General features: G+C 36.4%; 14 protein-coding genes across 21 annotated transcripts; 3 read left to right on the top strand and 11 right to left on the bottom strand.

Annotated features, from left to right (window-relative positions):
* Positions 1–9,806: 9,806 nt before the first annotated feature.
* On the top strand, positions 9,807–11,593 carry LOC130472183 (uncharacterized). The gene is made up of 3 exons (XM_056842671.1): positions 9,807–10,072; positions 10,280–11,244; positions 11,352–11,593. The coding sequence occupies exons 1-3, from the start codon at positions 9,807–9,809 to the stop codon at positions 11,591–11,593; spliced, it is 1,473 nt and encodes a 490-aa protein (XP_056698649.1).
* Positions 11,594–15,562: 3,969 nt separating this feature from the next.
* On the bottom strand, positions 15,563–18,117 carry LOC110786526 (uncharacterized). Its single transcript, XM_021991084.2, has 3 exons — positions 17,836–18,117; positions 16,786–17,266; positions 15,563–16,105 (listed from the first exon to the last, which is right to left on the bottom strand). The coding sequence occupies exons 1-3, from the start codon at positions 17,984–17,986 to the stop codon at positions 15,745–15,747; spliced, it is 993 nt and encodes a 330-aa protein (XP_021846776.2). The 5' UTR covers positions 17,987–18,117; the 3' UTR covers positions 15,563–15,744.
* Positions 18,118–20,916: 2,799 nt separating this feature from the next.
* LOC110786525 (putative disease resistance protein RGA1) lies at positions 20,917–24,952 on the bottom strand. Of its 3 annotated transcripts, none has more exons than XM_021991082.2 (2): positions 24,375–24,942; positions 20,917–24,270 (listed from the first exon to the last, which is right to left on the bottom strand). In XM_021991082.2, the coding sequence occupies exons 1-2, from the start codon at positions 24,488–24,490 to the stop codon at positions 21,381–21,383; spliced, it is 3,006 nt and encodes a 1,001-aa protein (XP_021846774.2). In that variant the 5' UTR covers positions 24,491–24,942; the 3' UTR covers positions 20,917–21,380. The 3 variants fall into 3 exon arrangements, with proteins under 3 accessions (XP_021846774.2, XP_021846775.2, XP_021846772.2); XM_021991083.2 differs by having other exon boundaries at positions 24,468–24,941; XM_021991080.2 differs by having other exon boundaries at positions 20,917–24,952.
* A 1,070-nt stretch (positions 24,953–26,022) lies between these two features.
* Positions 26,023–29,206, bottom strand: LOC110786524 (eukaryotic translation initiation factor 4B3). The gene is made up of 2 exons (XM_021991079.2): positions 27,851–29,206; positions 26,023–26,429 (listed from the first exon to the last, which is right to left on the bottom strand). Exons 1-2 carry the CDS (start codon positions 28,993–28,995, stop codon positions 26,351–26,353), a joined length of 1,224 nt encoding a protein of 407 aa, XP_021846771.1. The 5' UTR covers positions 28,996–29,206; the 3' UTR covers positions 26,023–26,350.
* Positions 29,207–30,532: 1,326 nt separating this feature from the next.
* Positions 30,533–36,107, bottom strand: LOC110786522 (probable magnesium transporter NIPA6). 4 transcript variants are annotated; one of them, XM_021991078.2, is made up of 10 exons: positions 35,543–35,682; positions 34,277–34,348; positions 33,925–33,981; positions 33,673–33,763; positions 33,434–33,594; positions 33,209–33,336; positions 32,972–33,109; positions 31,633–31,725; positions 31,423–31,540; positions 30,533–31,146 (listed from the first exon to the last, which is right to left on the bottom strand). In XM_021991078.2, exons 3-10 carry the CDS (start codon positions 33,932–33,934, stop codon positions 31,034–31,036), a joined length of 852 nt encoding a protein of 283 aa, XP_021846770.1. In that variant the 5' UTR covers positions 33,935–33,981; positions 34,277–34,348; positions 35,543–35,682; the 3' UTR covers positions 30,533–31,033. The 4 variants fall into 4 exon arrangements, with proteins under 4 accessions (XP_021846770.1, XP_021846767.1, XP_021846769.1 ...); XM_021991075.2 differs by lacking the exon at positions 34,277–34,348 and having other exon boundaries at positions 35,543–36,107; XM_021991077.2 differs by lacking the exon at positions 34,277–34,348 and having other exon boundaries at positions 30,533–31,185; positions 35,543–36,106.
* A 3,053-nt stretch (positions 36,108–39,160) lies between these two features.
* Positions 39,161–43,554, top strand: LOC110786521 (tetraspanin-2). Its single transcript, XM_021991074.2, has 2 exons — positions 39,161–39,937; positions 43,020–43,554. Exons 1-2 carry the CDS (start codon positions 39,440–39,442, stop codon positions 43,329–43,331), a joined length of 810 nt encoding a protein of 269 aa, XP_021846766.2. The 5' UTR covers positions 39,161–39,439; the 3' UTR covers positions 43,332–43,554.
* A 7,350-nt stretch (positions 43,555–50,904) lies between these two features.
* Positions 50,905–53,929, bottom strand: LOC110786519 (berberine bridge enzyme-like 13). The gene has a single exon (XM_021991072.2). It carries the CDS (start codon positions 52,711–52,713, stop codon positions 51,052–51,054), a length of 1,662 nt encoding a protein of 553 aa, XP_021846764.1. The 5' UTR covers positions 52,714–53,929; the 3' UTR covers positions 50,905–51,051.
* A 154-nt stretch (positions 53,930–54,083) lies between these two features.
* On the bottom strand, positions 54,084–58,639 carry LOC110786520 (uncharacterized). Its single transcript, XM_021991073.2, has 8 exons — positions 58,265–58,639; positions 57,527–57,594; positions 57,255–57,402; positions 57,070–57,150; positions 56,017–56,103; positions 55,802–55,887; positions 55,269–55,389; positions 54,084–54,478 (listed from the first exon to the last, which is right to left on the bottom strand). Exons 1-8 carry the CDS (start codon positions 58,523–58,525, stop codon positions 54,401–54,403), a joined length of 930 nt encoding a protein of 309 aa, XP_021846765.1. The 5' UTR covers positions 58,526–58,639; the 3' UTR covers positions 54,084–54,400.
* An 18,235-nt stretch (positions 58,640–76,874) lies between these two features.
* On the bottom strand, positions 76,875–77,767 carry LOC110786518 (peptidyl-prolyl cis-trans isomerase). Its single transcript, XM_021991071.2, has one exon. It carries the CDS (start codon positions 77,670–77,672, stop codon positions 77,157–77,159), a length of 516 nt encoding a protein of 171 aa, XP_021846763.1. The 5' UTR covers positions 77,673–77,767; the 3' UTR covers positions 76,875–77,156.
* A 1,188-nt stretch (positions 77,768–78,955) lies between these two features.
* On the bottom strand, positions 78,956–108,936 carry LOC110786517 (uncharacterized). Of its 3 annotated transcripts, none has more exons than XM_056842949.1 (32): positions 108,620–108,936; positions 108,363–108,536; positions 105,893–105,988; positions 105,245–105,314; positions 104,833–104,966; positions 102,250–102,390; positions 101,993–102,150; positions 100,991–101,162; positions 100,820–100,918; positions 100,534–100,611; positions 100,373–100,432; positions 99,840–99,997; positions 97,934–98,135; positions 97,380–97,499; positions 96,527–96,612; positions 96,313–96,423; positions 96,071–96,169; positions 95,269–95,354; positions 93,140–93,288; positions 91,496–91,639; positions 91,293–91,400; positions 89,363–89,473; positions 88,370–88,477; positions 88,007–88,117; positions 86,882–87,063; positions 86,290–86,761; positions 85,598–85,705; positions 84,397–84,455; positions 82,874–83,258; positions 80,357–81,898; positions 79,521–79,728; positions 78,956–79,428 (listed from the first exon to the last, which is right to left on the bottom strand). In XM_056842949.1, exons 1-32 carry the CDS (start codon positions 108,749–108,751, stop codon positions 79,328–79,330), a joined length of 5,964 nt encoding a protein of 1,987 aa, XP_056698927.1. In that variant the 5' UTR covers positions 108,752–108,936; the 3' UTR covers positions 78,956–79,327. The 3 variants fall into 3 exon arrangements, with proteins under 3 accessions (XP_056698927.1, XP_021846762.1, XP_056698928.1); XM_021991070.2 differs by having other exon boundaries at positions 100,991–101,159; XM_056842950.1 differs by lacking the exons at positions 108,363–108,536; positions 108,620–108,936 and having other exon boundaries at positions 105,245–105,310; positions 105,893–105,978.
* Positions 108,937–110,721: 1,785 nt separating this feature from the next.
* Positions 110,722–115,887, bottom strand: LOC110786472 (proline-rich protein 4). The gene is given in 5 exon segments (XM_056842670.1): positions 110,722–111,254; positions 111,257–111,342; positions 111,344–111,809; positions 111,898–112,006; positions 115,774–115,887. Coding segments are annotated over 5 exon segments (1,308 nt in total).
* Positions 115,888–122,059: 6,172 nt separating this feature from the next.
* LOC130459848 (uncharacterized) lies at positions 122,060–122,710 on the top strand. Its single transcript, XM_056827454.1, has 2 exons — positions 122,060–122,534; positions 122,624–122,710. Exons 1-2 carry the CDS (start codon positions 122,072–122,074, stop codon positions 122,638–122,640), a joined length of 480 nt encoding a protein of 159 aa, XP_056683432.1. The 5' UTR covers positions 122,060–122,071; the 3' UTR covers positions 122,641–122,710.
* A 7,951-nt stretch (positions 122,711–130,661) lies between these two features.
* On the bottom strand, positions 130,662–135,613 carry LOC110786516 (translocon-associated protein subunit alpha). The gene is made up of 8 exons (XM_021991068.2): positions 135,416–135,613; positions 134,934–135,104; positions 134,782–134,832; positions 133,437–133,525; positions 131,942–132,019; positions 131,617–131,820; positions 131,105–131,176; positions 130,662–130,992 (listed from the first exon to the last, which is right to left on the bottom strand). The coding sequence occupies exons 1-8, from the start codon at positions 135,471–135,473 to the stop codon at positions 130,942–130,944; spliced, it is 774 nt and encodes a 257-aa protein (XP_021846760.1). The 5' UTR covers positions 135,474–135,613; the 3' UTR covers positions 130,662–130,941.
* Positions 135,614–136,699: 1,086 nt separating this feature from the next.
* Positions 136,700–143,824, bottom strand: LOC110786515 (protein XAP5 CIRCADIAN TIMEKEEPER). The gene is made up of 12 exons (XM_021991067.2): positions 143,555–143,824; positions 140,576–140,641; positions 140,429–140,493; positions 140,204–140,313; positions 139,903–139,981; positions 139,743–139,819; positions 139,588–139,649; positions 139,365–139,496; positions 139,214–139,267; positions 138,200–138,265; positions 137,376–137,450; positions 136,700–136,961 (listed from the first exon to the last, which is right to left on the bottom strand). Exons 1-12 carry the CDS (start codon positions 143,723–143,725, stop codon positions 136,911–136,913), a joined length of 1,008 nt encoding a protein of 335 aa, XP_021846759.1. The 5' UTR covers positions 143,726–143,824; the 3' UTR covers positions 136,700–136,910.
* Between the last annotated feature and the right edge of the window lie 355 nt (positions 143,825–144,179).

Genomic DNA, 144,179 nt, shown 5'->3' with positions numbered 1-144,179 from the left:
ATACACAAGATTCGTCCGCGTTCTTGATGAAACCAAAGTCACTGACTGCTTCATCAAAACGTATATTCCAGCTCCTGGATGCCTGCTTCAATCCGTAGATTGACTTCTTTAGCTTGCATACCTTTTTAGCATTCTTTGGATCCTCAAAACCTTCAGGCTGTGTCATAAACACAGTTTCTGTTAAAACGCCGTTTAAGAAAGCAGTTTTGACATCCATCTGCCATATTTCGTAATCGTAATATGCAGCGATTGCTAACATTATCCGAATAGACTTTAGCATTGCAACTGGTGAAAAGGTTTCATCGTAATCCACACCGTGGACTTGCCTGTAACCTTTTGCAACCAATCTAGCTTTGAAAACTTCAAGTTTCCCATCCTTGTCCTTTTTCAGTTTGAAAACCCATTTGCTTCCAATGGCTTGGTAGCCATCTGGCAAATCGACCAAATCCCATACTTGGTTTTCAGACATGGAGTCTAATTCAGATTGCATGGCTTCTTGCCACTGCTTGGAGCTAGGGCTCGTCATAGCTTGCTTGTAAGTCGCAGGTTCATCACTTTCAAGTAATAGAACGTCATAGCTCTCGTTCGTCAAAATACCTAAGTATCTTTCCGGTTGAGATCTATATCTTTGCGATCTACGCGGGGTAACATTTCTAGATTGACCATGATTCTCACCAGATTCTTCTAAAGATCTCTGAGTTTCATCCTGAATGTCATCTTGAGCATTCTCTAGAGTTTGTTGTTCGACTCGAATTTCTTCGAGGTCTACTTTTCTCCCACTTGTCATTTTGGAAATGTGATCCTTCTCCAAAAAGACACCATCTCGAGCAACAAACACTTTGTTCTCAGATGTATTGTAGAAGTAATACCCCTTTGTTTCCTTTGGATAGCCCACAAGGATACATTTGTCAGATTTTGGATGAAGTTTGTCTGAAATTAATCGTTTGACGTATACTTCACATCCCCAAATCTTAAGAAAAGATACATTTGGAGGCTTTCCAAACCATAATTCGTATGGAGTCTTTTCGACAGCTTTAGACGGAGCTCTATTTATAGTGAGTGCAGCTGTTTTTAGTGCATGTCCCCAAAATTCTAATGGAAGTTCGGCCTGACCCATCATTGACGTGACCATGTCTAGCAAGGTTCTGTTCCTCCGTTCCGACACACCGTTCCATTGTGGTGTTCCAGGAGGAGTCAATTCTGATAGAATTCCACATTCTTTCAGATGGTCATCAAATTCATAGCTCAGATATTCACCGCCTCTATCAGACCGCAGTGCCTTAATCTTCTTGCCTAATTGATTCTCTACTTCACTCTGAAATTCCTTGAATTTGTCAAAGGATTCAGACTTATGCTTCATTAGGTAGACATAACCATACCTACTGAAGTCATCAGTGAAAGTGATAAAGTAGCTGAAACCACCTCTAGAATTTGTACTCATTGGTCCACATACATCTGTATGGATTAAACCCAATAGTTCATTTGCTCTTTCTCCAACTTTAGAGAAAGGTTGCTTTGTCATTTTGCCAAGTAAACATGATTCGCATTTACCATAATCCTCTAAGTCAAATGGTTCTAGAATTCCTTCTCTTTGAAGTCTTTCTAAGCGTTTCAAGTTTATATGGCCTAATCGACAATGCCACAGATAGGTGAGATCTGAATCATCCTTTTTGGCCTTTTTGGTATTTATGTTATATACTTGTTTGTCGTGATCTAATAAATAAAGTCCATTGACTAATCTAGCAGATCCATAAAACATCTCTTTAAAATAAAACGAACAACTATTGTCTTTTATTAAAAAGGAAAATCCCTTAGCATCTAAGCAAGAAACTGAAATGATGTTTTTAGTAAGACTTGGAACATGGAAACATTCTTCCAGTTCCAAAACTAGCCCGGAGGGCAACGACAAATAGTAAGTTCCTACGGCTAATGCAGCAATCCGTGCTCCATTTCCCACTCGTAGGTCGACTTCACCCTTGCTTAACTTTCTACTTCTTCTTAGTCCCTGTGGATTGGAACATAAGTGTGAGCCACAACCTGTATCTAATACCCAAGAAGTTGAATTAGCAAGTATACAGTCTATAACGAAAATACCTGAAGATGGAACGACTGTTCCGTTCTTCTGATCTTCCTTTAGCTTCAAGCAATCTCTCTTCCAATGCCCCTTCTTCTTGCAGTAGAAGCATTCGGATTCAGAAGTGGGTTGACTGACCTTCCTCTTTGCAGATTTGGCGCCAGTTTGCTTAGTTGGGCTGGCCTTGTTGCCACCTTTCTTAGCATTCCTCTTCTTTCCAGATTTCTTGAACTTGCCCCCACGCACCATAAGCACATCCTGCTTATCACTTTTGAGCGTCTTTTCAGCGGTCTTCAGCATACCGTGAAGCTCAGTGAGCGTTTTGTCCAGACTATTCATACTGTAGTTCAGTTTGAACTGATCATACCCGCTATGAAGAGAATGGAGGATGGTGTCTATAGCCATTTCCTGAGAAAATTGCTGATCCAGCCGACTCATATTCTCAATGAGTCCAATCATTTTGAGAACATGTGGACTTACGGGCTCGCCTTTCTTAAGCTTGGTCTCAAGAATTTGCCTATGAGTCTCGAATCTTTCGACTCGAGCCAGATCTTGGAACATGTTCTTCAACTCACTGATGATTGTGAAAGCATCTGAGTTGATGAACGTTTTCTGCAGATCCGCACTCATGGTGGCGAGCATTAGACATTTCACATCCTTGTTGGCATCAATCCAACGATTGAGGGCTGCCTGAGTGACCCCGTCGCCTGCAGCTTCGGGCATCGCCTCATCTAGGACATACTCCTTTTCTTCCTGCATAAGAACTATTTGCAAGTTCCTTTGCCAGTCAAGGAAGTTTTTCCCGTTCAACTTCTCCTTTTCGAGAATTGATCGAATGTTGAATGAATTGTTGTTTGCCATATTAAAAACTACAATTGAAAAGAATAAACAAATAAATAACCATTCACAGTTTCTCTTAATAAACTTAAATTCTAGCATACATGCATAATTCAATGTTTATTAAGCATTTTATTCAAATTATGTGTTCCGGCAGGTGTGAATAAAATGATTCCAAGATCCTAAAATCATTGAAGAACTAAGCACAGTTTGTCGACTTAATCCTAGAACATCTTAGGTAAGCAAAAGCCTTTTGCTAATAGTCTAGAAACTATTCTTGGTTGATAGGTACGTCTAAGAACTTATTAGGTAAACCTATCGAATTTGCCACGACATAAAAGGACTCCTTACTTATATCGTTGAGTTTCACCAAAACTAACATGTACTCACAATTATTTGTGTACCTTGCCCCTTTAGGACCAATAAGTAACACCTCGCTGAGCGAAAACTATTACTAGATTGATGTAAAGGATATCCAAGCAAGTGTATATTTTGGCATGGCACCTTTTAACTCAATTTTTAAGTTTGGAACTTAAGGCTCTTACTATGTTGGTTAGATTTTAAGTGAACTAAAATCCTTAATCATGCAACATAATCAAGCTTTTGATCTCATGCATTTTAAGACATATTTAAAACAATAAATAACTTAAAACATGCATAAGATATTTGTGATCTAGTATGGCCCGACTTCATCTTGAAGCTTTGACTTCAAAGTCCGTCTTGAAAATCTCCGTGGGAGGCACCATTGTCTTCAAATAGGATAAGCTATAACTAATTACAACTATTTGATGGTTCGCAGACCATATTTGAATTGAAAAATAACTTTGGTACTTTAGACCAATTACATTCAAATTAATGGTACGCAGACCATATTTTCTATCCTATTTGGGCCATACTAGTCACTTCATAACCTGCAAAACAGTACATATACAATATATACCATTCACCCATTCATTATCATGAATGGCCCACATAGCTGGTTAGTAAAACACATTATGCATCACGTAAACATTTGCAGCAATTAATCAAGGGCACCAATAATCTACCAATTATTCAGTCCTTATTAATTCTAATCAAGTTGTTTTAACCTTAAGGATTTGTAGACCTAATCAAGAGTTTATGACTAAAAAAAAAACGCTCCCACTTAAACCAATAAATTCATATGCTTTACTAATTTTAAACATAAAAATGTATTTCTAGTCTAACCGGAAACATACAAATTTAATTAAAATCTAAAGCTCATATAAATTTATAATTGAATCCAAAAAGTTTAATTTAATTTCAGTCGTATTTAAATTAATTCATGATTTTAATTTTAGTAAAATAATTAGAATAAATAAAATTTATTATAATTACAATATTCAAAATTAAAATCCAAGAAAATAATTTAAATTATTAATTTTAAAATTAATTAAAATTACGAAAAATGAAAATTTCAAATTAAAATTTTAAAACGATCTAATCGTGACGCAACAACCCCACGCAACGCACATCCATGGGCCACACGCACACAGCCATCGCTGGCCATGTGCGCGCAGCCCATGCGCTGCGTCGCATCGCTGCTGCATTCCATCGCAAGGCGCGCGCCAGCGCTCGTCGCAACAAGCACGCTGCTCACCCTCGCTGGGCGCAGCGCTCGTCGCACGCGCACGCTGCTCACCATCGCTGGGTGCAGCGCTCGTCGCACGCTTGGGCGAGGCAGTGCGCGCTGTGGCGCAGCTCGCTTGCTGCCCACACGCGACTGCTTGTGCCTTGCTCTCGCCCTTGCCCATGCGCCCATCGCACACAACCCACGACACAAGGCAGGGCTGCTGCCTTGTGCTCGTGCACCATGCCCTTGCTCGCTGCATTCGTACCGCATGGGCGACGAGCTCCCTTGCTCGTCGTCGCATGCCCGCACTATACAACATCCCTTAAGGGTAACACGTAGCGTCCATTGCTTTGTGCGTGCAAGTTATATGAGCGAATCGCATAAAAATTAAAAATTTATTTTCAAAATTAATGACACATTAATAAATCATATTAATTTCATAATTTTAGCGCGAAAAATCGAAAATTTATTAATTTATTGATTTCCGATTAACATGGATTCAAGTCTAGGTCATAAAAATTTAAAATTTAACATAAATTTACAATTTTTATGGTGGTTTTTAATCATAGGTATCTAATTAAATTATAACTAATTATGAAAATCAAATTAATTCTAGATTATTCCAATTTTCAACAAATTAATCATAATTACAAATTAGATTGCATAATTAACAAGGCTAGGCATTCAAACTTGTTAAACATATACAGTAGGTCAATCAAAAATTCAAGATTTAACAACAAGAATCGCAAATATTTAATTTAACATCTTAAATTTACGAAATTTTGCGTTCGAAAAACTAAAACCTCCGAAAAGTCATAGTTAGGCTTCGAATTTGAGAATTCTGGGTTCGGCCGAAAAAATCTTTTTTTGTCAAAATTTTAGAATTCCTTTTACATGCGGAATTGACACAAAAATCACTCGATTTGGATGAGTAACGAAGAAACTGCCGAAAAACTGCGTACGTATAATTAAATAAACGCAATTTGCAATTAATTAACAATTACGAAAATTAATCACCCCTTTTAATTCTTGCAAATTTGTAATATTTAACCATGTTTATGCAATTTAGATTATGAAAATAATAAGAGGCTCGTGATACCACTGTTAGGTTATGATATATACGACAATTCATAAATCATGCGGAAAAACCATAAAGCCAGGAAAGCATATTATTTACACATAATCATTTAGCATAGAATAGATGCATACATGTTGTAGCGTGTCTTCCCTAGCTGCGCCCGAACCGAACAAGAACAAGTCTTTAGGACTCCAAATGTCGTCCCTTCGTAGATAGTCCACAGTACGTCCGGATCCGCCTCAAGTTAGACCAACTAAAATCGCCCTTAAGGTGCTTAGGAATTTCAGCTAGTGTTTGCAAGTGTATGGCTGATTTTTATTTCAAAACTTACCCTTTGAATACTTCAATCGTACCCATAAATTGTGACCCTAGGCACCTATTTATAGGAGTATGGAAAAGGAATTGTAATCCTACTAGGATGTGGATTTGCTAGTTAGAACTTTATTAGGACTCTAAATAACAAAACAAATCTAATAGGAGTAGGATTTTAATCTTTGCACAAATCCTAATAGGATTAGGATTTCCCGCACAAGCATTGCACAAGCCGTGCACCCGCGCAAGCCTTGCGGCCCACGACAGGCGCACAGCCCACGCTGCTGTGCTCTCGCGCGCGCGTGCCCTTGGCTGGGCCTGGCCTTGCGCTGGGCCTGGTCGAGGCGTGCGTTGGTGCGTGCGGCTCGCTGGGCGATGGCCTGGCTTCGTGTTGGGCCTTCGTCTAGCGGGCCTCGTCCGATGCTAATTCGTACGACACGCTTCCGATTAAATTCCCGATTCCGGAATTCATTTCCGATACGAACAATATTTAATATTTCCGATTCCGGAATTAATTTCCGTTTCGAACAAATATTTAATATTTCCGTTTCCAGAATTATTTTCCGATTCCGATAATATTTCTGATTCTGACAATATTTCCGTTTCCGGCAATATTTCCGATTCCGGCAATATTTCCATTTCCGATAATATTTTCCGATACGTACCATGTTTCCGTTTCCGGAAACATCTACGACTTGGATAATATTTATATATCCGATACGATCCATATTTCCGTTTCCGGCAATATCATCGTTTCCGGAGTATTCATTTCTTGCTTGTGACGATCTCAGCTCCCACTGAAACCAAGATCCGTCGATTCCGAATATCCATAGATAGAGTATTTAATGCCATTAAATACTTGATCCGTTTACGTACTATTTGTGTGACCCTACGGGTTCAGTCAAGAGTAAGCTGTGGATTAATATCATTAATTCCACTTGAACTGAAGCGGCCTCTAGCTAGGCATTCAGCTCACTTAATCTCACTGATTTATTAACTTGTTACTTAATACTGAACCGCATTTATTAGACTTAACATAGAATGCATACTTGGACCAAGGGCATTATTTCCTTCACATTGTTCATACTCAAGGTATATACGTTCCAAGAGTTTTGAAGCTTGTTCTGGTTGCACTTTACGTTTATTAATATTTTATTAAAGGCGAACTCAAGACTCAACAAACATACACACATACAATTAATAAACAACAACCAAAACAATCTTATTTTAATGCTTTAGGACTTGTGATCAACAAAGCAAGACACTGTGAAATTACTACCAGGTTCCTTCTCACAAAAGGTGAGATTCCACATCATGCCTATTAACATGAGGGTTGTGCCCTTGCACGACAAATCCTAATTCTTTTTATACACAATATTCCCAACTGAACCCTACATGTGTGGTGGCTTACGTGAGCTATCCCTTCACATGTGGTAAAATAAATAGTACAACGTGGTACGAATAATTGACTCAAAAGTATGCCAGACATCCCGTACAATAGCATAATAATAAATAATTCATCCCTTGCATGTGAAACCAAACCATACAAGCATAAATATTGAACAACATGATTGACAATGAAATCCATACTCATAATAATCCCAACATGCTTGTTCAACCAATAATTCAATAATGCCAATATAATAATTCACATGATCGTTCACCAAAACAAATATGAATCCACATAATATAATTCACATCAACAACAATCATGTAATGTCCTTGACAAATAGTGTGGTCGCCCTAGACTTGTACGTACCTGGAATACCTAAGTACGTGGGCCACTATGCAAATCACGACTCAAAGCTAGAAATCAACTCCTATAATTAAAATAATGAAACTTAATTATTATCCATGTTTACTAAATTTCCAGCAACTTTGTTTAGTTTTAAAACACTTGAATTAATTAGAACTTAATCGTTCATTAATAAAATAATAGTCTCAATCAATCGTTTAAAACCGTAGCATGAAATTAATTTATTTTCATGTATAAAACCATTAAAAGTCGACGTTTTAAGTCTTTACAATATTCTGAAAAATATAATTGATTATCATAATTAAATTTATCATCTAATTATGCTAATCAATCGCTCATAAGGCTTAGATTAAAACTCTAATCATAGTTTGTAATTAAAACCATTAAAACTAATTAATAAAAATTGAAGCTTTAATATATACTTCAAATCTGAAAATTATAATATTTCAATTCAAAACATTCTCCAATAATTCAAACATACAAATCATCAAAATTCGGTGTTCATAACCGATCCCATCATTTTAATTAATCAAAACCAATAATAATAATATAATTTAAATACGGAATTGAAATAGAATAGGCAAGGAAAAAGAGAATTATACCAATCCGGCCTATAGCACGGAACAACCACGAATTAATTGTGATTTGGCGAAAGAATTGAGTGAACGAACAAGAACACACACACACACACGCCTTGTGTGTGTGCGAGCGCGGCGAGAACGAAGAGCAGGGGCAGGGCAACAGCTGTGCGCAAGCAAGAGGGACGAGGGCGCGGGCTAGCGCGAGCAAGAGGGACGAGGGACGAGATGTGTGTGGCTGGGCGAGAGGCAGCACCCACACAGCAACAACACAACAGCAACGCAGGGGCGTGCTGGCGCTGCGCGAGGGAGCAAGAGAGTGTGAGGTGTATGGTTACGTGCACGAGGGCACGAGGCAGTGAGCATCAAGGGCGAGGGGCGTGTGTGCTCGAGGCACAAGGAACGAGCGCACAATTGCTGTGCGTGCTCGGCAAGGAGACAGGCCAAAGAGAGGAGAAGAGAAATTACTGCAGCAGGATTTTAGAACGCTCATAACTTTTAATCTAAAACTCGGAATTGATCGATTCTTGAGGCAAAGTTCAAGAACTTTTCGAGATCTACAACTTTTAAGGAGAAATTTTTTCTCAAAACGAACAGAAGTAGGAGAAAAACGGCCAAACATAAATTCGACGAAAGAAAGAAGAATTTAGGGTTAGGGTTTTACTTTTAGGTTTAATGAATAATAGTGAGCGATTTTGAGGGTGAGCACCTATATTTAAAGGCTTAGTAAACTCAAAGATGGGCTAGGCTTTAGGATTCCCTTTCGGGCTTCATTAAACATAGGATGGGCTTGTTTAATTTGTTTGGACTTGAACTTGGAATTGAATTGGGCTAGATTCATTTAAAATCGTTTTACTTTTGAAACCCAATTAAATTCCCAACATTAAATAATAAATTCGTTTGGTAATAATTAAACTAATAAATATTCTAATAAAATAAAATACATTTAAATAACATTTAAATGCGTTTTAAATTATAAAAATCATAAAAATACTTTATAAATATAATAAAATATATTTATAAAATACAGAAAAATACGAGGTATTACACCCACGCAACCGGATCGGAATATGTACGATGGGTAAGGATTGCATCAGGACCGGGTGAGACATACAATCCATCCTAAAGATTCACCACTATGCAGGAGCATCCTGGAACAGCCCATGGAAAAGGTAAAAATGCCGACATGAAAATACAACGGAACATCTGATTCAACGGAACATTTAAATGCGTATACGGATCCCGAAAACCACTCTACTACCTTCGAGCAGCATATGATGTTGTACTCAGATTCAGATGCCATGTGGTGCAAAGTGTTCCATACCACCTTGTCAGGAATAGCAGCAGACTGGTACAAGAAACTACCTGCCGGTTCGATTTTTAGTTTTAGGCAAATACAAGAATATTTTGTGAGGTATTTCATCAGTAAGGTGGAAAGAAAGAAGACTTCCGGAAAATTGATGTCAATTTCCCAGAAGCACAAAGAGCCTTTGAGAGAGTACTTGACTCGTTTTAATAATGAATCCATTACCATATCATGCTTGCAGCAAGAGGTAGCGATGTAAGCCCTGCTAAGGGAAATGCATGACTGCGAGTTCAAGAAATATCTCGGGAGGAAATCATTTACCACCTTGAGGGAAGCTTTGAAGATAGATAACGAATACATCAGGAGTGAGGAGCAGATGCTGATATCTCACCCTGCAATGGGAGGGGAGACATCCCAGGCAGCTAGAAAAGATCAGCCTCACTCACACCAGCAAAGCTATCGGAAGGACAATAATATAGGAAAGAAAGTTATCAGCAGAGAGGAGGTTTTTAGAGCAGGCAACCAGTTGGAGCATACCAGGTCTACATCCCACTCAATACTGCTTGAGCAACTATCTACGCAGTGAATAAGTCAGCGGCTTGGAGAAAACCGTTACCACTGGAAGCTCCGGATAATTCAAAAAAAGTGTGCTTTCCATAACGACCATGGGCACTACACAGAACATTGTAAGGAGTTGAGATATAATATCGAGTAGTTGGTGAGAAAGGGTTATCTCTCTCAATACAGAGCCCGTCAAGATAACAACAATGGAAACGACAGACAACAGAATACACAACAACACCACGCTCCCTATGTCCCCACACAGCCAGGGTATTCTCAATCTGCACCCAGGATTGAGCAAGCACCAGCGGTCAGGCAAGATAATCGAACCCAACCCGAATCAAGTAGAGAGGGTGCCGATAGAGGGAAGAAGCTCATGGTTTGGGTTATCTTAGGAGGGCCAATTCACGGGGGGGCGATTAGTGGAGCAGGTAGAAGTTTACATGAGCACCGGCATCTGGTGAATTACCACAGCACAAGGAAGTGGTCGAAACCACCCAACACACCGATAGCATCTTTTACTTCGGAAGATTGTCGCGATATCATCTACCCGCATGACGATCCATTGGTACTAGAACTGGAAATACCTAACTTTCCGGTCAAGAGATGCTTGATTGACGAGGGGAGTTCGACAAACATCATATTCTGGGAAGCATTCAAGCAGCTGAATGTTGATCACAATGAGTTGTCAAAAATGAGATATCCTGTCATTGGATTCTCTGGAGCTACGGTGTACCCGGAAGGCAGCATACGTTTACCGGTACAAGTGGGGAGTGAAGTATCAGCTAGAGATCTGATGGTTGATTTTCTGGTGATCAAGGTACCGGCGACGGACAATGTAATCATGGGACGACCTTTTATCCATGACGCACAAGCAGTAGTGTCAACGTACCATCTCACCATGGTGTACCTTTCCAATCTGGAAAGAACAAAAAGAATCCAGGGTAGTCAGGAAGCTGGCCGATCATGTTACCTGACATCATTGGAAACATCGGGAAGGATGGTATCGGAGGTGAATATAGCTCAAGAGGCTAACCTTCCGGTCAAAAGGCCAAGAGGGGATCTAAGAATAGAAAACTTCGATGAAAGACCGGTTAGTGTTCCAAGACCGGAAGCAGAAGGAGAAACACATGAGGTAGAACTGGTAGAAGGTATTCTAGGTATACTGTGAAGATTGGAAGTGGGATGGAAATAGATTAGCGGGTCAATCTAATCGGTTTGTTTCAAGAACATGCTGATGTTTTCGCATTCTCGGTAGATGAAATGCCAGATATTAATCCCGACATCATGGTTCACAGATTAAACGTTGACAAAGCAGTCAGACATGTGAAACAAAAGAAGCGAAACTTCTCCGTGGATAAAATTCATGCTATAAAGAAAGAGGTCGACAAGCTACTGGGAGCTGGGCTAATAGAAGTTTGTGATTACCCAAAATGGCTCGCTAACGTGGTCATGGTAAAAAAATCTAATGGCAATTGTGTGTTGACTTCACCAACTTAAACCGAGCTTGTCCCAAAGATTGTTGTCCTTTACCTCGGATAGACAGGTTAGTCGATTCCACCAGTGGACATGCATTGTTGAGATTTTTAGATGCATTCTCTAGATACCATCAAATAAGCCTACATAAGGCCGATAGGAAAAAAACAGAATTCATCACAGATTCAGGGGTCTACAGCTACAAAGCCATGTCGTTTGGCTTAAAAAACGCAGGGGCAACATATCAGAAGCTGGTAGACAAAGTGTTTTCTGACCAGAAGGGGAGAAACATAGAAGTATATGTTGATGACTCCATAGTGAAAAGAAAGTCAGCAAATGATCATGTTGACGATCTGCGAGTATTATTTGAAACTTTGAGAAAGTTCTGGATGAAACTAAATCCAAAGAAATGTGTGTTCGGAGTCAGAGCAGGAAAGTTTCTAGGTTTCTTGGTAAGTGAGAGGGAGATCGACGCCAATCCAGAAAAGGTAGAAGCTATCATAAACTTACCGGAACCCAAGTGCATAAAAGACGTCCAAAACTGATTGGGTGAATGGCAGCTCTAACACGATTCATCAGCAAATCAACAGATAAATCCATGCCCTTTTTCAACGTGTTAAAGCAAGAAGTTCAAGTGGGGGGAGACAGAGACCACATCATTCGAAGCAGTAAAACAACATTTGCGAACCCTACCCCACAATAGCCAGGCCAGAGCAGGGGGACACTCTGCAATTATACATTTCAGCATCCCAGTACACGGTAGCAGCGAAGCTGGTTGTAGAGAAAGACAAGATTCAGATGCCCGTGTATTTTGTGAGCCACATTCTGCAATCAGCAGAAAGGCGGTACCCACTTATAGAAAATCTAGTATTGGCAGCAATAATCGCAGCAAGAAAGCCGAGACCCTACTTTGATGCTCACGGTATCGAAGTTCTTACCAATCACTCACTCGAAAAAGCGATGCAAAAAATGGACACGTCGGGAAGGCTACTAAGATGGGCAATCGAAATGTCGAAATTCCACATGGAATACCACCCCCGAAAGGCCATTAAAGCCCAAGTTTTGTCAGATTTCATAGTGGAAACGTCATATCACGAGGAGGAACCAGAGGAAGGGACATGTGAGATAGCAGTAGATGGTTCCGTTACCACTTACCAAGGTGGGGTCAGGAGCTGGTATCATAACGACCTCACCAGGAGGAGATATGTTCGAGTATGCCATTAAATTCTCTTTCAGCGCATCGAACAACGAAGCAGAATATGAGGCAGCAATCGTTGGCATACAAATTTGCATAACAACAAAGTTCGCCTGACAATCGATTCACAATTAGTACCCAATCATTTTTCAGGGGAATGCGAAGCGACATAGGCTTCAATGAAAAAATACCCTGAAAAATTGAAACATTTAGAGGCACAATTGGTAAAATTTGAGATAATACTGGTGCCACGAGAAATGAACACATTGGCTGATTCCTTGTCCAAGCTAGCCAGCTCAAGTAGTCTGAGTAAGTCGGTGATGATCGAGGTTATGCGTCGCAGGAGTACGGAGGAAACAGGAAAAAAGATCATGGTAATAACAAATGAGCCAGAATGGTATGACACCATGTGGGCATACAAGCGGGATGGAACGCTACCCGCAGATAAGATAGAGGCAAAAAAGGTGACGAAAAATTCATGATGGTTCCTTATTTACAAAGGCCAATTATACAAACGGGCTTTCAGCTTACCCATGATGCGATGCATATCGGCATATGAATCAGCGAGATTGATAGAGGAAATTCACGAGGGAATTTATGGAAATCACTTAGGAGGAAAAACCCTCGCCTTATTGTGTCAGCGCCAGGGGTATTACTGGCCAACCATGCTGGCAGAAGCTCAAGAATATGTCAAAATGTGTGAAAAGTGTAAGATGTTTTCAGCAGTCATCAACTGACCGACAACCGATCTCAAGCCCATTCTAAACCCCGTACCTTTTTCACAATTGGGAATGGATATTTTGGGGTCATTCACAACTGCTTCTGGAGGAAGAAAGTACCTAATTGTAGCCATAGATTACTTCACGGAATGGATAGAGGCAGAGCCGGTAGCAAAAATCACAGCAAACCAGGTCAAAATTTTCATATAGAAAAACATAATCACAAGGTTTGGTTTACCTACGGCAATTGTCATGGACCATGGAGTGCAGTTCGACTGTTCACCGATACAAACTAAATCATTTGGCCAGTTGGCCTTTAATTATATACTACCTCCGTTTCATAATAATCTTTGTACGGGTGTGCTACCAGCTTGCTGGTAACACCCTTGCTCGTGTAAAGCTTATGTGCACAACTTTCATACCAGCTTCTCTTATCCTTACCAGCACTCGAGTGGTGCCGGTAGCAGCGATATAAGTCTTCCACCAGAAAGTCAACGGGTCGCTATCTCATGTATAGGACCCATATTGTCCTTACATCCGACCCACACCTATATATATGGGCCTCATTTATTGTAAAAGGTACGTAATCACAATCATTTCACCCAACCATAAACACATACTCTCTATAATCTCTGACTTAAGCATCGTAGGGGAGATCCTCGAATCACCTCCGAGAGTAGCTTACCAGTGTCACTTGTGCAGGACTCCATCAAGAGAACAAGATCATACATCCAGCAAGGCCTCTCCAACCGTTCTTAATCGATACCGGAATAATCTTTATATTAATTTACTTTTTGTACAAATATTAAGAAAAAAGTGGGAGAGTGTAGAGAAGGTGTGAGAATATAATAAAATATTGAAAAAGTAAAATAGATGTGTAAAAAGGGTAGGTGGGTATAAAATAAAGAATAAAGTAAGGGGAAGTGAGTGAGAAGTTGTAAATATTGTGGGGTAAGATAATAAATTTTATGTTCAAAAATAATACTCCCTCCGTACTTAATTAAACGATACACTTTGACCGAAGCATCGCTTTAGGAGAGTTTGAGTTGAATTTATTAAAATAAGATTAAAATGGGGTAGTGGGTGACTTGTTTTTTTTGTAGTAAAAGATGATGTGAGTAAGTGTGGAGAACACAAGAAAAAAATGAAATATTAATATAATTGGAAGTGGGGACCATGATATGCCAAAAAAGGAAAGTGTATCCTTTAATAAAATACGGTCGTTTATGAAAAGTGTATCATTGAATAACATACGGAGGGAGTATAAAGCAAAATGTAAAAAATATTATGAAACGGAATAAAACGAAAAGGGTAAAGATATTTAGTACGAAAGTATGAAGTTGAATTTTACTCCCTCCGTCCCGGAATGCTCGACCTGGTTTGACCGGCACAGAGTTTAAGGGACTTGAATTGACTTATTTAATTTCATACGTAGTAGTTGATAGTGGGGTATTATTTTAATGTAGTTAGTGGGAGGTGGGTTAAGAGGTGGGGTTGGGGGAGAGTAGGGGTTGAATTTTTAATTATTTTTTGTATGGAGTAGGGGGTAGGTGGGTTAATAGGGCCGGAGTGAGAAATAATATAATATTGTTATAATATTTCCATTTTTAGAAACAGGTCAAGTATTAAGGGACGACCCGATAAGGAAAATAGGTCAAGTATTCCGGGACAGAGGGAGTATGTGATTTGGACATTGCCGTAAATTTAAGTTTAACCATTTTCGATTTGCCTACCAATTGTAGTACTTCGTATACTCAATGCATCAATCTATTGCATACAAGTTTTGGCCATTACTTTGAAAAGAGTTTGCATGCGTATGCTACGTACATAGTTACTCCCTTGGTCCCTAAACCAAATAAGATAAAGGGCAAATAAATAGGCACATGTATTTATGGAATACAGACCAATCTTCTAGGGATGGAAGATGTAGTTAGAAACTTATTTACATTCAATTGATACGTAGACTTGCAATTTAAGACGGAGTATAAGTTTTCTAACGTAACATTGTAGAACCATGGAAAGGCACAACAAAAACAATAAAAGCAAAAGTAATTAAACTAGGTGAGGGGATCAATTAAGTATTCAAGTAATATAAAATTATATATTAATTATATCGATCTGAGCAATAGATCAGAGTATCAGACACATACAACAACTGATCATGATGGTGCCTCCCAAAATCAAATCTCTACGTGACAAATTCATAACATATTTAACTACAGTAGTAGATGTATTAGATGAATTAGTAACCATGCATGTAATTAATTAATTAATTTGCAAGCTTGGAGTTTGCAAGGAACATGACCATAGCCAGTATTAGCCCTCTTGAACCTCAAGGCAGTAAGAAGAACACCATTAGTAGAACCCATTAGCGCAGTATTAAGGTTATGGAACACTTGAACGGCGTTATAAGGGAATTTGAGGCTGTTATAGGAGTTAAGTAATGCAGTTACACCTTCCCTTAAGAGGGTCCTGTAAGGGTCACCTTTTCCTTGAAGCCCTTTCCACAATGTTAAGTCGTTACCATATTTCTCCGCTGCTAAGGGACCGAATATTAAACCTACTGCCATATCTGGCTTCACTGCTCTCCAGTAGCATTTGTATTCTGCCTTCATCCAATATCTGCACCACTCATTCACATTCCATTAATTTTATTCATCAATATCTTTTATATATTTTTTGTTTCAAAGTCACGTACGTACTAGTGTTATTCTTCCACGGATTGAAAATAATAGTTCCACTAAATTATATATCAACCTAATTATTCGGTGGAACTATCCTTTACAATCCGTGAAAATTTTAAATATAGTAGGTCTCCTGTGAGACAATTATAACACATAAGATCGTTGATGTCATCATTAAGAAAAAATAACTATTTTTTGCCCCATTTGTGCAAAGTAATAAATTTACGTCATTGTCCCATTTTTTCACCTTTTATACTATTTTAAGGTGATAAATAAAAAATAGGTAAAGGTAATTTTGTTAAAAGACATGCTAAAAGATTAAAAAAAAAGTCTACCGACCCATAATATTTTGCCATAAAAGGCCGGTTTCCTTTCTAAAAACAGGCCGTGGTCCATGGGCTAATTAAGTATTTGCAAAATAGTGAAAAGTTTTTAAGGGACTTAATGTCAAAGGAGCTGTCCTAGCTAGAAATGTGGCTAATTTTATTTACATTTTCATAATATGATGTTACTATCATCCCATCACCTAATTTCACCTAAAAAGTAAACAATTTCATGCTAAGAATTTAATGAAATGCAAAACTACTCTTAACCTTTTAAAAAAAGAAGTAAACTTACTCATTAGAGCATGCAGAGTCTTGGTCCAAAGGCGTAGGTGGCATGGAAAACAACGGTGGTAGGCGAGGCATAGGCGGGAGCGTAAAAGGCGGTGTTGGAGCTTGAGGAAGAGAGCTTGTAGGTGGTGGTAAAGTGACAGGACTAGGAGTCTTAGGTGGTGATGATGATGAAGAAGAAGAAGAAGAAGAACAATAAGACATAGGTTGAGCAGGTTGAGAAATTAAGGGATCAACAGAATACATCTCCATATCAAACATGCTAAACATAAGTCTAACTGATTTGGGTGGGCCTGGGGCAAACCCACATTTATTATTAGAGTCCGACTGAGGCCCATTAGAATTGGGTGAGATCTGAGTAAAACAGGTGGTTAAATCAGGGGTGCCATCAAAGCTCAAAGCATAGCTGCCTAACATATTTGTTGTGTCTTGCCCAACCACTGTCTGCCCACCACTTCCTGGACATACCATTGTTACCTTCATTCCTGCATTTTTTTTTTGTAACTTTTAGATCTAACATTCAAATTACGGACTACTCCTTTTTGTTGTTATACATGTACATTCAAATTACTCCTTTTGTTACTTCAAATTTATGTACTGCCTGAATTATTTACTCATCACATTAATTTTAACTTATGAAATTAGGTTTAATTAATTGAAGAGAATGTGGCCTAAATTATTCGACATATAATGAAATAATGGCTAAACCAATAGTTATCTTTGAACCAAGATCGAAAAGGGTTTATTTTGTTTTTGTAACGGGAGAATTAGAAAAATTATCTTTATTTCTTTTTCATAAAATCCATCAATCTTAAGGTTAAGTTTGCATTTTCCTAATGTATGCTTTTGAAAAGAAATGCCATTTTGTGTAAGCTAACACTTGAACAGTATGACCGAAAATCAATTAAAAATCAACTGGGATATATCTACATTTTTAAAATTCGGTCCAAATATAAGTTGTGACATTATTACTATTCCAAATTATACAATATATCACCGTGACTTTTTAATCCCGACAAAAGAACATGACATAAAAAGAGTAGAAGACACATACCAGAAAGGGGATAATCAAAGAGGGAGACTTGTCCATCTTTACACTGGTCACAGAAAACAGTGCCAGTCACCATCGCTCCTCCTTCAACTCCATGAATATCAACAGCAGCAACAATGGCAGAAATAACCAACAAAAAGCATAACTTGTTCATTGTTAAATTCAATAACCCAATAATACGACCTAATTATTTGGATATATATTGAGTGGAACCTTTAAATTAGAATTGAAGGGGGGAAAACTGAAAAGTGTGTAGTTGCAACAAGGTGTAGTGATCGATGTTTTTATATAGTAAGTAAATAAAATCACATGAAGTAATTAATAACACTAGTAAGTAGTAAGACGCACCACCAACCTTCAACTGTCTACAATAACTAGTAAGTTTGAAAATTAATGGCTTAATTACTACAAACGTTTATACTTGTACTTTTAGTCTTTGCTAACATTTATCAACTCTGTGCTTTCACATTTCATGGATTCGGCTGGTTTAATGCATCATAGTTTGATTTTTAGTTAAACCCTATTACCACTGCTAATTTTTGACATTAACAATGTTTTATTGGCCTATACTCTCTCTGTCCCTTAATACTCGACCTGTTTTGACCGGACACGTTTGCCAATGCACAACTTTGACCACCAATTTCTTTAACTACATATTATAAAAACTTATAAAATATTAATATTTTGAATATATATATTAAGATGAATCCCACAATATATTATATATTAATATTTGTTATCATATACTAGAAATAAAATAGGGTCAAAGTGAATTATTTGAATAGTACAAAAAATCAAAACAGGTCGAATAATAAGGGACGGAGGGAGTACTTCATAAATTAGGAGCTCATGCACGGGATATGTTTTGATGCCTGTGTTTGGTCATACACATAATTTGTAGATAGGGTACTAAAGGACTAAAAAAGTATTGTGGTCAGATATGAAAGAGTTTGTAAACATGTAATAAATAGAATTTAAGTAGTAGTGGCAAAAATCATTGTACACTTGCAAACAATTTTACGTCAATCTTATGCTTTTTGGTGAATAGATAGTTCACGACATCATGTATGTCCGTAGAGTACTACATACTTCGAAAATTTATGTCTATCCAATAGGATTCAACTAATCAAGCAATATTTTGGCCTAATGGAAATGATTGCACTTTCCAACCACAAGGTTGGGGGTTCAATCCCCGCCAGAGAGTAGGGACACTTTAAGAGAGGTTTCCCCTTAGAGCATGTACATTGGGGCTCTTGGAGTGGCTCTTCAAGTAGCTCTCCAACAAGAACTATCTCTTGGCCAACATTAGGGCTCTTGAGTGGTTCTTAAGGGGCTCTTGAGTAGCTTTTCATGGAGAGCTACTTTAAGGTAGCTCTTGCCCAAGAGCCCTTCAAGAGTTGATTCTTGTTGAAAAGTGAGGAGTAACTTTGAAAATTGGATAGTAACTTTAGTTAAAAACATAATTAATTGTGGACCACCAAATGGTAAAAATAATAATAGAGAGCTCATTTGAGGAACCAACCAATGTTGGGTGTTTTTAAGAATGAATTCTTGAGTGTGTCTTGTAGAGAGATAGTGGTAGAGAGAGAGGGGAGAGTCCTCCAAGAGCTCTTTTGAAGAACCAACCAATGTACATGCTCTTACTATCCCACCACGCTCAGAATATCTAGACTGATAATCCGTTGTACAAAGTTCCGGCCCGATAGGACACTTCATCTTACCTTCTAAAAAAAAGTTAGATTCAACTAATCCTAAGATACTTAGAGAATTCTTTAGCATATTATTCATTTTGTTTAGGATCGCTTTTACTCCGTAACATTTTCCTAATTTTGTTGTTATAACAGAGTATCATACTGTATAAGAGTTAGTTTTCAAGAATTTCAATCCTTAAAAACTACAGTCAAATGCAGAATGAGAACTTTGTTAACGAACATAATTATTAGCTGGCGTAATTAGAGTGTAAATTAATACGAAGTATTGATTTGTTGTACATAATTTGTTTAGGTTCCCCCGAAATGTATTGATATTAAATGGCGACAATATCCATTTTTCAGTTGAAAGAAACATGCATTATTAATTCAGATCGACAGTACCACTTGTTATCATGCATCACCGTCACCGACGCAATAATAACGAATATCAATACATTAATGATAATCAAGTTTAAAACATTAATAACACTGACCAACACGTAATTTTGTCACCGTGAGTCGATAATATAATTAGAGCTGATACATACGTACATGTAACAAAACCTTTTACGGTGTATAAAAGACGAAAAGGCAGATTAAGATGATCCGACCTTTACATTAGAGTTTGAACAGATATAAAGGGACAGTTAAGAACAGCATATGCATCATAATGGGAGTCTGGCAAAGCAGCAAGGACTCCATTTATTTGTGTTCCCTTCCACAAAAAATGGACTTTTTGGTAGAATATTCATATGCTGATAATCTGTAGACAACATCTGGACACATCTATCTATCTATCTATCTTTGAGTGCGTAGGGACTAAGGAGGCATTGGTTAGCCGTTAGATGTTAGATGTTGTGAGAAGCATTCATTAGGTTGACTACTCTCCTCCTGATCAACCACATTGTACGGATTATATATCAAATTAATTACTCGAATATAGATGGAACACACACAAAGAAGAATAAACTGTAACATTCACATTGACCTCAAATCAATAAAAGCTTGAGCATTATACGATTTCACATGCAATTCGGAAAGGGTCTCAAAACATGACTATTGATCATTTGAGCCTTTTTTTCAGGTAATCCCATTAAAGTGTTTGGTGTCGTTCCACAAACTCACTGCCAATTTACTCATTTTAGATAATATGATATGAGAATCCTTACAGATAAATTAGCACTTCCTATAGAAATTGGGCCGAGAAATGTTTGGTTGATCTTTAGAGTTTACAACCCTCGTCATAGAATGAATGTTAATTAACAAAGATAGGAATTATGATGTTGGACTACTTTCACCTAAATGGGTAGAGTAATAAAACGTTGTAACAAGAACTACTTTCACCTAAATGACTACTTTCATGCTGCTATCTCTGACAGGGAAAACATGTTAGTTTAAGAACAAGTAGCAACTGTAAGCAATCTTTAAGAGGCATGTAACAAATACAAGGAAACCGAGGCGAGCTCTAACCATCAGTTTAGTGAGAACCATGTAACAGGAACAATATAGAAAGGGGAACAAATCTACTCTCTTTCTTCTTCAAGTGATTATGCATCTAAAACAACCAGTAAACCAAACAAAATCATGTGAAAATCATAATGCCACCATACAAGACAGCTAGCTTGATTTCCCAGGTGGCATACTAAACAAGAGGCTTCTAGGCTGCACTGCAGTGCCTCTGACAAGGCTCTTGCCAAGTATGGGAATAAGGGTTCAAAGTTCAAACGTATGCAACGGACCAATGTTGAGAAAGTTGATTCATTCCTCTATAATTCAAAGAAAGTTGTCTTTGATTTCATTAATGTGAATAAGCAGACACCATTTTTCAGAAACAGAGAAGAACGGAAGATGAAAGGTTTAATCGTGCACAATGGAGATAGAGGGGATGTGTTGAATTTTATACGCATCAAAAACTGATTTCAGGTGATAGCAAGATTTGATTTGAACCAACTGGAGAGAAGATAAGCAGCTTAACCATTCTGGCAGTGCTTTCAAATTCCAACAACTGTCAATAGTCAGGTTTCGGAGGGTGGTCAGGTGCTGCATCCCCTCAGGCAGACTTGTCAGGTTTTCAAGTTCCTTAAATTCTAAGGAATGCAAACTCTGATGAAGGGATCTCCAGGGCATGCCATCAACTTCCTCTTCAGAGAAACTCAACTTGGGGTTCCTACAGATTGATAATGATTCTAACGCGGTGAGATGCTCCAACCCTCCTGAGAGTCTCCTCAGTCTGACGCAATTGGAAATTGTAAGATTTCGCAACGAACAACAGCTTTTGAGTACCTCCTCAACTTCTGATAAGTTCTTCAACTTGTCATCTGAACATATCTTGATGCTAGTCAGACATTCATGAGTAGGTAGTGATTTGAGATAATTCATATTGTCTATTTCAACCTCTCTCAGTTTCAGCAAATGGGAATTCTTAGTATCTGACCCAGAGGCTCGAGAATGTGATGGAATGAATCTTATAGCATCCTTGCCCATCATCACTTGCAGGCTTCCATTCAAACCTCTCATACACAGCGTTTCCACACTTGGACAGGAAGGCCATGAAATGAGGCTATGGCACCAGCGGATCAATAGTCTAGAGAGACGTGGAAATGAGGGTTGCCACTGTGAGCTGTTTTCATCAACTTGTCTCCACCAACCTTTCAAATTTGGTAGTGTATCTAAATTAAGAACTTCAAGGGAAGGGAAGAATGCATATTCCCTGACAGTTGACAAGGATCCGCAAGCATCATTGTCATTACTACTGGTAGTATTCTCCATGTACTCCAAATCACTCAGATCATACAGTTGCAGTGACTTCAGAAAAGCTAGTTTACTCAGTGATGGGAGATGTTGCAACCTCCTACAACTGCTAATCTCAATCTTGACAAGATTTGGGAGGACAGAAGCCCAGTTATCATCTGCTCTTCCCCACCTAGGAATGATGTTACCCTGATACCCAAACAAATTCAGGCCCCTGAGATTAGGATGTGGTTGTATCTTTTCTAACAAAGCTTCATGATACTTAACAACACTTCCATCCGCATGATATCTACCCAGTTCAAAGTGTATGCATACACCCTTGAGTTTTTCCATGTTCTTCAAATACCCCCCTTCAATGTCATTTTCATTGATATTTGTAGAATCCTCAGGTATCGAGATTCTAATGCAGCCTTTTAGGTTCTTGAAGGCTTTTAAGTCTTTCAATTGGCCGACATTCTGCTTCATTATTGTTGAACTTCCATTAGCTACTACAAATGCAGTTAGAACTTGCAGACAAGTCAACTTATCAATGCCTGGAGACATATAAGTTAACCGCTTGCAATGAGATATGTCCAAGTGCCTGAGCTTTACCATTTTGCTGATATCTTTTGGTAATTCTTCAAACCCGTAGCAACCAGCTAGGTTTAAAGATTGCAGGTTATGCAGCCTTGTAAATGAGTTTGGCAGTCTCTTCAGTTTGTTGTTAGAGAGATCAAGATACCTTAAATGCACCAATTTACCCATTGAATCAGGCAAACATTTGATATTCAGGTTATGCAAGTCCAACGTTCTAATAGATGATGACCAATTTGCAATTAGTACATGTAAAGGAAATGTGCAAACCCATTTAGATCGAAGATATGAACGAATCTTCATCTTAGTGAAAGAATCTTGTGTACATTTGCTTCCAACATGAAACAGATGTCGGTTTTTCCTTTCTAAGGCACTTGTGATACAAGTCCCAACCCAAATCTCCATTCCGGCTACTTCTTCAGCAACCTCGTGCATTAAGTCATGGATCTTACATGACACAACTTCACCATATTGATCCATTTTAACATCTTGGAAAAAACATCTTCGTAACAAAATTGAAAAATATTCCTCACCGGCATCTTCTATGCTCTGACCACCATCAATCGGAACAATGTATCCTTGTGCCATCCAAAGGCTTATCAACCTCTCCTTCTCTATAACAAAACCCTTAGGAAACAAAGCACAGTAGCTAAAGCAGCTCTTCAATGGGAATTCAAGATTATGGTAACTAATCTTTAGTATTGACATAATTTGATTCTCGCCGTTACTAATTTTGGCTAATCCAATCTCTTGAAATGATCGCCACTTACTTTCATCCTGACCAAACAGTAAACTTCCTACCACCTTTAAAGCAAGAGGAACATTAACACATCTTTTAACAATCTTCTTGCGAATATCAACTAATTCACCAGATTTTACTTGTTCATACCCCTTATCAAATGCTGCCATCTCAAACAAATGCCATGAATTCTCATCAGAAAGACCTTTTAACTCATATGTATACTCATTTCCCACAACTCTTGCTGTCTGCTTTGAACGTGTAGTTATCAAAATCTTACTACCCCGACAACCACCAATCATTAAGAACTTTCTCAGTTCTAGCCACTTGTAACGATCCTCATTCCACACATCGTCCAAAACAAGCAAGTACTTCTTTCCTCCGAGCACCTCCTGCAGGCGGTTTTGCAACAGATCCAATCCAAAGTTATCATGATTCTGACGAACAGCTGATTCAAGAATCTTTGCAAGAATAGGTTTCACTTCAAATTGTTCGCCGTCTTGATCAGAGACACAGGCCCACAACCTCAAGTCAAATTCGGATTTCACCTTTTCATCATTGTATACAAGTTGAGCAAGAGTAGTTTTGCCCACCCCTCCAGCTCCAACTATGGAAAGGAAACAGAAATCCTCTTTAAAACTAGAGTCTAACAACATATCTAAGACGGCTCTGCGGTCATCCTCCCTGCCAACAACATCAGGTGCATATACATAAGAACAAGTTTCCTCTCTTCTCCTCCTAACAGGTTCATAGTCAACAGTAAAGCCAAACTTATTATGATTACTCACAATAACATACAACTTCTTCCTGACATTCTTAACTCCTTGTGACATTCTGTAAGCAACACCCAGCTGATTATCAGAAGAGAAGAAACGCCGTACCTTCTTTGTAAGCTTGCCACCATGGATATACTGCTGCTTATTCAGCTCAACCAAAGTGAGGAATTCGTCAAACAAGTCATCTGCGTCATAAACAGCATCCTTGAGCTTCAAAATCCACTCCCGCGCTTCACTTGAGAGCTGTTGCTTGGCCTCCGCATCAAGGAGCATTTTCCCGATGGTGGAAATGGTGTCTTTGAGGTCTTCTAGTTTCGATCTGTAGCCCCAAATGGAGCACATCTCCATGAGCTCATATGAAGATTGTAGTGCTGTAAATAGTGTTTGGGCGACAGTGAGCAGAGTTCCAATGTCAGCCATTGTTATTCAGAGATGAGAGGTGATGGTAAGGTCATCTGGTCAAATAATCTGCAGTTTGTGAGGATGGATAGGGAAAGAGAAAAGGGGGGGAGGGTAACTGGTAAGGAAGAGGAAGGAAATTTTGACTTCCCTTTCTTTCAAAACGAAAATGTTATCCACCCTTGGAAAGAATTATTTTCACCAATGAGAAAACTGTTCCATCCCTTTACAAACCTAACCAAAATAAAAAGTCATTTTCTTGTACAACATTTTACCTCCAACCCGACATGCCGACATATTCAATTACTGCAATTTGGATTGTACACCCGGATGCACAGTACTCATTGTACACCTTTATGAACATGGGAATGATTTCATTGTACTATATTTTTGGGTATGAATAATATATTTTTGTATTTGAACTACTCCCTCCGTATTTTTTTAAGAGATACACTTGTGTTTTCCGACCGTATTTATTTAAGAGATACACTTGTCATTTTTATTAACTTATCAACCCCACCATCTAATTAAATAATACATCTAATATACTCTATCACCCACCATCCTATTAAACAAATATTTTCATAAACCCACCCCACCCTCCACCCACCAAAATGACATGGTCCCCACATATTTAATTATTAAAATATTTATCCAACCCCACTTGCTTTATTATTTTATTTCATTCAATTATTCTTCTTAATACATGTGCCCGACCAAGTGTATCTCTTAAAAAAATACGGAGGGAGCATATATTTTCTTTTAAAAATAAGGTGCACAGTGAACATTGTGTAACCGGGTGCATAAATCATAATTTGGTCAAGTACTGTAAATCGCAGCAGAAAAGTTGTTCCACATACATGCAAAGATCTGAAGTTGCCTGTTGCCATTCTCATAGTTGAATGAAGATTTCCCATGTGTAGTAGCATAAAATCCAGCTATATCAATTATCTAAGCAAATTGTTAGCACTGACGATGACACATCCAGCCCTGGAAGGAGGCCAAGGGATACCGGAAACCGATGTTAAAACAAGCACTCGGATGTCAACTATCAGAACTTTTTTTTTTTTTTTTTGACATGAAGCATCAGAATTACAATGAGGGAAAAATACAACGTCAAATGGTTTTCATATTAATACAGTAGAAACATGGAAATTAAATACAGATTTCTAAGCACTGCACAACTTTAAACTGGATTACAAAGTTTCTAATTCCACAAATTCCACAAGAACAAAAAAAAAAAAAAAGAACACTTAAAAGATTAAAACTAAAATTAACACAGCAACAGCGGCCTGCTGTTATTGGCTCCTTTTTATATGAATAATAACTCAATATTACACAAAAATAATTTTGCAAAGCCAGATACTCCAAGCATAAGCAACGAAACTGTAGTTATAAGTTAAAACAAACATCAACACTTAAAAGTTTAGTGACCACCCTGCTACCCAAAAAAAGCACAAACACTATGACCTTTCAGTTTTTTTTCAGGTCCTAAAGAATGTACCCTCCTAGCTAAGACGACTATCAAAATTGATTCTTAATCGATCAAAACCCCAGTCTCCATTTCGCTACTATATCGTTCATGATCTTCAATTCTCTTCTGAAACTTTCTCAGTGCTCTCAGCAGAACTATCAGCTGTATTGGCACTATTCTCTGTTGTGTCCGCACTACATCATATCCAACAAGAAGAAAAAGAAAACAGCAAATTAGAACTGCTATAAAGAGAATTAGCTTAAGCTTTATACAAACACACAAACAAGTTCTGATCAAATGGTTAAAAAACAAGTTTCTAAAGTCCAAGTTTCTAACAGTTTGGCTACTAGGCAATTTGAATACAATGCCGGCACATTGACTATATAAATGAAGACGGAATTTTCAACTATGAACAAACAGCCAACTCTTTGTGGGTTCAGAAAACAGATTAAACAATTACCACATAATTTAAAAGATAAATCTAAAATCTTGTGCACTAGGTTCTCCAAACGTATTAACAAGCCAAGATTAACATTAGGTTCTCCGTATCCCTTCCTCACATCCCCCCACCCTCTTTAAACAAAAAGATACAAAAACAGTGCACTGGGAAAGATTTTCAAGTTGCCTTAAAAATTTCTTCGATGGTTAACTTGTTCGAAGCAGCCACAAAAGCTACAGGAAAGGTGCATATGGCATCCCTTCTGATCCTCATCACCCCCCCTCCAGACAGAAAGAAAAAAAAATTGTGAATGTAATTATCTAACTTAATGAGAAGATATGATGCTCATACTCTTAATTTCAGCTGAAGTATTTGTGACAGGTGCTCAGTAGTGTAGACAGTTCGGAAGTTGGACACTTCAATTTTGTCCACAAAGAGTAAAATGAATACTTCCCAACTCATACATATGTAACAATGGGAAAACATCCTCACTCCCAAGTCCATAACATAGCTTTTTAAACTGATAACTGTATCTCCAATATCTTCAAATTATAAATTTCCCATGTGACACTCTTGGAATCCTGATCTGTCTAACACTCATATCTAACACCAAGAATCAAAGATAAGGAGACCAAAAAAAGCCTCCTGGACAAAAACCACTCAAACTAACAAGGCGCTCAACGAAAAAGGGGAACGAGGATAAAGATGATGTTGCCATGGTTAGCTCTGAATCAACAAAGTCCTATCAAGTATCAAGCTACCACTAAAAGGCCCTTTCAAAACACAATTACCAAAAGAGGGGAGAGAAACCGTCAATTACAACAACGATTCAAACCTATATCATTGCCACAAAACAGATATTACAACAATTTCCATTGCATTTAGTTTATCCTCTCACATACAACTAAACCAGCTTCTCCAATGCCAATCATGGGACTGTTAGCAAGTTCCCCATAAACTCATTAAATTCACCATTGCCCAAGCAAGTACTGCAACACTAGTTTGCAATCTCCCTAATGATCACATTGGTTACAATTTATGCACTACAAGAGATATTGAATATTGAATCAATAAACATCATGACATTCACAATTAAATCAATAAACACACACAACCAAGAACTACTTAATCAATAAACATCATGACATTCACAATTAAAAAGTAACAGAATCAAACCTTGAACCCGAAGGTGAAGAAACAGCATCAGCCGATTCCGGCTTCCTCCAACTCTTAACAGTCTTCTCATCCCCAGACTCAGACCTCCCAAGCCCATAACCCCTTCTTCCAAATCCTTCACTCTTCTCCCCATTACCTGCCTCCTTAATCTTAACAGCCTCCAATTTCTCATCAATCTCCTTCCAATCCTTCCCTTTCTCCGCCAACACCTCCTCCCTCGGCCTTGCCTCTCCGAAGGGATTCGCCCCTTTCACCTTCTCAGTAGGTGTAAAAATCAACACTGGACTCGCCACTTTAACCTCCGTAGGAGTCACACTCTGTCCTCCATTGTCATTATTCTCAACAGGCAAAGTTCTGGGCTGCAAATTCAATCTAGGTCTTCCATTCCCATTCCCAGAGCCAACACTCTCTCTCCTGCCCCACGTATCAGCCTCAACACCACCACTACCTCTCTCCTCCCTCGGCTTCGACCAACTACCCGAATCCGGCCCCGACCCATTAGAATACGACTCAAACCCCATCCTTCTCTCTCTCCTCGCCCCATCAACAGGAGCAGCAACAAAACTCTTGTTAGAGGCCCAATTATCGACCTCATCAGCCCGACTCGAATTAAAAAACCCAACTTTCTCTCTCCTGTCTGACCTCTCCGGCGCACCACCGCCAAAAGCACTAAACTTTTTCGTCTTGGACCAATCATCCGCCTCGTCAGCCCGCGATGGGCCCATATCCCTATCCCTGCTGGAACCCCTATCAGAAACCCTAACCCTAGAATCATCACTCGCGCCGCCGCCATAGTTTCTGAATCCACCACCAAGCCGAGGCCTTTCAAGCTCCTCCGCAGTTCTCTCACGTGGGCCCGTCGGAAGTGTCAGAATCTCATCATGGGTTAGCTTCTGTCCCGCGACAAACGCCTTGGGTTTAGGCGCTGAGTAGGTGGAAAACTCGGCTAATGAAAGGGTTTGTGCCTTATTCTTCTTCTTGGGCTTAGCAGCGGCTGCGGCGGCTAAAGAGGGGAAATCGGCGGCTGGTGGTTCGGGCTTAACGGGTTGGGCCATGATTGGTTGCTTAAGCTCATCTTCGTGTTCTTCAGAGTCTAAGGCCCAAGCTCCGGGCTTGGCCCAAGCAGATGAAACAGTTGCCGCCATGGTTTTCTCTCTGTTGAAGATTGTGTGTGTCTGGTTTTTCTCTCTCTTCTTGAGTTCGTTTGTGGGGTGGGAAGATGTGAAGTGAGGAGGATGATGAAGTTGGGAAGGGTAATAAGGGGAGACGAGTTGCGTGAGTTGGCAGCTAAGAAAGGAAATATTTTTGGGTGGTAGGAATTTGGAAAGCTATGAATAACTAATCGATTTTCTTTTTCTTCTGATTTTGAGTTGGCTAATTGGGGTTTAAATAGTGGTGATTTTATTTTTTTTAATTCTAATTCTAATCGAAATCGATTTTACATTAATGGAGAATAATTTTAATGTAATAGAATTTCAAATTGCATAGGTTTTGTTCTAGTAGATCTTGAATAAGTATTAATGCGGAATAATTTTAATGTAGGGTATAACAAGTAAGACTTACGGAGTACATATTAATGTTTAATTGTTCGCAATCAAAATTCATAAAAGTGGGACTTTAGACTAGAACTCTTGAAATAGGTTTATTTTTGTTATAATCGTGAAATGATCGTGTAGATAAAACGAAGTATAATACTAAGTATAATTATAGAAATAAGACTTGAAAGAAATACTAAATAAGTGGGGAAATGTTTTTATCCTTTTAGTAAGGAGGGTTTAAATCTTGTAACAATGAGGGTTTTCTAAAGACTTGATAGATAGACACAACAATTCTGTAGAATAGTTTAATTCGTTCTTTAGTGCTATTTAGAATTTGTTGCTTAAGTATTTGTTTTCATTTCATCAGTAAATACTATCACCAAGAGTCATTGATTTCGGCGATTCGACTTTCTAGGACCTTCATTTTTACCACCATGAACGCCGTTTGTTTGAAAGAGGAAAAAGTATAACTCACGAGCGGTCGAGCGGCCTACATGACAAATTGCGTGCATGGTGTGTTGTTTCGCTCAAAGTAAAGGTTATGATGTCAAGACAATAATATTGGGTTCTACTTAAACCAAAAAATCAGTCAATGTCTTTGTTCATTCCCATATTTATTTTTCATCTTTCGTATTTATTACATGAAGACCGAATAGACGATTCAAAATAACAAAATTAAAGTTCTTTTTTTTCCTATTGTTTAAAATTATTATTTACATAATGAGATTCATCTTGTATTGACCTAGACCTAGTGGGTCCAACCTGGATATTTGTCATAGTTTCTAAATTCCAAGTTTCGGAATTTAGAAAATTATTATTTACTGCACGTAATTTTCTAGGTTGCATTATCAAAATTCCAATATCTATTTTTTTCCAAAATGTGCAAGCTTGATACAATTGACCTCTGTTACCCCGACTCCCCATTTTACCTCAAATATCTGCGATAGATCCTTGAGACTCGGACATGAGCGTGGACACTTCATTTTGGACCAAAATCATACATTTTTTTCACAAAATAGCAGCGTCGGACACTTAGACACGTACTCGTATCCAACATGAATATCCGAGTCAAGGCAACATAGCAATTGACACTTACATTAACATCACACCACAAGGTCCACAGCTCTGCTGCAAATTGCAAAACTCAGGGAAAATTTTCTGGAAAATGAAACCAATCAATTTTACTAGTTCAGAATAATGTGACAGTCAGCAATTGGATTACATCAAAAAGATACAAACATAGGCTAATCACGAATGAGAAATATACAAAAGAATAGATAAATTCGAGATCACGTAATAACCTTGCATCCTCAATGCCAGAAAAACAATCGACTACGTACATGTATAGACTACAGGGCAAGCAACATCAAAAAAAAAATTAAAAAAAATAAGATACAAAGATTGCTGCTGGCCACTATTGTTGCAATCTGCAAATACAAGTAATTCAAGCTCTTAATTCTTCTGACAGTGTGGCTCACTGAGGATTACCAGCAAGCTAATTAATCACGACAGAGCACTTCCAGCAGAAGACCAATTCTATAATAAAAAGCTCTTCCGAACTTTAGCTGAAGGAACTGTCACTATCTCTTTTCCTGAGCGGAAAAAATATCACCATACTTTTGAAATTGAATTGTCTCAAACCTCGTCATTCAAAAAAGTCTGCATTGTGCAATGTAATGAGACGCTCCTCATCACCATATTTTTGACTCTCTCCAGTTGTGTACCAATTCGAAGGTCCTGCATTGCCTCGCGAATCTGCTATTATAACCAGGAAATTAGATGAGCAGAAGATCTAATCTGCAACACGTGAGATGGAACCGAATCATCATGACAATCCTCAAACTTCTGTTATCAACCGAATAGATTTCTCTTGAAAATAAATTCTTTTTGATTCCATGGCATACTAATTTCTCTTTTGCGTCACTATTTCTCGATTTAAGAGGCTATTGCTTAAAGTCAGCAAGATCAAAAGTTCCATGTCAAGAATGATCTGTTAACTGAAAGGGAAAACAGATTTGCAGAGATAAATTCTACCTGAAGTGTTGGTTTGTTCTTGCTCTCTTGTAGCATGTAGTATGATTGTTCCAGTGAGAACTGTAATAAACCCACATATTTCTGAAGCTATGCTGCTTGCATCTTGACCATACCAATCCTTAAATAACACATTAACATTATTCTACCTACTTTGAACATAATATTGATAATATCAGAAAGAGAAGTTCGATGATTAGTCAAAGAATCTACCTTGAACATGATTGCACTTGCGGCAATAGTCAAGGTTGTAAACATCACATAATATATCGGAGATACAATTGCTGCATTAAATGTATCAAGTGCCTGCAAGGAAGATGTCACGTAAAATAAATGACATACTGAATTGTACAATTTGATCACTGACAGTTGAGTGTCAAGGCAGTGAATTCATACATAATAAAACCTTTATCCAACTAATCGTGATGTTCATCGCTTCATGTGTATTTCCCATAAGAGGAAAAAGCCTTTACTCATCCTAATAATAAATTAGTGTAACTTTATCTCAAAGACCACAAAGCCTCTATGCTATGTTTGACAGGTTACAAAGTTCAGGGGGTAAGGCTGCACACATCTCCTAACCTCTCTGGTCTCTGTCAGCATTGGATCAAGGTATAATACGAGTATCCTTGATGTAAAAAAAAACCCAACAATATTCAAATTAAAAGAGTATTCTAGAGATTCTAATACATTTGCAGATCAAGAAAGAAACTCTATTAGATGACACTCAGCATGCTCTCTAGTCTCATACCAAAACTAATAAACATGACATCAAGGAAAACACTTCAACATCCCTAAGCCAATGCTATAAGAAATAGCAAGCATAAAGCCCAAACTCTAAGTATACGAAGTACAAAAGAAGCCAAGCGATATAAGTTCAAATCCAAGCCCTGAAATGCTTGATAACCCTTCCACTGTTTACTAAACCTTTCCTTGAATCATAATGATCTATCTTTCTGTACTGGAATAACCATGCTTATTAACATCTCAGTGCTTAGAAAAAGTAGCAAAGGGGGACATCTGATCTGATATTCAACGCCTGTTTTCCAAAGGAGAAAACTGCAACGCCCTTGAAACAAGACAGTCACAATTCACAATTGACGATCCTAAAGTCAGGGATTTAAGAATGGTGTTCTACTAGAAATAATGTTTTTGAAAGATACACATTCCAATTCCCAGATGCTTTAGATACCCCTGAAGAACATTAGAAAGTTATAATTGCTCAGATGTAATATCCCACGAACAGATAGTTACAGCCAGGAATTGAGGAAAAAGCCATACTCATCAAGTTTATTACTACGATGACCCATACTGGTGATAAATTAATAAAGATATCTTCACTCAAAGTATTGCTCAGGAGGATAACCAAATACTGAAGGAAAGCTCAAGATGTGACAGGATTTAATTTATTAAATTAAGTGAAAACCAATTCCTCTCCTTGCCAAGGGTTTTTATTTACCCCCCTCACCAAATTAAAAAAACAAAAAAATAAAGGACAGGGGAGAAAAGAAAGATAGAAGGAAGAAAAAGCATACAGTGAGAATATGCAAACCTTGTTCAGGTAATTCAACTGTGTAATGACACAGACTGCTCCAACAATCATGAAAAACCAAGTCTGTGGATATATAAGCTGGTTTGTCCCCTCCAGGGTAAGCTTTATAGCGATTCCGATAGCCTTGATGCTCACTACCTGAAAGGTGGTTATTAAGACCCAACGGCTAAATTGTGGGGAAGCAAACATCAAATAGACAAAGTGACAAAATGCAAAGTATCAACAAAACTTTATTACCGTCAGTGAACCTATCAAAGAACATATCCCTAAGTAAACCAACACATTTGACTGCCCATAGCGTGGCTCCAAGTGCAAAATCAAAACTACCACTATGGACAATGAAGCCGCCACATAAATCAGGAAAGCTGGTCACAGAAGCAAGATGAAAAAACAGTTAAAAAGGATGACAATTGGCCAGGAAAGATACAGTTAGCTAGATTGTAAGACATCAACGCAAATAACCTGATTGGCTTGCCAAATCCCAGATTTCTTGAACAGAAATTGGTGCTTCCTCTTGTGGTGCATGAAGAACAATTACCACAGACCCCACTATACAAGAGACACAACCCAGAACACCCAGCTTCGACAGTTTTTCCTTAAGCATGAAGTGTGCCAAAACCGCACTGAACAAATTAGGCAAGTGGAATCAGACAACCAGCATCAGCCATCAACAATACTCCAAGAGATCAAATCCACTCTACCTGATTATAATACTTAAAGCTCCAAGCGGTGTTACCAAGACAGCTGGAGCAAAAGCATAGGCCACAAAGTTTGCAGCTTCTCCGATAATCACTATATTTCAGAATTTCATGGAGATAAGATTTGTTTTTAAGAGATGAGGAGTAACCAAAACAAATATTTATTCTTTATTACATATATATATATATATATATATATATATATAAAAGGAGAAAAAAGAAAAAGCTAAGAGAAGGGAAAGAGCTTGCACTCACTTAAAGACATCCCTGCCCACCAGAGTGGCTCTAACAAATAAGTGTACCCTCCATATCCTACATCACCAAACCAAAGAATAAGTAGGCTGATGGGAGTAAAATCATGATAACAATGTGATGCCAGTGTAATATAGGAAAACTAATCTATCACCAAAATCAAAGAAATTAAACAGTGCAGCATATCATGGAGGAGCAAGGGTAACCTTTTGTGCATTGTAGATTCAAATGACTTTACCCCTAACAATTATTAATGCAGAGATCAGCAGGCCTTAAAATGCTAGTCAGGTGGCACATTAGCACGAAAGGAAAAGAAATCTATACCATAAATATTAATGTATTTGTCAAAAAGTACCTGACTATGGGAGAATTATATCATTTCTTTTGTGAATTTAACCACCATTTTGGAAAATGGCATCTACCATACCTGCAATAGAAACCAGATAAGACTTGTAGATTCTCTCATTCTGATGAAGATTAATGTGAAGGAACTCTCACTTTCTGATTTGGGAAGCCTTAACAGGGGAGAGGGGGTATTTCTCACTGGGAGATTGTCATGAAAGGGAGTCGGGCACAATAAAGATAGAAAGGATGACACACTTATGTAAGCAAGGACTTATTTCATGGAAAGTGAGCAATCTCTAACCTAAAGGAAATAAACTTTCTTAAGTGTACACAACTCCAATATCTTTAATGCCTTTTAGAAAGCACCATCTGGTTTAGCTGACACTACTTTTGTTTTACTACTCCTTAAACAAACAAGTTTCTACTGGTAAAGGCCAGACTGCGTAAACCAGGACTACCTATGGTGCATACAATACATGCTAGGTGTTATGTTGTTGCTGCTGCAGAACCACTCACCACATTACTTATCTCCTCGAAGACAATACTTGCCACATATGTCAAATGAATGCCGACAAAAAAGGCAAATTGACCATTAATATCTACCATCATGTAGCTGCCATTAACAACATAAAGTGAACCAAGGGAACTGGTGGAGAACCCCCCCTCCCCTCCCTTCCTACCCTAATCAATGAAGAAACACCTGATAGTTACCGCGGAAAATAAGGTCACCCCACATTTCTTTGCATAAGCAACCTATAACCTCGCAATCCATGTCAACAATGTACCACTTGACTAATTCATTACTCCTATTTGCATTCACATGAATTAAGTTGTAAAACAAAACTGAGGGAGCTTCATCATACACTGAGTGACTGAAATTTAAAGTTAACATACCAGACTTTGATTACAAGTCAACACAACATATATTAGTCAAATTAACATAGCAACACTGCAAATCTATGCAGCTCAACCCAGAGATAACTATGCAATGAGCTAAATAGGGGAACAGCAGGTCAGCAGCAACAATACAGCATAACAAACCTAAAATAATGTTAGATCATGTCAAACTAACACCATTTATATAACATATCAGAATCCAATTATCTGAATTCAGATATCAAAATCAAAATATGAAAAACACCAAGAATCATAAAACCCAGAAAAACACCCGGCTTGAATTCGGACTAGTCGGAATCTAGTAGGCTACAGATTACCAGGTGAGGTACCCTCAAAAACAAAACTACCATACAATTTTACTTAAAAAGCTGAGACGAACCTGCACGGGTGCCATTAGCAGCAGCACGGCGAAGACCCTTCTTCTTCAAGATGAAACTGGTCCCAATAAACACACTTGACCCCACTGCTAATACCAACCCCCTTACATTATCCTCCGCCATTAACAAAAACTGTAAATTTCCCGCCAAAGTAAGGATGCCCAGTTAATAATAACAAATACCCGGAAAAGAACAATCTCCAATTTCCAAAATCAATCAATAAAAAAGTCCCAGATAAAAAAAAAATATCAGTATTCTTGCTAATTTCTTCAGATTTCTTAATTCCAAGTTCAGATTCCAATTCCCGGAAGTTTCGATGATTCTGAATAATTAATGTTGAAGAAGACGACTAAAAAGTTGACTGATTATTCTGGTAGCTTTTTGTAATTATGCTACTGCTACGACAAAATTTGCAAATTTTTATTCAGTATTTTGATATAGTAATCACTAATCAGTAGTACAGCTTTGATGAACAACTGTACTCATTTGTAGGGTATGGATGTCAATGCATTTTTAATTGCGACAGTTTTTAATGGAAGAATGATGATTAAAGAGGTAAGACGTGCTGAACTTGATTATCTTGTTTGTCAAAACGCTAATTGTTGTGACTTTGTGATTAGATGTTGCCATGTTGGGCTAACATTGCAATTTTTTGACACACTTCGGTATAATGGCCATTCATTTGGTTTTGGATTTTGTTTGCAATCAGCCACAAACAAATTTCAAATTATATGATACTATGTACTAGATCATACTAGATCAATACATCATTAGTCATTTCACGTATGTAGATTATTTGTGTTGATTGATTTTAATTGTTTTGAGTTGGATTGTACAATTTGTGTGGCAATTATTCAATCCAAATTATGAATAAACTATGTAAGATGTTAGATGTTTGAAGTTATTAGCTTTACTTTCAATTAGAGTAGTAGGAGTAGTGAACTAGTGATTTAACCTTATGGGTCATTTGCCAAAAAAAAAAAGTTTTGAATTGCAAACCACTTAATTATGTGCATAAGGTATGTCATGACACTTGTGCTTGTAACCAAATGTTTTGATTAAGAAAAAGAAGAGTTGTTGTACGGATGTTCAGGGGACGACCTTCAAAAAAATGTTGATTGCCGGAACTTTGATCGTCATATTTTCTTGAAACTTGGTAAATTTGTCGGGGACACACAAGACCTCAATCTAAACCGTCGGATCATCATTTAAGCTTTGGTCATATTCTTCACTTTTTTCTCATCTATTGTTGATCTCTTACGTTATGAAAGTATTGGTAAGTTGTGAACTTTTGTATGAAAGTTTGTGCTCTTTGCCCTTTTATTCACCATAAGAGAAACATGGATGGTGATCTCTTCACATAGAATGAGTTTGGCACGCATAATTATCGTGTGTTGATTGCATTTTATTCTTGTATATTTGATTGTTTATTATTGTCAAGGTTAATTGATTGTTTTGAGATTATTTGGTGAAATATTCAGGGTGTGTTGACGTTGCATTAATATATTTATGATCTACTCTGTATTACACTAACCATATTGTTTTACTGTAACACGCGTTAATCTATACCAAGTACTTCCTCCAATTCTTTTTAGTTGCAACACTTTGTTTTCCACTCTGGTCAATGCATATCTTGAACAACTAATATACTTAATTACCGATAAGTAAAATTTTAAAAAATTAATTTTTGCAAAATATACATTAAGACGAATCTAACAAGATCTCACATGGATATGTTTTTCCTAAAGTATAGATCGTCAAAAGTAAACAAAGTAAATTACTCCGTATGTAAATAGCGCAGAAAACAAAGTGTTGCAACTAATTTGAAGCGGAAGAAGTATTTAAAAAGCAAAATTATAGATAATTAAATGACATGTGTCATCCTCCCTTCAACCATCATTTTGGTTTTTTTTTTCTTTTCCACTTCGTCTCAATCAATATTAATATTTCATTTAATTTATATATATTATTTCGACCTTCAAATTTCACCTACTATATTATTTAAATCATATATTCCCTAAAATCTTAGACCTCCAATAACCTAAGGACTTTAAAAAACCGCTAAACAATTACTCTCTCCGTCCCAAAATTATAGTCCTGATTTTCAAATCGGGCGTCCCATAATTATAGTCCTATTTTCTTATTTGAACGCAAAAAAATTCTCATGTTACACTCATTTGGGACCACAAAATAAAAAGAAAACGTACTTTATTCCTTTTAACATGTATTATTTCTCTTTCCCATGTACTTTATTCTTTTTTACATGTACTATATTCTACTTTTTCATCATCAATGTGCTATATTTCAATTTCCTATACACTTAATTCCACTTTTCTTAAAATCCATGTTTTTAGTCAAACATGACTATAATTTTGGGACGAAAGGAGTATTGTGTAACTGCAAGAGTTTTTTTTTTAACGCAAAACCAGAAGAAACTTATATTACATCCAAAACGGACAAACAAGATCAGAATCCAACTGTACAAAAGTACGGGCAATGACACCAAAAACTTGCATCCCGTAATACCAAAAACTGATAAAACTAGCTAAGTTATCGCCCATCCAAAAAATTGCTCCCCTCCCGATTGCAATATGCTCACTACACTTTTCATCTAAAGAAGGAGAGACCCCCACTGTACCCCAACTACTCCTTGCCACTGCAACTGGACTCCTTATGTGCTTCTGGTTTCTTCTTAACATTCACCAATTGTGTTGTCACTGTGGTTGGGATTGTGCCAAACAAAATCTGAGTAGTGATTGTCCTTGATGCTTCATCCTCTGGGTGTGGTGGAATTTCCAGGTCAATGACTTGGTGTTGTTGCTGGGCAGAATTGGACGATTCACCAACCTCCCTTAGACTGTCCTTGGCTTGCTTCAACTGTGTTTGATACATCATGTCAGCTAAAGGAGGTGGATTTAAGAAAACCATATGTCCCAATGCTATTGTGATTGCGTATTGCCCCATAGAATGTGCGATCTTGTTATACAAACGCGGCAAATGATGGATACCGAAAGAAGTGAACCGTGTAACTGGAGGGCGTCAAAATCGCAGCCAGGCATGTATTATGAAATACATGTCATGGGCTTGTTTGTAATTTCCCAGCCATTTTGAAATTGTTGAATAGTCAACCCCGTTTGCCAACTTGGATCCCATATAGAAAAATTGAGTTCCAATTTTGTAATATGAATACCATTTTAAAATATTTAGCACCATTTTTGTGATATTAATACCACTTTATAAAATTTAGTACAAAACGAGTACCATTTAAGGAAAATGAATTTCATTTAAAAAAAGTTTTGTACCATTTTTGTAATACCAATACCAACTCAGCAATGCCAAATCACCACCCCGTTTTACAAAATTACAATTCCGTTATACATTTCCCCCCAAAAATATTTAACATTTATATTTACCTTTTTATTTGGGGTTGGCATGTTTTTGCAAATACATGCCAGGCATGTATTTGGACTTCCTCGTGTAACTGCAAGAGTTAGTTCATAATAATGGAGTAAACCTTAATATTCCTACGTGATCAAAGGGTCCCTCTAAGCCTACAAGTAGTCAAATGATCAGTCAGCAATACACTGTACACATATAATATGCCTCATAACTTCCACAGTCCACACTAATCTTACGTCGGCGTGTCTCTTTATGTAAAAATCACAATTTTATCCCCTCCCCAAAAAAATATTCGACATCTCCATCACCGCGTTTTCATTTCATCCTCTTTTTGCTTTTGAAATTGAAACTAGCCTTAATAAAAAATCCCAATTCCACCACCTCACAACTACCCAAAAGTTAAACCACCCCTTCACCCACCTTACTCCTCCCTACAAAACACCACTATAACCACCACCAGTCACCACCTAACCACTCATAAAGTCATAACAAATCAAAACATGGGAGTAAGCAACAACATAACAGCCATACTAAACTTCATAGCACTCCTATGTTCAATCCCAATCATAGCCTCGGGCCTATGGCTAGCCTCAAAGCCCGACAACGAGTGCGTCCACCTCTTCCGATGGCCCGTTGTCGTGCTCGGGTTCTCAATCTTAGTCATCTCCTTGATGGGTTTTGTAGGGGCTTATTGGTACAAAGAAGGCCTATTAGCTCTTTACCTTTGTTGTATGGCTATACTCATAACTCTCGTTCTTGTCCTTCTTATCTTCGCCTTTGTCGTAACTCGGCCCGATGGATCATCCTGGGTACCGGGCCGGGGGTACAAGGAGTACCGGCTAGAGGGATTTTCTAACTGGTTTAGGAACCATGTTACTAATGATGACAGTTGGTTTAAGATTAGGAACTGCTTGATTGACACCAATTTCTGTGCTAAGCTCAATACTCAGTTTGTCGGTGCTCCTGACTTTTTTCTTGCTCATATTTCGCCTCTCCAGGTACGTACCTTTCCTATATTTCTGTACAAGATCACTAGTTTCGGAAATGATTTTAGCGTATCAAAAAATTAATATGTGTACCTCATTAGACACATTTTTTCGTGTTCAAATTAATCTGGTGTGACAAAATCATTTTTTAAGTTATGAACTGACTTAGCACACCTGATTTGTGTTCATATATAACTCGTTCTACTCACTTGAGAGTTGAGATGAGCCAAAATTATTTTCCACGTAACTCCAGGGCACTCAATTGTTACAAGTGATGCATAATACCCCTTTTTATTTAATTAAAGATATAGTTTGACCGGCTTTTAATGTATAGATGGTGAGTTGAATTATTAAAATAAGATGAAGTGGGTATTGAATTATTATTTACTGTAATACTTTCTCTGATTTTTAATACTCGCAACGTTTTTTATTTCTACACTATTCACATATTATATTTTGATCATTGTTGGTGATTTATATGTAAGATAAAATATAGTCTTGTGGGATATTTTAATATAATTGAAATTGAGGCCATGATATATCAAAAATAGGAAATGTATATTTTAATTAAATACGGTCGATTATAAAAATCGTATCTTTTAATTAAATACGGAATGAGTATTGTGATGTATTCCAAATTTAGCATGCGTAAGTACATTGTATTCAATGTTTATACAATCTATATCTACAACTACAAGGTCTTAGTTTTTTTTTTGAATGTATCTACAAGGTCTTAGTTTAGTGGCAAAGAATAAGACTTTGTGCATGATATGGCGCTTCAACTCATTTCATTCATTCATACGTTGCTCTGACACTAAGGTAGAATTTTGGTATGGTTTTAAACGTTTTTATGGAAAACAATTTTTTCCCACTACAAAAATGTTGATTAATGACGGGATTTCCTGTCGCGAACCCGTCATAAAAGGGGCCGTCGTTAATGAAAAATTCCGTCGTTAACCCGTTGTAAAAGACATTTGTGACGGTTGTTCCCGTCTTTGTTTGGTTGTTAGCCCCGTCGCAAAAGGCTTTTGCGACAGGATTTTTGACCTGTCGTAATTAGGTTGTCGTTAAATATACAAATTCTTGTAGTGCCCTTTTAATCATTTTACATTGTTTTGGTTTGACATAACCTGGATGGAAAACAATTTTCCTTAACTCCGATAGAGAAAACCTTTTTGTTAGAAAGGCAGGAAAACCACTTTTCCTTCATACCTCCTCTTCCTTATTCCTTCTTTCCTATTCTTCTCATATTTTTCTTTTTCTATGAATTTTCTTACAAGGAACTAAACAAATAAAAACTACTTTGTAATTAAGAGTTTTTCCCACAAAAATTATTTTTTACTGATAATGTTTTACGCCAAATCAAACAGAGCTTAATAACTCTATGATACTAAATTTAAGCAATGTATATAAAACTACAGTACTAGGCTAATTAATGATCTGCTAGTAGAAAATAGGGGTTATTTTACTCAACTAACTTAGATTCGAAGTTTGTTAACTCACATGAACATGGTTTTCCTTTTCCAACATTGAGGGCCGGGGTTAAATAGTCTTTGCTATTTATTCGGACTATTTCTATAGAATTGATTGGTTTTCCTTCCTCAATTGATTTCATTTTCATTGTTGGTTATGAAGTACGGAGTATAAGACAAATCTCACTTCTTCCAACTTCCAAGTAGTTGTCCTCTTACTCTCACACACGGCATTTTTTATTTATTAAACTCTTTTGCGCTTTAGAGTTACTCTTTCTTACATAAACTCTTTTTATATTTAAATTAATAAACTCCTATGTGCTTTAGAATTACTCTTTCTTACATAATCTCTTTTTATCTTAAACTAATTTTTAGCCTGTGTAATGCACGAATGTAGTACATTTTTATCAAATCTACGTGATGTATGTTGTACGTTGATATAAAAGTTAAAGAGGAAATGAATGTTAAATAGTTTGTAACGGTAGAGGTTTAAGGAACTTTTTGCGAGATACTTTGAAAATTTGAAAGTGGCACTTTAATCATAACTTTGAAAATTGTGTAATTCTATAATGATCTAGATCTAGAATATCCTAAATTAGTTCAAAATTATTGAGTGAAATCCATATGATTTACTCCGTATCTAATTAGTGGGTTTGGTCCACTAGTTGTTGCCCTATTTTATCAGCCATGTGTTAGCAAAAGTCATAGCCTCATAGGAAATTATCCTATGCCTAGTTGTTATTTAGTTCAATTTTATTTTATTACAAATATTAACCCCACCATATAATTCTAAAATTATTCAGAAATTTATAGGAATCCTTTTATCTTTAGAAATTCAGAGAATCAATCTTTTTAGTCACACCCATAGAAAGTGCTCTGTTCTAACCTAAAAAGCCAAACCTAAGAACAATAATTTAGAAAACATTGCAGCAGGTAGAAAAGCTATTCATTGTTTGCCAGTTGAGTCATGTCATCTTCTGAACACTGGAATTCAAAATCTAGTTTAAGTTAATATACGCTTTATTCACTTTATTTTAAATTATTTTTTTCTGAATTAACTAAACTTATCTGAACTTATCAAAACTTAGTTATAATTTGCGTTTAGTTAATCTTTATTTTTCCTGAACTTATTTTATCTGAACGTATCTAATCTAGTGGAAATAATTGAACAAAACATAGCCTTAATTAAGTAGTAATTAGTGTTTTATGTGGCTGCTAATTTCCTGAATTTGTGGTTGATAATTTGTTGAGGGCATGTAAACGGTAAACCCTTACCCAACTAGTGAACCTTTAGGGCGCGTTCACTTGTTTTTTCACAACTTATCTTATCTGAACTTATTATAGCTTATTTTAGTTATAAATTGTACTTTGTCATCCCTTATTTTTCATGAAGATGATTCGTGGAAAAACAATTAGTAAGTTGTTATTGGATCAAATCATTTCATAGTCATGGTATCATAACATATAGTTGGTGGGTCACATTAGGATGATGAAGTATTCAAATCATAACCTTATATATAGTCACTTTCAGCTTATAAGCACAACTGAAATGTTACGTTGGTGAACAATGGTGGACCTAACTAATAAAAATTCTGAACTATTTATAAATTCTGTTGTTACAGTCAGGATGTTGTAAACCTCCGGACATCTGTGGGTACCAGTATGTGAATCCAACAATGTGGATTAACCCAACAAACCCATCATCTGACCCGGATTGCGCGTTATGGAGCTCGGATCAGAGCCAACTATGCTACAACTGCAACTCCTGTAAGGCTGGGCTTCTGGGAAACCTGAGAAATGAATGGAGGAAAGCCAATATAATCCTCATCATTACTGTCGTTGTGCTCATCTTTGTTTATGTGATCGCTTGTAGCGCGTTCAGGAATGCACAAACTGAGGACCTCTTTCGCAAGTATAAGCAAGGCTGGACTTAGCGCCAAGTCTTGGATCATCTTCGCCTTATTTTGGATCATTAAAAGTTGTTATTGTAGTACATTTACTACTAACTTATTTTTGTACATATAATGCAAGTGTATGCTCAAGTTTACAAGTATTTGATCATAGAATAGAGGACAACTTGAATTGGGTATCATAATGTACTACTCCGTACCATTTTCAAAGAGATTCCTACACTAGGCTTTTCTTTGTCTTTTCAAAGGATCGGATTCCATTCAATTTAAAGTTAAATGTAATTCTTATTCCTAATTTTCCAATGGATAACTAACTTTGTAATACACTACTGCTTGATTAACGAAAACAACTTTATTTTGTTGGGTAAGAAGGTAGGTCCTATTAGAATAGTACATTTTGCAGGTAAGTCAATTAAGCTACGCACGTATGTCACACTTTAAGAATGGTGGAGAAATATAAGAGAATTTCAATCATCAAAATACACAATTGTTAGGAATCGAACCTATGAAACAAACTAACAAAGTGAGTATGACTTGTTAATGTCCTCGATAATTGTCAAAGACAATTATTGGGTAAGAAGATCAACCTTATTGGACTGGTACATCTCGCGAGTAAACCAATCCAGTTACACAGGTCAAATTCTTAAAAATGGTGTGAAATATAAGAGAATCTCAATCCTAAGAAACTTCAAATGTTAGAGATCAAAACTATTAAACGAAATAATGAAGTGAGTGTCACAGAGTACTTATTAATGCCTTCGATAAAAGGAGAGCACACCTACTATTTTGGTCGACGTGAATGGGTCACCGACTTTATCAACTCGACACCAATGTTGTCTCACTATAAGTGATTGGTTTTCTGTTAAAAAAACTTGTGAAGAAGCAATAATACAATGAATAAAACATCAACCTCAATAATGTAGATCCATCACATGGGATGTGCCCTTGTTGTTGCTATGACCCTAGTACTCATTTCATAGTTCAAAATTATCGTTGGAGGCCACGATTTCTTGTTCTAAAAACTTTGAGCCTAGTAACTTGAAATGTCTAGATTAAACTAGTGAAGAACACACTTATAAGGATGATGCTAGGGGTACACATGGTGTGCAAGAGCATCTTGCACACCAGTACACCACCAATTACACAATGTCACATCATTTGTGAAAGATTCTCTTCTTTTGAAAATTTCAATTTAAAATTTGAAATCTGTTTTTAAATTTTTAATTTGAATTTCAAATTTCTTTTACCTTTCCAATAATGTTTAATTAATTCCCAAAAAAAAGTTAGGAGAGAGAAAATATTTTTTTTGTTCCCTTACAAGGTTCTCTCTCCTTCTGGTTGTTCTTCACTGTTCTTCTTGTTCTTCATTGTTCTTCTGATTATTTATTTATTTTTCATTTAAATACATTTATTTGTGCTTTATGGTTCTCCATTAATTTGGGCTGATGAACGATGGTTTTTAGCGGCGGGTGAATCGCGACTTTTATCGGCGACTTTGGGATTGATTAACAAATTTCAGCCCCAGAATTTCATCGGGTTATTTTTCGATGCCCAAAAAAAAGTTTCTCTCTTCGACGATCGCCACCTTCATTTTCCTCCTCCACAGACAATCGAAAATTGTGGTGGTGCTATTTTTTGGGCGGATTCATGATGGTTACTTGCAATTGATAAATCCCAAATTAATGAATTTGCAATTGGAATTTGAACGTCCCAAATTTATGAATTTGCAACAAATCCCATATTTAATAAAATCGGATTTAATAAATTAACAATTTATACTGCAACATAAAATCTATAATTGCAATTGAAGTTCAGATTAATCTTGGAAACGCAGAATCAGATTTCCTTTGTTCATGCTCAATAAAATATATAATGTGTTTAGAGGATCATTTTATTGCCATCTAACACAGTAGGGTGTAATTGAAATCTTATCATAAAATCTATAATCATTCTTGTTGTATACTTTGTATTGTAAATATTCATGTGTTGATACCCCTTGCCAAGATGGTCACCAAGACGCGCCTTGATTATGTACCCTGCACCCTTGTTCGAATCCTTGTAACTGCATAACACAACATTTTTTTAATCTGAATAGATAATTACACGGGATCATTTTATCTTAGAAAAAATCAAAGAGTAAAGTTTTTAAAATTATTTTCTAGAGTAAATATAAATTCAGTGTTATATTTCCAATATACCTCTTTGATAATAGGGACATTAAATATTCGCGTACTCCCGATAAAAGTAACAAGTTACCAAAAAATTGTACGGAGTAGAACAAAATTAGCTCAGTTTTCTGATTTCTTTATCACTAAAATGATCCCGTAAATAATCTCTTACAAATTCAAATAATATGTTATTTCCTTGTAAATAATCATGGTGGGAAGCAACGAGTCTTTATCACTCACTAAAATGATCCCTAAACCCTATTATAATCCGATGATTTTATTTTTTATGTATTTAGATTCAGATGATTTCACAATAATGATTGATTTTTCATTCAATTATAACATTAATTTGTGTACCGTTATAAGATTAGGTTAACGTACATAAAATATATATATATATATATATATATATATATATATATATATATATATATATATATATATATATATATATATATATATATATATATATATATATATATATATATATATATATATATATAGCTTAAAAAAAATCGAGGTGATTTCTAAACAATTATTTAAATATTTTTGTACCGTTACAAAATTAGGTTAACATAAATAAAATATATATATAACTTGATACAAATTATTGTCATACAAACATTTGCGCGTATTATTAAATATTATTTTTTACTATCAATTTGAATTTTCTTAAGATCATGATCACTTATATATATTTTTCTAAATGTAATATTTATATTAATTATTTGTTATAACCAATGTTGATAAACAATGAGGATAATAAATATAATGTTGTGTTAGTCCCCATAAAAAAACTTTACGGCTGCATATAACATGAAATATGGGCGTGAAAAAATAACTCAGATTTTTCATAAAGATACTATATATAGTTAAATGATACTTATAATTATATGTTGACGATTTTTACGCTAAATTTAATAATTGCCATAAAAGTAATGAGTTACCCAAAAAACATTCCTAATTCTCTAACTATAATTTATTTTTTTTATTAAAATGATCCCATAAATGATTTGTTAATATTTGCAACATAATTTTTATTTTTTTATTTTTTTATATATAGGATTTAGATTGAGATGATTTCTAAACAATTATTTATTTTTCATTCAAATTATAATATTTGTGTAACGTTATACAATTAGGTTAACGTAAATAAAAAATATATATATAACTTAAAAAAATTGAGATGATTTCTAAATAATTATTTATTTATTTGTGTACCGTTATAAAATTAGGTTAGCATAAATAAAATATATATAACTTGACACAGATTATTTTCGTACGGATATTTTTCGCGTATTATTCAATATTATTCTTTACTATCAATTTGTTTTCTTAAGATCATGACTTATATTTTTTTTTAAATGTAATATTCATATTAATTAATTGTTACAACCAATGTTGATAAACAATGGGGATAATAAATGTTGTGTTAGTCCCCATAAACAAACTTTACGGCTACAAATAACACGAAGTATAGGCGGTTAAAAATAACTCATATTATTTATAATGATACGTATATAGTTCAATGATACTTATAATTATACATTGACGATTTTTACACTAAATCTAATCATTGCCATAAAAGTAATAGTTACCCAAAATATATTCTTAATTCTATAACTATGATTTATAGTTTATTAAAATGATCCCATAAATGATTTGTTAACATTTGTGACATAATTTTTATATTTTATTTTTTTATATAGGAGATTGAGATGATTTCTAAACAATTATTTATTTTTTGGGAGTGGTATATTTTACGTAAATCTATTTTTTTTTAATAGGATCACAAAATATTTAGTTTTGAACATAACAAATACAATCAACATGGTGTTAATTTTGGGAGGGGTTTGTTTTACATATAATCTCTTTTGTGTTTAAAGGATCAAAACAAATTCAACTTTTTACATATAACATGATTTTAGTTTCAGGGAAGGTTTTATAGTACATAGATTATGTTTTGTTTTTAAAGGATCAACTAGAATTACTTTTGTACACAACAAATAAAATTCATAGTGATTTTGGTTCATCGATTGAAAGAAACGTGAGATTTTTAAAAAAAAAATCCTAACCTATTGTTAAGATACGAACACGGGTGAATGTAAGGCAGAAGCGTTGAAGTTACCACCACTATGACAAGGGGTATCAACACATTTACAATTGCAATACCAATTTATACGACTTATAAAAATCAATGATCCCATAAAAAGATGTCATTTTTTTAAAAACAGTGTTTTTGCTAGAGCCAGGATTCGAACACATGTTAATCGCAAATATATTGAAGTTCAAGCAGTAAAGCAATGACCATAATGACAAAGGGGTATCAGCACGTTAACATTTGCAACATAAAATATTTTTATCTATATGGAGGGAGTATGATTTTAGTTCTTTTAATCATATTTTTTTAAAAAAATTCTATATCAATTAACAAATCACCCTTTCGTATAATACAATAAAATAAGAAAATAACTTCATCACGAATGAATTAAGTCGTGAAAGCTTTCACTTGACAAATGAATTAACTTCATCACGAGAGTCTTCACCACGTCGAATTATGAACCCAAGTTGATTCCTGATGCACAAAGGGTAATTCGGATAAATTTGTTTTATTTTTATTTTTTGACGGATAAGTTCAACAAACACGAGTTTATTTTTTGACGGAGTGTTTTAATTGTGATATATCTTGTTATTAATAAATGTTGCATTTGAAGAGTTCGTGTTTTAATTTGTGGGATCATTACATGTATACTGAAATTGGAATACATACTGTTTATTAACTTCATTAGCTACCGTATCTTATATAAAATTTTAGGTAGCCCACTATGTTGTGCTGATACCCCCCGTTAAATTGGTTACTTGATTACCCTTACACTAGCTTAAACCCGTGTTCGAACCTACGTGGTTGTTGAAAAATAATATATTTTTCCCCTATTCATTTATTTTTATTTTTTTAATGAGTATTTTTTATACAAATTCTACAACCAAAACAGATTTATGAGTATCGTCTATACAATTTCTAGAATAAAAAATCATAACTGAATCAAACAGGTTCATTGCTATACAAAAGCTTCAACATTGTCACTTCCAATTCATCATCTCCAGTTTCGTAGAAAGACAAATAACAGTTACATCCATTGCAATATATATTAACTATCTTTTCCAGCCATTGCAATAGGTCAAGCTTTTGTCACTTTCAATTCATCATTTCCAGTACATCGCAACTGAAACACTATACTAAATATGATTGAAACTCTCTTAGTAATTTCATCAAACATGTTATATGCATCACTAAATCCATGGAAGTTCTTTTAATGGCAGACTTTTATATGCTTCGAAAAAAATTATAACTCATTTAGATAGTTAATGCTTTCGAAAATGGCAGAAAATGGAACGAGAAATAGAAATTCAGAGGGTGGAAAAAATGAATCACATACTTTGCAGTTGCTTTAGCAATATAAACCAGAAAAAATGGTTCTTTGCAGTTTCTCTTATTATTAGTGGAGGTGAAAGATGAAAATTTGAGGTGAAAAAGTGTTTGGCGCAAAGATGAAAATGGGTATTTTGGCGCAATTAAATCCTGCTCAAGTGAACAGAATGGCGCAAATGGCTGAAAATATTTGCCGCCCAAAAAAAATATTTCAGAAAGCTTTTCCCTCTTTTTTTTTAGTGGGATTTGTGAGGTGGCATTGTGTAATTGGTGGTGTGCAAGATACCTTTGCACACCAAGTGTATCCCTAGCCTTTTCCCACTTATAACCTACTAAATTCAAAGCCAAAGAATGGTAAAGCAAAAGTTTGCTAAATGTTTTATTACTTGGTGAATCTCTAAGGTTCCTACAATATGCATATCCAGGGCCGTCTCCGAAAAATCGGAGACCCTGTTCTGTTTATTTTTATTTTTATGTTAGACCCAGTGTTAACTATATTTAGAAAAAAATTGTTTTTTTCTTCTTCTAAAAGTTAAGAAAGCAAAACAAACAAAAGTATGGAAATCAATCCCACAACTCGAAGAATCATAACTTCATAAGTTAATGTTGCTCCACTGAACCAGAAACAAACACATTATTACTATTTGCGTGATATATTAACGGACGATGATATAGGTCGCAAGTTGCGACAATATTTTGTTGTAGCAATCTTACGTGTCAATATTTTATTGGTACAAATAGGTGCCATATAGGATACACGTCATCAATTTTTTTTTTACTATCAAAATATATAAATAAAGCGGTCGATATAAAGAAGGAAACAAATATTCATTATATTTATAGTAAATATATATTTCCTTTTATCTTATAAATTACAAATTGAAAACATAAAATTCATAATCTAATAATATACTTTTGTGCAATTAAAAAATACATTAGTTTAATTTAAAAAATACACTAATTTATAATCTAATAATATATTTTATGTAATATAAATTCATAATTATACATTACTTTAAAATATAATTTTAATTATAATGATTAAATGTGACTCGTTTTTTTATCCTTGATTTGTTTTTACATTGCATATAACAACTCAGCAATTGAAAGTACAGAGTATGATTTTTAGGCAGATACAATTATAGTTTATGCCATGTGAAACATCTATTGAATATTCATATTAATACTTCACTAAGAGAAGGATTAACATATTAATTAACAAGCAATCATATGAAAACAAAGATACGCTGACAAATAATGATGAGATTTTTTAATACGCTGAAAACAAATTGATTAGCTTGATGATAACTTTTCACCGATGAGATACGCAGAATCATAGGGATTGTGATCAGATTACCTATTTACAAGAGATGAGATTTTCTAATTCCCAATTTTAACTTTTCGTTGATGATTGATTGATGAAATTAAAAGAGATAACTTTTCGTTGATGATTGATTGATGAAATTAAAAGAGAGATTGAGAAACAGGCTTAATTGCTGATTGTTGTTGAATTTCAAACCATGGTCATCCATTGAAGAACAAATTTTTTATTCTTATGGGGGAGGGGCGTGCCAGGGACGTAGACGGGAAAGATGAAGGTGAAAGAACAAACCCAATAAATCAATAAAGACGAAAAACCTTTTCCTTATCTTTTATTTTATAATGTACTGTATTTTTTATTTTCTAAGTATAAATTAGTATTATTTTTTATTTTAATTTCTTATATCATATAAATAATTAAAAGTATTTTTTTTTTCTATTTTTCCTACACAAATTAGAATTATTTTCTGAAATATAAAATTACATTCAACTTATAAGTTAGAATATTAAGATTTTCCTACCTTTTTTGTAACATGTATAATAGGTTACATAATCTAAATATTTTAGTTTCCAAATACATTTATGACATATAGGCGTGCCATGTCACCATTGTGACACAGCTTAAAGGTCGCATGTTGCGACCTTTATCATTTCCGTATACTATATATATACTAGTAACTTTCAACAACAATATAATAAAATTCCATTCAACTTTTTTTACATAATACATCTTAAAAAACATTGTTTGACAAAATATTACAAGGAAAAACTACAAAACAAGCTTCACAAGTTCACAGCATACTGATAAAACAACTAAACAAGCCTCTTACACCTGATCATCGGATGTATGGCATGTTGTATCCCATTGAGTAACTTTTTTGTTTTCCATAACCGGAAGAGGTGGGATGCTCTGTTCATGCCTGAAGAAATTCTCAGGGTCAAACTTGGTCTTGATCTTCACTAGCCTGTTAAAATTATCTTTATAGTACATGCTACCCCATGCACTTGCCTGTATAAAGCTAGCATACCCATCTTTGTTCATACCCAAATCCAGATCCCTATAATTCACATACGCTTCCCTAGGAAACATAGATACATAAGGTGTCATATAGTTATACAGCTTCCTAATACTGTCCATATGCCTAGTTTTACTACTTTCCCCATCTTGCCAAGTTACCACATACTGGATCATGAATTTGGTCCCAGCTCTGTGAGGAAATGGGGTCTGAGACTCAGGTATCTTGCTCATCATCCCACCGTAAGGGTTCCAGATCATTAGAGAACCCTCGTCTTCCATTAACTGTTTAAACATACCTTCAAGTCCACTTTCTGGTATAGCTTCCCTAACAAAGTCTGACTTTGCCTTGAAGTAATTCAAGAATGTTGGCTTTCCTTCAAGGAAGATTTCAGGCTTCGTTCCAGAGGGGTAGTTAGCGATATAAAGTACTGATTCTATCCAACTAACTTCAGAAGTGTCTTTCTTTTGCAACCCTAATTCGGGAAAATCACGTTGCATAACTTTGAGTAGCTCATCAGCTGATCCAAGAAACAAGGCCTGAAACAAACCTAACATAGTTTTGTCACCCTTAGGGGTTTTCGAGTTTTGCATTATGACTCTGATGAAGAGATTTTCATCTGTCTTATCAGCAACTTGTTGCCATTTGGTTAAGACTTTTGTTAAACCCATCTCCAAGGTTTTCGCAACAGTAAAAACTGTCACCTTTTCTGGTACCGGGACTAACTGAACCTTCCATGCTAAGATGACCCCGAAGTTCCCACCACCACCTCCTCTGATGGCCCAAAACAAATCCTCCCCCATGGAATTACGATCGAGAATCTGACCATTGGCATCTACCATCCGAACATCAATGGCATTGTCAGCTCCGAGCCCATATTTTCTCATCATTGGACCATAAGCACCCCCTGTGATGTGCCCTCCCACACCCAAGCTAGAGCACAACCCAGCAGGAAAGCCATGGACCTTGCTCTCTACTGATATCTTGTAGTAGAGCTCACCAATGGTGGCACCAACCTGCACCCAAGCACTCGTATCTTCAATCTGAACTGTTACCATTCGAAGTTTGGCCATGTCAAGGATAACAAAGGGTTCTTCCATCTCGGATGCATAAGAAGCTCCTTCATAATCATGCCCCCCACTACGAATCCTTAGCTGAACCCCTAGCTTTTTTGCACATATAACAGCAGTTTGGATATGGGATTCGTCTGTTGGCATTAAAATAAGTTCAGGCTTTTTCACAGAAGGCACGAGATACCTTAGGTTGTTAGCAGTGGATTGGAGGACAATAGAGAAGGAAGAATTTGTCGGCGTATAACATGATGGGGGAAGTGGGGAATTGGATATTCTGTTCCTATCAAAGCATTGAAGAAAACTCTGTTGGATTGAATCTGCTGATGCATAGGAGGCACATATTGTCAGAACCAGAAGGACTGACAGGAATTTTGAAGTGCCTGAAGGCATTGTCAACATAGTCTTTTGTGGGTAGAGCACTCAGAGGGAAACGACTATCTTTACCCTGTTCTGTAATACTCGAGGATTTATAGAGGCTGGTAATGCTTTTGGTTGAAGCTATGAATGTTGCTTGTTCGGACTTTCAGTGTATTTTTTTTGACTTGGATTATTTTACATTAATACTCTGTACTAATTACTGGTTTTCCATATTTAATGCCGCTCCTTTGAACTAGTTTCTTACCAGTCACCAAAAGTATTAGATAAATTTGGTTCAATCAACTGTAAAGCTGAGATATTGCTGCAGAATCTGGATTAAGTGCTGATTACTCGAAGAAGAAATTCTTAGCAAAGAAGTTGGCATTATGTCACATCAGCATGATAAAATTAGAATTCTGTTTCTTTAAGGTTGATTTATCTGAAAAGATGTACTTTTTCAAGCATGATATAGTTTGTAGCTTCAAATTCTGTCAAATGTTTCTTCAAAGGTAAATTCATGACTGAAACCTGCACTCTTTTGAATGTGATCTAAGCTTGCAGTCTCGGTAAGGTTTGTCCAAATTGGACACTTGATCTCTCACTTGCAGGTACTCAACGAGGCCGCAGAAAAACATACGTACATGTAAAGATCCTATGTAAAGTTCTATGTTCTTTTGCTTTCGAAATAAGCAAACCACTATTGAAAGTATTCAATTTAAAATTAGCCCAAATTTGGGAGTATGAACCAATCAATATGTGCAATAAGCTTTACTCTTTCAGCATACATTAGTTCGAAAGCACCTTTGCACAAGGTACATTATGTTTTATGAGCATGCGTCTGATATTAATGTCATGTGAATCAAACTAACATTCAGCTGACATACTAGGCAGCTAAAATTATCTGGTTTCTTTTCATTCTATAATGTGTAGTAGTTCATATTTAGATCAGAATAATCAGTCATTTTCTCATTCTGCAACATAGTATTATTTTCAGGTCTTCAGATTTCTGACAAGGATTCTAGTATCTGATCTGAATGGTGTTGTTATGTATTGAGCTAATAGACAATTCTTTATCTATTTTCAGACTTTTATAGGACTTGTGTATCACTTTCATTGTTACAATAATGAACTGTACCAATTTAGATGGTTCAATACCGATCAGAACCATTCTGATCTGATATAAAGTGGCTGTTCTGTGTATTTTCTTGCATGACTGTAGCCACTGTTTAGGCCCTCTAATTGACAATTGGCTTATCTTGACGCTAGTTATATTCGTTTGGTGAGTTGAGCAGGCTATACTCATGTATGCTGCATGGCATATTTCACTTCCTTAAACCGTGGAACTAATTAAAAAGGTAAGACAAGAAGCAAAAGGCACGGTTCTTACTGGAGAAATACCAGAGCAGCAAGACTGGTGAAATTCGAGTTTTTTTATTTTTATTTTTATTAATAATATGTTAAGAATAATACATTTTCAACTTCTTTCTCAGAGACTCAAACCAATATTGCAGTAAATAAATAAACAAATAGCTATGAAAGCAAAAGTTAACTACAGTGTACTACTTGGCCATATGACTCGGAATTTTGGGGAACTCTTATTACAATATGCAAATCGGAGTTGTGTGACTGATCATGCATGTAGAGAGGTTGGGGAGAAACTTTCACAACATACCACAACTTGCAAGGGAAGACGCCAAGACTAGAAATCAGCTGAAGCTCGTGCTAAAATTTATGCTGTTGATACCTTCCTGGAATATACAATGTACATAGGATCTGACCGACCAGGGTTGGGAGATATATCTACAGCCTGCGATAGTAAGTGCAGAAAAGTAAGTCACAGGCAACAAGCTTGCAAGACGCGGGAAAAGTTGATGAAAATTTAAGAATAATCAAAGGTCTCATTCAGTAAGTCCCCAATGAGGCAATGCCGGTTGGTTGATATACAAAGTTTATTTGTCTAATCAGGATGCTTGGAGTTTAATTATCATTATTCAATTTTCTTTATCTACAAGGAAGTTATGAGGTCAGTCAAATGCATATACTCTGTAATAGATGTATGGCACGTATACCATGGAGTACTTTTTTTTTTAATCTTTATAAGAGGCAGATGTGTGATTCTCTATTCATGCCTGAAGAAATTCTCTGGTCAAACTTCGTCTTTATCTTCACTAGCCTGATAAAATTACCCTAATAGTAAGTAAGTACATGATGCCCATCGGCTCCCATGCACTTCCCTGTTTAAAACATCTTCTATCAAATGATCATTTGAAGGTAAATTTATAACTAAAACTTGCACACTGTTGAATATGATCTAAGCCTGCAGTCTAAAAAAGTTGACGCGTAATTTCTCACTTGCAGAGTTGCAGGTACTCTATGAGGCCTCAGAAGATATACATACATGTGTATATCCTATGTAAAGTCCAATGTTCTTTTGCTTTCAAACTAAGTTTATAAGCACTATCAAAGATATCCAATAAAAAACAACTGAAATTTGGGAGCATATACCAGACAATACGTGCCTAAAAAATGGATAATATAGCAACTGGAACTCTGGAAGACAGTAGGAAGATGAAATAAGTTGGAAAATCAAAATTTACCTGTGGAGGTTCAAACCCTCCGGCATAATGGAAATACGCTCCAACAATCATAGCATGATCTGCATCACCCGTCGATGTCCATATTGAGATTGCTTTTGTCCAAAAGCATCGATTGGAGAAGCTGTGTGTTTACATGAAACCCAAGATTACAGAAAAGTACAAAGAACAATTGCTGAATGGGGGAGAGGGAGGGAGACAAAAATTAATGGTTCGGGGATGAAAGGAAAATATGAAACTGCTGCACAGATTTGTATTGCTCATCATCTTACAAGGTCACGAAAGTCAGATAACATCTCAAAAACTGCCATTTGGTCTGACTGTCTGAGGTTAAACATAAAACCTACCCACATAAATTATTTTAGCATGCATTATACAGTCAGTTACAATCCTATAAACAGAGGGAAGAGATTGACCCTTTTCTACAAGAAAAATAAAATAAATAAAAAGCAACAAGAAACAATTTCTTTAGCTGTGAGAATTGTTAAAACCTAAAATTGAAAGGGGTGCTGAAATAAATTAGAATAAATTATCACCTCATTATAGCTAAACCACTGGGCTTGAGAATCCGTTTCATTTCCATGAATACCTCAAGTGGTTTGTTCAGATAGTCCACACTTACCTGCACGTTGTTACTGAGTAAGAGACAACTGACATAAATACAATAACGTGTAAATCATAGTTGACAGATACCACGGGGGGGGGGGGGGGGGGGGGAGAGAAGAATCATTAAAGTTACAGATGTGCGTACCACATTAGTTATAACGTCAAAAGAGTTATCTTCAAATGGAAGCTTAGGATTAACGTTCAAGTCTTGCACAATATATTTTGTCAGGACCTGCAAAAAGAATCTAGTTAGACTTGTTTGGATGAGACTAATATTCACCTTTACAACCAGAGGATCAGAGAAAGATGAATATCAGAACTCATCTAAGAGCTTACTTAGTTGCTAGATTCACACTATATTATTCTATAACTGGCACTAATTGTAATTTGCTATTAAATATGTTAGAAACCAGTAAGAAGCCAAGATCAGCTTTCTTCACCCATTTCAAGTAGAAAGACGTTTCTCTCTCAGATATAAGTAGAAAGTATCTGTTTGTTACAATTTTATTTGATCCAAAGATTTCTTCTTCAGTATTACTACCTTTAAGTGGTTAAGAAGTGCTACTATATGGTAAGTAATCTTGTTCAATGTTTATTTCTTGAAGTTGAAAACTTCTCCAGGCATTTGCACATATAGGATATAGTTGACATAAAATATGACTATTCCCAGGCTACCAGCCCCTCTTGAAGCTAAGAAATTCCAGTACAGCTATTTCCATGACAGGCAAGTCGTTAGACCCTGGTCTGTCACTCTGTATCATCTATTCCCAGGCCCTCTTGATGTTAAGAAATTCAAGTCCAATTTTGTTCATTACAGGCAAGTCGTTAGACCTCGGTCTGTAAGTCTGCATCATCCCTTGAGGCTTGAAATTCCCTTTGTTGGATAGAAAGTCAGAAACGGTACACTCAGCGAAAAAACAAACATCTTTCGGAATTAGGACAGAAAGAAAAGGCAGAACAGGACTAGAGAAAGAAGACAATATCTAACATGATTTCAACAGCCTAGCAAGAGCACTAACCCTTAAGATAAACTCAATTTCAAGAATATCTCCTAAAGTTAAAACAAATCGCCAATCGAACAAAAGTCCTAACAGAAGTTTTTTTATGAGTTATTGTTGACATAAAATTCATAAAGGCAATACAGTAAGTAACTAAATACACAGAAGTTTATGTCATATTTACATAAAAAGGGTCTTACTGGATTCCTCTTGAGCTCTTCCTCATTCAAGCCCATTCCTACTATCCTTTCCTGCTTGTATCCTTTTGGAAAATGGCTAACCTAGAACAATTATGTATGCATGAAGATAAAATTATCAGGTATTTGTACATTGAACTTTCTCTGAAAGTCTGAAGCAACAAAATGAGTGGAATTAGACGACTCACCCAACTACTACACATATCCAACATACTGACTCCTGGAGTGTTACTAGGAGGGAAAACCTCTGAGTAATATTTAGTGAGTGCAGCAATAGCATAATCATCAATGTGAGTTACAAAACGTGGTGAATCATAGAAAAATGTATCATTTGACCTGCAAAACACATCTACTGTAATCCAATGAGGAAGCAAAATATGTTAAGAAAAAAAGTATAAGACCACGGTTGCAGGAAATTTCAGATGAAAATTTGAAGCGGAGCAATTCTTTAGAACCTTACTCATCATAGCGCTGGAAATCTTCCGGCTTAAATGGAAACTGCTCTGGCCATTCAACATTCTTCAAAGCCTTTATGATGAAATGAACAGAATCACTAAACCAACAAATAAGAGTCTCAATTAAAATTTCTTCACCCAAATCTAAATATCCCCATTATGCCAAGGCCTGAACATTTTAAGCATTAGGTTCTTTGACATCAACAAGGCAACAACGTTGTCATATCATGTTTACTGAACGGCCTGGAGCCCTAGAGTAGCAGCAACATATTAGGACCTAATAACAAGGTCTGAATTTTCCCATACCAGTGATGCCACTTCACAAATAGGAACTTAGAAAGGGAATAGAATTCTGCTAAAATTTTCTCCTTTTACTTTGTATTCCCATGTATTTGATCCAACAATTGCAATAACGCTACTGCATACTACAAAATTATCAGCAGAAAAGACAAGTAGTCGTCAACTAGCTTAGTCGTTTAAAGTCTTGGGGTGTAAATTGTAATACCCAAGACCTTGAATCAAATCCCTTTCTATATCACTCACTCATTGAGTCATTGCCTTTGTGGCTCCTTTACACCAAACACAAAATTAACCCAAAACAAACAGAAACCACAAAGCAATAAATAACAAGCTAAATTTTGAATCAGGTCTAAAATTAACATGAATTGTAAAATTAACATAAACCCATTAACAAAAATGAAAGAAATAAGAAAACACAGAAGCAGAATTAAAGAAAATTGAACCTCCTCAACAGCACTCGTCTGCTTAGCAGAAGCCAAGAACGAATTCCCCTTTTGAAGGCCAAACATGTTCATAAACTGAGACCAAGATGAGCAAACAACTCCAAAACCCAGAACTAAACGACGATTTGTTCTGTTCCTGTTGTTGTTATTAATCCTAATATTACTCCAATTCTTAAGTCCAGCATTCAATTTTTGGGGGAAAATTTTAGGGTGGGGGAGAGGAAGTGTACCCGCGCAAATTGGTTTTAGACGGTTAGCCATTTAGATTTGGGTGTTTGTTTATCTTCAATCTCTACTTGCTAAGTTGAACGTCTGACTTGACTTCTGATAATTTTACATTTTTGTAAACATATTTGTGATTTGTACTTGGGACACGGATATGATAAATGGGTGATGGAAGAGACTCACAAAAAAATTCGAAAAGGCTACATATATCCCCTGGGTATGATACCCTTGGCTGTGATTGGTTTCGAATTTTAAATTCCATGTGGGGTTGTTATTTTAGATTTAAATTTTAATCCCATGTGGGGTTGCTTTTGTGAAAACAACCAATGAGGGCACAGGGTATGTTACTATTTGATACCCAGGGGTATATGTATTAGCTTCCACAAAAAATTGAGAATGATGAGGTTATTTTTCTCTCTCCAAAGTGATCGACTGATGGAACAGAAATGGTAGTGTACCGAGCGGCCGTGCCAACAAGCCAGCCAATATAGCCGAACACGAGTTTGGCTCTACTCGTGTAGTGAGTCATGGATGGTATGGGTAGGTATTAGGGGTACCTGGTCAAAATTAAAGAACCGGTATCGGGACGGACTATAATCAGGTCCCGATTTTTTGAAACGGTCTCGTAACCGGTCAAACCAGGTACAAAATTTTGAAGGCTAACCGATTCTGGGACCGGGAATCCGGTTAGCCTTCGCTTTTTTCATGCTTTTTAACTAACAATTAAGTTAAAACTTAATTTGTACTTCTGCTTTTTTTCCTAATAAACTATCAATTTGGCAATTTATAAGTTGCCTATTTTCGATAATACGACTCACAAAGTCACAAGCACCAAATTAAATCCAATACTAATTACACAATTTCATCATTTAAGTAACAAACCTTCTTAAAATGCTCAAAACTCTTTTTCTTATCTTTTTCAAATGGGTATTTGCATTTGTGCGGGATTGTTGGATATAATGCAAAGAGTTAGTTTTAAACTCTACCATTTTGTGAAAATGGGTTTGTCCCACATTGGTAGAAATGCAAAAGGATGATTTTAAAACTTACTATTTAAAGCTAATGTGGTTGTCCCACATCGAGGGAAAAAAGAAGTTTTCTTTAGTTTAAATAGAATAGTAAGCTTTATAATGTTTGAAGTGGACTAGAATGAGGTATTCCCACGGGCGCCGCCGCAGTCAGGTCGATTCGATTTGTGGCACTGCGCGGTGCGGTGGAGCCACCTTTGTGGGCCAAGTCGTAATGGATAGTCCAGCAATTATGAGACATATCGTAACTGCCAGTTAATTTACGAATAACGGTTCCTTGATTCTTGTCTCCATTTTGATTTCCCAATTGAATTCTGATTTTAGGATTCAAACATTTTGATTGCCTCGTTAAAATCTGATTTTCGGTTACAAAATTGTTGTTGCTTTATAATCAGTTTTGGGGGTTCATTTTCAAAACACCGAAAAATACAACTCTCTCTTCTCTTCTCTTCACCTACATTCTGAGCATTATTATGAGTTCCAAATTCCTCCTTAGTTGAGTGTACATTTCGGAGGAACAATGTGTTAAATCATGGGGGGCATCGCCATTTCCGATTGCACCATAGTCGGGGCGAATTTTGCTTCTAAGACAGTGTTTTATAACACGTCGCATCTTATATACATCAAATATTCGACCCACATTTTCTTATCATTTTCGGATTTTACAGTATTATTTCCTACACTTAAAAATACGTGTGGGCGCACCGTATGCTTGAATTCCCTTCTTTTCTGTTGAATTAGTCCAAGTTCTTACAAAATTGAAATAAACGAATAAAAACTAAACAAAACTAAGGAAAAGCGATATAAACTAAGAATTATTAAGAATTAGGCTAAAACTAAAAACATAGGCAAAAATCATAGAATAGAGGAAGAAATGAGAAGGAAAACTAGAAGAAAAAATAAGAAAATAACGACTTAGAGTGACATAAATGCTGCTCATCAGTTTCTCACAAAATGGTGTTTTTATGAGGGAGTCGATCATGGAAAGCCAACCAAACAAAAAAAATCTAATTTTCAGAATAGTGTCACATTTCCAAATCCAAGACCAAGAAGTCGGTTGTAAAGAATAATTTTCATTGTAAATATTAAAAACCTTCTTAAAATCAAATCTCCCATTTAAAGTAGGGTTAGAGAACATAAAATCCTTCGAATGAATCAGTTGGCTGGGAATAGGAACAGTAAGGCACTTACTCTTAACAACCAGAGGAAGATCAAAGGATAAAGAGGAGAAGTCTCAACCCCCATAAATCATGCAATTCCCAACCACCAGGTCATCCTCACCCACATTCAAAGGCCCAAAAATGAGCTCCCGATCAATTAAAAAAATTATGAACTTGTACCAAATGTTGGATTGTTCCTCTTTTATGGGCGCAACCCAAGTTACTGGGAGTTTGTTGGAGAATAAGATGAGCGTGGTCAGTAGACGAGTTCCTCATACACGAGCTCCTCAGATAGGAGTTCCCCATACATGAGTTCCTCATACACGGGTTCCTCGGATATGAGTTCCTCATACACGAGTTCCTCGGATATGAGTTCCGTTCTTTTTAGCAGGAGCAGCTTAGAAAAAAAATATTTTAAACCGCTAGATCTAAGATTCAACATGCATACATAAAATAAATATTTAATATACTCATGATACATGGAAAACCGTTCTTTGTAAAATAAATGATATGGTTAGGTTATGACAAATATAAAACATATATTTCATGCGGAAAAACCATAAAGCCAGGAATCCAAATTAATTTCCACATAGTCAATTAGCATAATCTAGGATACATACATGTGACGCGTGCCTTCCCTATCTGCTCCCGAACTGAACAAGAACAAGTTTAGGACTCCAAGTGTCGTCCCTCCGTAGATAGTCCACAGCACGTTAGGATCCGCCTTAGATTCAATTAACTAGAATATAGTCTAAGGTTTTAATGTTATTCGTACTTAATTATTTGGCAAACTATTAAGCTTAGTTTAATCTTAAAACTATATGAATACTTGAGAATATGATGTATAAATTGTGATTATTCATCACCTATTTATAGGGTGGAATTATTGGAACTAGAAATCTACTAGGATTTAATTTATCTAATTCAATTAGAATTAGACTTAAATTAAACCTTTGTTTTTAGTGTTTAGTTAAACGTCTAACTCTAGTAGATTTAGGAAAATAATCTAACTGGACAAATCCTAAGCAACTAAGGATTCGAAGCTTTGCTGAACACAACCACACACACGAACAGCCCACAAGGGCGCTGTCCGCGCGCGCGGCCCAGCACCGCTGGAGCGGCCCATGTGTGGGCGCGGCCAGCCTGCTGCCTCGCCTTGGCTGAGCCTGGCCTCGCCTTGCGCTTGGCTGGGCATGCCTTGGTGGGGCGGGCTGTTTTCTTTGTGCTGCTCGCTTTGCGCGGGCTTCGCTAGGCGCGGGCCTAGCTTCATGCTGGGCCTTGCGTCTAGCAAGCTTGTCCGATGTTTATTTCGTACGTCGCGCTTCCGATTCATTTTCCGTTTCCGGAATTCATTTCCGATTCGAACAATATTTAATGTTTCCGATTCCGGAATTAATTTCCGTTTCGAACAAATATTTAATATTTCCGTTTCCGGAATTTATTTCTGATTCCGATTAATATTTCCGATTCCGGCAATATTTCCGTTTCCGGCAATATTTCCGTTTCCGGCAATATTTCCGATTCCGGCAATATTTCCATTTCCGATAATATTTTCCAATACGTACCATGTTTCCGTTTCCGGCAACATCTACGACTTGGATAATGTTTATATTTCCGATACGATCCATATTTCCGTTTCCGGCAATATCATCGTTTCCGGAGTATTCATAATTTGCCTTTTGACGATTTCAGCTCCCACTGGAACCGAGATCCGTCGATTCCAAATATCAATAAATGGAGTATTTAATTCACTTAAATACTTGATCCGTTCACGTACTATTTGTGTGACCCTACGGGTTCAGTCAAGAGTAAGCTGTGGATTAATATTATTAATTCCACTTGAACTTAAGCGGCCTCTAGCTAGGCATACAGTTCACTTGATCTCACTGAATTATTAACTTGCATAATTAATTAATACTGAACCGCATTTATTAGACTTAGCATTTGATGCATACTTGGGCCAAGTGCATTATTTCCTTCAGATATAACATTAAATTATGTTGCCCAAAGAATAAAGTTCCCTTCGCATGGAAACCAAGTTCCAAGAGAGGCTATATGCATTGTTCCTTTTTCTTGTTTTCCTTGAACCATTTTTAATGTACTGTAGTTTTAAAAAATAAATTGAAATATCGTCTATTAAAAATAGATTTAAAATTTATCAAATTCGATTTTAAATCATAATAAACAGTAGTTCCATTAGAAACAATGCAAGGATCACGCAATAAATTAATGTATGCATACAAATAAAGTCTAAAGGAAGATATATTTACCTTTGACCTTATTTAACAATAAAATTCAGATCTCCCTTGTCCCTTTGAATATGTAGGACCGAGTTCTTTTCGTCAAGTTTCTTGTAAATGTTCCTCCTTCTAGGAACTTAACTCAGTAGGGTTGCCTGCTTATCAGCGAGTTCCGGCTCTGATACCAACTGTTATTCGGATGGAACACGTACAACAGGGGGGTTGAATTGTAATTTGGAACTTGCTTCTAATTTTTGTGGAATTATAAAAGAAACTTAAAAGCAAGTATAGAAAATAATGCAAGAGAGAATTTAGCGTGGAAATTTTCTTGAAAATTATCAAGAAGACAAAACCACGACCACGAGGGATTTTAACGACGAGCTCTCATTCATCAAGCGAACGACCCTGTTACTAACTTAATTGGAAACTCTATCAACCCAAGTTCCCCGTGAACTTAGGATCCCATACAAAGAGTATAACATTCACGCTCATATGTGTTTAATACTCTCTCAAGACTTCACTCAAAGCCTTTCCAAATACAATAGGAGCTCACTCAAGTTCCTAACCCAAACTTGTTACAATATATGAGAGGCATAGAAGAACTGTAAAGGAACAAGAACTTTAGTGTAGGAACTGAAGGAACTTGGAACTGAGGAACTGACTCATAAACGTGGAACAACTATACTTTCTTTAATTACCTTCCACGTAAACCAGACTCCGTGGAATGACTGAGAAGTCAGACACTTTGGAATGAATGCAAATATCCTCTTTTATAGTGTTGGAGCTCTTAACTGCTTTCCCCATAATCTCCTCAACTAACAGCCATATTCCCATGTTCTTAGGCATGTACCCATGACCTCTATTGTTGATGAGAATGAGGTATATGAACGTGGATTATAAAGTATTTGAGGAACAAGCCAATACCAAGTAATGACTATTATCAGTTATATATGCATCCTAGTTTCTAGGCATGATCCCCATGATCCTAAAACCAACCCACTAATTTTCAGTTATATTAAACGTAATTTATTCTATGACTCCATAGGATTCTCAAGTAAATAGGAACCTAACTGTTTTACTTATAAACGTTTATTTAGTCTTGACTACCTAGGATTCCCTATTTTATAGGACTCTAATTAATTAAATAATTAACTAATTAATTCCAAGTTACCTAAATGAATAGGACTCTAATTAATTAATTAATGATTTCCAAAACATAAAACATATTATCTTATTAAGAACCCTAGACTTAATCAATTACCTTATTTATCTTCTTAAGAATCCTAGACTTAATCAATTACCTTATTTATATTATTAAGACTTTTAATCAAATTAAAACTCTTAAATAGATTATCCTAAATGCACGTTTATATTCTAAACTTACTAACAATTAGATTAATGCATACTGACATTATATTTAGGTGCAGACCAAGTTCCTAGACACGAGTTCCTTAGACATGAGTTCCTCTAACACGAGTTCATGTCCCTTTACATTGAAGCGCATAATGTAAACTCATACGCTCCAGAATTCTTCTCTTCGAGTTCCCCCTCAGGAACTGCTGCTTCGATCTCTTTCGGAGTTCCTCTAGCTCATTTGGAGTTCCAGTTCTTCCGCAGAAACTTTACAACTCCCAGCTTCTCTAGAGTTCATCCTTAGTAACTGCTCTGCAATTCCAGCTCTGGATTTTATGCTTCTTTGTTATAAGCATCTCACAATCATCAACTTCCAGTAAGCTTTATTATTGATGACTTGGGCACAACTATTCATTAATGATCCTTGCACACATACAACTTGAAAACCACGTTAGTTGATTACTTTAGTTTGTCATCATCAAAACCATATTGGCTCAACAGAGGTACCCCCTTTCTTATCTGATAGGCATAGAAGTTCATTAAAATCTCCCATGATACACCATGGAATAGAACAAGATTGGATCGAAGAAACAAAATAATTCCAAAACTCTAGCTTTTCACTTTCTTGAGCCGGGGCATAAAGACCAAATAGAGAAAATTTAGTACATTTAGCCTTATCGATAACAATAAGATGTGCAAACTCTATGTTGTAAGGAGACAATTTGAATGTCAATATTGACTTGGTTCCAACAAACCCACATTCCTCCACAATGCCCAATAGGATCAATAATATGAATATGCCAACTCTCCATAATAGAAACACTTAATATCAGGGTTGTGCTTCTTACCAAATTTCTTTTTCTTATCACGTGCATCTACCACGAATGCTCCTCCATCTGACGAGTCACCCAATCCTTGCTTCATAAATTTTTCGTTCTCTAGAAGAACAGCAATAGTCTCTTCCAAAGCCAACTTCGTTTCCCCACCAACAAAGAAGTAATCAAAGTACTATACTTTTTTGGTACAAACACAAGTAGAAGAATAACTTTGTCCTCATCCTTTAATTGTTCATCGAAATTATTCAGTTGGTTGATCAAGCCATTGAAACGATTCAGATGATCTATCAAATCTCCTTCTTCTTCCATTTCGAGTCCTAATCTTTCTTGAGAAATAACTGAAGGACATATGCCATTGTCCAAGTTTGCATTCATGCATTTAATGCAAAGTCTAATAAATGTGGTTCATTATTAATTAAACGAGTTAATTATTCAGTGAGATCAAGTGATCTGAATGCCTAGCTAGAGGCCGCTTCAGTTCAAGTAGAATTAATAAATTAATGCCACAACTTACTTTGACTGAACCCGTAGGGTCACGCAAATAGTGTGTGAACGGATCAAGTATTTAGGTGAATATAACATTCAGTAAATACTCAAATAATGGATTATCGAAAATGATGGATATTTGTTTCAATGGGAGCTAAACAAACCATCAAAAGGCAAAGACGGGAATATTTGTCTGAAAAGAAGATATTGCCGGAAACAGAAATATGGTTCGAATCGGTAATATTACCATAATCGGAAATATTACCGGAAACGAAAATATTGTTCAGAAATGGAAATATTATCGGAAAGAGAAATATTGCCGGTATCGAAAATATTGCCGGAAACGAAAATATTGTTCGAATCGGAAATATTGTCGAGAATGGAAATATTATGGAATCGGAAATATTATCGGAAACGGAAATATTTTCCGAATCAGAAATATTATCGGAATCAAAAATCGAATCGGAAACATAAAGGCCGGCCAAAGCGCTAACGCACGGGCCAACACAAGACAACCAACGCTAGCGCCAGGCCTGCTGGCGCCCTTGGGCCAACAGCATGGCAGCAACGCCAATTCGCAAGCAAGACATCGTCGTATGCCTTGGCATGGCACGGTTTCTTGTGCGTCTAGTAACTTGCTATGCAAGTTGCTTGGGCCATAAGAAACCAACTTTTTTAGGTTAAGGATTCTAAGCATTAGATTCCTTATCTAACTAAAGTTACTTGTTTCCTAAGTCTCCCCTAATTATAATATCTTAATCCTAATACATTTAGGTTTAATTATATTCTAGAATATTCCATACACTATAAATATGACCCTAGGGTGAAATATTTACACACATCATTACAATACACTTTGCCTATCACATAAAGTGAGATCCTGAATTCATAGCACCTTATATTATATCCTATTTGGTTAAAGCTAAGGCGGATTGTTGATGCTGCACGTAACTTCATGTCTTCCCACTTTTCCTTTTCTACTTCGGTAGACTTCTTGTCTTCAAGGGTCCCCATACAACCCTTGCTTGATTAGGAGATCTTTCACTGTGCTCTACCATAAGGCAAAATTATTCCTTCTATTGAACAATTGAATCTCGAACCTTCCACCAAATTTCTCCATCACAAACCTTAGCTCTTGATACCACTTGTCAGGAATAGAACGAGATAAAAATCTAGACAAAGATCACACAATATAAATAACATGGTATACCCACGTCCCAAGTATTATTAATCAAAACGTTATTAACAATTCAATCAATCAATCAACTTCACATGTGTTTCTCTCAAACTATGCTCAAACTCAGGATCTCAAACATGTCAATCATAATGGTATTGAAATCCCTATTTATATACCCCAACTTCCTAACCCTAGTTCTAGTATTAGGAAACATAATATTACTAAAATATTACGGAGTACAATTTAGGAGAAACCAATATATTAACAAATGTATCTCTAAAATACAAACCGTAAAATACGAGTACAATAACATACTCGTAATATATCTCATAAATAATGAAGTATACCAAAATTGGAACCCATCGCCAGATTGGATTTAATATTAGGATTTTTTGCCAAAAAGGACCTTTTATAAACGGTTTTTTGCGAGAAAGGACCTTTTATGACGAAATTGGTGAAATGGGACCTAAAACATAATTTTTTTTGTTGATTGGGACCTTTTACCGGTTTTTTGGAGTTGACCCAAGATTCAGGCAACGACTTTGACACGTGGCAACCGGAGAGTGCCACGTGTCCATTTAATGATTAAAAAAAATTGCCCAAAAAAAAAAATGCCTAAAAAAAAAAATCGATTTTTTTTTTTTTTTGGCCCCAAATCGAATTTCTTTTTTTATGCCCCAATTTTGCGAAGAACCCTAATTTTTTCGACGCAAAATTAGAACAATTGAGGGGGAAAACTAGCAAACCTCATTCGTGTGGCTATGAATAACAATTCGTGGTAGACAATTTCAGTGACGAACTTTAAGGCAATTGGGATTTTGGAGGGAGAATTGGAGCAAAAAAAATCGATTTGGGGCAAAAAAAAAAATCGATTTGAGGCAAAAAAAAAAAAAACAATTTGGGGCAAAAAAATCAATTTCGATTTGGGGCAAAAAAAAAATCGATTTGGGGCAAAAAAAAAAAAATCGATAATTTTTTTTTTTTGGGGGGATTTTTTTTTTTTAATCATTAAATGGACACGTGGCCTTCTCCGGTTGCCACGTGTCAAAGTCGTTGCCGGAATCTTGGGTCAACTCCAAGAAACCGGTAAAAAGTCCCAATCAACAAAAAAAATTATGTATTAGGTCCCATTTCACCAATTTCGTCATAAAAGGTCCTTTCTCGCAAAAAAACGTTTATAAAAGGTCCTTTTTGGCAAAAAACCTTAATATTAACAAAAACAGTAAACACCTTTGTTTGCAACATAAAGTTGGGCGTTGTTGTCATCTCAGGAAAAAGAAAAGAAAAAGTTCGGCGCAGTTGCGCCACATTTTTTGCTTCTTCATGTCCACCACAGTCCACAAGCATAGTAAAGTGTGATTTGGACTCTCTTTTGCCTTCCAGACGTGGCGCCTCACACACCCAAAACAAAAAGAAAGGAAATTCAATTTTTATTTTATTTGTTTAACTTTCATTTTTAGTTTTTGGCGAAGTACATACAAATAATAAATGGGACTAGTGAAGGTGGAGGAGCTAGATATAGGCATGGTGTGTCACGTGACACTTTGTTTTCGGAAAAAAAAAATTATAGAAGAAAATCACCGTTTTAACCAATAAGCCTGTCCAATAAAGCACATGTGATATGTTGCCTCTTTGGGTTCAGTGGTTGAAGTGTTTGTATATTTTGTCACATTCCTAGGTTTAAACCCCAATGTGTCTACTTTATAACCTTTTATTTTCCTTCTTTCCTACTTATTTATTTGTTTTTCTTTTAGAATTCTTTATTTCATTTAAATTTTTGTAAAACTTTGCTTTGTTTTCTTTTAAACTTCTCTTGTTTCTCCTTGTTTAATTATTTGTTATTTTAATAATTCAAAAATCAAAATTGTATACTACGATTATAAATTTCTCGGTTGCTGTAAGGTAGGAGTACTCTCTTCTAAGTTCGAAAATCAAAATTATTACTTTAAAGAGGGATATATTTGTGCCGCAAAACTAAAATTAAACAATTTTAATGATATTTTTTTTGAACATGCGCTCCATATTTAATGTAGTCACTGGTTGTAACTTAGTAAAAAGTATGGCATTGCATTTTATTATACGAGATGCATTGAGCTTTTAAAATAAGGAATAGCATATTGCACATCCGATCCTACCAAGTTTAGTTCATGGTTATGTCGGGTGCGGTTGGTAGATAGCGGTAACACAACATTTGACAAATCTTGATTCCACCACTGAAATGGGTACGGGTGATTCGTATCTGAAACCTAATGTATACATACCCTCAGTCTTTGTGTAAAATTTCCCAAAATACCCCCTTATTTTTCTTTCTATGTGAGAGAGTTATAACTCATAAGTTAACCGTTGCATGAGAAAACATCCCGGACATAGACATGTCTTCAATCAACATTAATGCAAATATTATAGTAAATAAGAAACAAAACAAATTAGAATCAAAATTAGAATCAAAATTAGGAAGCAAATATATCCCTTAGCTTTTTGGCTTGAAGAGTTGATTATTTGAAGAGTCTCAAACGTTAAAAGTAGCATATTATTTCCTGAATTTGATTTTCTTTAAGAGATATATTAAAATTCATTGTTGGTTAGATATATGTAAAGATTCGTTTCATATTTCCATCAAAAATATAAAAATGTTCTTTCCATATTGATCAGAAGTATGCCAAGATTCTTTTCTTATTTATTTTCAATAACACGTACTTTTTAATTTAAAGGTAAGAAAAATAGTATATTGGGAGATCCTCCGCAAGCGAGGGTTACTCCTAAAATAATCACGGTCTAAAATGGAAAATAACTGAGTACTATTATAAGATTCGAAACTCATGGTGTTAGGGGCGGACCCAGAAATTTATAAATGGGGGTCCAAAAAAAAAAAATGATTTGCTTTCTAATTTTTCGTAATTGCTCTTTATAAAAGGTTAAAGGTGAGAGGTAAGTACTCGAAATATTAAAAACGCCATAATAAAATATGTGGAGGATTTATGAACTTTAATTTTGGATTTTCATAGCAATAAACTCAACACCTAGTCCAAATTGCAAACAATAACTTGACGCCATTTCAATTTAAAATGAAAAAAACGAGTTTTTCATACTTAAAATGAGATTTACTTTATTCCAATAATTACCACTAGAAGTATATCTTAAGAAAAATACAAAATATCTTTGAAGAAAAAATAACATTACTATTTTCTTGTGTTTTTGTAAAAGCAAAATCATGAACCATTCTAGAAAAAAAGCGATAGAAGAAAAAAAAAATAAACATAAAGAATTTAGATGATCAACAAAGAGGAAAAGACAAAAAATTAAATGGAAAAAATCCATAATTAACTTGGATTTGAACCCTGGTCACGTGGGTAAAATAGTACTCGAGCAACCATTATGCTTCAAATACATTTCATTGTTATAAATGCAAGTTAATTATACATAACTTAACTATTTCAACTGTAATTAATTCCCCCAATATCAATTTTACAGTTTTTTTTCCAAAAATAATGGTGGTCCCTTTGGACCCCTCTAGGGGTACATAGGTCCGCCTCTAATGGTGTATGTTTCTAGTTAAGTAACCAACATTTGCGATCCAATCTGCTGCCCGTTTAGCTTCTCGATAGACGTGTTTAATATCCCAATTGTCGAATAAGGTGAGAATATCCTTGATAACTTAAATGATGAAATGGAGCTTTCACGGGATTTTTCAAGTTCCTTTAACTGCGTTGATAGCTATCAAATTGTCTCCTCAATCCTTAGATGCTTGATGTTGATGCGTTTTGCTTCTTGAAGTCCTTTTGTGAAGAGCACAAGCTTCTGTCATAAAAGCTTGAGTAATGCCCAGGTTGTAAGTGTGGACACGGATAGAAGCGTCATTGTTGTCGCGAATAATAAATCCAGTTGATGCTGATGAAATTTTGCATGAACCGTCAAAATTGAGTTTGAACGTACCCGGTGGAGGAGAGTACCATCGAACTAGAATAGGAGGGAGTGTGGATAATTGTAGTGTGTGTGTGTGTGTGAAGTGAAAGGGGCACCCTTAAGTTGATGCAAGTCAATATTAGTTCGAAGCTGCCATTCTTTGTGGGCTATATTAGCCTTAAAGAAGACTCGAAAAACATTAAAATTACCATTGTTGAAAATGCAGGCATTTCTCTCTTTCCATATCGCCCAAGCTGTAAATAAAAATTTACAAAGGGTTGTTTGGTATTTTTTTAGATACCGAATGGTATCAAAAAAGTCAGGGTGAAGGTTAGAGAAATCTAACCAAGTTTTTGTATGGTCAAGTATCCAAACATGTTTTACAGTTGGACAATTACTTCTTATTATTGAGGAAAATAGTTAAGTTCTCCTATAGAGTATTATTTAAAAAACATATTTAGCTTAGGTGGTAAAATATTGGGAGAAACGCGTAAATGAAAAGACCAAAAATATAACCTTTATACTGGAAAATGGAAATCATAGATGTAGGCATGTAGCCATTATTAGAAATAGATGGATAAACAGTTTAATACTCCTTCCGTTCCGGAATACTCGCACCGGTTTGACTTTTTGCACTATTTACATAATTCACTTTGACCCTATTTTATTTCTAGTATATGAAAACAAAAGTTAGCATATAATATATTGTTGCTTCATCTTAACATATATTTTTAAAATGTTAATATTTCGTAAGTTTTTATAATATGTAGTTAAAGATATTGGAGTCAAAGTTGTGTATTGGCAAGCGTGTCGACTCGAACCGGTGCGAGTATTCTTGGACAGAGGGAGTACATTTATATGCATGCAGTACATTAATTTGGCTTAAAACCTTAAATGGTATACAGTACAAATGTACAATAGTACATTCATGGTCAAAAAGTTTCAAAATACACCGTAATCATATACTCCATCCGTCCCTTAAAATTTGCACCGCTTTCCTTTTCGGGTCGTCTCTTAATACTTGTACCGCTTCTATAAATGAAAATTTATACCAATATTATATTAGTTCTCACACTTATTTACTAACCCCGTCTACACCCCTATTCCCTACAAAAAATTATTTAAAAAATCACACTCCCACTTACCACTCCCCATCTCTTACACATTTCTCACTAACTATAGTAAAAAAATACCCCACCATCAACTAACACCCATTAAATCCATAAGTCAACTCAAATGTCTTAAACTCCGCACCGGTCAAACCGGTGCGAGTATTAAGGAACGGAGGGAGTAGTATTTTTTTTTCCAAACAAGTTAACTAAAACAAATGCTTTACAATAAACTAATCATTTTTTTTACGGTACAATAAGCTAATCATTACTTGAGAACTACGTAGTAGATTCTTTTAAAAATATCGACACTTTAATACAACAATTAGACTTATCATACTCTCTCCATATTTATTTAAGAGATACATTTGGTCGGGCACGAGTATTAAAAAAAGAATGGAATGGAATGGAATAAAATAATAAAGCAAGTGGGGTTGAGTAGATATTTTAATAAGTAAATACGTGGGGACCATATCATTTTGGGGGTGGGAGGTGCAGTGGGGTGGGTTTCTGAAATTATTTGTTTAATAGATGGTGGGTGATAGGGTAAATTAGATGTATTATTTAATTAGATGGTAGGGTTGATAAGTTACTAAATATGGCAAGTGTATCTCTTAAATAAATACGGCCGGAAAAGACAAGTGCATCCCTTAAATAAATACGAAGGGAGTATTGTCTTATACTCCCTCCGTCATGGAATACTCGACCCGGTTTGACCGGCACAGAGTTTAAGGGACTTGAATTGACTTATTTAATTTAATAGGTAGTAGTTGATAGTGGGGTATTATTTTAATGTAGTTAGTGGGAGGTGGGTTAAGAGGTGGGGTTAGGGGAGAATAGGAGTTGAATTTTTAATTATTTTTATATGGAGTAGGGGGTAGGTAGGTTAATAGGGGTGGAGTGAGAAATAATATAATATTGTTAGAATATTTCCATTTTTAGAAACAGGTCAAGTATTAAGGGACGGCCCGATAAGGAAAACAGGCCAAGTATTTCGGGACGGAGTGAGTACTTATTTAAGTATTAGACCATATATATACTAGTTTAACAATGTGTAAAAAATCAGTGATATGACATATGATCTGACAGTTAGTAGACTATCATATGTTTTTGTAAAACAAATTTATTTATCCAACCAACTTCAACTTGACTTTAGCATTTCCAATCTTTTTTTACGCATAGCACACCCGGTTCACCGAAGCTTAGTTCAGACTACATCCGGACTTTAGCATTTCCAATCAATTGAAGAAGGTCACTTCTTTCTTTTGTTTGAGACCTCTCTTTAGTTGCCAATAGCCAGTTTCGCAATATATAGTGGGTGAAAGGAATTTTGTTACAAGTGTTTTTTTAATAAAAGAGAAAGAAAGGCAATATTGAATCAATGCTTTTCTTATTTCTTTTTGACTAAAAGTTTCCACCAATAGTTATGCCAAATGCTAAAGTTGTGGTTGTCGATTGTCATTATGCCACAAATACCATGTGCACCTAGTATATATGGAATTATGTACACAATGTTTTTCTATTAGTTGAAATGACATATTTATTGTCTTTTATTCTCATTTTCTAGTGGATTTGATGATGTGTCAACAAATTAATGGTGATGTACAAGAAAATATTATACACTAGGTTTACATGTAACCTTTTCCACGAATACCCTTTTCATGAACCAAATATCCACTAAAAGCAATGACTCAATGGGTTCATCTTTTACCCCACTTACGGGGGAAGTGATAAATCCAAGGAAATTTTTACTTCTTCCAAGGAAATCCATATTTTTTCAAAGATGATTTCCTTGGAAGAAGTGAATTATTCCTTGGATTTATCATTTCCCCACTTACGGCCTTAACCTTAACAAGCCACAAACAACATCAATTAATGTCACCAAATCGTGTTCATTTATTTAATACATGGTTTTCATGCGTGTAGATTAGCAAAGTAGCAACCTAATGTCAATTTTTTTTTACATCGGATAAACTTACATTAATGAAAAGGTACATTAGTTAAAATATTCACATACTACTTATACTGTTTCACTGTCTAAACTTTGGGGGCTATTCAATACCCTTACACATCCAAAGCTACAAGTTGAGCTCTACAAGGCCTTACAAACCACTGTCATAAGCATTAGTACATTACAAAGATAGTCAACGACTTGTTTGTTGGCTGTTGATCATTGGAAGTTGGAACCATCTTGCACATCCCCATTTCCTTTTCCGTTAATATCTTTTATCAAAGTATATGATTTAACACAATATAAATGGCGGTTAAGTGAAATTATTAGGTATCCAATTTAGCATATATACTTAAACATTAACTTGAATACAAAGTATGAATTAAGACTTACCAATGATGTCTTGGCCCAGTAGTTAAGACTGAGGGCCTGTGCACGATAGGTCTCAGGTTCGAATCCCCCCGCCCCATTTATAATTTATATTGCCCTTGTGCTCATTCGCACCCAAAAAAAAAAAAAAGTATGAATTAAGACTTTATTAGACATTATAGTTAAGATTGGAGAAACATATACTTTATTCGTTCTTTTTGAGTTAACACATTTTTTTATCACGTTTGTAAATAGAATATTTCAATCATCAATATATTTAATTATTAAAGTTGGTATTATAAATTTATACAACGAGAAGATTGTAACAACATTGCAAATGACTATGTTTTTTTCTTAGTAGAAACTACAAATTCAACACTAAAAGTCAAAGTAGCTTATATAAAAGTGTCAAATGTCAAATTGCATCATCTAGAAAAGAAAGCAAAAAACATATCATTGTATTTTTATCAAAATTCCAAAATGCTTCTACTAAAAATGGGTAGCTTTATCATGTTATTCGCACACAACATTTTGTTTTTTTATAGAGCGTTTTTTATCTTATCAGATTTATCTAAATATTCCATTTATTCCTTTAAGTTGTTCCCTAAAAAAGATGGTTGAAAACTAAGAAAAATAGAATTTTGGTTTGTATAGGGATATGAGTAATGATTGGTGTAAGAATAATGATTGGAAAGAGAAGAGAACATATTAAAAAAATAAGGGAAATGAGAGAACTGTATTTTATTAGAGTGGTGTATGGAGAATGATAAATGAATTAAATAAGGGAGAGTGGATGAATGGGGAAGGGTGAATGAATAAAATAAGGAAAGGCGGTAAAATTTAGGGTAAAATATGGGTAGAATCTTAAGATTTTATGGTAATTAGAAAGGGATATTAGGATGTTTTGGTAAAAAACATCAAATCTTAACACTTATAAAGCCTTGAACTTCTATTACTATTCACACAATAGTCCACTTACCATTATGCCCTCATTTTGTGCCTTAATTTTGTTTTTGTCTTATTCTTATCAATAGTATGAGGATAATTATACCCTTGGTCATATAGTTACCATGTGTGTGTGTTTTTTTTTTTCCTTTTCTATTTTGCCTTTTTTTTCTTCATTTTCTTGGGAACCCGATAACTCATTCCACCGAATTTCTCGCATCACTCTTTCTAACCTAGCTTTCTTCCGCCCTATTCCCGTCTTTCCTATCAATGTTGCTTGTGGAATGCTACATTGTCAATGACACAAATATTGTAACCGTATGATTTCATATTATTATTTACATGCAAATTGAACTTTAGCATTGTTTTTATAGCATTTAACGTAAATTTGTAAATGTTAGTCTTTTACGTAACATTTCTGTAAACTAAATTTGTATACCTTGGAGGATCGTGCGCGCTAGCGCATGAACAATATTTAGGAACGGAGGGAATATATTTTTGTATTTATACTCTCTCAGTATTTAGACAAATACTCCGTCTACACTTTCCATTTTTGACATATTTTGATCCCACTTTTAATTATATTTCTATTTCATGTGATCTCCACATTTACACGTGCCGATCAAAGAACATCTAGAGCGATTTCCTTCAATATTGCATAAAGATCCAACAATTCCCTAAATACGTTACTATTTAAGTTATTTCCCACCATACCGTCGACGTAAGCAAGGGAGAAAGAGAAGTAATTTTTTTTTTTCCGGTTCAGCATTGAACCGCTCTATGAGATAGCGGTTTTGTTTTAAAGCAAACCGCCATCTCAGATGGCGGTTCAATGTTATAAACCGCTATCTGAGATAGCGGTTTGTATTAAAACAAAACCGCTATCTCAGATGGCGGTTTACTTAATTTTAAATTATTTTTAACATGAATTACCGTTTATATAGAAATATAATTTAGAAGTAACCTTTTGTGACATCAATTGTGTTTGTAGTTCAGTGGATAGAGTGTGTTGTTTCTACGCAGGAGGTCGTGGGTTTGAATCCTACCTTGATGTGTTTATTTCTTTTTAACCATTTATTAATATTAATTATGAACATTTCCAAATTTAACTTATCAACATTAGTGTCTGTAGCTCATGGGTTCAACCCCTAGCTGATGCACTTTTTTTTTTTTACCATTTATAAATAGTACGTGATTATAAACCGCTATCGGTTTATAAAAAAAGACCGATTTTAATGCTGACGTGGACGGTATAGAGGGAATTAAGTTAAAAAGTGGCGCATTTTGGGAATTTGACGTTCTTTAAACAATATTAAAGGAAATCGCTAGAACATCTATTTTTAATTTTTAAACTATATTAATACTAGTGAAATGAAAATGATGTACAAAGCCCAACCCAAGCCCAGGATGTACAGTATTCCAGAAACAGCCAAATTGTACCGCGTTTGGCAGATATTTTTATCAAAGTCGTGTCAAATTATGAGATAGTCACGCACTCGCGTGACCCTTTCCATAAAAATCCTCACCCTATCCTCTTACTCTTTTGATTACGAGTACTTGTCACTTTATTCAGAAAATTTAAATCTTCGTCCATTTTATCTCTCCTCCTAACTTTTGTCTTCTTCCCTGTTTTCCAACCGTTAGATCCGAATCCCTCGCCCCTTCAGTCTAACCAGATTCTTTCGTTCCACCATTTTTCTTACGGAGTATTTTTTTTCTCAGTTAAACCCAATTAACAATACCATTGTTGGTTCTGATAACGGAAAAATAGACGGGAATTCGATCACAAGAACCCAATATTGATATGTGAAAATTAAGAGAAATGAGATTTTGAACCAGAGAATTTCAATTATTTATCCCAATTGCCTTAGTAAGAGAAACATGATCATCAACAAACAGCACCAAAACAAAAAATGAAAAACACGGGAAACTAAAATTTAGATCACAATCTCTCTCCTCTTCTCGAACTTTCTCTCTCCTAAAACCCTAAAACAAACCACCAATATTATTCTAGCAGACAGATAGATTGACGAAGATCAGATCTAAGACCGGACCATCAAACGACGATGACGATGTTGTAGATGATGATAGGATCATACTTCTTCTATCCTTAAAGTTGACCGCAGTCAGCAATGACAACAGGGCGAGAACACTTTCCACTGCCAGATCCAACCTTCTCAATAGCCCTAACAACGTCCATGCCTTCAACCACCTGACCGAAAACACAGTGCTTTCCATCGAGCCACTCGGTCTTCTCGGTACAGATGAAGAACTGTGACCCGTTGGTGTTGGCACCAGCATTGGCCATGGAAAGGATTCCTGGACCAGTGTGCTTCCTTACGAAGTTCTCATCGGCGAACTTCTCACCGTAGATTGACTCGCCACCGGTACCGTTTCCGGCGGTGAAATCACCTCCTTGGCACATGAATCCGGGGATGACACGGTGGAAGGCGGAGCCCTTGTAGTGGAGTGGCTTTCCCCTGCGGCCGTTTCCCTTCTCTCCGGTGCAGAGTGCGCGGAAATTCTCGGCGGTTTTGGGAACAACATCGGCGTACAGCTCCATGACGATTCTTCCGGCAGGTTGGCCACCAACAGCCATGTCAAAGAAGACCTTTGGGTTCGACATGATTTTTTAGGGTTTTTCTAGGGATTTGAGATTGGAATTTGGGGATTTTTGGGATTGACTTAGGGTTTGTTGTGATTGATGATGGTGGGGTGTGGGGAGCGAAGGGGTTTATATAGAAGGGTTTTGGGAGGGTGAGTTAGGGATTTTATTGTGAGTTGATCTGAGACGTTCTTATAAACACGTGGTTGGTTCTTGTGGTGTTTCGATTAACTAGGGTTAGGGGTTGAACTTGGGTTGGGTTAGGATAAATGATGGATATCCGGAATACTTTTATGGATGGGGTCATGGGGGAGTGTATTTGAGATCCGGTTTTCCGCTTTTTTTATGTGGTTTTGCTGCTTTTCGATTTTTATTTTTCGATTTTTGTGTTTTTAGATTTAAAGTTGAACCCATAAAAAATTCTTTTGTTATTTTTTTGGGTTCTCCTTTTTTAATTTCTATGCATGAATGAATTGTTAATTTAATTGCCAATAACATTTAATAATTATATACTCCGTAATACTTTGTATCATTTTTTTAATTTCCAACATACTATCTCAGTTCCTAAAATATTTATCGTTTTTAGAAGATACTACGTATTACACATTTACATATGAGATTATAATGTTATCCAAACAAAAGTAAAATGAAAATACACATCACTATGATGAACATTAACCTGAACTATCATGAGCTCCATCCGCTTTGAAATAATGGGGACAATTTCATGATCGTCAATGAAAATCTTAGGTCATTAATATCTCTAATTTTGTATTAGTAAAAATTATAAAAGTTGATATTCCGAATCGAGATAAATCAAACAAGACCCTACACGACTATATTTTTCTTTAACCATCAATCACAAATGATAGTCCAATTGAAATTTGTGAATAATATCAAAAGTCAAAGGGTACCTATTGTTTCGCAACGGGGGAGTAAGCTTAGTTGTCAAATAGCCATTATGTATAAAGTTCTTAGGCAGTGGCGTATCCTTATTGTCGCCCGAGGAGGCCAGGAAAAAAAATCGTAGTGTACTTTTAGCTACTGTCCCCTATGATTAGAATATAGTTGTGTAAATCTCATACTATATTGCTTATTCCTTTACTAGCCCCCTTAGTTAAACATTTTAACATTCGATACATTTTAAAAAATACTATGATCCAAAAATAATGGACATGCTGCCCAGAAATCTATTCCCAAACGGTAAATGAGATAAATTGAGAAAGGACTCCTATTAACACCCATCAATATTCCTTTATTCTTGAAAGCCATGAAAATTACTCACAGGAAAGAGACCAATAAAATGAAAAAGAGATGATCCGTTTTGATAGATATTAACATAGAATACAAAATTTTAGTTACCGAGTACTATTTTTACAGATGAAAAGTGAAACAATTCATTGATTCAAGATAGCAAGAGCCCAGAAGATGTGAATTTTGGCCTTTATCAAATATTCCTCATTACCTTCTGGATAGGAAAAGTATTTCTGGGTACGCAGGAATTTTCTTTCTTTACTTCTCCCCAACTTCTCTCCACCTCTCCCTTGGAATCGCACTAGCGTCCACATAACGGGAATGGTCCGAAGATACTATAGAAACATAAAGGATAAATACCTTTACAATATTCTGTTCTGTACAAGTTTGACGAAACTCTTGTCTCACTACAGTGCAATTTACTACAAAATGCCTTCATTTTGTAACAAACCTGGATATACGAATGATACAATTTGCTTCAAATGCTTCATTGAAGACTTCAAAAACGTTTGTCCCTCGGTAGCTGCAACCAAATTTGTAAAATTAACACTAAATAAAATTGATAAACTAAGGTTCATAATCATTCTCGGGGAAATGAATTGTTAAGTGATTTACCTCTGACTAAAAACCTCATTTGTTTAGAGAAATCTTCAACACGTCCCATCACAGGTCTAATTCCGCAGATTTGAGAGACGCAATGTTCCAAATACAAAGCCATTTCCACTATCTTAAGCAACAAAAGGCAGACAGCTTGGGTATTAGGTTGTATCTGTTTGGATTTATCGGTTTCGCAAACTTCAGTAACAATAGCAATTGTCTGGTCCTGGATATCAATGAAAGCGTGAAAATGTTCAGAAATCAGAAAAGTACGCTTCATATAGAAAAGCATTATGGCAAATCAGATGAAATTGATCATCTAGGCTCCATTTGATTTGGTGTAAAACATTTTCAGTGCAAAATGATTTTCCATGGAAAACATTTTCCAAGGGAAAGCACAATTCCAAACTAGTTTTCCATTGTTTGGTTCTTTAAAAGAAAATGGGAGAAAATGGTGAAGATTGAGGCTCCGTTTGGTTTGGTGTAAAACGTTTTCATTGTAAAATGAATTTCCATGGAAAACATTTTCCAACACAATTCTAAACTAGTTTTTCTTTGTTTGGTTCCTCAAAGAAAATGGGAGAAGATGGTGAAGATTGAGGGGAAGAAAGGAGACGGAGGTAAGGAGGAAAGGATGAAAAGTGGTTTCCCTCCCTTTCACATGGAAAAGGTTTTTCCTCCTTTGAGGGAGTTATGGAAAATTGTTTTCCATCCCTTTCCCAACCAAATGGCGTAAAATGATTGGAAAGTGGAAAATGGTTTTCCATGAAAACATTTTACACCCTACCAAACGGAGCCTAATCAAAGCAGTTGTTAACTGGTGTAAAATGTATACAACAGGAAAAACATATTACCTGCAAGCAGTGTAATATTTCTGGATCAGGAAGCTCTGGGAAATGGGAAAGATCGATGAAACCCAATTCTTCAGCCCGTGCAGCAGCATCTTTAGCTTGTAGGAGTAAAAATTTCAGGATGAGAAATGTGACTTCATATATCTGTACAGCAACAGTATCTGAAAAGTGTGTAGATCTTCCTGTCTCCACATTTCCATTTGGTTGGTCCTTGACCATGATAGCAGTCTGTGAATATTCATCAGAAATACTGGCAACTGGTACACACCCAAGAGCAGCAGCCATAAACCATCCATTTCTGCTATTTACAAATGATGGTTTTTTGCAATAATCGTTTTCCTCTTTGGAAATTGGAGCACATAAAAGAGGCGCAGGCCGAGCAGATGACTCTCCAAGACGGTGACTTCTCCTACTAATGAAAGCTAAAAGATGGATTATATTTCCCCGAAGCTCAGAACCCATTTCTTTGGTGGCTTTTACCCACGAGTTTCTGCGCTTGGCAAGGATGCATAGCAGCATAAGAGTATGCTTCGTCTCCCTAAACGCAGACAAAGAGGTCTTCTTCTTCTGAGCCCTTAACCGTTTCTTATCATGGTCATCAGACGGTAAGCCGGGTGCACTAAGATGATACGCTATTAGATTTGCTTTCTCAGAGAAGAAGTAAGATATCATGGTATCTACCACTTCGTTACGAAGTGTAGTTTCTCCTAAAGAACAAATTGTTTCTGTAAGGACAGCCAAACCTAATCCCCAGATGAACTGTGGCTTTTCAAACTCGGTTACCAGTGTTGTGGATTTCTCTGGTTTAACCCAGTTACCCACACAGCCATTCGATAATTCCGAAAACAAAACTCTCAGAGATGTCAAGAACCCAGAGGCAACAATCATCTCAGCACCTCCTCTGACACTAGCAAGGGTCAAAAGAAACTTCATTATTACTGGAAGAGATTCAAAACAACTCTGATCACGAAGCTTGAAAATGAGTTGCTGCAAATGAAGATGTTGCTGGATGATGGGGAGCCATGTGGTGGGTGATAATAACCTCTTGATTACAAGGTCAATGGCAACAAGGGAAATAGATTGATCAGGAATTTCAGTACAGCTGCAAAGTATTGGCAATATGCCCAAACAACTATTAACCACTTCACTAGAGACTTCAGATTCACTGTCATTTGTGCTGAAAGAAAAGGTACTGCGAGAGCTGAGATCCACCACCAAATGAATCAGCATCAATAGGGACCTTATTATTAGTTTAACCTCAGCACCAAACAGCCTAGACTCACGCAACTTTTTAATGCCGAAACCGCAAGTGTTCAATATGACCAAACAAGCAGGTGAAGGCATGCCACTGTCAACATGCCTAACAAGACATAGAAGCAATTCTGTCTGTGCAGCGACATAGTTAAGAACTTCCTGAGGCGGAGCATCTGAAGCTGCTGTAAGTAATCCCAATGTCACTTGTAACTCCTTGCATTCATGGTCTACGCATGAAAGAAGTTTGTCCCTTGAGATTCTCTTCAACATACTTTTCTGTCTGTCCACTTTCTGAATTATGTAACACACAAAGGTCAAATATCAGAGAAAAGAACAAAAACTATCATCCTATATGATGCACTCTTTAAGCACTGTAGTTGCAATCCTGAAGGACAAGTGATGAATAATTAATCCATCTTTGATAACTATTACCAGCAAATAATAGATAGAAACTACCATGTAATTCAAGGAACTTATAGAAATTGACTAACATTTGAAAGATATCTCAATATGGACGCAACATAGGTTCTCATGCACCTAAGAAGGCAAAGCACCTTGCATTTTTCTGTGATACACAGCTTATAATTATCAAAAGAAAAAGTCTCAAGTGAAATGCACCTAAGGAGGCAAAAGCACCTTGCATTTTCCTGTGATTCACAGCTTATAATTATCAAAAGAAAAAGTCTCAAGTGAAGTGTGATACACTGCTTAAATTTTACCTGTAGGAGAAGTCTCAAGTGAAGTGTAACACACTGCTTACATTTTACGAAAAGGAAAAAGTCTCGAGTAAATTCAACTAAATGACGCTGGAATGAATCTTGATTGCCAAAATCCCGCTGGACATTTTAAATACTTCAGTGTTCAGAAAGATCTCCCAGCCATCCCCTTAATTGAAGCCATATGGTCTAATTTACATTTTATAAGAAATAAACCACACAATGGGGAGTAAGCAACCGAAATGATCTACCGGGAATAGAGAAGACAATCTTTCATGAACAAGGACTGAGGATTGTTCCTTGCATATTTGAAAATAGGCACTATACACGTAAACCATGAAGTTGCAGTACACAACCAGCTGAAAACATAGAAAATAAATGTTCACAAAAGATCCAGCAAGCATGAGACACAAAAGTATGAAAATATCTGTTCCACACGGTTATCCCCTAATAATAAAAGAGAACTACTCAAGTTTATATTATGACTATGCAGCACGTACACAAAGCTCAAAGTATAATAGCTTAAGCAAAAAAGGAGCTAGAAACTTACATCCCCCATATTGAGAGTTATAATTGTGATAAGAGCTCGCAACGCTTGGAGTCTTGAACCAAGGATCAACAACATAGAGTTGGCACGCTGCAGGTACAGTAATGTAGTGTCCACAATCTTTTTTGATGCTTTCCATTCCGAGTGATCCCAAATTTCAAGGCCAATGTCATCTTGAAGGCGCAAAATATCAAACAAGTAAGCATTGTTGCCTCCTGCTGAGAAATCATTAACACTCTTCTTCTGATAAGCTTGCAGAAGATCTGAGCCAGATAAGAACTGGGAAAGCTCTTTGAATGGGCCATGCTCGATGTTGCGTCCTTCCAACTCTCCTTGTATATGATAATAGAGATCATTGAGTATCAAGTTCTTTATGTGTATTCCTTCACTGAAATAAAATGAACATTGCCAGATTATACCGGAGTACAATTGCACAAAAGATCCTAAAGAAAGATAAGTATAACAACTACTTCCTCTGTTTCTTATTAGATGCATCACTTTGACTTTTACACTATTCACCTATATTACTTTAACACTCTAGTTTCTAGGGGTGTCGACATTCGTATCCATGACATGACACCCAAAATACATAGTGGCCTTGTATGAAAATTATTACATCTAGAGTGTCAGAAGAGTTTCGAATCCTCCGATCCCTTATCGGACACAACACCCAAATAAGAGTCTGGGCAACATAGCTATTCACAAACTAACTTTGACCATGTTTATTTACTACTCCGTAATATGTAAAGATAAATGTCATTATTTTATTATTCTTGGTTACTCTTAATGTATACTTCCTCTGTTTTTTTTTTATAATTGCACCATTTGATGTTTCACGCTTGTCGATGCAAACTTTATCCATTAATATCTCTAATCATGAATTAGTTAAAAATATAAAACAGAATTGATATTTTGAAAATATATATCGAGACTAATCTAACAAGATCCCACACCATATATGACTATATAATTCCTTATGTATAAATCACAAAAGAATGATTAAAGAAAGTGTGAATAGTGTAAAATTGCAAACGGTGCGTTTATAAAAAAACCGGAGGAAGTATTTTTATAATACCAGTTATTTACAATATTTATTAGAAGAGTGTATAAAAAATGTAAAAAGTTAAATCGATGCACCTACTGTGAAACGGAGGAAGTGGCAGGGTTAGGGCATGTAAGGTTTTTATTTTTGTTTGAAATAAATGCCAAATCTGAGTCAAAAGCCAAAAGATTCAATCATCACTGAATTTCTTTAAAACAAAGATGTAGCTCAAGACTTGCAGTTGAACATACAGACATGTGCGACATCAAGTGCTATGGAAGATGCGCACTTCATATGGCAGTAATAAATTAGGATAAAAATAACAATCTTAATAGTTTATATTCCATTTCTTCCCACAAACTGACGAAGTCATATATTATAACCTTTCAGAATTGACGTTTCAAAAAAAGAAATCGAGTTGTTTACTTCTCAGTTAAACTAGTTCTCACAAACAGTTCCATCGTTCATTTGACTGTTTTGTTACCTGTAACCATGCTGTGAATATTGGGTGCACAACTCAGAATATGCAGGTAGATTGAACAACTGCAGATAATTCCATAAGAAATAATTAGATCGCGAAATCAAAAGGAGAAAGAAGGTAAACGAATAATGTTAGAATGCATACCATGGGTATACATGTCCAGCTAACAGTAGTATTAAAATCTAAGCATGACAGTCCTTCAGGACAAAACTATGATGGTCATATTGCAGGTGGATGCTACACTGTGAAGCAGTGGCATAGTATTTTATAGAAAACAGGAACACTATATACATAGGACATATTTCTGGGAAACAAAGTATAATACCATCTGACACATAGTCAACAACAAACAAATTTTATTATAAAACAAAAAACACAAATGAGAATTGAATAAGTACATGCAGTGAACACTGGGCTTTTAAAGACCGAGAAAAAAGAGATAAGAACATCCCAAGTATTCTCAACAAAAAGAAGTCCTTAACAGTTCAAGCTATACGATGTTCTCTTTTTATCCTGACAGGCAAGAACTCCAAGAAGCCAAAATTTTGGATCAGGGCATCCAACAGATTTATGTCACTTAGGGTGCGTTCTGTTCACCTTAAAAAAATAAGTTTCATGTCCAATAAGTTCAGATAAGTTCAAATAAGTTCAGATAAGTTTCAATAAGTTCCAATATTAATAATAATATTGTTATTTATTATTTATTGTTTATTGTTTATTATTTATTATATTATTGGTAATTTTATTAGTAATAAGTTTCAAGAAATTCCAATAAGTTTCAATAAGTTCAGATAAGTTAAGGTTAAATAAGTTGAACAAAACGCCCTTAAATGGTTTGAATAAAAAAAATTGACATAGGCAAAGAGCTACTAGCAATATTTATTGTGATTCTTCAAGTCTGCTATTACAAAGAAATGATTTCTTGAGAAAGTCAGCACATATGCATTCTTCCCATAAATAATGTAATCAATGTCAACATATACATTCAAGAAAACCCAGGCATATATAATTTTGATGTAGGGATATATGTCAGGTGTCAAAGAGTGCTGAGCACAAGACACAGACATAAGGCTACAGCACGAGTTTCAGTTCTTTGAGCATGAAACTGAAAAATAGGCACTTCAAGATGATATGAACGAAACGAACAGTATTTGAGATACATATAGCTGATGGAAGCTTCAGGATGAAATCTAAAGGAATTGACCTTTGTAGACAGTGTGGTAACTTCTTCTATGAAAGATAAAGACATGCTGCCAGCATCACCTGTGGCCAACTTCGCAATTATGTGTGAAGCAAGCAAACCAAAAGCAATCTGCAGGGAGAGCATGAAGTTGTAAACTATTAAAAAAAAAAAAAAGATAAGCATGCAGCCTGAGAAACCTCAATAACCGTCCAACCTAGCGTTAGTTAGAGAGAAATGCAGCTATCCGTTGTAGCATCAATTTGAAAGCAATGTAGGTGACGTATAGTCTGGTTCATATATGAGTATATGACAAATAATCCTAAACTAAATGGACAGAGTGCAAACAAAACCAATCAACAGCTAGTATATTCATTGATACATCTTTATATGAACCAGAGATGAAGTAAATACTATAGATACAAATACAATTGTCGGATAATAATAATTCCAGCTGAAGATAATAAAAAAAAAAGAGCAATACGGAAAATTCAAGATTCCTCAAAATTTAGTTAACCATAAAAAACATCAACCAACTACCTTTCCTCTCATACTTAGAGCAGAGCTTCTTTTTCTAACACGCAACCCACAGAAAGGAACACAAATACAATTACGGGGAAATTAGTTCTTTAGGTTCTTTGCGATTGAACATATTCTGAGTGACAATAATTAAAAATGAAGTCCAACAACTTAACAAGCTAACGCAGTAAACTAACCTTTGCTTGAAGATAAATATCAGTATTATACATGCAAGTTGCAGTTGATTTTAGAAGGACGCTCAAACCAGCGCTATCAGACCAAGATAACAGGATATCTTCAAGGTGTTCTGATTCTGCGGACACTTGTGCACTGGTCCCAATACCTCCAACTTTTCCTTTCAAGGATTGATCAGTTTGTCTTATCAGAAACTTGGCATGCAATAACTTCTGCTGCAGAAATATTTCTAAAGCCATAATATCTAATGCAGCAGACTGGCATTGATACTCATACGAACACTTTTGTGCCTCGGTTTCAGGAAGATTTATTGGCGAGGGAGCTTCCGTACGGCTGATGAGCATTACAGATTCAGACAACTGTTTCCAAAACTTCTTAGACTTTCTAATGGCCTTCAGAATATCAGTATATTGTGCAGCTCCTTGCCACAGTGCTTTCATAAGATTCAGTATACTCAAAAGAACTCTGGCATTCCTGGGTGTGAGGATATTAAAAAGAGGAAGACATGTAAGTTGGAATTAATTTAGTGTTTTAGGGGGATGGGGGTGGGGCAGACCCATAAAACTGGTGGTAATTCAAACATATATAAGGTACCTTTCAATAAGTGTATCAGATTTTTCAACATAAAGCACAAGCATTTCCACTAGATGCATTGCATTGTCAGACTTCAAAGCCTGGGAAGTGGAATCCCTTCCGTTTTCATTTAAATCACCATTATTCCTTGAATGGTCAGGTCTAATCTCTTCACCAGAAAAAACAGCAGCAAGAAAAGCAGGCTGCCCAAACAAAAATAATAAACAATGTGAACAGACTTATAGACACAACAGCTGAATACTCCGTATAAGAAAGTAAGATGTGCTACCAGATGACTGTCAAGGTAAAACTCAACATGAGTAATCTAAATTCTTGCTTCCAGTTCTCGTAGCGAGGTCATAATAACTACGAGAATGGGGGAAACTATTACATAAACAAACTCAGATGCACCACAGATATGCAGACTACTGAATGTCATAAAAACAGCTGTCAATCTGTCATGGCAGCGTATTCTCAATGGTAAACTAATTATCTAATCACGAAACCATCTGAGGACTCTGCCTCTTCATCTGCCAAACATTGTCCTTTACCTTTAACCTATGTCATATGTGGAACACATTGTAGTTGCAGAAATCGTCTAAGCTTCCCCAGAGAGACACTGACGTAGTGACGTCATAGAAGTATTATTTTCTTTCATCACTCTCCTCTAGATAAGTTTATTCTCAATGTTCATCAATGGAACTTAAGTGAAGGACTGCTAAAAATTTCTATCACGTATGAAAACCAGCAAAACGGAAAAGTTAGGCAAGACATATCCACCAAATTAGGTATTGAAAAATAAAAAATGTGATACAGTCAAACTGCTACATTGAACTAACTCCCTTCCTCGGTCTCGGTCTCACCCCCCCCCCCCCCCCCCCCAACCCAGAAAAACAAGTACAAAAAGACAACAGAAACAAAAGTTTAGTTAATAACTAAGTGGCAAGATCAGTTCCAATTCTCTCTTCCTAATCTTCAAGTATCATGACAAATAACCGAAATAATTAAAAACCGAAGCACTGAACACTATTTATTAACATGAAATTCAACAAATTTCCAAGCACATGTCAATCATTCATAAAGAGTCAGTAACAGTTTACTCTGGCATCATTACAGTTTCACAAAAAGAACTAAAACACAACAGACCTGGTGAGTCGCTGCAGAAGTAAGTAGCTCAATAACAGCTACAAAGAGGGGTTCATTCTTTTCAGGTTGTTCACGGATAATACTTTCAATGGCATATCTTAGTTGCATAACCTGAGACACAGTTTTAGATAGCTCAAAACTTGGATTTGATAATTTCATTATTTAGGCAAACAAAATCATTTGATAAAAATATATCTAGACCAACATATCATGCTTTAACAGACAAGGAATTGTTCGTATAGATTTTCCGCCATAAGTTAAAGTATGTAATAGGTAGATAAAACGATTTCCATTAATTTAAAAATGCAATCATACAATACATGCAGTTTGATTGAACAATAATGTCCAGGAACAAAATTTGACCTGTTTACCGCCCAGACTGAAGTTTGCATTCCCAGATAAATAAGGCTGTGAATGATCAGCAGTTCGGCACAACATTGAAAGTGCTGCAGTAGCTCCCACTTGTATAGCCTGCAAGTCCTCCAGTCAGCATATACTGTATGTGACACTATGTGTATCTAATCTAAACAATTGTTCACAATTACAAAACAAAACAAGCACTTTAGCAAAGCATAAAACATTGTATCAGATCGAATCATCTAAGCATCTCCTATTTTGTTATATTCCACCTTCAATGTGATTCACCTTTTTAATATGTACAGTTGGCATCAACGGAGATAATCAAGTAATAACACAGGTGCATCAAAAAAAAAATATATAACACAGTAGCAAATCTAGAGTCTTGACTTAAGGATATTGCTTTGTAGTTTATACACAAGTAGTTTGATTAGATTATAAAGACAACATAAATTCCAACTCATACAAGGCAAGACCATGTGCTTTATTTTGAAGTAGAAGATGGTCGTCCCATTATCGCTTTTCGGTCAATTGGAAACAACCTCTCTGCAATTGCAGGGGTAAGGTTGCGACGACCCCCCCTTACCCCGCTTGTTGCGGGAGCCTCTTTGAGGCACTGGGGTAATGATAATGATAATGATGACAAGGCAAGACCATGGAAAAATGAACAACAAAATTTACATCTACACAGTTATTCTGGAAGAAAACCACACATCAATGTATCAGTCACAGCATATGCAAGAATGGTCTGAACCAGATCTGCTATATGCGAGAGCCATATCATCATTCATTATCATTACCCCATTGCCTCAAAGAGGCTCCCGCAAGAAGCGGGGTAAGGGGGGGTCGGACGTACGCAACTTTACCCCTGCAATTGCAGAGAGGTTGTTTCCAATTGACCCCAAAGCGATAACGGGGCAACAACGAGAGCCATATACATAGCAAAATTTTAGCATTAAGAAGGAAAGCTAATTATAGAAAGATTTAAATAAAGCATACAGGATTTCGGAAATACGAGATTAAGGATGCCAGGGCCTCAGCAACAGGAATCGGCTTAGTAGAGTTTGACAGCAATGCTTGATAGAATACTGGCAACCCAGAGAAATCATCCTGTAACATACCAGAGGAAAATGGCATGTCAATACAGTATCTTGAAAGTACAGTAAATAACCACAAGCAAGGCATTAAGTTCTATAGAAGTTATACAGCCAGGATAAAAAATTGGATAAGTCTATAATCCGGAAAATGAATAATATAATGACCTGTAGATTCTTATATACTCCCTTCTTTTGCATATAGTTATTTCACTTCATTTTACAGACGTTCAAGGGTAGTTTAAGGTTATCGTTTATTGTTAAACCATGAGCTAACACAAAAACCAAACACCCACCGCCACAGCCAACAATATCCATGCACTAACCACCACCACCCTCGACAATTCACAGTCCACTGCACCCAACCACTACCACCAAGGTCTTCCCCGAAGGCCCTACCACATTTACCAAATCCAACCACTAAAACCATGAATATCCTGGAGCTCAATACCACCACTAAAACCTGCAACCAGATACGCTCATACACCCACCACCTAGATAAACCCACAGCTCATGACAAAGAGAGAGGGAGCAGAGATATCTATCTATCTATCTATCTATCTATCTATCTATCTATCTATCTATCTATCTATATTATTATTGAAACTCCAAACATGCTTTGCCATGCCGCCATGTGCCACCATCTTTTAAACATGACATGGCGCCAAATAGGAGAGTGTATTCATAACAAATTTATGTCATTGGATAAAAATTTAAAATTAATTTGCAATTAAATCTAATCTATTTCATACATTACTGCCTGATGATCAATGTTCTTCCTCTGTAATTATTGAGTAAAATGACCAGCATTGTCATTAGACTCATTACTCCACATATGATTAATATTCCTTAAACAAATGAATACTGACTATGAATCACTAGTACATTACTGAAACGAAATTAGTACTAATATAAATTTATATTAAATTTAAATTAATACAGAGAATTTTCCCCAATGCATTATCCCACTTCTATGATATATGGCCATTTCCCAAATCTCCATATCTACAATACTTGATTGATTAGTAAAACTATCCTACCAAAATCTAATTATGAGATACACAAAATAACGGGGCCAACGTTCGGGACACTAACTAGTTTATTCTCTAAAAGAAACACAAAGTAATGGAGATATTTCAAAACGATTTCAGATCAGAACAAACATTGAAAAAAACAGATGTAGTGGTTGTCGGAAAGGTGATTTTTTTTTAATTTTTTGGTGGAAGAGGAATGGTTGTTAAAAAGCCGCTGGAGGGAGAAGGAGACACTGGATAAGAAGAGGAAGGAGGGAAAAGGGGAACACAAGGTATTGCAGCTCGTCGGCGAGGGGGGAAGGTGGTGGACTGATGGGCTGGGTGGTTTTGTTGGCTAAAGAGAGAAAGGATGACAGGGAGGTTATGGGCATTATTCAGAGGAGTCGTTAGAGGGATAAGGAGGAGAAAGACCTATAACCGAGTTGGGGATAAAATCATTAGGGGATGTTTGATATTGACTTAAGGCTGGTTAGCTTATTAAGAGTGTAAATGTCACAACAACGTAAAGGTGGGGTGGGGGGGGGGGGGGGGGGTGGGGGGAATGCTTTAAAAAAAATAGTCGAACAAAAACGCCCGAAAAAGGAATACGGAACAACTAATTGAAATGGAGTATAACTGTATAAGATCTGGAGCTTTGAAAGGAACACCTTATATTCTACCAGAGATCGATGACAAATTTAAACAAAACCCAATAGCAGATCTACTCAATCAACCTAGGAGTTCGCTTCAGAATGCCTCCAAGAGCAATTCGTTCTACATTCATAATGCAAAAAGAGATCGATATTGCAAAGAGAGATGTACCTCTAGGAATTTGGAGAGAATGTTCACTAGAATATCCAACATGGAACATATTGCATGCTGCAAACCATCAATCTCTTTCCAATCATAAAGTCTGCTGACGTTGAGTTTCTGAGCATAGAAGGGAACAAAATCTAACTCTACAAATAAAATAGCACAAACCTAGGAAAAAGGATGAATATAACAGTAAAATGAGTCACAGTTACCTCTAATGCTGGTGATGTTGTACAAATAATTCGAAGTATCATGCTATGGATAGAAGAATCAGAAAGGATAATATCTCTGATATTTCCACCAAGCTTTTTAAGGTAAGGGATAGATATTATGCATATCTTCAGTACTCCAAGCACCTGCGTTGAAAAGAGAAAGATGCCAACAAAAATCAGGAAACAATCTTTTGACTTTAACAGCTATGCAGATTCTAGAAAAACCCTAGGCCTAGTGTCTAATTCCATAGCAGATATTTTCACAGATGAACAGATGTGGCCCTGGAACTATTTATCTCTCTACAATTTGCTCAGCCATTACATGATTAATGGAGGGGGGGGGGGGGGGGGGGGGGGGGTGAGGGGGGGACCATACATAAACATCTACAACAAGGCAGAAAAAATATCAGAAGCATTTGGAAAGAAACATAATCCGTTTTTTCGGAACTATTGTCTCTTAACATAATCACAATGATTGCAGCAAGTGAGTGACAACATGGTTGCCGGCAAGAGAGTGACAACATGGTTCTGGGATATTCACGGAGTACAACAACAACAACAACAACAACAACAACAACAACAACAACAACAACAAAGCCTTAGTCCCAAAATGATTTGGGGTCGGCTAACATGAATCGTCGTAGGAGATCGTCATTGTCATCAATCAAATCAGAAAGGAGCAAGAAATAATAAGAAAAACAAGGAAGAGAAAGAGGAATTAATCAAAGTAAGATAAGAGAAAAATGTATATATATACATATATTATATAAAAATATTGTAAGAGCTAATAAAAAAGTAATTAAAGTTTAAAATAAATGAATAAGTAAAATAAGTACATTTCAAAATAGCATGTAAAATTAAAAATTTGAAAGTATTTTAAAAATAAAATAAAAAATAAAAATAAAAATAGAGAGCATCAGAAATATTGAAACTGTATAAATCAAATAAAGTCATCAATGTATATTCTCTCCCTCCACTCTGTCCTATCCAAAGCCATATTTTCCTCAATCCCAAGAAAGCTCATATCGTGTTCAATCACCTTCCTCCAAGTTTTCTTAGGTCTTCCCCTACCCCTTGCAATTCTATCACTTTGCCACCCTTCTATCCTCCTAACCGGGGCATCACTTGATCTTCTGCTTACATGTCCAAACCATCTTAAACGATTGTTTACAAATTTAACAGCCTCCTGACAACTGCATTCATGGGCTCCTTTTTCAGGACCATAGATAGTCTTGATACTCCAGATACTAAATTGTTGTTTGCCCTCATCAAGAAAAATCTTCCCTTACCTAAAACGTAGACATATTTGTTACCCGACATCCGATAATATTGCATAATCAATAGCTATCGAGACATTTATCTACAGGACATGTGAATGCCCCTGAAAACGGTAAACTAAAAAAACAACAGCAAGTTCATGAGTCCTGATAACCGGCACATTCAAGAAGAACTAGTCTATACATAATAAAAGAAATACACGTTCAAAATTGACAAGTATACGAGCCTCAAGATGGGAGAAGAGGATGAAATCCTGAAAGGCCACATCTTAATCCATCAATCAGTATATCCTAATTAAAGATGGCAACAATTATCCGCTTCCAAGCTATACAAAATAGAGCAGAAAGAAAGACAGACTATACGTACTTTCAACGTGACGTTCCATCGGTCTTGTTTCACCTTATATTTCCAGTACTCGTGATTACCAAAGACATACTGAAGACAAAACATGACAAGAGCATGGGAAAACTCATTTTCTACCCCAGCTCCAAGAAGCTGCATGGTGAATTCCAGAACTGCAATATCACACAAACTAGGATGACATCACCGTTATATTACAGTAGTAACAAATAAAAGAATTCTCAAGGGATAGATAATAACTGGGAGGAAATTAAGAAAAGGCGTCAGAATGTATCATAGATGACAACATAAAGGAAGCCACGATGAACAGTAAAATAGCTAGAAATCTCCTGGATGGTTCTAGGCACTAAAATCCTGAATGGTTGTTATTCATTCATTTTCCACACCTCCTTCCCACAGAAAAAGAAAAGGGGGGTGGGGATGAAAGGTAAGGAACTTAAGTTACTCCGAAATCGGAACTATTTTCCTTCTCGTTTCCTTGAACTTGGAGAGGTGAGAAAACCTTGTACTTTTCATTACAAAACCCATATTTAGATCAATTCATCTAAAGACAGAAAAATTGACCACGCAAAAGAGACACAAGTGTGCACTGACAATCAAAGTCATCTTGCTGATGCAGCAAGAATTCTTACATCAACCTTGCACCAGAAGTGCAGAGAAATACTAGGATACGGCCAACAACGTAATTTTGAGGTCCCACATTAATAATTGTGGATCATTCCTAATTTAGAAGTGTAACAAGTCATGTGGGACGGGCGAAAAAGGAAAGTGTAACAAGTCATGTGGGACAGGGGGAGTATATGATTAGCTACAAGAAAGAGCAGCATTGTTATTTTTTTCCTATCATTTTCTCTGTTAATTAAATAGTTTTATGTTTGATGTAATGAATAAAATGAAGAAAAATATTTGCTTTCATAAATTGTTACACAAATACATAAATTTGGGCATTAAAATTTCATACTTACATAAGAACGTATTTTCTTTTCTTAATTGTCTTATAGTCAAAAGTTATATTGTTGGAGTGATGGATAAAACTTTGCATTAACATATGAGAGGTCATGAGTTCGCGGATGGATAGCAACATTTATTTTGTGAGGATACAATAAACAATAATGTGTGTATGACATGGCGCGACGACGCCATGTCACTTGCCAAATCATCACAACACATGGAGAGATGGCATGGATTGCCTCGGAGTTATAATAAGATACATAGATTTGAGAACTCTATATTGAGGTGGCAAATAATAGTAATACAGAATATTACTCTATTCTTTTATTGAAAGACTACAAATAGGTCAGCAGCTAAGAGAAATTAGAAAGGAAAAGAGAGGCTAAATTAATATACAGTCCTAACTCATTAGGTAAGTGTACATGTCCACTTAAGTTGCACCAGAAACACACTCACAAATGAAGAGTTGAAGCAGAGAAGGATACAAGGTAGGAGAGAAAGGAGGGTTGTGAAGATTCTATATTAAAACCACGAGATATTTTTCTTGGAACCTGGAAAGATCTAGTATAATCACGACAAATAACAGCACTCATGAAGTCATGAGGCAGCACTAACAGGGCTTGGTGAGGAGATACTGTACGTGAATGTATGTTGGAGATATAAGGAGTTGGGAGGAGTAGAAGAGAACAAGAGCTGGCCACGATCTACCTGTGGTGACGAAGACAAGCCAAGACCAGGATGTCGAGTAAACTGCCTGTGGTGGGAAAGGGAGAGCAGCGCAGGCTACCCACGGCGTGGCACTTAAGTGCCACAAGGCCACAACCAAGTGACCAACTAGTGGTATGGCATTAAGTTCTCATATCTAGCCATTTCAAAATCATGATCAAGCCTCAACCGGTATTACATATTACATACTATGGAAATTTTCTTTTCCTTTTACTGGGAAAAGATACATGTGAAGTAACTAAACAACAGTAATTAGTTAAATATTGATGCCACTTACAAAAGTATATTAGATACTCAACATGACCAAGGGCCACTACTTAATCGCAAAAAACAATTCAGATCTAACAGCACATTCGAAAGGAGATATATAAACATAATTGTGCATGTATGTGTATGAATGAGTGAGTGAGAAAGAGAAAGTACTGAAGTCACAAGTTGATCAAAATAATATTTGATACCTGAAATAGTCAAGGGACAGCCAACGTTGTGCTCACAATCAATCAAAAGCATTTTCGCAAGTCTTCCAGAAAGTAACCATGAACCACTGATATAGAAACAGAAAACATCAAACGTCAAGTTCTAAAGCTTGTTATACAAACAAGAATCTAAATAAAGCAATGCAGCAATATATTGGAAATAACAATGCTCAAACACCAGGCCTCAGTTTAAATTTGGATTTATTGGATGCGTCAACAATCTAGCCACTGGGAGAAATCTAGCCATACAGGTTCATTTACAACACATAAGTTGCTGGAACCGACGTATTAGGGGGAAAATGACAATATCAACTACAATAGTGTAAATACCACTATATACAAGATTTAGGGAGATGAATATGTACAAAGCGGTATGCCCAACCAATCTTGATTCTCGAATCTCAATACAAAATAGGCCGAATGGTTTGTTTAATAAGGATGCCCGTCACCTTCTACTGGCATCCCTACTAACAAGCCAAATGTAACTTGAGAAATGGTGGTCAATATAAGATGGAAATAACCTTAATAAAGTGACTTGAAGGCCTAAGTATATATTTCCAAACATGTCAGCACAACGATAACAATGGAAGATAGAAGAGAGCAGAAGAAATAGAAAAACAAAAATATGAGAAATTAAAGCCCGTAAGCCTTAGAGGAACTACTGAACTAGAATAGCTACAAGCACGAAACAAGGAATATAACATCTTCAAAAACAAATGACAAGTCTGCATATGTGTTTCACTTGATAGTTAGATTGTAAAACGAGCAGAAGATGAGCACCAACCTTGATAAACCATTGCCCCGGTTACCGAATATACTAGACGTTAGCGACAGATCAAATATGTTCATCTTCAAAACTACAGCACTAACATGAGTCGGCCAACTGAATAACACGGGCAACAAAAAGAATGAAATTAAAGTCTCGAAAAAAATCAAACAAATTTGAACACTTCTGTCATGTACAAGCCAATTTTCTTGCTCAAGGAAATGAAGGTATGCTTCCAGAAAAATAGACGAGAAAAATACCACTTCATCATCTTTGCCAAAATATTGACATTCATGGACATGGCTAAAACACTGCCACTATAAGGTGATAGGTTCTTGACGATGTTGCACAAGACCTCAACCATGTCAATCCTGCAATGAAAATTGACATGAAAGGATTTAGAAATATTAAGTGGCCATAAAAAACTAACGGAGAAACTTACAAAAACAAAATGGAACTTGGATTGAAAGATACCAAATACCACCCTCCATATGCTCATCACCAAAGTTTGTTTGAAGATGAAGAGACTTGCCAATATTCATCATAGAGAAACAAACATCCTTCAAAGGTTTAAACAGAACATAGTGTGAGAGAAGTAAGCAGATTAAAGATTTATGAAAAACTTGATTTATGCTCCTAAATACAAAAAACTGGTCGTTAATTGCAAGTGTACGACTACTGTTCCTAGTTTCCTAAGAGCAACCTCAATTGTAAGCTAATTGTTAAATTAGCTTGTCACGTCAACTAAGATTTTAAGCTAATTTATGTCCCAATGGCAAGCTAATTAACCAAACTAGCATGCTATTAAATTAGGTTCACTTTTCAATTAACTATTTAATTAAAACTTTATTTTAATTAAAACTTGCATTCCAATTGGGCAGATTTTTCCCAAGCAAATTAGCTGGTCCAAGCTAATTTGCTTGACCAAACTATTTTATCAAAATCACTCCAATGGTTAAGCTAGTAGCTTTAGACTTTTGCAAACTGCAAGCAAGTCCCTAGCTACAACCATTGGAGATGCTCTAATGCACATGGCTTAATTATATTTTTAAACCCAAAGCTACTAACAGTACTTCGTAGCAACAAAGCCTGGGAGAATAAGATGTGGTTTTTGAGTTAAAATGTCAGTTTTTTTAAAGCAACAAATACCGATGACCTTGTTGATTTTCCACAGACATGCATGGCTTCGGGTTTCGCATTGCCTTCAAGAACGGAGAATTAGAATCTTATTTAAGACTTTTATCAGAAACTGGCCACTCAGAAGTTTCAAGGCCAGAAATTTATTTAGCAATCAGCATGCCATCATGAATATCAGATAGATGTTTACCATGTTGAAGGATACAACTCGACTGAAAAGATCAAGGACCACAAGGACCTCTTCATTTCCATCCAACTCCAGCATCTGGGCTAAACGCAGAAGCAGGACAACCATCCCAGACTGCTTGTACTGCAAGTTAATGATGCATTGGTCAATGACCCAGAATATATCTCCAGATCAAACTAGAACAATCTATCACCTAGTCACAGAAGAATCTAAGCTAGCAAAAGCACTCAATTCATTATAAAAGATTTCATATTAAAAGATAAATGAGATCCTATTATACAAAGACAATAATAGTACTAATAAAGTAATAGTAAATGTCTATGATGAACCAAGTTCCCAATTCTCAACCTATCAACGTTCTAGTAATGGGATAATGATTTAAATAACAGGGGAAATCAATTAGAAAAAGGACCCTTTGTACTTGCAGAAGCTGAATTTTGTATAACAAAATAAAGAGATCTCGGTTGTAAGGGCCACAGAGTTTGCATTTTCTTTATCCTATGTCATAAGAGCAAATGGGACGAACAGCAAGCAAATCGAAGATATTGTTTTATTACCTCCCAGCGCACAAGAGCAGTTTTGGAATCAATCATTCTCAAAATACGACCATGTGTTTTACTTGGAATAAGTAAACCTTCAACAGTTGGAACATGCAATGGATATTGAGTCTCAATCATCTGAGATGCTCCGCCAACCAATAAGTCACTATGAATCTCAAGCACAGATGATATTCCAACAGATTTCTCCATAAAATTGTACCTGTTAACACGAATCAGATGAGCAATTCAGAGTAATGACTAATGAGACAAAAAGTTATAGACCAACTTTGAATGTCAAATCCTTTGTCTAAAAGTATATGATTGGATAATGAAAATTGAATCCACAAAATTTTGACAGATCCACTCTCATTAGAAAGCCAAGGTTGTCCGGCCTTCCCTTTTGGCGTTTTCCTTTCAAACACTTGATGCCCACTATCAATGAGCTATTTAAAACTTCATTATAAAGAGAAATTCAAAAAACCGCCAGAATCCAAGCGTACACCGGAAAGGCTAAAGCGGGACTCCAAAGCAAGTCAAAGCTTTTGTGTGGGACTGTGGATTTCTATGCTGAAATTTTAATGCCTATAATAAGCTAAAAATATGGAGACTTCGTGACGGATCATTGTCTAATGTGCATCCTGCATCAAGGTAAAGGAGAGATAAGGGGCCACGTGTTTTAGAAGTGTAGGCTAGTAGCTAGTTTCGTCTTACAGGAACAAGATCTTAAGTGTACTAAGGGTGCATTGAGTATCTCCTGAGTCAAATTTAAAGCATTTGTGAATTTCTCACATGGTTTTGGAGAGAAAGAGGATTGTCTGCTGCAGCAATAAACTTTCTTTGCTATCAAGTGACATGACATTTTTTTGTGGGAGATTAGTGCATTTAGCCTCCCTCTAGACACATGCTCATGAGTCATTAGAAAATATTTAGTTCTATTTGGTGTCTCTTTAGTTTCAGGAGGACAACAATCCTCTATCTTTGGAGTTGCTTCTTTTCTAGTTCATGACATGTAAAAAAAAAAACACTCCATCCATTATAAGTAATACGTCTTGTTTTGACTTTCAAGGTTAAAGTCAAGATTTGCAAAATGTGAACATTAATCGATTACAAAATATACTACATATTGAGCATGAAAATGATGTTGCTAGATTTGTCATAGAAAGTACTTTATTTTTAATAATTTTACGACTCCCTCTGTTACTGTTATTCACTTAGTTTAAATAAATTTTCCATGTTTTTTTCAGATCAACTGTCCCAACTCCTAAATCTTCATTATCTTTTTTGTGTTTTTAATGCACTGGTCAAATAAAACTCCTGATCAGTCTCTAGTTACATTAATCTTTTCGGAAAGCCAACCCCAATAATACTTTAGTAATTGGAGAAGTAATATGCTATGTTAAATGTTAATGGTTAAATTTTGGCATCATAGACAGCCAAAATGTAGGAAAAAACATAAGATGTGTTCAATAAGTTTACCATTGCTATGCCACTTTGCTCCACTAATGCTCCCAATCAAACAGAAGCTTATTGATACTAAAGACAATATAAATTTTAGGACGAGAAATTTATATGAAAATGAGGATAAGTAAGTCATATTAATATATGCATGAGACAGACAGATACAACTAGGAAACTTGGAAGACGGTCGGGAAGGAAATCAAACCACCATAACTTCACAGAGAATAAATACAATTTATGGTGGGAACCACATAAGATACATCAGTACATGTTATAAAGGTATAACGTAGATCAAATGTATTTCAAAAACAAAATGCTATTTTTATTTCTTTTGTTTGAAAGTAATCTATGAAAAGTGTAAAAAAAACCATGTTAAATATATGCTGATACCTTATAAATTTATGATAGACTTATGACTTCGCACACACAACAACAATCATGTAAAAAACGAAAATCTTTTACTCACACACACTCTGCAGGCCACCACCCCTCAGAGAGTGCTGCTAAAAAGCGTGTCAGCTCGATAGTTCTGTATGGAAATTCAGCCTCCAAATTGCAAAGAAGACAACGAACAGGACCATCAACTATACTTCCCTTGTCCCAGAATTGTACACAGAGTGACTCCTGCAACATAAATTAAAGCAGATTACAAACAACAACCTTTTTCCTTATGTAAAATACGCATTTGCTAGTTGCTACTGTCAACCTTTCAAATATGCATGCACATAATAGATGAAGATTTATCAAATTAGCAGCACATGAATAACCTCATTAAAGCTGTCCTCTTTGGATCAAAAAGCACAAACTTACACTTCTAGAAATATGGAATCTTTATTTGAAAGCTACAAACATATCAATCTAATTTCAAAAGAGATAGTGCACCACATACCAGCATGCTCCTCAAACCAAATGCTCCAGGAAAGTAATAAATGCAACAGGACAAAGTTACCAATAAAAAGTTTACAGGAAACATAAAAGGAAAACAAGTATCACACAAACCTCTCCTCGGTATATCTCACATAGAATAGTTAATATCAGTCTGAACGTATCATCTCCCAGCTGCAAAATCACGAAACCGTTTAGATCAAGCTAAGACAAATAACTAACTTGGCTCATTAGCTAATGCCCCCACCCCCTTCATCCCCAAGAGAGAAAGTTACCTGGGTATTAATTTCATAAGATGCAATAAATGCAGCAACAAATGTCCTCAATATGCTCCGGTATCCAGCAAGAGGTCCCTTAAACAAAGAAATCCAAAAACCGTCATGATTAAATGATAATTGGAATTAATTTTGGCAATGGTTACAGATCAATTGTCAATTTTGCACAAAAGTTGATATGGTTGCAGTACAAACGAAGCAGCAATATGTCAACGATAAAAAGAGAAACCAAGTTGCTAACAATACATGCTACATGTAGAAATGACTATCAACAGGTATAACTTACATCTGAATCCTTCAACACATCACTTCGAAGAATATCCATAAAAATGCTCAATGAAGCAGACTCAAAGGCTTGACGAACATATCCAACGTGGTCAACTTCCTGCATAAGTCATATAATATGGGCTTATACATATGGTATACGATAGAAAACAAACTTATCAAATAAGCTTACCGTTAGATCATTATGTTCGTCTTTTCCAGGAAGAGATACAATCAGGCAAAGAAAAACAGCCCAGGAAAGGATCAGAGGGCCCACTTCTTTGGTCTCGTAAATATCAAAACTGGAGATTACAGAATCCATCTCTAGGATATCACTTGATGAAAACACACAAGAGCTGTCCCTGCTAAATAATTAAAGCACAAAGAAGGCCCTATGTTGTCAAAAAAAATTATAATTACTTCAAAAGAAAGACAAAATAATAGGAGCTATAGTCATAGAGGAAACTTGAGCTACTAAAAATCCATTAATGTTGGCTATATAGAGAACAGCATTTGGGCCAATCAGTACGGCAGTAGCAATATTTCCAGCAGCTAAGTCTATATAAGAAAACAGCCCAAATTTAGCATTCAACTGTATTAGACTTCACATACAGAGAAACTTGATTCAGAGAGAAATGACATGAAACTAATACTACTGCAATAGAAAAATGTGTACTGCGAATATATGTTTGAGGCCCTGGAAAGGAAGTCCATGTGGACACATATCCTTGCAAATGAAGTAAAGATACTATCCTACTCCCTAGGGTAAATTGTTTATCATCCCTTCCCCTTTGAATGTTGGGCACAGTTGAACTGACTTCTGATTGTTGCAATGCTATGCAGAACAATCAGTACCAATAGCAGAAGAACCTGCGGTTTCAGGAAGGAAAACGGAGCCCATGAAGGCTTATAGAAGCATTTTCATGGGCAATGACACACTTTGCATTATGTGACACAGAATACTATAGACAGTCACGCCAATAGCTTAAACAACCAAGTCCTACTCTTCATCATTTACTCAACAAGATACAATACGCCTCACAAGAAATAAATTAACATCATTTAGCTGGTCTATCAATCTTTACGCCTCACAAGAAATAAATTAACATCATTTAGCTGGTCTATCAATCTTAAAAGCAGAAGACATCACCACATTGAGATTGCAATTGGATCAACTTAATAACTTGCCACTTGCCTAAAGGGGATTTCATCATGTATCATTTGAAGAAGACTCTCAAAGTCTAAGGTCTCGATAAGGATCAATAGCATCTGAATCTTAGCACGATAACAATATTTACAAGCTTCAGCAGACACCCCCAGCTTAACAAAGTTTGAAGATCCTGCTGTCATGTCCTGAAATACATAGATTTGGTAAGTGATAAAGCAACGACATACATCCAACATTTATACTGAACACTAACAGAGCTACAGAAGGATCAGGAAAAGATATACCTTATACAGCAGGCATAGCGCCTTCCATTTAGAAGCACCGCACGTAGAGAACGACTCATAATATACAAGAAATAGAATGTCCAAAATCAAGTTGTCTTCAATCAGAATCGCTTCAGCCCATAAAATGAAAAGATCAACATCCTGGATGCCATTTCCATCATGAACACAATAATAAGACATAATCCTAGCAATAGATTTTTTGATAAAATGTAAAAGTACGATTAGGAAACTACTTTACTAGTCTCAAACTTTCACAGTGATGGCATTCTATCCATCTAGGAAGTAGGAAGGCTGTGAAGTCATTTTCAAAATGGATTTAAAGTTGTTTTTTTTATTTTGAAGTGAACTAAATTTCACACAATTGTATTGCTAGGTCTATGAATCGCTATGTTTAAATTTTCAATTTGGGGTTCACTTGAATTTGGGGAATGTTTATTTCCATATACAAGTTCATCAAGTGCGAGCTAAAGTTAGGAATCCAAGCATCAAAACTGAATTGCATAAGGTTCGAATGTTCAAATGATAGTCAACAACAAGTAAATCAAGATTGATATTCTTTTGATTGTGTTTTCCGATATTAAAACTTAGAGTTGATTTCCATGTTAGGGTATTTGGAATCGGAGAATGTTGAAGTCTCAACAAAGGCTCTTCAATTGGAGGTTGATGGTGAACAAGTAATGAAAAAATATGGTACTATTGTAGTGGTACTCAAACAAAGTTTTAACAAAGGTAGTTGATTATCATACGAAAACCTAAAAGGTAATAATTCACAAAAGTAGGAAGCTAAAAGGTAGTGTTTCACTAATTTTCCTTTTCTAAATGAATATAAGTATGTCATTAAAAATATAATTCCTGCACTATCAAGTATCAACTGCATAATCAATCCATTCAATTGTCTCCAACAACCATACATAACACTGACCACTGTTTCATCCTGATTTAACTTTAAAGCTGAGTCTAGAAAACGAAAACTTGAAATTTGGGGATACGTTAAAAATCTCACTTGATAACAGGAGCAGAAGTTTTCTAAGAAGTACCAATAATCATACACATCATTCTCACTTAGTCATTTGGCATCCCAACCTCTGAAGACTACCTGCTTCAAATAATGACCAGACTAACTTCCAAATTACACAAGAAAGGCAAGAGTGAAAAACCTTGCCATATGACCCCTAAACACAGCCTAGACAAGGACTGAGAAGACAATGATATCCCCAAATCTGCCTCTTCCAACTCCAAACCTTTTACATGCCAACCTTGCCCTAGAAACTCGGATATCATAAGTCTTCTCAAAATAAAGGTTAAAGAAACTTCTGACCACTTTGACAAATATTATCAATCACCTCATTTGCTACAAAAATCGCATCCAATATACCTTCCCCAATTGAGAAACAACCGCAAGGAACCAAGAAATGAAAATGACAGTAGATTTGATACCAAAAATGGGAAATAAGTAGTTATGTGCTTTTGAATGCTAAGATCACGTGTTTGAACAAAGCAAAGAAAGCAACAGTGGAAACAACAAAAACATAACCTCCTGATGTTTCTAATCCTGCTGTAGGCTTATTCTGGAGATTCAACCCACTTAACCTTTCATCTGGGGACATTTCTAGAGTTCTAGACCAATGTGGGAAAGAATAGGGGAAAAATATTTACAAAATCCTCATGGAAAAAAAAACTACTACTAATAACAGGGATAGCACAAATTACAAAGGCTCTTGGAAGGTCATTAATTCAACACCATAATCAGAAATTACTTTTCTAATTCCATTGGGAAGGTTGCTTCCTTAAGAGATTGATTATTGTGCCATCTTGAAATTTCTGATCAGATAGCTTAAGAATCCTAAGCACTTAGTAATTGCATAACTTCCTCTTTAAAAGCAAGCAAATTGAAGAATTGTGTTATGTGGACACAAGGAGCAGTGATTTTCAACTTCTTTGTTGACATAAGACCATTCTAATTCTCTAGCTTCTACAAGAAACGGGCTGCAAAGAACTGGCCCTTGGAATGAATGGCCTCTTTTGTTATATAGCAGAGGATAACTAAGGGAGGAGAAAGACCGCAAATTAGTTGCTGTTCCAAATCATCTTCAGGCACCATCTTTATGAAAAGGAATATAATTATTGAAGTGAACTCATCAAAGTGACCTGTTCGACCTCGTGCTTTCTCTTATTCAAGAAATCCATTCATACGTATTTTGAGACTGGCAACATCAGTTGATAATGAGTTCAATATCAAATGGACAAATTTGAAGGGATTCTATCAGATTGAAGTCTTAAGAAGATTTCTTGACATTCAAGAATTGCAGCTAGACATCAAGATAAAAACTGCAACAGCTACTGCATAAAAATAGCTTGATCAGTAAGGCTACTGTTTTGCATGAAAATACAATTGTTGGATAGAAAAACGTAACAGAACCTCTAGAAATCCAATTATCTAACAGCAATCTCACAGCTTTACCTGTCATTTTTTTATAATTCCAAGTCCTATATGACATAATGGTAAAGTTATAATGTGAACTGAAACATGCATTAAAATGCGCAAAACAACACTTCGTATTTAACTATCACGCCACAACATACCATGTGCTGAGGAAAAGATACTGACAATTGTCTGTCTAGAATAGATATCAACTTTCCCTCTAGGCCATCGGAAATGAGCTCAGACACCTCATGCAAAATGGCATAACCTTCTTCAACAGCTGATCCAACATTCACTAAAACAGATCCAGAAATCATTACTAATCACATCGAACTTGTTTGTGGATTGCATTATACCAAAGTTGACAAGATAAACAAAAACAATACGGAGAATTATAATTAATAAGCCAGACATATAGACAGTGTAATGAAAATAAAGGAAGGAAACCAAAATTAAGGTGAGAAAGAAAGAGTGAGAAGAGGGGGGGGGGGGGGGGGGGGAGTACACCAATAATGATAAATTGTTTATACTAAACTGTCATAGCACAAAGTTGGCTAGAGAACGTAAACTCACATCCATGAATGATCATCTGGCGAGCACATTTCAGTAAGCATAGCCTTTGAGTATAATATTGCAGCACTATCTTCAAAAGAGATAACAGTAAGAGAAGGTAGTCAGCTGATATGCTTTCCTGCTTAACTTGCACCAGCTATTTTAACAATTGGAAGTTTGATGCAAAATACATCACCATGAAGAAGTGCTGACCCATAATACCACAATATGATATCACATAGCAGAACTCAAAGGTAAGTGAAGCTGAAGTAAACACTAAATCAAACATTTGATGAAAATAACCAATCAAAAAGTATTGGATAAATATCTAGGTAATAAGAGTTTCTTAGCACCCCTAACACCTAGGGTAATGAAACAAATTATTTCTACAAGAACTGAATAGGCGTGAAGTTTCTGAGATAGTGTCACAATTATTCTTTATTTGTTTTGCCTAAACTTAAAATGAACATGCTAAAAGACACCGAGGGGTGTCACCCATGTATAGAAAGAGGGTTTGACACACAAGTACGTAGCTCATAGCATATCTTCAGCAGAAAACTAGGCCAGAGTCCATATTCTAAGTGCAGCAAGTGCTCAGCATCAACGTTTTAAAAACAAAAATGAGAAGACAGCATAAAAATTGATGAACGAAATAGGAAAACTACAAACCTCGTGAAGAAAACCTTGAATGGCTCCATCAACTAAATCAGCTTTCTGATCCATCGACCTTTCGACAAGAATGTATGATTGTATCTCATCTAAGCACTGCACAAAATGAAGAGGGTTTTATTGTATTTCATCCGGTAACAGAATGTAACTTTCAGAAAATGCACGTAGCACAAAAGGCCCTACCATCATCTCAATGTACTATTCCAATTGACAGAACAAGAAAGTCAAGAAAGGAACAGACTTTAGCATGTAATAGGAACAGTAAGGCTTTATCAAATGCCGGAGTAGTAAAAAATACTTTGCATTACCTATAAAATCGATTAGCTTTTATTTAAAAACCAATCTAACACGAGCAAGAGCACAAAATGTATGGATTGAAGTAGACACTAAACGTAGAAGACATTTACAGAACTTCATTCCATTAGGTGGAGTCAGCTACACAGATTATTCACCATGGATTATCGGATTTTCTACAAGGACTTCACCTTAGTTTATCATTATGCTACCTTACTTCATAGTGCAGAATGAGAACTCCAACTATTCCCGTTGTCTGGAATGAACTTTCATGTATACAGCTTTAGATATTCATGTCGTCTTTCCTAAATTAGAAATGGTTTTTTATTAATGGCTTATGATTAATTGCCCAATATGCCACAACTAAATTAAGTAAAAAGAGATGATGTCATAAAGATATCTTTTAAACTGTCCCATATCCTTGATTTAAAGGGGTTAGGACAATGAGACAACTCTCTCTCTCTCTCTGCCTGAGGGTGAGCAGAAATACTGGGTACCCGGTCCCCAACCCGGAACCGCAAAGGACCCGGCGGGTCCGGACCCAGAGCAAGTACCAGCGGGACCGGTTTCGGTTCCAAATTTTAGGAACCGGTCATAACTTTGTTCTGGTTTCGGATCTAGATTTCTAAGACTCGGTACCCAGTGGGTACCCGTTGGTAACGGTTCCGAGATCGGGTACCCAGTTGGACCGGTTCTGGGACCAGATACCCGACACCAAACAGACACAAATAGTTCATAAAATAAGATATTTAATTGTTGTTTTGGCTTACGAAGTCTAGAAGAAAAAGCTAGCAACTTAAAAACTGTCAAGCTGATAGCTTATTAGAAAAAAGCAGAAGTATAAATTCAGCTTTAACTTAATTTTTAAATTAAGCAAGCATGAAAAAAGTGAAGGCTAACCGGTTCCTCTGGTACTGGTGGAACCGGTTTTGGTACTGGTTCCAAAAAATTTGGACCCGGTTAGATTAGTTCCGGGACCGGTTCCAAAAATTGGGATCCGGTTCTTATCGGTTCCAGTACCGGTTCCTTAGTTTTTGACTGGCTATCTGATCCCGCTCACCCCTATGAGAAAGTGGTCACACGGTCCTTACTCAATAAATTTAAGGAGATTATATGATTTTAACAAAATCACCATTGTAATAGTTGTGTAGGGTGACTTATGACCCCCCAAGTCTCCAACATCCAAAAAATAGGAAATGTGACAATTATTTCCGGAAAAAGAAAGTATTGTTTCGTTTCAAATAGATTAAGATGGTATCAGGAACGAAATTTTCCAAAGTATAGCATGAGGATAAAACACCTCTTCAATAGTCTTTCAAGAGACCAATGTCAATTACAATGAACATCTACAATCTAAAAATTTACCGCTGTGAGACCGAGTCTCGGTCTTAGAGTAGGAAACTCATGCTCCGTTTCTTTTGATGGAAAACACTTTTCCGGAAACGATTTTCCCATTTTCCTTTGTTTGTTCCGTTAGAAAACAATTTTCCCTAATGTGTAAACAACTTTCCTTTTGAAAAGATGGTGTGCCACATTTTCCTTACTTCCCTTACATAATTTTTTCTCCATCTATTCATCTCCCATTTCCACTTCCATGTTCTTTTTCTTTATAACTTTCTCGTAAAGAAACAAACAAAAGAAAACACTGTTTTACCTTGAAAATAGTTTTCCATAGAAAACCATTTCCTTTGAAGATGTTTTCTGTTGAAACAAATGGAGCTTTAATATGTCATCGAAACAAATCAAATGACACCATATGATCAATCATGTCTTGTCACCAGATGATCAATCATGTCTTGTCTCACTCTCGATATTTTTATCTAGCTCTTAAGCTTGATGCATAAAAAAAACATTACTGTAAGTTGCTAATGGCAGCAGAAAAGCTACAAATCTAATGAATCATGTACCCCTATGTTTTTCAATCGACTCGATTTCGAATGTAGTAAAAAGGTAGAAATATGATACCACCATAAATAGAGAAGCACAAACTACTTCAGCTAACTAATATGCCTGAAATCCGCAGCGTCCATAATATAACCACGAAAAAGAAATAGAAAATGATTTCTTCCTTGGAAACAAACAACCAATTCGTAATATAAATTCAAAATGAAGAAAACAAAACACAACACTGAAGCAAATTACAATAAATAAAGTGAAAGAAATTCGAATGGTATACCACAGTGGAGCTAAGCTTGAAAGCTAAATCCCTCAATTGAGGCTTAATACTCAATTTATGCGAACCAACATTGACTTGTTCAGAATTCAAAGCCCCTTTCGACGCCTCACTCGGCGGTTTAAACTGTGTGACGGTATTCAAGAACCAGGCATGATTTTGCTTCAACTTCTCCGCCTACAGAAGAACAATCAACCATTGTTAGGGCACGAAATTCGAAGATTTTGACAAATGTGTGAGAGAGAGGAGATAGATAGTACCAGAGAAGGAGGGAGGTCGGAGGAGGAAGGAGAGAGATTCTCGAGGTCAGTGAGGAGGAGAGAGAAAGAGTCGAACCAGAGAGAAGCGTCGACAGACTTGGTTGCGGTAGCGGCGGCGATGGAGGCCGCCATTGGAGAGTTGAAGTTAGGGCTGAGAGGTTTTCTGGTTCAGTGTTTTTGAGCCCGCGCTTTTGGGGGTTCGAAGTGGAAAACTGGAGAAGACGGAAGTAGTCCAATGTCCAAGCTAGTACTCTCTTTTGTTGGGAGTGATTTGACTGATTTCTGTATTCTAAGTGGCGTTTTCGATTGTGAGTTGAGTAGAGAAAAATATGAAATGTACTTGTATTCTAATGGTTTTTTTTTTGCGTTAGTTAGGAGCTCCGTCCAATCAATCTCAATGATTGGCAAGTAAATATATTAAGGGGTATTTTTGTAAATAAATTGTCAAAATATATGATCTATGTATTTAAATATACAATCTCTTTTTATATTAAAACTATTTTCTTTTATTTTTATTTTATTTTTAAATATCAAATATATTGTACATTGCAATTTTTATACTTCCTCTATTTTTTTTAATTGCACCATCTGGAATTTCACGCTTGCCAATGCACTATTTTAATCACTAATATCTCTCATTATACCTTTTAAAAAATTATAAAAATTTGATCATTCGAAAGTATATTTCGAGACGAATCTAACAAGATCCCACATGAATATATTTTTCCTTACATATAAATCACAAAAATTAACTATATAAGAATATGTGAATAGTGATAAAACCAAGATGGTGCAATTATTAAAAAATGGAGGAAGTATTGTATATTTTTTTTATTATAATTACGAGAATGACACTTGATATTGTCAATCAATGGGATTGTTTTTAAATTTCTCGTTAGTTTGAGGGGTTTTAGCTATGGAGCGTCCAACAAATTAAAAAACGGTTTTAATATACGCAATCCTAAAGGCTAAGTATAAAACTGAAAGCAAAAGCAAAGAAAATTCAGGACATGCAAACATTTGGCTGAACTAACGAAACAATCTACAAATGTGGAAAGGAAACGATTAAAGAAGCTAGACAAAACAAATGATATTTGTCAAAAACATGGAGTTACGAGTTAAGTTGTTAGTTTGTTACCAATAAATGTACATTAGGCTCAATTAACCTGCCTAGAATTGCGCTAACACGAAAACTTTATACTTCGTATGGTGGTCTTATGTATAAGTGTACTTTCTAATCAAATACAAATACTTATGTTCAATTAATTATACTCTAAAATCAATTGGTTATATTTCTAATCAAATAGTTACACTTTGTAATGATATAGTTAAACTTTTTATTGATGACATCTTAGAGCACAAAAACGAAGTCCAACAAATAAATATCATTGGCAAAAAATATATGGAACAAATGATACACAAATTCTTATTTATAATGGGTGTACAATAAATATTGTACACCGGAGTAAAAGTTGACTCAAAATGCTTAAAAGTTGTATTTATATATGTAAAAGTTATCTATTTTTTAATGATAAATTTTTTCATTTGAATAAAAATTAGTTCTTCAAAATCACTAATAATGTATAAATTAATCATTTAACCCTTTAAAATGTTTATCTATCAACTTTTAATTTTATAATATAAAAGTTACAGGAAAAATAGGTTAAAGTTACAAAAAACTGCATAAAAGTTATCTTGGTGTACAATAAATTTCTTGTACATCTTGTGCGCGCAAGACCTTGTGCAAAAGATATGTTGTAGCCGGAACATTGTACAAGTACTAGGAATGAAACAACAAAACAATAATGACATTTCTTTTTACACAATGATCATTTAGCATCTTAGAGCACAAAAACGAAGTCCAACAAATAAATTTCATTGGCAAAAAACAGATGGAACAAAAGATATGTTGTAGCCGGAACATTGTACAAGTACTAGGAATGAAACAGCAAAACAATAATGACTTATATTCACTCCACTACTCTAGGGTGATACTGCTTCCTGCTACAACTTTTGGAGCAAAAAACTGAACCAGCATATCCTTAAATCCGTCCCTTGGGAACTTAGATACCTAAAGTAGTACACATTATACTTCGTACACATTACTGCATCAATTTAATCCTTTGATGAAATAATGCAAATGAAGGAGCTACAAGTAATGCAAAGGGACTTTCAAGGATGAGAGGGATTAGTGGCAAAGAAGGCCACTTTTTGAACTTGGGGTGTTCATAAACCTTTGGAAGAAACTTGGGGTAATGTGGGAACTTAAATGGTGGGAGCTTAGGAATACTAATAGGAGGACATGGCTTCTCAGGGAAAGTAATAGGAGGAATAGGCTTTGGATTATATATTGGGATGAGTGGCTTCGTAAATATAGGAGGACATGGCTTCTTGTGTACAGGAACCGGTGGTGGAAGTGGCTTCTCATACACTGGCACGAGTGGTGGAAGTGGCTTCTTGTATACAGGCACAGGCGGTGGGAGTGGAGTCTTGTATACTGGTACGGATGGTGGGCAAGGCTTCTTGTATACTGACACGTGTGGTGGATAAGGATTCTCATACACTGGAACGGGTGGTGGGAGTGGCTTCTTGTACACATGCACAGGTGGTGGGAGTGGCTCCTTGTATACTGGAGGGGGGATGGAAGAGGATTTTCATATACTGGCACTGGTGGTGGGAGGGGCTTCTCGTATACTGGCATTGGTGATGGGTAAGGTTTCTTGGTATATGGGGAAATGTGGGAACAATTTCTTGAATTTCAGGATGGAGAAAAATGTTTTATTGAAAAAATGTTTCTTGAAAAAGGGAGGGCATGGGACCTTAGGGAAGGTGAATGGCCACTTGGAGAAGGATTTCTTATGAAAAGACGGATACTTGAAGTAAGGCCACAAGAAGGCAGATGTGCAGGTTGCTGGTGAGAATTTCAGTTTTCCAACTGAGGTAAATGTGTGTTTTTCATCAGATTCAGAAATAAAGGCCAACTTTGAAGACTGTATCCCATTTTGAGCGGGACATGGTATATCTGATGTACCGTGAAGTTGTGCATATCATTCTTCCTTCAATTTCTTCCCATTTCCTACACGCTCATGTGGAAAATCTACTCTAAACTTCCCATCTTTATCAAGCTTTCCTTCCCCTCATGTCTTCACCTCACCACTCGCAATCTTGCAGTCAATGGTAACACTAAGCCCTACATATATATAAACCTCTTTATATCAGAAACAGACATATATAACATAAACAAATAGTACAATGAAAACTCGTTAACTTATATATACCTTCATAAGCATGGTTGTGCTTGATATTGTTCTGATGACAATCAGCACATTCACTAATATCAATGACCTCTACCGTCTTTTGATCACCATAACAAAATTAAGCTTGCAGCTAACAATAGGATCAAAAGGACAGAGAATGCCTTACGAAAGTAAAGTAATTCCTGCATGAGGAACCCTTGATTATACACGCGCTCACAAATGAGCGACCAAATAAAACAGGACTAAGGGCTTAAGCTCTTGGCCTGGTATATAACTTGAAGAAAAAAGAAATGCCTTAAAAGGTGGATTTATATTGCTGATATATGTGAGATTATACGACCAACCCTAATAAAGGAGTCACATTTTCTTCAGGGTCCCCCTAAAAACCTTGCAAATTATGGCTCATAATCATCATTTAGGTAGATAGCAAAAGTCAAGCTAAGAGCCATAAGAGGTCTTCTTCACAATTGAATGCGTACTAATCCATCAATTCCACATGTACGAACTAAGAGTTGTGGTTTTATTATATCAGTTTTTGCACACCTACTTCCTTACAATCATCAATGCTATGGTATTTTCCACACACAAAAAACATTTGGCTCCTAGCATTCTAGCAGAGTGCATGGACTGTGAATCCAAGCAACCCAGTTATCCCAAACATACCTCAGGCATTCATCTACGTATAACATCCTTAATTGGGTACGGACTCAAAAATCCGTGTATAATGTAAAATTTACACGTTAGGTCTAAGATAACTGTTTTGTCATGGAATTGTTGTATTCTGAAGTATTCATCTAATGCGTTCAGTGAAAAATCAAAAAACTGATGTGTACTCTGAATTGTTATGTATTTGTATTTTCGAGATGCATCAGTTCTTCATTTTCGTGTTAGTTACGCAGTAGTAATTAATTATACCGCTATATGTAGGACAACAGAAGTATAGGAGTAGCAGTAGGACCTCGGGAATCCAAAAAGGAAAGGCTTAGCATATTGTTTATTCTTAAGTAGGACTTGAGTAATTTCCATAAATTATGAGTTGTTAGTCTGTTACAGTCTCAAATCATAAATAAAAGCTTCGTATATATGATTAGTGATAATTAAGTGGATTATCAATGATGGATTTATGGTTATTAGGTGAGCTGAAGTGCACCATCAAGCAAGGAAATGTAGGTTGATAAATGATAATAAATAAAGCATGGAAACGTGATCAGTCCCTGCTTACGCTTTGCCCTCTCGAGTACCCCCAGCTCCTCCATCCTTAACTATACGGTGAAAAATATACACTCCCTCCATTTGATTGGAATAAGTGATATTATGAAATAATATAAATACATCAAAATTCATACAAAAGGTTAATTTTTTATAAAAGCATATCACTTACTTTTAGTTTATTATGTTGATTATGAGGAGATAACAAAAATGTGATAACTAACTCAGAACGAAGGTAATGGTTCTGAAGAGTGAAATCTTAACTATTATGAGATCTCTCATGTATTGTCCTATTTCAAACAATTTGCTAAAGAATCACTTAATAAGTATGACAATTACAAAATTTGCTAAAGAATCACTTATATAAGTATGACAATTACAAAATTACGATTGATTGGATAGTTGAACAAAACATACTCACATACTCCATTTGTCCATAACTATTCGCCTCATATCCACATAATCATGTCGATAGTATGATCAACATTTTCCAACTTACTAACCCTTACAATTATTAAATTAAGATCTATTCTTCTCTCTCTCTCTGGTGGCGCACGTTTAGGGCGATTACTATCGTGCACCCACTCCATTGATGGGGCGGAAGAAGAAAGTTGTGAGCTCTACTCCTTCACTAGGTTCTCCTTCAGTGACTGGTGAGAAAGCTATTGCAAGTGTAAGCACTGTTCCATTGGTGGAAACACCGTTGCTTGAGCAACAAGTAACAACATCCCAGAATCGATTGAGCGCCATGGATCAGCAAGGTGAGCTTGTATCTTCTTCATTAGTTCATCCAAGTGCTGGATTGATACCTCTAGAACTCCATAACACGATTTTGGCTTACGATCAAGTTCTCGGCATCTCTGGTTCTGCTGGAAACCAAATAGAGCCGTTATTTTCGAATTTGGGGGAAAATGCTGTTCAATCTCAGATTGGAAACAGGGGAGGATCAGGAACTGGTGATTTAGAGATGCAACGTAGAATGAGGGTTTTGGCCTCTCAATTGAGGGAAAACTTAGAACAAAACCAGCCTATCTGTGCTCCTACTCAGCCTGCACCAGTGGCTCAAAGGCGATTGGAGATGGATGGCACTCAAGCTCCTCCCACATGGTCTAGCTTATTTCAGAGATCTCCTTTAGCAGGTAAAGGTGTTTCTCTTAAGTTTGTTTCTCCAGTAGTTAAAGAGGGTAAGAAACTTGCTCAATTACAGAAGAATGAGGTAGAATATATGACTAGGAAATGGTTAGCTGCTATTGTGTTGTATGTAGTGGGTGATACTCCAACCATTGCTGCTATTAAGAGGTTCATTTCTGCTAACTGGGTCAACATTGGTACACCTAATGTTTTTCTCCATGATGATGGGTATTTCATTATCCAATTTGACTCAGTAGATGATAGAAATTCTGTGATGAGTGGAGGTCCATACACGTTTTTCAGTAAGCCAATGATCATTAAACCCTGGTCTCCAGAATTCAATTTTTATGAAGAAGTTTTAAGGGTCATTCCATTATGGGTTAGATTGCCTAATCTCCCACTGAATTGCTGGAGTGGTGATTCTCTTAGTAGGATTGCTAGTTTGTTGGGAGTTCCTATTTGTGCTGATGATTGCACTACAAGACAACAGAGGGTGTCTTTTGCTCGAGTTTTGGTGGAAATGGATGTGACAGCAATTCTGCCTGATCATATCTGGATTGAAGATGTGAATGGTCAAGAATTTAAACAACAGGTTCAATATGACTGGAAACCCTCTTATCGTCATAAATGCCAATTACCAGGCCATAACTGTGCTAGTGTTGCTAAAACTCAAGTGCAGCAAGCCAGTAAGCCACCCCAGGTGAAGAAGATGTGGTTCCAAAGAAAACAACTGTACCTCCAGCAGTTATTGTAACTCCTTCTGCTACTCCTCTGAACCAGAGCTTGGTTGTGAATCAATCAGGTGCTGATGGTGGTTGGAAGGTGGCTACTAAAGGAGCAAGAAGTAGAGGTGTGCCTGTGTCACACAACAACTCTTTTGGGCCTTTGAATGAAGATGATTCAGATGAGGTTGTTGCGGAGGATGACATAGAGGAGCTGCTGGATGGTGATTCTGGACCAATTTCTGAATGTTGAATCTTTGCACATGGAATATTAGAGGGCTAAATGATCCCTCTAAGGTCACTGAGGTAAAGAGGCTTATTAGTATCTATAATATTAAAATTATTGCAATTTTAGAGACTAGAGTCAAGATTAGCAAGCATCAGTCTATCATGAATAAATTTGGGCATTCTTGGAACTGGGAAAATAACTATATGCATAGTTCTAAAGGGAGAATTTGGTTAGGGTGGCAAACTAACTGTGTTACTGTAAAATTTTTGAGGTGTAATACTCAATTTATCCACTGTGAGGTTATTGATCAGCAGTGTGTGCACTGCTTCTTTTTCACTGCAGTCTATGGGTTGCACACCATAGATGACAGGAAAGCTTTGTGGCATGATTTAGGTGATATTAATGCTACAGTGGGTAGTTCTCCTTGGTTGATTTCTGGTGACTTTAATGCTATCATGGGTTTCCAGGAGAGAGTAAATGGGGGGGGGGGGGGGTTGTGACTTTAGCAGAAATTAAAGATTTTGCTGATTTTGTGGATGCCTATCAGCTCTATGAGTTGCAGAGCAAAGGTCACTTTTATTCTTGGCATAAGGGGGGAGATAATACTAAAACTGCTAGCAGAATTGATAGATGTTTAGGCAATGGGGAGTGGATGAGTATGAAGGGTGATGTGTGTTCTGAATACCTTAATTCCTCCCTTTCTGACCATTGTCCTATCATGGTTAAGTGCATTCCAGAATCTCTTGATGGTGGTAGGCCTTTCAGGTTCTTAAATTATTTAGTTGATCATGATAGCTTTCTTCCTTCAGTGGAGCATTGTTGGAAGGAATCTATGCCAGAATCTGGTATGTTACTTGTGTGGAAAAAACTGAAGTTGGTAAAACTGAAACTGAAGTCCATTCATAAACAGGAGTTCCAAGGTATTGCAAATAAGATAGATCAAGCAAGGGTGCAACTTGATTCTATTCATAATCAACTTCAGCAGAATCATTCTGATAGTTTCCTGCTGAGTCAGGAACACAATTGCTCTGCAGATTTGAAGAAGTGGTTGAGAATTGAAGAAGTGGCTTTGAGACAGAAATCTAGGCTCCAATGGTTACAAGTAGGTGATTCTAATAGTAGATTCTTCTTTGCTTCAGTCAAGGAGAGGCATAGGATCAACAGGATCACTGAATTAATTGATGATGATAACAATAAATTAGTGACACCAGCTGATATTCAGGGTGAGGTTTTGAAGTTCTATGGGCAGTTGCTTGGTACAAGGGCTAGCTCTTTGCCTTTGATTGATCTTCCCACTATGAGAGAGGGGACCACACTGAGTAATTCTGCTAGGCTTTCTTTATGCCAGCCAGTAACTGAAGGGGAGATTGATCTAGCTTTGAAGGGGATTGATGACAATAAGGCACCAGGAATTGATGGATTCAATGCAGTCTTCTTCAAAAAGACATGGGGGATAATTAAAACTGATATGTATGCTGCTATTATGGGTTTTTTTGATAATAGGAGGATGTTGAAGCAAGTGAACTGTACTACTGTGACCCTAGTTCCTAAAGTTCCTAACCCTTCTAAGGTTAAGGAATTTAGACCTATTGCTTGCTGTACTACTATTTACAAGATTATTTCTAAAATCTTGACTAGTAGACTTCAGAAGGTGATTGGCTCTATTGTTAGTGACTGTCAAGCAGGGTTTATCCCAGGAAGAATCATTTCAGATAACATTCTTTTGGCCACTGAGCTTGTGAAAGGTTACAACAGGAAGAACCTCTCTCCCAGATGCATGATTAAGGTTGACTTAAAGAAAGCATATGACTCTATTGAATGGAGTTACTTAATGGATGTTATGAAGGAATTAGGCTTCCCAGAGGTGTTCCTTGGGTGGATTCTGGAGTGTATTTCTTCTGTTTCTTATAGCATTCTTATTAATGGGCAGCCTTGTGTTCCCTTTCCTGCTAAAAAAGGGTTAAGACAAGGTGATCCTTTGTCCCCCTTTCTCTTTGCTATTGGTATGGAGTACCTCTCCAAAAGTCTTAGCCAGTTGAAAGCTGATCCTAACTTCAACTTTCATCCAAAATGTGAGAAGCTGAATATCACTCATCTCATGTTTGCAGATGACTTGCTTATGTTTGCCAGAGCAGATCCTATTTCAACTAATATGTTGTTTCAGAAGTTCCTGTTGTTCTCAAAAGCTTCAGGGTTGGAAGCCAATCTGGATAAGAGTAATGCATATATTTGTGGTGTAAATTCAGACATTCAGCATCAAATCATGCTCACCTTGAATATTCCTTCTGGTGAGTTTCCATTTAGGTACTTGGGTGTTCCCTTGTCTACAAGAAACTTTCCTTTGCTCAATGTAAACCTTTAGTTGATAAAGTTTTGAGTAGAGCTAAGACTTGGACTGTTAAATTGAAGGAAATAATGCCCTTGGTCCAAGTATGCATTCTATGTTAAGTCTAATAAATGCGGTTCAGTATTAATTAACAAGTTAATAATTCAGTGAGATCAAGTGAGCTGAATGCCTAGCTAGAGGCCGCTTCAGTTCAAGTGGAATTAATGATATTAATCCACAGCTTACTCTTGACTGAACCCGTAGGGTCACACAAATAGTACGTAAACGGATCAAGTATTTAATGGCATTAAATACTCCATCTATGGATATTCGGAATCGACGGATCTTGGTTTCAGTGGGAGCTGAGATCGTCACAGGCAAGAAATGAATACTCCGGAAACGATGATATTGCCGGAAACGGAAATATGGATCGTATCGGAAATATAAATATTATCCAAGTCGTAGATGTTGCCGGAAACGGAAACATGGTACGTATCGGAAAATATTATCGGAAATGGAAATATTGCCAGAATCGGAAATATTGCCGGAAACGGAAATATTGTCAGAATCGGAAATATTATCGGAATCGGAAAATAATTCCGGAAACGGAAATATTAAATATTGTTCGTATCGGAAATGAATTCCGGAATCGGGAATTTAATCGGAAGCGTATCGTACGAATTAGCATCGGACGAGGCCCGCTAGACGAAGGCCCAGCACGAAGCCAGGCCGTCGCCCAGCGAGCCAACGCGCACCATCGCACGCCAAGCCTCGACCAGGCCCAGCGCAAGGCCAGGCCCAACCAAGGCCTTGGGCGCGCGCGCGAGAGCACAGCAGTGGGCCGAGCGCTGTGCGCCTAGCGTGGGCCGCAAGGCTTGCGCGGGTGTACGGTGCTCGTGCAATGCTTGTGCGGGAATCCTGAAGCAATCGGGATTCGAAGTGTGATTAAATCCTAAAACTATTAGATAATGATTATTTAATTAGAGTCCTAGTAGGGTTATAATTAAATAGATTAGTATCCTAATAGGATTCCAAAACCCTTTCCATAACTCTATAAATAGGTGCCTAGGGTCACATATTTTCAGAGATTATTCAAGTATTCAAAGTGAGTTTTTGAGAGAAAATTCAGACACATTCCTTGACTAAAAGTGCTGAAAATCTTTAGTACCTTAAGGGAGATTCTAGTTGGTCAATCTTAAGGCGGATCCGGACGTGCTGTGGACTATCTACGGAGGGACGACACTTGGAGTCCTAAAGACTTGTTCTTGTTCGGTTCGGGCGCAGCTAGGGAAGGCACGCAACAAAGAGTATGCATCTAAATTATGCTATATGATTATGTGTAAATAATATGTATTCCTGGCTTAATGGTTGTTTCCGCATGATTTATGAATTGTCATATGTATCATAACCTAACAGTGGTATCACGAGCCTCTTATTATTTTCATAATCTAAATTGCATGAACATGGTTAAATATTACAAATTTGCAAGAATTAAAAGGGGTGATTAATTTTCGTAATTGTTAATTAATTGCAAAATTGCGTTTATTTAATTATACGTACGCAGTTTTTCGGCAGTTTCTTCGTTACTCATCCAAATCGAGTGATTTTTGTGTCAATTCCGCATGTAAAAGGCATTATAAAATTTTGACAAAAATATATTTTTTCTGCCGAACCCAGAATTCTCAAATTCGAAGCCTAACTATGACTTTTCGAAGGTTTTAGTTTTTCGAATGCAAAATTTCGTAAATTTATGATGTTAAATTAAATATTTGCGATTCTTGTTGATAAATCTTGAATTTTTGATTGACCTACTGTATATGTTTAACAAGTTTGAATGCCTAGCCTTGTTAATTATGCAATCTAATTTGTAATTATGATTAATTTGTTGAAAATTAGAATAATTTAGAATTAATTTGATTTTCATAATTAATTATAATTTAATTAGAAACCTATGATTAAAAACCACCATAAAAATTGTAAATTTATGATAAATTTTAAATTTTTATGACCTAGGCTTGAATCCATGATAATCGGAAATCAATTGAATAATAAATTTTCGATTTTTCGCCCTAAAATTATGAAATTAATATTATTTATTAATTTGTCATTAATTTTAAATATAAATTTTTAAATTTTATGCGATTCGTTCATAAAACTTGCACGCACAAAGCAATGGACGCTACGTGTTACCCTTAAGGGGTGTTGTATAGTGCGGGCATGCGACGACGAGCAAGGGAGCTCGTCGCCCGTGCGGCACGAATGCAATGAGCAAGGGCATGGTGCACGAGCACAAGGCAGCAGCCCTGCCTTGTGTCGTGGGCCACGAGCTATGGACGAATGGGCATGGGCGAAGGCAAGGCACGGCAGTCGCGTGTGGGCAGCAAGCGAGCTGCGCCACAACGCGCACTGCCTCGCGCAAGCGCGCGCAGCCTCGCGCGCAGCGAGCGCAAGCTCGCGTGCCACGAGCGATGCGCCCAGCGTTGCTCGCGCGCAGCGAGCAATTGCTCGCGCACCGCGAGCGATGGCTCGCGTGCATCGAGCGATGGCTCGCGTGCATCGAGCGATGGCTCGCGTGCATCGAGCGCTGGCGCGCGCGCAGCGAGCACCACTTGTGCGATGGCTTGCGATGGGAAGATGCAGCAGCTATGCGACGAGCGCATGGGCTGCGCGCACATGGCCAGCGATGGTTGTGTGCGTGTGGCCCATGGGCGTGCGATGCGTAGGGTGTTTGCATTACGATTAGATCGTTTTGAATGTTTAATTTAAAATTTTCAGTTTACGTAATTTTAATTAATTTTAAAATTAATAATTTAAATTATTTTCTTGGATTTTAATTTTGAATATTGTAATTATAATAAATTTTATTTATTCTAATTATTTTACTAAAATTAAAATCATGAATTAATTTAAATACGACTGAAATCAAATTAAAAATTTTGGATTCAATTATAAATTTATATGGGCTTTAAATTTTAATTAAATTTGTATGTTTCCGGTTAGACTTGAAATACATTTTTATGTTTAAAATTAGTAAAGCATATGAATTTATTGGTTTAAGTGGGAGCGCTTTTTAGTCATAAACTCTTGATTAGGTCTACGAATCCTTAAGGTTAAAACAACTTGATTAGAATTAATAAGGACTGAATAATTGGTAGATTATTGGTGCCCTTGATTAATTGCTGCAAATGTTTACGTGATGCATAATGTGATTTACTAACCAGCTATGTGGGCCATTCATGATAATGAATGGGTGAATTGTATATATTGTATATGTACTGTTTTGCAGGTTATGAAGTGACTAGTATGGCCCAAATAGGATAGAAAATATGGTCTGCGTACCATTAATTTGAATGTAATTGGTCTAAAGTACCAAAGTTGTTTTTCAATTCAAATATGGTCTGCGTACCATCAAATAGTTGTAATTAGTTTTAATTATAGCTTATCCTATTTGAAGAAAATGGTGCCTCCCACGGAGATTTTCAAGACGGACTTTGAAGTCAAAGCTTCAAGATGAAGTCGGGCCATACTAGATCACATTTATCTTATGCATGCTTTAAGTTATTTATTGCTTTAAATATGTCTTAAAATGCATGAGATCAAAGCTTGATTATGTTGCATGATTAAGGATTTTAGTTCACTTAAAATATAACCAACATAGTAAGAGCCTTAAGTTCCAAACTTAAAAAATTGAGTTAAAAGGTGCCATGCCAAAATATACACTTGCTTGGATATCCTTTACATCAATCTAGTAATAGTTTTCGCTCAGCGAGGTGTTACTTATTGGTCCTAAAGGGGCAAGGTACACAAATAATTGTGAGTACATGTTAGTTTTGGTGAAACTCAACGATATAAGTAAGGAGTCCTTTTATGTCGTGGCAAAATCGATAGGTTTACCTAATAAGTTCTTAGACGTACCTATCAACCAAGAATAGTTTCTAGACTATTAGCAAAAGGCTTTTGCTTACCTAAGATGTTTTAGGATTAAGTCGACAAACTGTGCTTAGTTCTTCAATGATTTTAGGATCTTGGAATCATTTTATTCACACCTGCCGGAACACATAACTTGAATAAAATGCTTAATAAACATTGAATTATGCATGTATGCTAGAATTTAAGTTTATTAAGAGAAACTGTGAATGGTTATTTATTTGTTTATTCTTTTCAATTGTAGTTCTTAAAATGGCAAACAACAATCAAAACATCATCATAGGTTCTGAGCTTATGGTCAAGCTGAACCTGGCAAATTTTCTTGAATGGGAAGCTAAGATAGTTGAAATAGTCAAACTCAATGGACTTGAGTATGTACTGTCACATCCCATGCCAAGCTACTATGCCAAAGACATGACCCCTGAGAGATTTTACACCTGGGATGCGGATCTCAAAAAGGTTATGAGTCTCATGCTGAACAATATCCCTGATGATTGGGCTAGAAGGTTTGTAGCATATGAACCTTTTATGCTCATCAAGAATCTGAGGGATATCTGTCGTGGAAGCACGGAGGACAGGGACCTGAACGTCCATGAGTTGATTGAATCAATGTCTGGTCTAAAGGTTAGTTCTCCCAACAGGTGTTATAGGATGGAGGTCCAAGAAACACATGTTCAGCTCCTTCGCACTAAACAGAGGGTAGGCGTCCCACTGAGGTTCCATGTGGATCTTATGCGTTCATACTTTGATCGCCTAAGTCTACTAGGAACACCAATAAGCGAAAGGATGGCAGTCTCTATCTTGCTCAATTCACTACACAGTGGGTTTGGTCGCTTCAAGCAACTATACCTAAGTGAACCAAGAGAAGAAACAGTTGCAGAATTTGTTCACCTTGTCAGAAAGGCTGAAATAATACTGGACTGTGAACCCAAAGATTTACTCAAGGCTAGAAGGAGACCGTTCAAGAAAAGTGGAAAGTCCAAGGGCAATGCTAAATCAAAGCAGGACAAGTCCACATCAAGCTGTCTTTATTGTGATGGAATAGGCCATTACAAAAGAGAATGTCCAAAGCTAAAGGAAGATCAGAAGAACGGAACAGTCGTTCCATCTTCAGGTATTTTCGTTATAGACTGTATACTTGCTAATTCAACTTCTTGGGTATTAGATACTGGTTGTGGCTCACACTTATGTTCCAATCCACAGGGACTAAGAAGAAGTAGAAAGTTAAGCAAGGGTGAAGTCGACCTACGAGTGGGAAATGGAGCACGGATTGCTGCATTAGCTGTAGGAACTTACTATTTGTCGTTGCCCTCCGGGCTAGTTTTGGAACTGGAGAATGTTTCCATGTTCCAAGTCTTACTAAAAACATCATTTCAGTTTCTTGCTTAGATGCTAAGGGATTTTCCTTTTTAATAAAAGACAATAGTTGTTCGTTTTATTTTAAAGAGATGTTTTATGGATCTGCTAGATTAGTCAATGGACTTTATTTATTAGATCACGACAAACAAGTATATAACATAAATACCAAAAAGGCCAAAAAGGATGATTCAGATCTCACCTATCTGTGGCACTGTCGATTAGGCCATATAAACTTGAAACGCTTAGAAAGACTTCAAAAGGAAGGAATTCTAGAACCATTTGACTTAGAGGATTATGGTAAATGCGAATCATGTTTACTTGGCAAAATGACAAAGCAACCTTTCTCTAAAGTTGGAGAAAGAGCAAATGAACTATTGGGTTTAATCCATACAGATGTATGTGGACCAATGAGTACAAATGCTAGAGGTGGTTTCAGCTACTTTATCACTTTCACTGATGACTTCAGTAGGTATGGTTATGTCTACCTAATGAAGCATAAGTCTGAATCCTTTGACAAATTAAAGGAATTTCAGAGTGAAGTAGAGAATCAATTAGGCAAGAAGATTAAGGCACTGCGGTCTGATAGAGGCGGTGAATATCTGAGCTATGAATTTGATGACCATCTGAAAGAATGTGGAATTCTATCAGAATTGACTCCTCCAGGAACACCACAATGGAACGGTGTGTCGGAACGGAGGAACAGAACCTTGCTAGACATGGTCAGGTCAATGATGGGTCAGGCCGAACTTCCATTAGAATTTTGGGGACATGCACTAAATACAGCTGCACTCACTATAAATAGAGCTCCGTCTAAAGCTGTCGAAAAGACTCCATACGAATTATGGTTTGGAAAGCCTCCAAATGTGTCTTTTCTTAAGATTTGGGGATGTGAAGTATACGTCAAACGATTAATTTCAGACAAACTTCATCCAAAATCTGACAAATGTATCCTTGTGGGCTATCCAAAGGAAACAAAGGGGTATTACTTCTACAATACATCTGAGAACAAGGTGTTTGTTGCTCGAGATGGTGTCTTTTTGGAGAAAGATCACATTTCCAAAATGACAAGTGGGAGAAAAGTAGACCTCGAAGAAATTCGAGTCGAACAACAAACTCTAGAGAATGCTCAAGATGACATTCAGGATGAAACTCAGAGATCTTTAGAAGAATCTGGTGAGAATCATGGTCAATCTAGAAATGTTACCCCGCGTAGATCGCAAAGATATAGATCTCAACCGGAAAGGTACTTAGGTATTTTGACGAACGAGAGCTATGCCGTTCTATTACTTGAAAGTGATGAACCTGCGACTTACAAACAAGCTATGACGAGCCCTAGCTCCAAGCAATGGCAAGAAGCCATGCAATCTGAATTAGACTCCATGTCTGAAAACCAAGTATGGGATTTGGTCAATTTGCCAGATGGCTACCAAGCCATTGGAAGCAAATGGGTTTTCAAACTGAAAAAGGACAAGGATGGGAAACTTGAAGTTTTCAAAGCTAGATTGGTTGCAAAAGGTTACAGGCAAGTCCACGGTGTGGATTACGATGAAACCTTTTCACCAGTTGCAATGCTAAAGTCTATTCGGATAATGTTAGCAATCGCTGCATATTACGATTACGAAATATGGCAGATGGATGTCAAAACTGCTTTCTTAAACGACGTTTTAACAGAAACTGTGTTTATGACACAGCCTGAAGGTTTTGAGGATCCAAAGAATGCTAAAAAGGTATGCAAGCTAAAGAAGTCAATCTACGGATTGAAGCAGGCATCCAGGAGCTAGAATATACGTTTTGATGAAGCAGTCAGTGACTTTGGTTTCATCAAGAACGCGGACGAATCTTGTGTATACAAGAAGGTCAGTGGGAGCAAAATTGCTTTCCTAGTATTATATGTCGACGACATATTACTTATCGGAAATGACATTCCTATGTTGAACTCTGTCAAGATTTGGCTTGGGAAATGTTTTTCGATGAAAGATCTAGGAGAAGCACAGTACATATTGGGCATCAAGATTTACAGAGATAGATCTAAAAAGATGATTGGACTTAGTCAAAGCACTTATATCAATAAGGTGCTTGATAGGTTCAAGATGGCGGACTCCAAGCGAGGCTACCTACCCATGTCTCATGGAATGACTCTAAGCAAGAATCAGTGCCCAAAAACACTTGATGAGCGTAGACGAATGAATGGGATTCCATATGCATCATTGATTGGTTCAATAATGTATGCTATGATATGTACACGCCCGGATGTTGCGTACGCACTCAGTGCTACGAGCAGATACCAGTCAGACCCAGGAGAGGCGCATTGGACTGCTGCCAAGAATATTCTGAAGTACCTGAAAAGGCACAAAGATGACTTCCTGGTCTATGGTGGAGATGATGAATTAATTGTTAAAGGCTATACGGACGCAAGTTTCCAAACCGACAAAGATGATTTCAGATCACAGTCTGGGTTTGTCTTCTGCCTCAACGGAGGAGCAGTAAGCTGGAAAAGTGCTAAGCAAAGCACCATTGCGAATTCTACAACTGAAGCGGAGTACATTGCTGCACATGAAGCAGCAAAGGAAGCTATATGGCTAAGGAAGTTCATAGGTGAACTCGGTGTAGTCCCCTCTATTAAAGGACCAATAGCCCTGTATTGTGACAATAACGGAGCTATTGCACAGGCAAAGGAGCCTAGACACCACCAGAGAGTCAAGCATGTACTTCGTAGATTTCACCTTCTACGAGAGTTCGTTGAAAGAAAAGAAGTCGAGATAAGCAAAATTGGAACTGATGACAACATATCAGATCCATTGACTAAACCTCTGCCGCAAGCGAAGCACAACTCGCACACTGCAGCTATGGGAATCAAGCATATTGGAGAATGGCTTTGATGTCTCTGTTTAATGTTTTAAAGTTTTAGAGTTTAAATCTTTGTAAAACATTATTGGTTAATCATTCACAATAAATGAAAAGAATTCATTTTTCCATTTAATTTGTGGTTTATTAAATGATGAGTCCCTTCAATTTGACGATATATTCAAGATAGACTGTCAGGACTAGTCCTGTGACTAAGAAATGTCTATCAAGTGAACTTGAATGTCAAAGGTTGAAAATGGTCCCTGGTCGGAGTTTTCTATAAAATTGGACGCATAGAAAACGTTAGACGATTAGAATGCAAGATGACTAGTAGTTCTGTTTCTTGAACTGTGTGGACATGGCAATGTCATAATCATTTGCATAGATACTTACTTTGGGAAGACTAGTATCGGACAAGACCTATGAAACTTTACTGTAAGAGATGAAAATCTGTCATAAGTAAATTTCATTAAAATTATTAAACACTAAATCCTCAATACCTGAGTGATTTGAGATTACTTGTTTGAGAACTGGTTGCTTTGACGTTGACCAACCGTCGCACCGTAAAAGGAGGCTATAAAGGCAACGCTCAGGTAATCACCTATCAAACGAAGTCTAATCTCAAGATCGCAAGATTGGGATTGTCCTCCCATAAATCGAGATGAGATGCTTAAAAGTTGTACAAGGCCACTCGGAGAGCTAGAAACTGTGAAATGCATGGCCGTGCTCGGATGAATCATAGGCTATGATTATCTGTTTATTTGATCAGTTGAACTCTGAAACCGAGGAACACCTCTGGACATAATAAGGATGACAACTCTTACCTTATGTTCAAGAGCAAGCATCGAGCGACAAAGGAATTAGGAAATGCACACTTGTCCCTAAGGACAAGTGGGAGACTGAAGGAAATAATGCCCTTGGTCCAAGTATGCATTCTATGTTAAGTCTAATAAATGCGGTTCAGTATTAATTAACAAGTTAATAATTCAGTGAGATCAAGTGAGCTGAATGCCTAGCTAGAGGCCGCTTCAGTTCAAGTGGAATTAATGATATTAATCCACAGCTTACTCTTGACTGAACCCGTAGGGTCACACAAATAGTACGTAAACGGATCAAGTATTTAATGGCATTAAATACTCCATCTATGGATATTCGGAATCGACGGATCTTGGTTTCAGTGGGAGCTGAGATCGTCACAGGCAAGAAATGAATACTCCGGAAACGATGATATTGCCGGAAACGGAAATATGGATCGTATCGGAAATATAAATATTATCCAAGTCGTAGATGTTGCCGGAAACGGAAACATGGTACGTATCGGAAAATATTATCGGAAATGGAAATATTGCCAGAATCGGAAATATTGCCGGAAACGGAAATATTGTCAGAATCGGAAATATTATCGGAATCGGAAAATAATTCCGGAAACGGAAATATTAAATATTGTTCGTATCGGAAATGAATTCCGGAATCGGGAATTTAATCGGAAGCGTATCGTACGAATTAGCATCGGACGAGGCCCGCTAGACGAAGGCCCAGCACGAAGCCAGGCCGTCGCCCAGCGAGCCAACGCGCACCATCGCACGCCAAGCCTCGACCAGGCCCAGCGCAAGGCCAGGCCCAACCAAGGCCTTGGGCGCGCGCGCGAGAGCACAGCAGTGGGCCGAGCGCTGTGCGCCTAGCGTGGGCCGCAAGGCTTGCGCGGGTGTACGGTGCTCGTGCAATGCTTGTGCGGGAATCCTGAAGCAATCGGGATTCGAAGTGTGATTAAATCCTAAAACTATTAGATAATGATTATTTAATTAGAGTCCTAGTAGGGTTATAATTAAATAGATTAGTATCCTAATAGGATTCCAAAACCCTTTCCATAACTCTATAAATAGGTGCCTAGGGTCACATATTTTCAGAGATTATTCAAGTATTCAAAGTGAGTTTTTGAGAGAAAATTCAGACACATTCCTTGACTAAAAGTGCCGAAAATCTTTAGTACCTTAAGGGCGATTCTAGTTGGTCAATCTTAAGGCGGATCCGGACGTGCTGTGGACTATCTACGGAGGGACGACACTTGGAGTCCTAAAGACTTGTTCTTGTTCGGTTCGGGCGCAGCTAGGGAAGGCACGCAACAAAGAGTATGCATCTAAATTATGCTATATGATTATGTGTAAATAATATGTATTCCTGGCTTAATGGTTGTTTCCGCATGATTTATGAATTGTCATATGTATCATAACCTAACATAAATATCTTTCCTATGCTGGCAGGCTACAGCTAGTTAAAACCATTCTTCTTAGCCTACAATCCTTCTGGTGTCAGATCTTTGTGTCACCTAAGAAAGTCATTAAGGAAGTACAAAGCTACTGCAGAATTTTCTTATGGACATGTGGTACTGATTGCTCCAAGAAAGCCCTTGTTGCTTGGTCTCATATGTGTTTGCCTAAAACTGCTGGTGGTTGGAACATTAAAGATATGGAGATATGGAATAAAGCAGCTGTGTGTAAGCTTTTGTGGGCCATCACTCACAAGAAAGACAGGTTGTGGTCCAGATGGGTAGATGAGTATTATATGAAAGGGAGGTCTATTGCTGATGTTCATTGCCCTTCTACTATGTCCTGGTCACTTAAAAAGATTATTGGTTGTCAGGAGTTGGTCACTAATGTAGGTGGATGGTCAGCTGTGGAGAAGGGTGGTTGTTTCTCAATCAAACTGATGTATAGAAAGCTGTGTGGAGATCATCCTAAAGTTCCATGGAGAAGACTCTTATGTAACAACTTGGCTACTCCTAAAAGTATCTTCATTATGTGGATTGCTATCTGGAAAAGGCTTCCTACTTTGGACAGGTTGTTTAAATGGGGGGTTGTTGATTCTGAAGTATGTCTTGTTTGCTCCATGGGTACTGAAACTATTGAGCACTTGTTCTTTGCTTGCACCCTATCCTGCAGAGTTTGGCAGAAAGTTTTGGATCTGCTGCAGTTCAAGAGAAGGCCAGAATCCTTTGATAATGAGATGCAATGGTTGATTAAGAGCTGTAAAAGAAGTGGAAGCAGACACAAGCTGTTGGGTATGTTTTTTGCTGAATGTATCTACTCCATTTGGTTGAACAGGAATAATGTAGTGTACAATCAGATGTGTAAAACTCCTGAGAGGTTGTTTAGGCAGATTCGGTTCCATGTAGCTAGTAGATCTTCTGATTCTTTAAGTTCTACTTTGTTAAACTTGAGTAGATAAGTGTATTAGGGGCTGTGTTGCTGTTTTGCTTGTGCTGTAACTGAGGCAGTTTGCCTATTTCCTCCTTTTGGTAATAAATCTCTTATTTGCCAAAAAAAACATTTTCCAACTTATATGTGAACCCATGAACAAGAAGGTGAAACAACACAAATCAAAGTTTTAGGAAACGGGCAATGGAAAATTTTGAAATTTGCATGCTCAAAGAAAGTTTTTTTTGGACAATATCAAAGAAAGTCTCATTGTAAAACAAAAAAAGTTACTGCTACTACAACTAGAATGTTTATATCACATTGGAAAAATCAAATCAAACCCATCCTCAAAACAAAAATCTCACTGAATCAAGTAGCCAAGGACCCGTGACACAACCACATTTTTAAGGGTCAAATGAACCAAGAGGGCAATACAAATTGCAAATTGAAAAAGCGGGATTCGAACCTGAGACCTAACATACAATTTCTCGGTCTTAACCACTAAGGCCCTGTCTAGTTCACCTTATTTCAGGACCTTATTACTTATTTCAGATTTAATCAGATCAGATCAGACCAGATCAGATTAGAAAAATATAGTTCAGATCAGATCAGACCAGAAAAAATAAGTTCAGATCAGATTAGATCAGACCAGATTATTATTATTATTATTATTATTATTATTATTATTATTATTATTATTATTATTATTATTATTATTATTATTATTATTATTATTATTATTATTATTATTGGTATATGTTTATATCATTGTTATTATATTTAATATTTTATTACTATTATTGCTTTAATAAAAAATAATGTTGTTGCCGGTACAATTAAAATCTATTATTTAAGGCATAAAAGAACATTAACAAAACATTCAAATTCATCATGTCCAAATTAAAACCATTAAGTCCAGATCTGAAACGATATGATCTGGTCATGTCCATATTAGAACTGATTTTTATAGATCAGAACCATTATATATCCAGACCAGAAATGATAGGATCAGATAATATCCAGATCATAACAGATATGTACAGATCATGTCCCGATAATGTTCAAATCTGCAAAGATCTTGTCTACATCAGAACCGATCCTTACAGAACCAATATGTTCAGATCAAAACTGATTTGTACTGATCATGTTCAGATCAAAATCGATACGTCCAAATTATAACTGGTCTAGATATCGACCCTGTACATATTATTTTCAGATCAGAATTGATCTGCAAAGATCATGACCATTTCAGAATTGATTTGGACCGGATCAGAACTGGTCTGTACAGATCATGACCAGATCAGAACTGATATGTATAAATCATGGATCAGAACTAATCAGTACAGATCATGTCCAAATCAAAACTGATCTGTATAGATCATGTCTAGATCAGAACTGGACTATACAGATCATGTCCATATCAAAACTAATATGTACAGATCATGTCCAAATCATATCCAAATCAGAACCGATCTATACAAATCATATACAGATCATAACCGATCTATCTAGATCATGTATAGATCTATCTAATATAAGGAATAGTTAAACCATGAACAAAGTCAAATAAACAATATTATAAATTTGTGTAACATTTATTTTACACCTAAATCGTTTAATATTAATAAATGTAGATTTTTGTTTAAACTTAATTTTGAAGAATAAGGTCAGATCAGATCAGATCAGACCAGAAAAAAAAATTCAGATCAAATCTGATCAGAAAAAATAAGTTCAGATAAGATCAAACCAGATCAGGAGAAATAAGGTGAACTAAACAAGGCCTAAGCCAAGACCTTATTGTAATATAGTAAAATTTAAGGGGGGAAAAGGAACACCACCACTAATTTTATGCGAGAAGTGAGCGATTTTCAACTAATTTGTCAAGATCTACATGCTTACAAAAAAAAAGTCCTGTTTCGAAATGTAAGATTTGTATGGCAAGTACTGATGGGAGAGCTAAAGCAAGTATAATTATAGACTTGAACTCCCAACAAAATTCCTTTGCACATTCTACACTAGAAAAGTAGTCTCTTCCGCTCTAACAAAATCAAATGCCGTGAGTTACATGAGCCTAAAATAGACAACAGTTCTTTGTACTCTTGCTCGTGCTCTCGATTGCCCAATCTATTTCTTCTTCTTTAATTTGTTGGCCTGTGACTGGGTGTATGCGGTACCCTGCATTACACACGAAAAATAGAAAATTAACAATCATTCATGCAATCTTTGAATCGGTTATTATTCTTAAATTCCAACATGAAAAAGTAGAAGAATTTAGCAAAGAACATACCTGGAGCCATTCATCCAATGAGGCGTCAGTAGAACGAGTTCCAACTTCCACCTTAGGTGCCTTCTTAGACTTCTGCATCAAATACAAACAAATAATATTTGTAAAAGTTCTAAGCAAATAACATTTGTAAAAGTTCTAAACAAATAACATTTGTAAAAGTTCTAAACAAATAACATTTGTAAAAGTTCTAAAGTGTCCTGCAAAAGCATACAAGGATACAACTACACAAGTAAATAACAGTTTCAACAGCAGAATTAGCTATCTGCTGAAAATAATTAGATGTACCATGATGAAACTTACAAGTTTGACATGCAATTAATCATGCCAAAGAAGATTAAGAGGTCCCCTATTAGTCAATTCTTGTCTGAGTCATTAAAAAACATACTGTCTATAGAAGTTAAAAGAAGATGAAGGACATACAAAATCAAGAGCATAAAGGTGCACAAAAGACTACAAACCATCATCTGGAAAAGGAAGGTTCATAGGTCAGAACATATGGAGAAAGAATTTACCTTTGAAAAGCGTTGTAGTTGACCACGTATCCACAAACCAAGAGCAGCAACAAGGGCAAAAGCAAGCGTAACCAAGAAAACAGTCTCAATGGTCAAGGGGCCACTGGCCTCAGTAACTTCAATGGTGCCGTTGTAGAAAGTGCTTTGATATGCAGTGTTGTCAATCTCGTAGACAATAGATCCCACGAGATCAAAAGATCCAGGCTGCAATGGAATGTCTTACCATTAGTTTCTCAAGCCCGATAAGGCAGACATGAAGCTTTTATTAGCAAGAGTCGTGAATAAGGATGAACTTGAAAATCATAATTCTCAGACACAAAGATACCTGCAAGTATTTGCTGACAGCAAATACATAGGGGAAAGTGGCTTGAGCTGATGAAGGAACTGAGGCATTGTTGAATACCTAATATTGGAGGAAAAGAAAGACTATTAAGTTGGGAGGTAACTAGAGCAACAGAAGATGAATAACTCTTAGATAAACTATACCAGGTACATGACTAAAGATTAACATGTAGAAGAACCAGTAAAATCAATGTAGACAGTGTATCAGTGACAGGTTTACATCAGTTGGTAAGAAAGCTTCTAGCCAACTTGCACAAGCTTCACTTAATGAACACTTACCAACCGCAACCTCTAAATAACACTTCGTATAAAACAAAAACTAAAGCTGTACAAGTAACAGTTTTCACCAATATCTAGAACAGTTGTTGGATTTCTGCAACCACAGAAGTAATTACTTGTGCGCATGACAAAAGCACACATGTCCAATCTCCGGAGTTTGAAGCTGCTGCCATTTCAGTTGTCTGATTGGTTAACTAATACCACAGAGGTCTGCTGACAACCCAAAGTTTGACCCTTTAGTTATGGTAAACCAAATTACTGGCACATGCACCTCCTGGACAAATTCAAGCCACCTGCATAGATTCCTTAAAAAGTGGAGTCTTTCTTAAAACATCTAACAAGCATTTTTTCTTATAAGTGATGGTCCACATTCCTCACAATCCTATCCAACCATATTGCTTCCCGAACTGATTGTCTTATGCCATGACTTACAGTAAGATAATTTTTGGAACAACTGTGCGGCTGTGCCACAGAAACTCCTGGGTTTTTATAAAGAAAAATAAAAAGAAAAGACGGCCATTAAAGAACAGGAGTCCCAAACAACTATAACATCAGATACCGATAACAGCAATACAACTCATACAGTCTGCTCGACAATTTGAAGTTCAAAGACATCAAGAAAACATAATTCTAGTCATATGGTCTCCTGAAATTATCTCACTTCCATCAGTTTCAATTTTTATACTTGATTCTCTCAAGCAATTTGATTGCCGGTAGTAGCTCTACCCATGCCATAATAGAACAGCCAAAAACTCATCAACCATCCCTCCCTCCTAACACACGCTAGCAAAATAAATAAACCAGTAAAGAGAAAATGCAAATATACAACTACGAACTAATAGGTTGTGGTTGTCAACAATGATGCAGACAATAGATTGCATACAATGTAATTTTAAAAACAAGACAATAGGAATTAGCATGACAGCATGATCTACGAAAACAGCAAAACCAATTTGATATGTTTTCAAAACATCAAACTTCATTTTTCTCCACAAAGAACAAACACGAAACACATAAGTATATAACCCCTTAATTTTGGTCGCCGACCATGATTAAGGACCTATTACTTTCTTTAACAATCTAACCAATGTGTATATAGAGATGATAAGTAGTGGAGCAAGTACGAATAAAATGACAAAAGGCAGACCCATGTCATTTCAAATGGCATGTTTACATGAAGATTAAAGAACCTAATATACCTGGGCAGTAAGGTTCTGAACCAACAAGCGATGATCATATGGGAGATGAACACTAGCCTGGATTGCAACAACATTGATATTTGCCTCCCCTGTAAAAAAAATTATAGTGAGGTAACAACTAATGTCATCATTTTGTGAAATCAAAACTCAACCTGCAACTAAGCTAAAAACCTAAAATTTCTTGTTTGATGCAACTTTAACCCCCATCATCAGCCCCTAACAGCCAAGTCAAGAACAAAGTTCAATACTCACTCACGAAGATAGTATTTTCCTTATGAGAGGAGATAAAGTTGCTTTCCTTAAAGTTTTAAAATACCAAAATAATAACACACTTTCACGTCACAACAAAATGCACTTAGTATTCTCACATGATACCAACTTGTTTCCTTACATTAAGAAGAAGAAAAAAAAACTATGAAGCCCACTTTTTAACCGAAAAGTACAACAGTATTTCACTTATGACATCAGAACATATTCTTGTAGTTTATCATCGGCCCCTAACAGCCAAGTCAAGAACAAAGTTCACTACTCACTCACGGAGATAGTATTTTCCTGGTGAGAGGAGATAAAGTTGCTTTCTTTCAAGTTTTAAAATACCAAAATAATAGCACACTTTCACGTCACAACAAAATGCTCTTCGTATTCTCACATGGTCTCCTATACCAACTTGTTTCCTTACATTAAGAAGAAGAAGAAAAAAAAACTATGAACCCCATTTTTAATCGAAAAGTACAACTGTATTTACTTGTGACATCAGAACATATTCTTGTAGTTTTGGGCCTCGTAACCCAACATTTAGGCAACCATTTCCTTAATAATAACAACTTAAGCAACCTCAATCAACAGGTGAATGTTTGCCTCAAAAAACAACATTGCCAATTCACTATATAAACTTCAAGTTTCTCTATACATCAATTACACAGAAAATCTGCATCTAATAAATCATCCCCCTGTTACTCTGATTCCAAGTTACAACCAGCTTATAGTCCTACTCCCTCTATCCCTAAAAGATTGACTCAATTACACCATAGTATGTGGCCTCACATTTCTCCTCTCACATTCTATTATTTAAATTAGCAAAAAGCCAATACTACCAACCCACATGCTTTTCTTTTGCCTTACTTCTTAATAAATGAAAATTGTGGTTTGGGCAATCTTTTAGGGACGGAAAGAGTACAATGGATTTCAACAGCGAAAGACAAACATTTAACATCACATGCAGCTAAATACAACTCCACTCAATCTATCCGTCAATTATCGTCTCCTCTATGAAAGCATTTAGCAATTCAATCCCACATAAAATCAAGCAAACAACCTGAAAAGAAGAAACTTTAAGAAAAAATACCATTATATTTGATCCCAACAAGAACTTCCGATTCTTCCCCAGCTGTCACAACTGCAAAACAAACCATATCGGATTAAATCACAAAAACCACAATGCATTAAGTACTTAGCTGAAATTCAAACAATTAAGATCAGATCAAAAAACATGCATACCTTTCCCAATATTATTGGGGAAAACACAAGCTGTTTCAACCCCGGGAGAAGAACTTAAACTCTCATCACCATAAACTTGGGTGTCATCGTTAACAATTCCGAGATTACTCATTTCCTCGGCGACGGAATCACCAATGGTATCGTCCGAAGACTCCGATTGGCACATGGCAACTAATCAACAACAAAATCCAAAATCAATAAATAAACATTTCAGAATTTCTCCAAAATTAGCATCGATTCAATAATAATCCAATTAAAATTGCTGGGTGGCCTGGGTCGATGGTGAATCCAACACATGCAGATCTAACTTAAACACAAACAATCGCAAGGCGTAAATGTCAATTTGGATCCTAAATCGTGCAAAATAAAACCCTAGAAAATTCAGAGATACAGATCCATGCATGCAATAGAAATAGTACGAAAGTAGATATAGTATGGACTTAGAGCACAAAGTTGGAGATCTGATGATTAGATGGGTGTACCTTGGAGAAATGGTGATGCAAGGAGGAGTAAAGCGATGAAGAAAACCCTAATCGCCATTGTTAGAGAAAGAGAGAGGAGAGAGAAAGTGTGTTAGATGAACAGCTCAGGGAAGGGAGTATGAAAGTCAGCGAAGGTGGGAATGAGAGTTCTTATTTTATTTTATGGTGGAAATTACTCCGTAGAAGTCTAGTTTTTTTGGTTTATTGCAAACAGTAGAATTATGGCAATTTTCTATAGTCCGTTTGGGCTTGTACATTTTACAAAAAGTTACGGAGTACTCCTCCGTTCCTTACTACTCGCACCGTTTTGATTGAATACGTTTGCCAATGTATAATTTTGACCACCAATATATTTAACTACATATGATAAAAACTTATAAAAATATTAATATTTTGAAAATATGTATTAAGATGAAGCCAACAATATATTATATACTAACATTTGTTTTCATATACTAGAAATAAAATAAGGTCAAAGTGAATTATGTGAATAATGCAAAAAGTCAAAACGGTGCGAGTATTAAGGGGCAGAGGGATAGTAGTAGACTAATAGCACATAAGACACCCTATTTGCACTACATAGTATTACAGTACCAAATAGTTGTACTTTTTAATCAAATAGTTACGCAGATTAAATAGTTATGTTTTATGCATAAGGCAGTCTCATAGTCGACCTATCATGCGCATGGTATGACCAGACTAATTTGTTGTCCTTGTGCTAGTAGTCGCCTAGCATACCTTGTAGTTGCAAGCACATGCGCAAACAAATAACATTGATTTTACCTTATTTTTTTTTTGTTGAGGGGACATTAATTGTACCTTACAACAATCTGTTGTACGGTGAAATTTCTCAAGTAGTATAAAAATAAAATAAATAAAATATAAAAAAACTATTTTTTCCAACTTTTTCAAAAAAATGTTGGTTAGACAACAAAGGAAATTCATTGATTAAAGATGGTTAGCTCAATGAGACTTACGTATAACAATTTGTCTTAAGGCTGAAATTGATAAAGATTTTCCTCTATACAAAACACCAACGAGGCAACGATTGAAATTAACAAAAATGTAGCTTGAAGATTTTCAAAACATATCACCATTGACTTTAATTGACATACTCCGTAGTTAATAAATCCGAACCACTATTTTTAACAATGCCACAAATATCAAGAACAATGGCCCTTTGTTCATGATTTGGATGCTCTTATAATCTTTCAAATATTCAATTTACGCATTTCAAATGATTCTTATAATCATTTAAATAAGAAACGTCAAACTCAAATGAAGTTGAAAAACCAAATACTTCCTCTTTAATCTAATTCATTTCCTTCACTTCCTCTTTCAAAACTTTAACATATCCCTTCACCTATAATCTTATGCTTATCATCAGTACTTATCACCAAAAGGTACAAATAAAATGTATAATTAGATACAGAACTACACTAAGAAATGGCAAAAATTGTATCTCTGTTACACGTTTATCTTGGTCTTGGGTCGATTAATCTCCATGGATTGTGTAACGTTCCCATTTCCTTGCTGGGTCATATATCTGCAAATGAAAAGACGAAGAGGCCCACAAATACCAATCAGAAAGTAGGAGTACCCTATCACTCAATCATTCTGTATGTCCCAACTTAAGTGATGAGAGGGGATAGACATAAACCAACTATAAAAGGGCATATTTGTGAAATCAAGTCATATCCTTAATCATAAGAGGTTCAATTGTTCAAACGATGACAACTAATTCCGAATGGAAGGGAAGAGCAGTGGCATTGCAAGAGCCGCTAGAGGTTGTTTGAACTTGAATTCAAATTATCAGTAACATAATCTAAGGGGCCAGCATCATGAACCAGAACTAAACATGTCCGTAATCATGTGATCAGTAGATAGGGAATTTAACATAAGCATGATACAGCTCAACCGCATGGAAAAGCAGGGAAAAAATTCTAAGAAGAATTAATACCTCCCATCTTGATGCAGGGAAAATGTGTTTGTTCTTCTCATACCAGTGTCTTTCTACAACTTTTCCAGCGTGTGACTGAAAAAGAAATAATGCAAAACAAGATTTTTAAGTTTCATTGTAACACACAATCTAATGCTAGTGATATACAGCAAACGCGCAAAACACGGGCACTGATTTTATTTCCATCAACTCCAAGTAAGAGAATGTCCACCCAGCTCCAGCAACATCAATAACACATTAGGATGTACGAGTAGTCCACAACTATTCCTTCAAAGCTACCCCAGTAATTACTTGAGCGTGTACATAGTCATTAAAAAGCGAATGGCATCATTGTCATCAACAATGCCCAACCAGGACCACCAAACTAAGCTGGACTGGTTTGACTTGCGTTCATCACTTCATCGTGATAAAAAAAAAATCCAAGTTTCATCTTTGTCCATTAATCATCCCACAAAGCACGTGATTTTGTTTAAAAACGGAAAAACTGGTTGCTCTTGTCCCTCTAGCAGCCAGGACTAACTTTGGTTGCATGGTTCAGAACTTCAGAAACTCAAGTGAGCTAATCAGAAGATAGACAACAAAAAGAAGGAAGATTCAACTCAGGCCCTTAAGATAAACCTAAGAAAGTAATTATCAACTCCAACCTCTAAATGTGAGTTCTCCCGCACCTCTAGTGCTACAGCTTTACAGTTAGGGCAATGCAAATAACGCTACTCTCCAGTCATCAGTAGGTGAGGAGGGGGGGTATAGTATTGGCTTCATTCAGACTTCTACGGAGCAGTCACAAGCAAAAACACAAAAGTAACAGTCAGAGAGAAGTGTACCTCATCCTTTTCAATTGTCGCATCAGCAGTTGTTCGAACATCTTCATGTACATCAAAATGGAAAAGCTGTAGGAAACAGAAGAGGGGCCAGGGAGAGCATCAGTAAATGGAAACAATAAATTAACATTGATGTGATACTGCTCTATCAAGAGTTGAATAAACATGAATACAACATCAATTAGTATTAAGTTATTAACCCCACTGAGAGAAGATCTCGGGAGGTCCAAATGTACATACCCGTGCACCTTATTCATCAGTTAGATAAACATAAATATTCAACTCAAACTAATTTTACAGTAACCAGTAAAACTCACAGATGATCGTTAAGACTTAATAAATCTAGCATATTAGTGAGCATCACATTACTGTTAGGCACGGTGCCGCCTTAGAGTTATCGGAACAACATCTCCACACAAAAAAAACAAGTATTAGGACATACCGCATTAAAGTATCAATAAACATGCGCCCTGCAATCTTCTCTAACAGGACAAAAAGGGCAATTCTTGAACCTCCCATTCCCAGCATAAAATAAGTTCCTTTCAATTAATATTAGCAGGAAGTGCAGAAATATATAGTATGAATTAATATAGTTCTTTGTTCTCAGCAGCCTAGCTGAAGCCTGGAAGTACAAACTATCGCATCAATAATCAAGCCATCAGGATGCAAATAGGCAAATAACCAACTGGACAACCTCATATAAATATGATGAAGAGACATCTGGGAGATATAACCCTAGAAGATTCAATTTCTGACCACACAATGATCGATTATCCATCAATTCCCCACTTCTGATAAATGGAGCATTCAAAGTATTCTCACCATGTCAATATATCAGCCGTACTGATAGGTCTAATGCTAACATGAATAAGACACGATAAATGCAACTTGTTAATATCAGAACTTATATGTTCTTTCCCTTCTTTGAATTTGTGCCAGCTAAGCCGAAAAGATGATGTGCACAAAACAAACTCAATTCAACCTAAAGAAAAGGAACATCAAAAAGGAAAAAGTTACCGGTCCACTTTTGCCTCTCGCCTTGTTTATGATCAGGTCATAGAAACTATGTTGCTGCAGAACAGGAGAATCATAATTGCGTGAGACAAAGTAAAGAGCAGGGGGAAATAGGGAACTCCTAACATAGGAAATGGAAACAAAAAGAACTTACATGTGGAATTATTAGATCCTCTTTAACATATAGTAGATTTTCCACGGTAGAAGTTCGAACTTCACGGAATTCAGGAGCAAGCTGCTGCTGGACTGACCGCAGAAACACTCCGATTGTATCACCTTTGCGCACCTGGAGAAGTTGAGTTATGCTCATAAAACTACATAGAGAACAGTATAAGTGCTACCAATCATAAAGTCAATGAGAAAAATATTTCACTAGCCTGGGTTACTCGCCGATGACCCGTTCCATCCCAATAACTATAAGTAATTTCAAGAGGCTCGTCTGAAATTCAAGAACAAAAAAAGAAAGAAAAGCAATGAGTAAAGTATATAGGTGTATTCAATGGACAATCATATTTTGAAGATTCATAAGTACTTTTTATCATTGCCTGCTCTTGAAGCCATTGTCTTCCTAGCCTCTCTCGTTCTGCTAGTTCCTCTGCTTCCCTCTCACTGAAAAGCACCTCAAACTTGTAAATTTCAGATTCCACCCAAAGATATGCACAAAAAGAAAGTCATGGAGGAAGATGCAAGACCTGTCTGGCAAAAAACTAGTTTCAACCGTAGGATCCTTGCCAAGCTTTCCACACTTCAATTTGGCCGGTTCCTCAATATCTGCCACGAGCAAGCATCATCATCAGTAAAGGTATTTCAACTGCTCAAATTATGACCGCTTATAATATTGGTAGAAATTTCTTACACGGGTACATTCTCAAAATGTTAGTGACGCCCTCAAAATAAATAGAGATAACATACAAAGAAAAATAGGAAATCAATCAAGGAGAAACATAAAAAATTAGCCAAGGGTCCAAAGTCCCATCAGGGAAGATATCTCACTATTTTCATCTTCTTCCTCAGTACCATCGTCGAAATCTTCAGCAAATGATAATCGCGGGTTCACTTTTCTCTTCCTCTTTTGACGCTTTTCTAACTGAAGCTTTTCTTCCCTGCAGGAATAGACAAAGAAACAAGGGGGCGCAACTGTAACGTCTTTAAGGACTTAAAAAGAGAAACCGCAAAGGGTTTCTTTAAGTACTAACACCATCTCAAAATTCAACTCACTCTTCCAGTAGCTTCTGCAGTTTCTCTTTCTCTTCTTCCTCAAATTTATTCTGAATATTGACCCTCTACATATACAAAACAAGACATGTCAAGATACGACAAGGTCGCCTTCTCAAACCAAGGGAGACAAAATAGATATTTAGATACCTTCTCAACATATTCCTCCCTTGTAACAAGACCAACAGTTTCTTTCTTGAATGCGGTCTCTAAAATCTGCAACATTTATCAGGCAGTGGATTAGGTATATTTACACAGCAAAATATTATTTCACTTCAGCAAGGCAAGATACATTTTTTTTTTCTTTGGGAGTACAGCAGGGCAAGATTCTTAGATCACCTTATCTATCTTATGAAAAGAGGTCAACAATGAACATATAATTTGTATAATAATTTTTTAATTTCAACAAATTTGCAGATCGTAAAGACAAGTAGACGACACAGAGCAGTGGGAAATGGAATCAAATTTAATATAAGCAATTATCTTCAACAAATAAAATAGACAAAACAAAAGCTGGTTTGACCAGCCGGTATGGGAGACGGTCAAATAAGAGTTTGCCAATGATTATGATGACTGAGGAAGTCTCAAATAGCAAGTTCAAACAAGGGATTAAACGAGATCACAGTCAGATTTGTAGAAGAAAAAGCACAAAAATTGTCAATATCATGGAATCCGGCTTCACTCTTGAAAATCGCTTTCTTAAAGAGCTCAAAACAATGAACTGCACAAATAGATAACACTTAACAGTGACCTCCACGAATCAATAGCACAACACCTAGCAATGTTCTCTACACACAGAAAACTTAACAGATCAGCATCCATACTTCCTCGTGAGGGGGGCGGGGACAGGAGAAGAACAAGAAAAGAGTCACCGCCTATGTTACTTAGGCTCGCATACCCTGATACTCATGTATGGATATATCACAACCGGCAAATTAAGAAAATATTCCATGCTTTGGTCCCAAATTGAAGTATGTAAATACCCAAGTAAAAGGGCAGAGGATATAAGTCATATAACATGAGTACTTGAGGTAAGATGATGAGTCTGAGACTCTGAGTAGCATAGGCCATCACATACACTAGCCATCTTACCTACCAAAGCAAAAGGTTATACTCCATTTCACTAAAATGGTATACTTGCTTTTCTATGTCCAATGCTCACATTTAAGCCATTAATATCTTTAATTATGTATTAGTAATATTATAAAGTACTCCCTCAGTTTCGAAATAATAGGGACACTTTGACTTTTGACACTACTCACAAACTTCAATTTGACTATAATTTGTGATTTATGGGTACGGAAAAATATAGTCGTGTGAGGTCATGTTTGATTCGTCTCGACATGTACTTTTGGAATATCAACTTTTTATAATCTTTACGAATACAAAACTAGAGATAATAATGTCTAAACATTTACATCGCCAAGCGTGAAAAGGTAAACTGTCCTCATTATTTCAAAACGGAGGGAGTATAAATATTCTTAAAATACTAATCAAGACGAATCAAATAAGACACAACAAGATAGCATTTTGATGTTTGTATGGGTGGCAAAATTTGGTCAAAGATTTCAAACTTTGACCTAAAGAAACTGTAATCATTTTAGTGAAGTGGAGGGAGTATAGAGCTCAAGCAATAAAGAATAGTAAATTATAGGGTAAGGAAATTAAGTAGATAGCCTTCAAAATAAAGCTCTCTAGCACCCACTTATTAGGCACGATACTTGCAGTTGTGTTTCATGAGATGGGAGTATTCCTGCCGGTATCTAATCCCAACTCCTAGGCACTTTGTCTTGATTCTTTTCAAGGACAACGTCAAGAAAAAACAACCAAGAACCAAAAAAAGGAACATATCCCTTTATCTACACCACATAAATTTGGGGTTGTCTACTTGGTTACAATCTCGTGTTCAAGGAAAAGTAGGGAACATCGCAAGGACTTCCAGGAAACAAACAATAAAATAAAAACCACCTCATCCAGCAAGGGTAAACAACAAACTCACTCAGGTCTGTCGAGTTTGGGCTGTAATAAAAAAGGGGTGTTCAAGGCCTACCTTGCTGCACCGAGGGAAGCCATTCATTAAAAACCTCTTTTATGTATGATTATTTGAAGATTGGTACTGTATGTGCCACATACCTCAGACCACAAGCATCAAAGACCCTTACAGTTGACAAGATTGATGAGATTTATCATAAACTCTCTTTGAGACCTACCGCTGACTATATTCAACAAACTGCGCACACTATCACTTTCTTTACATCTTCATTTTCTTGAAAAGTCTCAAGACTTAGTCAAGTGATTGATCAAAGATCTTTCTCTCGAAGTGACTAAACCGAGCCCAAGACATTACTATCCTGAATTAATATTAACTTTGCACACCATCAAAGGTCTGTTAGCCATCACAAATGACACCACCTATATGGCTAATTGCCTACATATATAAAAGCTCGTGCCCACGACTTTCTGCACAAATGAACTTAGAATCACGTGATAGAATCATGTAAAGGGGCTTGTGATAGTTGTAGCTGGCAGATGATTACCGTATCCCTATTAGTAAAATTTTATTTGAAAAAACAAACTGATCAATTAGTTTACCATTCTCGGTTTTGTTATTGTCCTGAATGTGATTGGTTCTTTGTAATAAAAACCCTAAATCGTTCTTCCTAAATTCATTTTCACAATTGCAACAGTTCTATTTAAAAAGTTGGTTCCCCAAGTTAAGCTCGGTATCAGTATCTTACGCGATGTCCATAAATCCTCGTAATTACAGCAATCATAAGTGCACCAACCTTTCCAGTTTCCACGTTGCATCACTCAAAATATACATCATATAAAATAGAAACAAATATGTGTTTGTGTGTCACCAATACGAATGAAAAAATGAAAAATTAGGTTCAACAAAACTTCAATATCACTCAATAAAAGTCGAAAAAACAGAATAATTTCCGATAGATAGAACAAAGCTTAACCCTAATACGAAAATTCAAAAAATCACAACCATCAGTAAAACCCTAAAACTTAAATTTTCATCAAATTGAATACAAAGAACACTTTAATTCACGATAAGTATGAACTATGCAGAATATTTTCCCCAACCCAAAAAAATAAGAAGGGGAGAGAGAAATGTATGACCTCGGAAGTGCCGGAACCAAATTGAAGAAGACCAGCTTGGCCTTGAGTGGAAGCAGTTTTGCTCTTGAGTTCTTCAATTTTGCGACGCTCAGCTTCTCGTTGCTTTTCAAGCCTCCGAATTCTGACGGCATCCTGGGCAGAACCAACATATCCATCTCCCATTCCCGCCATTGTTCCTCTTGCTTTTTCTGGGGGGCAGAATAGAGATTAGAGAAGATGTACTCGGTAGAGTTCAATTATCGCGTCTTATTAATGTTACTTACTGCCGTATTAAGAAAAAAAATGGTTCTTGTCTTGCTTTATTGTGATTTGTGTACTGAGTCTAAGCGTTAGAATCCAACCTTCCTTGCATTGTACATTTCTTATTTTCTCTTGTATTGATCTTATCTAAACTTTCTAGGACTTTTCTTTTGAAGTTTCTAGGCTTTAGATAAGATTATTACGTTACTGTCATTTCAGTGTTCACTGTGAGTTTTTAGCTAATTCAAAATAAACCTCTATGAGGGGAGGGGTATGACTCAGTACCTCTCACCAGAAATTGCCTTTGCTTAATCACTAGCGTTGTTGTATGCCTTTATTGATATTGTGTTGTCGCTCGTTTTTATGCTTTCTTGCCTCAACAAAG

This window comes from Spinacia oleracea, chromosome 4 (genome assembly GCF_020520425.1).
Source record: "Spinacia oleracea cultivar Varoflay chromosome 4, BTI_SOV_V1, whole genome shotgun sequence".
NCBI lineage: Eukaryota > Viridiplantae > Streptophyta > Magnoliopsida > Caryophyllales > Amaranthaceae > Spinacia > Spinacia oleracea.
Note: the sequence above shows the minus strand (reverse complement) of the source record. Positions and strands in the feature narration are given on the sequence as shown.

Coding starts and splice junctions, on each gene's coding strand:
- LOC130472183 (XM_056842671.1), top strand. CDS start 9,807: ATGCATGACTGCGAGTTCAAGAAATATCTCGGGAGGAAATCATTTACC. Junction 10,073..10,279: donor AACCAGTTGGAGCATACCAG/GTCTACATCCCA, acceptor CTCTCAATACAG/AGCCCGTCAAGATAACAACA. Junction 11,245..11,351: donor TGAGGTAGAACTGGTAGAAG/GTATTCTAGGTA, acceptor CATTCTCGGTAG/ATGAAATGCCAGATATTAAT.
- LOC110786526 (XM_021991084.2), bottom strand. CDS start 17,986: ATGAACAAGTTATGCTTTTTGTTGGTTATTTCTGCCATTGTTGCTGCT. Junction 17,267..17,835: donor CTTTGATTATCCCCTTTCTG/GTATGTGTCTTC, acceptor AAAAAAATGCAG/GAATGAAGGTAACAATGGTA. Junction 16,106..16,785: donor GACTCTGCATGCTCTAATGA/GTAAGTTTACTT, acceptor TGAGTGGTGCAG/ATATTGGATGAAGGCAGAAT.
- LOC110786525 (XM_021991080.2), bottom strand. CDS start 24,782: ATGGCTGACATTGGAACTCTGCTCACTGTCGCCCAAACACTATTTACA.
- LOC110786524 (XM_021991079.2), bottom strand. CDS start 28,995: ATGGCGGCAACTGTTTCATCTGCTTGGGCCAAGCCCGGAGCTTGGGCC. Junction 26,430..27,850: donor TCTTCACCTTCGGGTTCAAG/GTTTGATTCTGT, acceptor GATATGATGTAG/TGCGGACACAACAGAGAATA.
- LOC110786522 (XM_021991075.2), bottom strand. CDS start 35,663: ATGGCGGAGGATAATGTAAGGGGGTTGGTATTAGCAGTGGGGTCAAGT. Junction 33,982..35,542: donor TGCTAATGGCACCCGTGCAG/GTTCGTCTCAGC, acceptor TTGGTGATGTAG/GATATGGAGGGTACACTTAT. Junction 31,541..31,632: donor CAAGTGCAATCATGTTCAAG/GTAGATTCTTTG, acceptor GTGTTATTTAAG/GATTGGTATGGTCAAGATGC.
- LOC110786521 (XM_021991074.2), top strand. CDS start 39,440: ATGGGAGTAAGCAACAACATAACAGCCATACTAAACTTCATAGCACTC. Junction 39,938..43,019: donor CTCATATTTCGCCTCTCCAG/GTACGTACCTTT, acceptor CTGTTGTTACAG/TCAGGATGTTGTAAACCTCC.
- LOC110786519 (XM_021991072.2), bottom strand. CDS start 52,713: ATGTTGACAATGCCTTCAGGCACTTCAAAATTCCTGTCAGTCCTTCTG.
- LOC110786520 (XM_021991073.2), bottom strand. CDS start 58,525: ATGGCTAACCGTCTAAAACCAATTTGCGCGGGTACACTTCCTCTCCCC. Junction 57,595..58,264: donor AGACGAGTGCTGTTGAGGAG/GTTCAATTTTCT, acceptor TTCATCATAAAG/GCTTTGAAGAATGTTGAATG. Junction 55,390..55,801: donor AGTGGTTTAGCTATAATGAG/GTGATAATTTAT, acceptor GTAAACACACAG/CTTCTCCAATCGATGCTTTT.
- LOC110786518 (XM_021991071.2), bottom strand. CDS start 77,672: ATGTCGAACCCAAAGGTCTTCTTTGACATGGCTGTTGGTGGCCAACCT.
- LOC110786517 (XM_056842949.1), bottom strand. CDS start 108,751: ATGGCGGCCTCCATCGCCGCCGCTACCGCAACCAAGTCTGTCGACGCT. Junction 105,989..108,362: donor TCAAGCTTAGCTCCACTGTG/GTATACCATTCG, acceptor CATTTTGTGCAG/TGCTTAGATGAGATACAATC. Junction 87,064..88,006: donor CTTCTGCAGCGACTCACCAG/GTCTGTTGTGTT, acceptor TTGTTTGGGCAG/CCTGCTTTTCTTGCTGCTGT.
- LOC130459848 (XM_056827454.1), top strand. CDS start 122,072: ATGGAGGTCCAAGAAACACATGTTCAGCTCCTTCGCACTAAACAGAGG.
- LOC110786516 (XM_021991068.2), bottom strand. CDS start 135,473: ATGGCGATTAGGGTTTTCTTCATCGCTTTACTCCTCCTTGCATCACCA. Junction 133,526..134,781: donor TGTTGGGATCAAATATAATG/GTATTTTTTCTT, acceptor TTTTTTTTACAG/GGGAGGCAAATATCAATGTT. Junction 130,993..131,104: donor CATTGGATGAATGGCTCCAG/GTATGTTCTTTG, acceptor TGTGTAATGCAG/GGTACCGCATACACCCAGTC.
- LOC110786515 (XM_021991067.2), bottom strand. CDS start 143,725: ATGGCGGGAATGGGAGATGGATATGTTGGTTCTGCCCAGGATGCCGTC. Junction 139,650..139,742: donor AGAGCAGGCAATGATAAAAA/GTACTTATGAAT, acceptor CTTGAATTTCAG/ACGAGCCTCTTGAAATTACT. Junction 136,962..137,375: donor TCCCTGCATCAAGATGGGAG/GTATTAATTCTT, acceptor TTTCATTTGCAG/ATATATGACCCAGCAAGGAA.